Source organism: Lampetra fluviatilis, chromosome 24 (genome assembly GCF_964198595.1).
Source record: "Lampetra fluviatilis chromosome 24, kcLamFluv1.1, whole genome shotgun sequence".
NCBI lineage: Eukaryota > Metazoa > Chordata > Hyperoartia > Petromyzontiformes > Petromyzontidae > Lampetra > Lampetra fluviatilis.
In genome coordinates, this window is record NC_136298.1 from 7,697,896 (window position 1) to 7,842,074 (window position 144,179).

Genomic DNA, 144,179 nt, shown 5'->3' on the forward strand with positions numbered 1-144,179 from the left:
CACACGGGGTGATGCACGGTTCTGCGATCACACCGAACGTACGACTCAATGTCGATAGCACGATGGGAATGAAGTTTGGAGAGAGAAAGAAAACATCCAGCTTTGCACATGAACTGATTTATATTAAGAACGTGTGCGTCGTAGTACAGAGAGTGCACTACGCGACTTGAAATGCTTTTTTTCCCTCCCATTCAAGAAGCTCCGTGGCTCAAGGTCAGGCAGCGAAGGACACAACATTTCCTGAAAGATAAGAGCCGCGCGTTTTGTGGGGTGACGCCCGAAGTCAATTAAGTGGCTTGGAAAGGTTCAATTCCTGGAACCAGACAATTTTTTTTTATATTTTAAAATTCACCAAAAAAAAACTCAGCACTCTGGCGAGCGTGGTGCAGGCGGTGCAACTCCACCGGGGCACCCAGACCCGAGAGGCCCATGCCAACCACGCTACGCCACCGATGAATATGATGGTGATAATGTTGATGATGATGGTGATGGAGGCGATTATGGTGACGATGATCAATATTATCGGTGGCTTAACGATCGAGCGGGCAACCGACCCATGCCAACCACGCTACGCCACTGTTGAATATGATGGTGATAATGTTGATGATCATGGGTGGTGGTGGCGATTATGGTGATGATGATCAATATTATCGGTGGCATAGCGATCGAGCGTGCGACCGACCCATGCCAGCCACGCTACGCCGCTGTTGAATTTGATGGTGATAATGTTGATGATGATGGTGGTGGGGGTGGCGATTATGGTGATGATGATCAATATTATCGGTGGCATAGCGATCGAGCGGGCGACCGACCCATGCCAGCCACGCTACGCCGCTGGGGCAGTGCCCAATTCTCTCGATGGTCCAGTTTGGAAGCCAGTGGTGCTGGGAAATTCCACATTCCTATGGCGCGAGCCATACCTTCTATAAGACAACAGCAATGAGAAAGAAACCCAGACACTTATACAACAACAACAAGAAGAAAAATCGCATTTTATGAAATCAAACTGAAATTTTAGGAACCGAGTACCAACGGCGCGTGAGTGTTGTGTTGTTATCGCCCCCCTAATGGTAACGGGACGTACGACTCCTCGGCGCGCTGTATAAGCGAACATATTATATCGTGTTGTTATTTACCATGATGTTGTGAGTACACCGCCCTTAAAATAACATTTTTTTAAGCTCATTGTTATTAATACATGCGTCGATTGTGTTGTGATTTTATGGATTTTTTTTGTAACGTCTTATAGGGTCCATACATTTAGCTTAGACATTATATTATTCAATGATTAATTCTCATCGGAGATTGTCTTCCTAATAGCGTTGCCGGATATACCGTGGCCCGCATTTATATAATGGAGCTCACTGCATGCATCTCGCAATTGATGTTTGGGGGGGGGGAGGGGATGATGAGATAGTTAGATGGTTGGCAGTAACAATAAATCGATGTCTTCCTGCACAGACGAGCCGTGGGTTGGGCAAGTGCCCATCTCATTTTAGTGGTGGAAATTCCACATGCCCGTGCCAGGTGCCAGTTCTGCCCGTGGTATAGCCGCTAGAGTGGTCACCGTGAAGACTCAAACCAAGGATCCCCTTTGGGAGGAAGAGACCACCGTGACCTGTCATTGTGTTGCAACTAAATTTCGATGTAAAGCTTTCGTGACTGCAGGGATTCATCTTCTTGGTTCTTTCGGTAAAGTCACGTAGAAGGGAAATAATAAAATAATAAAAATAAAACATAATAACATTTTTCTCACGACGTTTCGGCCACGGCTGCTTGCGTTGTGGCCGAAACGTCGTGAGAATTATTTTATTATGTTTTATTTTTATTATTTTATTATTTCCCTTCTACGTGACTTTACCGAAAGAACCAAGAAAATGTGTTGCAACTGTTCCTTAAAAAATATACCCTATTTAACAAAAATGCTCGCGTTTGAGCCACTCGTCCTATACGCATTGTTTTTGGGGGTGCACAGGTGAGAGCAATGCCATTGGATCGTTCCATTGTTATTTTTTGTTGTTGTATCGGGAGAGGTGTCAGTTTAACACGTAGGCTTTCGCGACCAATATTATTGATAATGAATGTGATTTTAGGTTCGATCGCATGCATATAAATGTGTCGTTAACCCACCACACCTGACACAACTCTGACAAATCGCCTGATGAAGCTGGTTGCAATCGGCAGCGAAACGTCGTACTACTCAAATTGTAAATGTTGTCTGTGTACTCTCCAACACACCGGTGTGCTGAAGTAGTCACTAATTGGCCGTGGCGGTGGATTGACGACGCATTTATATTCATGCAAAAACATTTATTACGAAGGAAGGGGTGTGCGAGAGTTATAAGGGACCACCCATTACAGATCATTTTGCCCCCCTTCCCCCCCTCGCGTCTTAAACCAAATGGTAGAGTCGTAGCGAACGAGTCAAATAACGCTGCTTATAACTCCGTGATGACAGCAGCAGCAGCAGCTCTTATCTTGTAGCTAAACGCGCCACCCGCGTCTGCTGGGCCGTCCCACGTGACTTTGAAGCTCCGTTTGTGATTTACTGGGACCAGGGAAATATCTTCCGGAGTTGAGTCCTGGAAAACTCTGGCTGATGTATTAACCTCTGCCTGGAATCGATAATAATAATATATTCACAAATACAGCAGCAGCAGTCGTATCTTTGGCTGCAGTAGAACAAGTTTGGCATCTACTGATTGCAGGACTAATTACGCAATTCCACAGGTAATGTGTCCCAGGTCTTGCAACAAGATGAGAGCTGATTGTCTTCCAGTATTGTGCCGTTCAGCCAATTGGTAGCGGTCTTTCGACGACGTCATTACCAATTAGCCAAATCGCTCAGCACCTGAGTAACTTTCGCTCAGTGGGGGGGGGTGAAAGGTCAAGTCACTCACCTGTGCCAGGTGAACGATCAAGTGTGGTGCAGGCAAGTCCACGTTGGCCAATGAGACACCTGGTAACCTAGGTAGGTTCAGTGAAACCGATGTGAAACTCGGTAACCAGGTGAGACCAGGTAGCTGTAGTTTTAAACCCAGCTGACCAGGGTGTGCGGCGCGGGTAACAGCGGGGGTTACCTGCGTTACCCTGTGGCGTTATCCATGGCCGATAGGGCCCTTAGCTGTGCTCTTCGTGTCGCGTGTTGTTACAATTTGTCATGTTGTTATAATAATTATTTTTTTACAGTCACGTGAAGTGAGCCCTTTATACATGATTACAATATTTGCAATGTTGAATGCGTGGCTGTTACAATTTGTTATCGCTCTCGTTACTGTTGATGTTGGTCTGCTCTGTTTTCATTGGGGGTTAGACAAGCATGCACATCGCATACACACACACACCCGCGAATGCCCGTATCCTATTCTTTACACGTGGCCCCTAAAGACAGTATATATATTTATATCGTAGCTATTACTGTGTTACAGAAACGGCTCGTTCGATTAACTCTTTTTTGTAAGAGGTATAGCAAGCATCACCCCTCCTTTTAATATGAATCCCCTGTTGCGTGTTTGTAATCCGAATGTGATTTTTTTTGTTTTGTTTTGGTGGATGAACAGTGGAGGACGCAGGTTTTTAATGTCTAAAAAAAAGTTTTTAATGATGATTGTTGTAACATCGATGGGGATTTTCTTTTAGTTCGATCTAGTAAAATGCCACCGGATTAAAGATATCGACACGGCTAGACCGAAAATCAAATAATCGAACTAAGCAAAACATGCCTTCGGGACCCCCAAAAGTAGCTCAAGGGATCCTGGTATCGTGAACAAAAATACGGCTCCAAATTCACATCCCAATCAACGTAAAAAAAAAGCCAATTAATGTTAAGAGCTAATTTAATATGTTAATCATATCGTGTCTGCATCTATCTTCTCTCGGGGAACTCCGTAATCTTTGGCCTCTCCGTCTCAAATATCCCATCTCGCTACATCTCCTCTCCATTTCCGTTCATAAACTCGTAGCGTCTCCATTTTTTTTAAACATAAACTAGGAGATGATAAAAACGGAGTTTTGATGAATGGAATTTGTGGGGGGCCCCCAAAAGTGACTTCTGCTTAGGGTCCTCAATGGACCCGCACCATCGCTAAAGCGCTCCTCGGGATGACTTGAGGTCTGGCTGCCACGAGTGTGAAACTTACTTAATGTGATCATTCACTGGTCAACACACGTTTCTGGCATAAGGCATTCCAACGGTTGTAAGGTAATTTTGGGGTGCTGATTCCAAATCTGGCATCAGTTTTTGTCTATCACATCAGGTTTTTGAGATATCAAATATTGCATTTTCAATAAAAACTGCAGAAGAAAAATATTAAATAAATGTGGATATCTACATAAAATGATATTATAAACACACCATCCTAAAAATACAGCACCATATTTTAACACTAAAGCAGTCACTGACTCGCAACAACTTGCAATCATAAGTGACAGAGTTAATTTCGGGTAAAATCAATGAAAATGGGGGTATGCCGATAGCATAAAAATGAGATGTGATAGAGCAAATCTGAGATCAGATTTGGAATCGGCACCCTGAAATTAGTCTAAAACAGCTGCAAAAGTCCAGGCCAGAAAAAAATGTCTTTTTGTTGTTGACCAGTGATAATTCAACAACAACAAACAACAAAAACGTGCCGGTTGCGTAATCTTCCAAGATCATCATGCACGCATGCTCGATCCACTGCTGGGTGAACGTCTGTCTACCCTTTACGGCTGTCGTAAAGCGGCCACGATCCGACCTTGTGGGTGCCCGTGAGCTCATTCTCATTGCTCCGACGTCCGGAGGTGGACTGGGATATTCCGTCGACATCCACGACGACGCCGCGTGCGTTTTGTTTCTTTGTTTACCCTCACAACCTGTGGCTGCCATTCCCTTCCGTCACGTCACCAGTCTCGGACAAGAGACGTGAGTTGTTGTTGTTGTTGTCGGGTTGGTTGGGTTCGCATCTTTATACTTTGAGCCGTCACCGGCAAGCACAACAGGAGCATGTAACTTATACACGGGAGAGAAGCACACGGCGCAATTGATTGTGTACAGACTAGTCAAGGGAAACGATAGGAACACGCGCGCGCGCGTGTGTGTGTGTTGTGCCGATCCCTATGGTACCACGTGAAACACGTAGTTGCATGTCGTTGTATAGGTGCGTGAACTCTAAAACATGTTTCTTTTTCCCAAAAAAAAAGTTTCGGAAAATTTATTTTGCGTCTCTCGTTTTTTTTCCATCCTTGCACGGACAAAGACTCAAAGTGCTGTTAGCGAGCACCTAATGAAGGTCGGCACGGTACACGAGGGGGTGTGGTGGCGTGGGGTGGGTGGCCAGCTTTTGAGGCTGAGTCGACCTAGGGGAGCCCCAGGACGAGATTTCAGATAATCGTCTCTGGTGTTAGCCGTGAGCGGGAATTGAACTGGGGTCGTCGGATTTGCTCTGCCCCAAAGACAAAGATCCCCCGTATAGCGTTTAACAGACTGTTAGGGCAAGTGCTGTTGGCGAGCACCTATGAAGGCCGGCAGGGCGCACGAGGGGTTGGGTGGCCAGCATCACGCCCGGCCGCCTTTGTCTCCCCAGTGGCGATGTTGACACACAGACACGTACCGGCTTATAAGACACACCGCCAACTTTATATTTTAAATACTGCGGCCTGGGGGGGGGGGGGGGTGCGGTGCGTCTTATAATCCAGAAAACCTGCGACAATGCGAACCACCGAAGCCAGGAAACCACAGCGCACGTACGGGGCCAGCCCTGTCACTCCACTGCTGGATGACGGCCTCCAACACGGCGTGCTGGTCGCGTGGATTGTTGGACCGTACTTCACCGTGCTCGGTCAGTGCGGCTTTGGTGAGGGAGGGGGAGGGGGGGAGGGGGAAGGGGAAGGGGAGGGGGAGGGGAGGGGGGAGCGGAGGAGAGAGAAGAGGGGGGAGAGAGGGGGGAGGGGAGAGGGGGGAGGGGAGAGGGGAGGGGGGAGGGGGGAGGGGGGAGGGGGGAGGGGAGGGGGAGGGGAGAGGGGGAGGGAGAGGAGGAGGGGGTAGGGGAGGGGGGAGGGGTAGGGGAGGGGGGAGGGGAGGGGGGAGGGGAGGGGGAGGGGAGGGGAGGGGGGAGGAGGGAGGGGGAGGGGAGGAGGGAGAGGAGGAGGGGGGAGGGGAGAGGAGGGGGGAGGGGAGGGGGGAGGGAGGGGAGGGGAGGGAGGGGAGGGGGAAGGGGAGGGGGGAGCGGAGGAGAGAGAAGAGGGGGGAGAGGAGGGGGGAGGGGGAAGGGGAGGGGGGAGGGGGAAGGGGAGGGGGGAGCGGAGGAGAGAGAAGAGGGGGGAGAGGAGGGGGGAGGGGAGGAGGGGGGGGAGGGGAGGAGGGAGGGGAGGGGGGAGAGGGGAGAGGGGAGGGGGGAGGGGGAGGAGGGAGGGGGAGGAGGGAGAGGAGGAGGGGGGAGGGGAGGGGGGAGGGGAGGGGGAGGGGGGAGGGGAGGGGGGAGGGAGGGGAGGGGAGGAGGGAGGGGGAGGGGAGGGGGGTATCAGAGACGGTGGGCGGAGTTCGGTGGCTCTTGCTTGCACTGCCCTCTGCTGGCGCGGTATGGGAAATGGTTAACTTCGTGTTTTATACTCGAACTACTTTGGTGGCTTTCACATTACACGTAATTACACAACCTGTAAACCTCAATGTCAGTGCCTAAACCTTGTTACAGACCAATTCAGACCTGATTGGTCACCCCGTGCCCCTTATACATGTCAAGTTCAACCTACAAAGTCCCATCAAAGGGAGAGAAACACAGACAAATAGACAATCAGCACTCGTACACTCACCACTAGTACACTCACCACAACACTCACCACTACTACACTCACCACTATTACACTCACCACTCGTACACTCACCACGAGTACACTCACTACTACTACACTCACCACGAGTACACTCACCACTAGTACACTCACCACTACATACCTGTCAACCCCTTGTCAGTGCCCTACCTTATTACAGACCAATTCAGACCTTATTGGTCACCCCGTGCCCTTATAAATCTCAACGTTCATCCCACAATGTCCCATCACAAGGGAGAGAAACACAAACAAAGAGACAAAAAAAGGTTGTCGATAATTGAAACGGCTGTACGCCGCCTGGCATTAAAAACTAAATTTCCCTGTACAAGAATACGGGGTAAACCCGTACGGGATGATAGCGATGCATTACAATCACGTGGCAAATGTCAGTCGATTCACAGCGAAGACACTGTGGATCCTGCACGACGCGGTCGCCACGCGATTGTTGTTATTGTTGTTGTTTAATAGTCATTCGTGACAAAGAGCTTTACAACTCATCGGATTTCCTCCTCCAATCTAAGTAAAGATTCTGACTCTGATTCTCTGACGCGGTCATCACGAACCCGACCCATCCGGCCACTTCATGTAGATCTTAGAGAGAGAGAGACCACTGCTTGATTGATGAGCACCAGCGCTTCATTTGCACCGCATTTACCAATCAAGAGACGCACGCCAAGTGTACCGATCTCACTCATATATGTGAACAGAGGAAAAATCCGTAGCGCGGTGCGCTAACCGCTAGACCACCGCTCCGTCACAATGCACACACACACACGTACACACACACGTACACACACACACGCACACACACGCACGTACACACGCACGCACGCACACACGCACGCAATCCGTATCGTAAACTCGGATTAACTGATCAAACGCGAACATTCATTTCGTCTTTGTTTTTCTTTAAATACCTAACGGGCTTTCTCGACCAATGTTACAATTCGTTCTAGATTTGAAGCTTTCGTGACTGCAAGGATTCATACTCTTAGTTCTTTCGGTAAAGTCACGTAGGTAAAAAATTAAATTAAAATTAATAAAAATAAAATTATTCTTTTTTTTTATTATTAATTTTTTTTTATTAATTTTAATTGCATTAGTTCTTTCGGTAAAGTCACGTAGGTAAAAAATTAAATAAAATTTAATAAAAATAAAAATATTATTTTATTTTATTTATTTTAATTTCATTTTTTACCTACGTGACTTTACCGAAAGAACTAAGAGTATGTTACGATTCGTATTTGGTTTCTGCTTAGGTTAGCTCGTGCCGTGTATATAATGTCGACGTTTAACAAAAAAAAACCCCTCCAACACCTGGCACAGCCAAAACAAAGCGTGCTGTCACATGGGCAAACGCAGTCGATGGCCTGGGGGACTAAAACAAAACATCGGAATTTGTAAACCCATCGGGCACCCAATTGCCCGTGCGATCTCTTCGGCCCGTTTGAGGACTGGGTCCAAAAAACACGTGGACCGGTGAGGAACAATCTTTGGGACTGCCGAATATGTCGGGGGAGGGAGGGGGGTTAATGCCAACTGAGAGGGAAAAATATGCAATGAAGCGTACACATTGGAGGTAGTAAAATATTTTCATTAGAAAAATATATTTTATTTTTTTACTCATTATCACATTGGCAATTTCCCCACGCAGACTGGCCGAACGGCCCCCTCGGTATGGACCCGACCCAACGGGCATTTTGCCGGGACTGTTCTATGAGCCAGTCCGGGCGTGAGCACACGGGTTTGATTTTAAGTTGCGAGCTCTGTAATCTCCAGCAACAAGTCGTACGAAAAGAAATCCTGCTTATCGACGTAACCGCTTTTGCTTAAAAACGAAATCAATCTACACGTTTGCGATTGTGCACATCGCCTGGCACAAGCGCCGTGGTGACGTCCGCGCCACTTAGTGGCGAATGGTGGTTGTTGTTGGAGAGTTATAGCCCTAGATGACATTCATACCAACATGATCGGACTCAAGCAATTACGGCATTGTTCATTCACCTTCCATGAATTTAACACGTAGCAGGTTTTCCCGACCAATATTATTCATAGTAAAGTGTTTTTTTTTGTTCGGTTAGATCACGTAAACGTAGCAACCCACTTTGTGTTTATAAAACGGTCCGCGGAAGCAGACATTAAAGAGCTACCTCTGAGTTACATCTTCCTCAAGTGACCCAATGATCGACACAGTAGAGGGGCAGCAGCATTAGCCCGCTTGCTCTACCAACCAATTGAGAGCAACGTTCGTCGCACGACGGTCAAACAGACGTTTTTTTAATTCTCAGAGCTGCGATTTAGAGAAATTTTAGGTGCGGAACCAAATTTAATGGCTTTTTTGTTTGTTTGAGTCGTCATTGGTTAGCTGCACTGTCGGATTATCCTCGTAGTAGTAGCTACGCATGAAGTAGTAGTAGCTACACATGCTACGGGCTCCGCACTTTCAAGGGCCCCGCGCTAAATGCTTTCAAGCTATCAAATCAGGTTTAGTGATTCTGCACTTGCTCTATTACTATAGTACTATACTGCCTTCAACTTTTATCAACAACTGGGTGTTAAAGGTTAGCGATTTGTCGCATCATCTGGCTGTATAGCAAATAAAAAAATAAAATTCTTTTACTATGCAAGTAAAACATTTGTGTTTTTAACATTTTTTTTATTTAGGGCCCCTTTATTACATATGCTACAGGCCCCGCACTAGCTTCATCCGGCACTGGTCAGCTCTGGCCTGACACGTTCAACTCGCTGCACTCGAGAACACGGATTAAATCACACGCAGCTGAACCCCTGGCTCGAACCTTGGCTCTCGGCAGAGCCCACTCAGCGCTCTGACCTCTTAAGCTTCGAGGGCCACCTCTGAAGTCCATTATTAAACCTCCTCCTCCGAAATACAATTCACCGTGGCTCGTGGGCTCTCGTGTCGCGCCTAGCTGTCGAGTTTCGCGGCGTCCGTCCGTGCAGGCGACGTCGAGAGGGCGTTTGACGTGATGTCGTTCTCGGGACCGGGCTGCGAGGGCAAGGCAGCCGCAGAGGGCAGGGCAGGGAGCGAGGGCAGCGGGCAAAGGGCAGCCTCTGCGATGGCTTCCTCGTATGACGGAGGCATCGCTGGGAATGTGGATTCCTTCCAAGGGACGTCGGAGGAGGGGCGAGGAGAGAGTTCGGCGCTCCTTTGGGAGGGGTGGAGAGATGGATGGGTCTCATCATCGCCGTCATCAACATCGTCGTCCGCATCATCATCGTCATCATCATCATCAACATCATCGACATCATCATCGTCAACATCATCATCGTCCACATCATCATCGTCATCAACATCATCATCGTCATCATCAACATCATCGTCCACATCATCATCGTCATCAACGTCATCATCAACATCATCATCGTCCACATCATCGTCATCATCATCAACATGGTCATCATCATCGTCCACATCATCATCGTCATCACCGTCATCATCGTCATCATCGATGTCCATGGTCCATTATTGTTGCCACCATTTGCGTAATCAATATCATCATCGAACACGATGGTTGACCTCATTAGTTTGACTGGTGTCATCATTTGCATTATTAACTTGATCATCAACATCATTAAAGTCATCACCAATCTATGAATGTGTCCACCATTGACATCTTCACCATTGATCACCATGGGTCATGGGTCACCACCAACAGCTGCACGAACGAGCAACTCCTCACCTTTGCCTCCCAGTTTCGATCCCCATCCCCATCGCCGCCACGGCTCCCGCTCCAGGCACCGCCTGCTCCTCCATCTCCCCCTCGCACGCCCGGTTCACGTAGCCGCCTCCTTCTCCTCCTCCACCTCCGCTGTAGGCTGGGGGTGCCGACTCGGGGTCGTAGGGGGGCGGCGGGAGGAAGCCGTGGTCGCTCGCGGGGGAAGCCGTGGGATTTCCCGGGGCCTGGATGCTCGCCACCAGAATTCCGAACGCCTCGAAGCGGCGTCGCATCTCCGTATCTTCCTCCTCCTGCTCCCCTCTAGAGCGGCAGCATCTGAGCGTCGTGGGAGACGTTCAACAAGTTAAGGCGGCTGCGCTGCACGTGGCCTGCCGCCTGTAACCCGGCGGCGCTGTGGGGGCAGCAGCGAGAGTTGGTGCATCTTGGGAAAATCCCTTCTATCCGTGGGCGTCGGGGAGGGCAGTACAGCAAGTGGACTAATCGCCATCTGTACGGGGATTGAGTGTTGCCCCCTCACGCGCAGTGAGTTTTCTCGTGTACGATAATCACAACTCGTCATTAATTGGCTGAAACTATCTTAAAATGAAAGTCCGATGCAGGACCCTCCGACAACTCAGTGTGGCTTCTGGCACAAATAAATAAACGATTTAAGTCTTCCTAAAACCATGGCCATCTCACAGCCATCGAGCTCCTGTGCACGTACTCTTTCAACTGCTCCATCTCCGTGGTGGACGCCCTCATTGATTTCACGCGAAGCGATCACAGCCTGCTGAGATGACAGCTGCACCTCCGATTAGCACGGTTGGCTATGTACGGTGCAAAAGAAGTTCAACATGCATACATTGGGATGGGAAATTGACTTAGGCGAGCCATGGGCCATCTCTCTCTCTCTACGCTGTTGAGAAAGCAAGAAGAAGATTAAATCATGAAGATGACATTACTGAGGCAGTGACACGGCCCGAGCGATAGCGCTGCGTTTGACTCGCTCGTTGCAGAGGTTCACGGTTCGAATTTTGGTGGCCGCCCTGGTTAACACTGCCGGTGTATAAACTGTAAACGAAAAAAAATACGCACCGCCTGCTTCACTCGCAGTGGACGTTAAAGATCCAGTGGCGTCGTTCGCAAGAGTAAGCCCCCATTGTGCGCCGGCTTCTCAATTTTAAATAAATTAAGAAAAAAATTACCCCGCAAATCACTCAAAAAATGGAGAAACACGCGCGGAAATCGTGAAAACGTGGCCAGGACTCTCGTTAAAAAAAAACCAAGTCATGAGGCTCCGCGAGGCTTGCCATCACAATCGTAACAACAATGACAATGAATTTCGATGTAAAGCTTTCGTGACTGCCGGGATTCATCTTCTTGGTTCTTTCGGTAAAGTCACGTAGAATGGAAATAATAAAATAATAAAAATAAAACACAATAAAATAATTCTCACGACGTTTCGGCCACAACGCAAGCAGCCGTCCTCAGGTGAAGAACAGGTCTGTCGAGAATACAGAGTCTGAATGACTTCTCGACAGACCTGTTCTTCACCTGAGGACGGCTGCTTGCGTTGTGGCCGAAGCGTCGTGAGAATTATTTTATTATGTTTTATTTCCATCATTTTATTATTTCTATTCTACGTGACTTTACCGAAAGAACCAAGAAAATGACAATGAATTCATCCGCTGGGGCACGCAACACTCACATAAGAGTCCTGAGTCGCCACGCGGCCAGCAGCAGGAAGACCACACCGAGGCCCATCAGGATGGGTCCCAGCACCTGTGACCAGTCGAAGCTCTGCGAGTGGCGCGTGTAGTACAGCCATCCCATGCACGTGAGCGTGAGCCCGGCGAACACGAGGAAGAACCCGGAGAACGAGAGGGTCACTCCGGCCCGGTCGTTGACGGGGGCAGTGAGACCGCTACGACGCAGCATGGCTGGGCCTCCCCCCCCCACCTCCTTTCTCGCCGCTGAGCGGCCGATTTAGATTTTGGCCGCTGGACCGATTCGCCCGGTGGGTCAATCGGCTGAGCAGCTGCGAGGTCTTCAATCGAGGTCTTCTCTGTCCCTCACCTCTCTCTCTCTCTCTGTCGTCTCTCGCCCCCCCCCTCTCGCCGCGTCCCTAACTCTCAACGCCCACCTGTTTGCGAGCACCTATGATGAAGGTGTTTTTTGGCAGCACCGCGCCAGGCCCCGGAGTTTTACGCGGCGCGCACCCAGGAGCTCATTCCAGGGTTGACTCATCCAAAGGCAGGCACAGGGGATCACTTGTAGATATTTCGCGACTGAGTCGATCTGGTTTTAACGCATCACGCGCACGCACGCACGCGCATGAAAACCTTCAGTCGAGGGGAGCGGCAGGTACGTGGCCACCTCCTCCCTCAATTTAACCGACACTGCACCACATTCTGGCACACGCTGCTATGCAACCCGTTAACGATAACACGCAAAGATATGGCGTCCAGTCGCTACGCTGTTACTCCTACAGCTGTCGTGGTACGCGCGTGTGTGAGGACGCGCGCGTGTGTGTGGGTCCGCGTGTGTGTGCGTGTACACAGTGCTCGCTAACAGCACTTGCCCCTACAGTCTGTTAAGGCTATACGGGGGATCTTTGTGTACACAGTAAACTTTGAACCCCCCACCCCGCTGCTGCGATCACAAGGGCCGTCGCGGGTTCACGCGCGCGACGCGATCGGTGCCTCTGTGTGCTGTGCGGTTCGTGGCGGCGTTCCAGCAGCGAAGTTGGGGAGGTGATTTGGGGGGGGGGGTGTGGAATGAGGAGGAAGAGCAGTTAGCGCTATATGATAACTCAGGCCCCGCGCGGGGCAACAAACGGAGTGGATGTCACACAAAGTCACGCGAGCAATTTGACAATTCACCAGCAGGCCACGGGCTGGGCCCGATTCAAAAGTCAACAACTGAAAGAGCGGATTTACTTTGCTCAAACGAGGGTCCGAAGTGGGTTGCTGTTGCTCATCTGTTCGCAGACCGCAGCGGACATTCCATATTCACATGGCGGGGGAGGTGGGGGGTGCGAGTCTTTCGATAAGTACGGTCCGCGGTTGACGTCACCACAAATTGGTGCCCTTTTTTATCGACCCCCCCCCGCCCCCAAAAGGAGCGAGCGATGATGGGCTGAGTCATCACCAAATAAAATGTTTAAGGTCACGTGTAATGATTAACGGAGCTTGACGCGTGTTGCAAAGACAAAGCTCCCCCGTATAGCCTATAATAGACTGCTAGAGCAAGTGCTGTTAGGCGAGCGCCCATGAAGGTCGGCACGGCACACGAGAAGGGGGTGGGTGGCTAACACCACGCCGGGCCGCCTTTGTCTCCCTGGTGGCGATGTTCACACACTGCTCCAGGTACTCATTTGAGGCTGAGTCGACCTCGGTGAGGCACAGGACCGGTTCAGATAATCGTCACTGGTGTGTTGGCTGTGAGCGGGAATCGAACTCGGACCGTACAGTGCGCTAACCACTACACCACCGCTCCCCTCCTACACGAACCGCGTCTGCCAGTGCAGGGCACGCGGCCCAGGTGTGTTTCTACTAAGATGCAGAATTCTAGATTTGAAGCTTTCGTGACTGCAAGGATTCATACTCTTAGGTTTTTTCGGTAAAGTCTCGTAGGTAATTTTTTTTTTATAATAAAAATACAATAAAATAAAAGAATAATTATTAATTATTGTTTTATCTTATAAAAAACATTTTTACCTACGTGACTTTACCGAAAAAACCTAAGAGTAAGATACAGAATGCCCAAAGGTTAACAACATGGGGCACACGGATGCCCATTGGCTAACATTGGGAAAACGTCCGTAATACAGTTGTGTTGTGTTAGATCGAGTAAATATATAAATGTGTCGTTAAAACCCGCCACCACCCAACACAGACAGTTAGTAAGGGTTGTCACGTAAACAGAAGGTTTCGCCAGTAATTACTGGCGAAACGTCGTACTCAGATTGTAAGTGTCGTCGCTTTGCTCTTCAACACACAACCGGTGGGCTGTACTCGTAACGAATTGGCCACGTTCTGTTTACGTGACAAGCCTTACTAATTGGCTGTGTCGGGTGGTGGCGGGTTTAACGACACATTTATATATTTACGCGATCTAACCCGATGTTAAAAGTCCCGGGTTTTGTTGTTGTTGTTGTTTGTTGTTGTTTGTTGTCAGATTCGCTGGCACCGCTACGTTAGGCAATGGTGAACAAGCACCCTTAACGACAACACAGCGCGTTCGTCGTTAGCGGCGTGGCCTTAAACATGATAGATAGATAATAGGCGACGTTTCGGGCAATGGCCCTTTCTTCACAGAACATGATGTGCCATGAAGAAGGGCCGTTGCCCAAAACGTCGCCTATGAGACACTGTTTGACCTTCAATGTCACGACGCACGTGTCGACTTTGGATTTTGTTAGTTGCGTAATAACTCAGCACCTCGTACGCCCCCTCCTCTCCCGGTGCCCTGCCGATATTCGTCTTCCCAAGAGATGTCCCGGGGTTTTATTCCCTTTCCGAGGTGGCGGCCGTGTGCTCAACAAAAATCTCGGCCCATTGCGTTCAAAGTTCATAGCCCAAATCATCATGAATCTCGATGGACTCTCACCTGCTCTTTATTAGGGGCAGGACGTTAATCAATCTCGTGCCGGCTCGATGACAAGGCAACGAGCTGTTAATGGAAGCTACGCACGTTATGGCGCAACGGATATACGCACAGTACAGTATATATATTCATCATCTTGGTTCTTTCGGTAAAGTCACGTAGAAGCGACGTAACAAAATAATAAAAATAAAACATAATAAAATAATTCTCACGACGTTTCGGCAAGTAGACTGTCTACTTGACAGACCTGTTCTCCACCTGAAGACGGCTGCTTGCGTTGTGGCCGAAACGTCGTGAGAATGATTTTATTATGTTTTATTTTTATTATTTTATTATTTTCCTTCTACGTGACTTTACCGAAAGAACCAAGATGAATCCCTGCAGTCACGAAAGATTTAAATCGAAACAACACCGTTCGTCAAAAAAAAAGGGGCGGAGCTGAACCAAGTTGAAATGGTTACGTTAGGAACAACAACAAAAAACCACTGCGTTGTAAAACAGAACACAACGGGCTGACGTTTTGGGCAATGGGCCTAATTCAGATCGGGCTCTTTCCCCCCTCGGCATTTTTACCGGAGGCGTTGATCGCCACGTGCTTGAACGTCAACGCAAGACCCAAAGAGCGGAGCAATTAACACGGAGTGTCAACTCCGTGGTCCACGTCAGAGGAGACAGGGCACGCCGCGTCATACGGTGGACCGCGTGACCCACAGTGCAGTGCGTGATGTCACCTGGTACAGGCTGGCCATTTGTGTTTACGGGTCACAAGGTCAACTGACGAGACCGAGAGAAGTAAAAACCAGTCCAGGGCGTTTTGCTACTGGAAAGCATTGGATCAGAGGGCCCAGTAGGCTTAGAAATACTATAAAGATTTGTTGTCTTGGGGGCCGTACATAAATGACGTCACGCACCTAGGGGGGGGGGGGGGAGTCAGACATTTGTGACGATGTATGACGATGGGGGGGGGGGGGGGGGGTTTGAGAAATGTGATGTCACATCAAAATGCGCAACTTTAAATATAGACAACACGTTCTACTTAATTAAATATACTTTTTAATAAATGTTTTCTCCTACAACATCAGAGTGCAGCGCCACATTAAATACGCACTACAATGACAATAGTTTAAAGCGATTTGAAGCATGTTTTATTGTTTGGGAGGGGGGGGGTCTGACTTTTTGTGACGCCGTGTGATGAAGGGGGTAAAAATCGTCGAAAATCGCGTGACGTCATTTATGGACGCCCCCTTTTGTATATATGTTTTATCAAAAAAATCCCCGCTGATTGTGCAATGAGCTTCATGTCGTAAGATGAAAAATCCATTTGGATTTTTCGCAGAGCAGTCCATCGCCGTGTGTTAGAGAAGAGCCCACTGAAACGGATATCACAGAGCTAGCTCCGAAGTCACTTGATATCACCTACACACGTGACCTCCTTAGTAGGGGGGCAGCACTATCCCACTCGCCTTGCCACACAAGGTGTTAATTCTAGATTTGAAGCTTTCGTGACTGCAAGGATTCATATTCTTAGGTTTTTTCCGGTAAAGTCACGTAGGTAAAACATTAAAATTAATAAAAAGTAAAATAAAATAAAAAATAAAAATCACGACGTTTCGGAGGCAACACAAGCTTCCGTCTTCAGGTGGAACCGTCACAGCCACGACAGCTGTATCAAGTAAATGAGAGATTGCAGGAGCTACCTCTCCACGTGAAAACACGACGAAATTGAACATCCTGTCTGCTCACCACTGAGAACTCGATGTAACCACAGGCGGAATTTGCCTGGATTCGACCCCAGAATCTCAACGATGCCAACGCCGAGCAACCCAATCGCTGTGGGATTCGTTAAGTTGTGAAACGGACCTTTTGTGGCCGAAAATGCTCCACAACAAGCCATAATTAATGAATGAATGGTCGTACATTCTCAAGATCGCTTGGTCGTACGAGTGTTGCATCGACATTTGAGAGCTGTGCTAATAAAACAAAACCCAGATAAGCGAACAAACCTGACTTTATGTTCACGACTCTTGTTAACGTAAAAATGTCATGTCACGGTTGTTACTGATAAAAGAGATTCTGGCGTGTGTGGGAGTTGCCTCGCCGATACTAATCACGCCACGGCCCCTGCAACAACTTGAAAAGAATCTCGCTCAGGGTCATGAACCGGGCACCGTAGCAGACTCCACCCGAATTCCCACGGCAGCGTTTACCGGGCAAATTCCGCAAACGGAGTCGTGTGGGCACACACTTTTGTGCGCTATAAATTTCCACGCGATAAGCCACTTTGTTGAGATATCATTTGTGGCCAGGATGCTTCTGAAAAATAAGTGAATACCTCGGTTGGACTTTGCCGGTTAAGATGCGGATGGTTTAGTTGTATTTGTATGTTTATGGGTTATTGTTTGGCTTTTTTGTGTACTTTGCACCGGTATAGTGTTTTTGTTGTACTGTTTGTTGGAACGTTCTTACTCGCTCCCTACTGGACATCTGTGAGAAAGTGCTTCATAGCTCATCGGATTCCTCCAGTATAAATATTCTGATTCTCATTTTTGAACTGTAAACTGGTTCTGCTGTAACTTTGTTATGGAAAAAATAACATTTTTAGTGACAGAATCGGTGGCCGATTTTGGGTTTGAATCCAGACCTCAGCCGCCCATCGTTTTAGAGTATTTGGCTGCTATAAACGTCCACATTGATAATCCACTACGTTGAGCTATGATTTTTGGCCAGTTAACTTCTGAAAAAGAGCTACATCGCTCAGTGGGCCTTACCTGCTAAAATATTAAGTAAAAAATTAACGGTCTAATCACATTCACCAAAGATCACACGAAAAAAACAATTTAAATAAATCTGCTTTTCACTAAATGTGGATGAATGCCAGCTCCGATAGTTAACTTCAATTTGACGCAAGGGACACTTTTTCTATGGCATTGGCGTGGGATGAAGTGTCGAATTGAAAGCGTGCTCAGTCGTAGTTGCGTGACATCTTCCGGGGAACGTTCTCCGAGACAGGTTGATGCACCAACAGCTGCAGTTCCGAATGGAAATGTATTGATCTTGATGCCTATTGCACTTCATTGGGGACAAAAGCATAACTACCGATGCCACCTGAAGCACAGCCACGCCAACACTCACCGATCAACTCTCTTGGTCCCAAATGTCGATTTAAAGCTTTCGTGACTGCAGGGATTCACCTTCTTGGTTCTTTCGGTAAAGTCACGTAGAAGGGAAATAATAAAATAATAAAAATAAAACACAATAAAATACAATTCTCACGACGTTTCGGCCACAACGCAAGCAGCCGTCCTCAGGTGAAGAACAGGTCTGTCGGAAAGACAGCGTCTGAATGAGCACCACCAAGCTTGGCAGCGTATATTTAAGCTGGGTTAGAGGAGGAAGGGTGCCTTGACAAAGGAATTTGCATATCAACAGAGGAAATTAGCATATTTATGGAAAATGCAGATATGGGATTAGTCACTACTTGTGGAATGCGTAGGAGGTGGGGGGGGTCTCAAAGTCATATTATGCCCGTGCGTTATTTAGGATTAGCAGCAACAAAGGGAGGAAGTAGGGTTAGCAGTAATAAAGGGAAGGAATTTTAATCGTAAGGAGCTGCAGCAGCCAAACCATCACGTAAAAACTAAAACATAAACTACATCAATATCATCAATATACCATTGGAACCTCATTTGCCAGTAAAAATATGATAATTGATTTTTTACCCTTCTGTCTCGGGTGTGGACCAATCAACTTCAGGGACAGTGCACATTATCAGAGTTATGTTTTTTGTTTGCATTATGACTGCAGGTATTGTGGTCTATGTAAACATGACTCCTTGTAAAAAGGTGTCAGTTTTGTTGCCAGATAGAAGGGTAAAAAAAACAATTATCATAATCAATATACTATCCCAATATTCCGTCGGCTCCTTGTCATAGTCCTCGACTGCTACCACCACGGACGTTGATGCCATGAACTCACCCCTCGAGTCTTCCGCCCATGCCAGGGACTCTCTCTGCCAGGCCGATGGCTCCCCCCTCTCGTCCGCGCCGTCTTCGCAAACAAAATTCTGCTTATCGTTGGCCTCGCACTGCTCGACTTTGGGAACTCGTTCCCAACATCGCACTTTCCAAACCCCGACAAACTTGCTCGATTCCATGAAATGTTCTAAGTCAAGGGTCATGATGACATTAAGAATGTCGATTTAAAGCTTTCGTGACTGCAGGGATTCATCTTCTTGGTTCTTTCGGTAAAGTCACGTAGAATGGAAGTAAATGTTTTATTTTTATTATTTCCATTCTACGTTACTTTACCGAAAGAACCAAGAAGATTAACAATGTCGTTTTTAACACTCCTGTCCCATTAATAGTGCTCTCCGAGGCTGGTTTTCGTGCAAAGCTATTCCGTGTCAATCCACTGCTGGACGAAGGCCTTTCCCCACGCCATGGCACTCGAGGTTGGGTTGTGTTGACCTCACCTCACTGGGCTGGTTCGGGCGAGATCCGAGAAGCTCGACTCCAAAGACACGCTGGTCCTTATCCGTGAGCGGCCCTTTCGCCTCGAGAGAGTGACGCAGGTTACGCTTGCAAAAAGAGGCTTGTCCTGGTCTCTTAAGTGCTTTAACTAGGATCCACAAAATCTATTGTAAACTCTGCCACTCACCGGTCGGCACTGTTGGATATTTGACCTTTGCTCAGACAGCGAGATGTGCAACAACTGACGTTTCAGGCAACAGTCCTCAAGGTGAGATGTGCTCCCTCCGTTGGGGTGCGTACGTGCGCGTGCGCGTGTGTGCGCGCGCACGCTCCCATCAGACGAGACAAACGTGCGTCCATCAATAGATGTCTTTATATGCGAACGGATCTGTTTGGCATATACAAGTGAAAGCGGTAACGGTAAGTTCTACATGGACGGTTACGTTGGCGGTATATACACGGCATCTCTCGGTGTGTTAGCACCGCACAGAGAGGACATGACAGAGGCGGAAGTTAAGAAGAAACAAAAAGTAAATAAAAAAATCACCGTTATTTCATTTTTATAACCCAACGGGAATTTGTAATTTTTCCGATTTGTTAATTTTTTTTGTTTTGTTACCGAACAGAAAACCCCCCTCGGTGTACGTACAGCACACGATCCGTCCTCCCCCGCTCTAGAATATACATTTTCTTAAATTTTATTACAAGTGCAACACATTAAAAAAAAATATTCTTAAGAGTGACTGAATCTCTATATATGTACAATTTCTGTTGTCTGTATTACGACTACCATCATCATCATTATCATATAGGTGCTCAGGAACAAATCACCGACTATTTACATTAGAATATATCGTGTCTTTTTTTTGTTTTGTTTTAACTCGCCACCACGTAAGGCAGGTCTAACATTTAAAATGAGTGAGAAACCTACAGCGTTCTCGACTAGACACGAGCACACACACACAGCAGCAGCAGCAGTCAAACATCATCATCATCCCTTCCAGAGGAGCAGCTTAGAGCCTCTGGCAGATGCGTCGCGGTATTGCAGGGTCACACACGTGCAAATATGTGCACACGCGCATGTACACGCACACACGTACACACGCGCATGTACACGCACACACGCACACACATACACACGCACATGTACACGCACACACGTACACACGCGCATGTACATGCACACACGCGCATGTACATGCACACACACACGTACACACACGCATGTGCACACGCGCATGCACACACGTACACACACGCATGTACACGCACACACGTACACACGCGCATGTACACGCACACACGCGCATGTACACGCACACACACGTACACACACGCATGTGCACATGCGCATGCACACACGTACACACACGCATGTACACGCACACACCCGCATGTACACGCACGCACACACACGTACACACACGCATGTGCACACACGCATGTGCACACGCGCATGCACACACGTACACACACGCATGTACACGCACGCATGTACACGCACACACGTACACACACGTACACACATGCATGTACACACGCACACGTACACACACGCACGCACACGGACACACACGCATGTACACGCACACACGCACACACACAGACAAAGACGCACGCACACACACAAAGACGCACACACGCACAAAGACGCACACACGCACAAAGACGCACACACGCACAAAGACGCACGCACGCACAAAGACACGCGCCCAGAGGCACGCGAACCCTGCCAAGCAGACAGTAGCAAACGAATCAAAATTACAACAACAACCAAAACGAAGACAAAATCAAGGATCTTGGAGAGAGAGAGAGAGAATCAACATAAACCCACGTATGCGTGTCTGCATATGTGTGTAAATATTTATATCGACACCACTGGGACGATTAGTGATCGCAGCATCGAACGATGGGCAGGGGGGCAGCGGCGTTGCGCAACGATGGCACTGCCCCCCCCCCCCGCCGCTGTCGACGAGAATACAACGGCGGCAGCAGGCGACGCCAAACACAGCCGGTGTGCCAGCCGTGCGCGCGTCTCACGCACGTGGCATCGCACAGTCACCGCGCGCACTCGACGGCGACGGGAAGCCGGGCCAGAGGAGAAAAGAAACAACACTATATATATAAAACATTACAATAACAACGATACCAACGTTAACACCATGAAGTAATTCCTACCCCTATAACGAAACAAAAAAAACTTAACAAGGGTATACAATGTAAAGTGCAAAGTTCTTGCTTAATGGCTTGTCCATGGGAGGACCGGCAGGCAGGTCCGTAGAGACACACAACGGCCACGCCGTGTGTACCGGCGGCGTGGGAGAGAACTGGCGACGTTGGGAGCTGTGGTGGCACCTTGGGGGGGGGGGGGGGTGCTGCGGGTGATGGTGTGGAGTGGGGGGTCGGGGGGCACCTGCAGGAGCTGGCAACATTTAGGGTCAGGGAGTGGGGGGGGCAGCCTCCATCACCACCGTGCGTTCGGCCGAAACCAGCGGACTCGCAGACGCACGGACGGACAGACGGACGCCAATCCAGTCGGGAGCACCCGGCACCGGCGAGGCTGGAAGAGGCTTGCGGCTCGCGTCGGGAGTTGGCGAGAATCTTCCGGCCTCCACGCTCGCCGGGCTCTGCGGCCCCGACTGACAACCCCTCCAGGCTCCAGCCCACGCCAGCGTCGACCGCAGCGCCAACGCTCACGGGCGCCACAACCGCTAGTGGCGGCGGAGGGGAGCGGCGCGTGCGGGGAGGGAGGTCCGGCTGGCGCAGGAGGGGCGGCGCTGTCGGTGGGTCAGCAGTCCACCAAGTACTTACCTGCGGGACACGGCTTAGGTTGGCATTGATGGCGTACACTTCGGTGAGCACGCGCGGCGGAGTGAGCGTGTGTGTGTGTGTGCGTATATGGACACGAGCGCCAGAGGTGGAGATGGAGCGGCGACAGTGAGATAGTGGGTCGACGAGCGGGCGAGCGAACGGGTGGGTAGTTGGGTGGGCAGGTGGGTGCGTAGGTGAAGCAATACGTGGGTAAAGTAAATGAGTACGTGAGCAAACGAGGGAGCGAAGTAGAGATGAGAGGGTGAATTTCGTGGTGAGCGAGTGAAATGAAGTCATCGAGTGAGTGACTGTGTGCGTAAATGTAACATAACCAATGAGTGAGCGTACGAGTGAACGAGTGAGCAAATGAATAAATCAGCAAACGGGTGAGCGCACGTGAGTGTGCGAGCGAGTGAGCTCCTGACCAGTGGTCATCCTCTTCTTGAGCAGCGAGAGGCGGTAGCCGGGGCCCACGAGTTCGAGCTGCAGGCCCGAGAGGGAAGCTCCCTCGCAGCCAAACTGCACGGCGAGCGTGGACGGGGAGCTGGGTCCCGCCGACACGTCCAGGTGTGCTCGCAGTGAGCCGCAGCCTACGCACGCGCGCACGGGGGCAGCCACGCAATCACACAACAACGACGAGAGAGAACCACTTAACCAGGCAACAGGACAATCACAGAACCGCAGAATCATAGAACGCAAACCACACAGCCTCACAATCAAGCAACGCAACCACACAGCAGCACAAAGATCACGCAACAACACAACCACGCAGCCTAGAGGAAACAACCACCATCGTGCAACCACCACACAATCACGCGATCACACAACCACACGACGACGAGAGAGAACCACTTAACCAGGCAACAGGACGATCATAGAACCGCAGAATCATAGGACGCAAACCACACAGCCTCACAATCAAGCAACGCAACCACACAGCAGCACAAAGATCACGCAACAACACAACCACGCAGCCTAGAGGAAACAACCACCATCGTGCAACCACCACACAATCACGCGATCACACAACTATGCAACCAACGAGTTTAAACTCTGGAAAACAGACGCAATCAAGATACTAGTTCTTATCTTCATATCACTGTTGCTTTTATCATCGCGTCTTTATGATCTGCCCCCCCCCAAATGGTTATGGTGGTGGTGCGGAATATGACCAATGCCCTTTTGAGGACAACGGAACCTCACTCGCCACCACAGACTCATCACTTTTTCGGAGGATAAATGCACGCAAGGCTGGTCTAATCATATAATAATTGTATTGTTTATAGAATTTGCCATATTCTTTCTGGATCTTAACCATCCCTCCCAGGACCGCTTTAGGTATTCGCCACCGATGTTAGCCATGGTCGGCAATCCAACTCGGGGTCACCAGGTTTGTTGGGCAACACGCTGCCCACTGTGCCACCATTGCCCACAAACAAACACACACACACATACAAAGATACCCTGTATGGGAATTAACAGACTGTGGGGCAAGTGCTGTTAGGAGCTATAAAGGTGGAAACGGCACATGAGGGAGGGAGTGGGTGGCCAGTACCACACTTGGCTGCATTTGTCTCCTTAGTGGCGATGTTTACACACCGCACTAGGTACTCTTTTGAGGCTGAGTCAACCTAGGGGAGGCCCAGGACTGGTTCAGATAACCATCACTGGTGTTGGCCGTAAGCAGGAATCGAACTCGGGTCACCGGGTTCGTAGCACAGCACGCTAATCGCTACAATCCCCACCCACAAAGCCATATACACACACACACACAACTACACACACACACACACACAACTACACACACACACACACACAACTATACACACACACACACACAACTATACACACACACACACACAACTATACACACACACACACACACAACTACACACACACACAACTACACACACACACACAACTACACACACACAACTACACACACACACACAACTACACACACACACACCACTACACACACACACACAACTACACACACACACACACAACCACACACACACACAACCACACACACACACAACCACACACACACACAACTACACACACACACACAACTACACACACACACAACTACACACACACACACAACTACACACACACACACAACTACACACACACACACACACAACTACACACACACACACACAACTACACACACACACACACAACTACACACACACACACACACAACTACACACACACACACACACAACTCCACACACACAACTACACACACACACACACACAACTACACACACACACACACACAACTACACACACACACACACAACTACACACACACACAACTACACACACACACACACAACTACACACACACACAACTACACACACACACACAACTACACACACACACACAACTACACACACACACACAACTACACACACACACACAACTACACACACACAACTACACACACACACACAACTACACACACACACACACAACTACACACACACACAACTACACACACACACACACAACTACACACACACAACTACACACACACACACACAACTACACACACACACACACAACTACACACACACACACACAACTACACACACACAACTACACACACACACACACACAACTACACACACACACACACACAACTACACACACACACAACTACACACACACACAACTACACACACACACAACTACACACACACAACTACACACACACAACTACACACACACAACTACACACACACACACACACAACTACACACACACACAACTACACACACACACACACAACTACACACACACACACACAACCACACACACACACACAACTACACACACACACACAACTACACACACACACAACTACACACACAACTACACACACACACACACATATTCACACGCCATGCAGACAAAGATCCACCGTATAGTCTTAACAGACTGTAGGAGCAAGTGCTGTTCGCAAATATCGCATCTCACTCACCCGCCCCATCTGACTTGTCAGATATTTCTGGTATTTTCCAAAGTGCCCTGCTTTGCTCAGCATTCCTGCAGCAATGTCACAATAGAAATAGCAAAAAAGAGAAAGAGGGGGGGGGGGAGGGGTTATAAAAAATCATTGTTGACACAAAGGACAAGGTAATACAAACACGTGAGAAATTCATTTAAGGACATGTTGTTACTTAGGTGTGTTAGGCTATTCACAGGTAACATTTGGATTGTTATAATAACTTTGCCACGAAGGTTACTTTAAAGAGGGTACGGCTAGAAATGATGGTGCCCGCGGCAGACGGATTGGTAACGGGGAGAGAGGGAAAGGCAGAAAGAGATGGGGTGGGGGAGACAAAAAAAGAGCTTCATAGCTCATCGGATTCCTCAAGAATAAACACATACTCTGATTCTGAGAATGCAAGGTGATAAGAGGGACGAGATGGGGAGAGGCACAGCAGGAAGGAAGAGAATGAGAGTAGACACAGAAAAGCATGGAGTGAGAAGGCATGGTGGGGCTAGGAGAGATGGCAGGGCATGGTGGGAGGCTAGGGGAGACAGGAGAAGAAGTAAGGGCAAGGAGACACGGGGCATGGCAAGGCAGAGGATGGGCACAGGCAAGGTAGGCCAGAGAGAGTGAGACGGTCAAGACAAAGGGAGGATGGCAAGGCATGGCAGGGCAGGGTCAGACTGGTCACAGCAGGGTAGGGCAGGGCAGGGTCAGACTTGTCACAGCAGGGCATGGCAGGGCAAGGCAAGGCGCAAGGCGGGAACCCACCAGATGGCGGGCGGCTGGGCCTGCATGCCGAGCACGCCGCCGTCCACGGGGATGATGACCTGCACGCTGGTGAGCGGCACCGGCGCGGCCATGGCAGCGCTGTTGAAGCGGTAGTCGACCTGCACCTCGGTGGCCGTCGGCTCGCACTTCCAGCGCGCCACCAGGCTCAGCGGCACCGACTGGGCGCCGCCCGACACGCTCACCTGGACACGCCGGGCCGGGAGGATGGGCGCGGCGGGCACAGGCGGTGTTACAGCTACGGGTACTGCTAGGGGTGGGCGCTAGCTATGGTCACTGCTATGGCTGGCGCTCGAGGTAGGCAATAGATACGGATAATGCTGTGGGTGCAGCTGGAGTAGCCTGGAGTAATGGGTATTGCTATGGGTACAGCTAGGAGTGTGCTGTAGCTATGGGTACAGCTAGGCGTGGGCTGTAGCTATGGGTACAGCTAGGCGTGGGCTGTAGCTATGGGTACAGCTAGGAGTGTGCTGTAGCTATGGGTACAGCTAGGAGTGTGCTGTAGCTATGGGTACAGCTAGGAGTGTGCTGTAGCTATGGGTACAGCTAGGTGTGGGCTGTAGCTATGGGTACAACTAGGCGTGGGCTGTAGCTATTGGTACAGCTAGGCGTGGGGTGTAGCTATGGGCACTGCTACGGGTACAGCTAGGGGTAGGCAATAGCTATGGGCACTGCTACGGGTACAGCTAGGGGTAGGCAGTAGCTATGGGCACTGCTACGGGTACAGCTAGGGGTAGGCTGCAGCTATTGGCACAGCTAGGGGTGGACTGTATCTATGGGCACTGCTACGGGTACCGCTAGGGGTGGGCAGTAGCTATGGGTACAGCTAAGTGTAGGTTAAAGCGATGAGAACAGTTGGGGGTAGGCTGTCTATGTTTGTTTGCTATCAACGCTACGGTTTGCCTTTAGTTCAGCGAGCGGCTACGACACGTGCATAGATGACAGCCGTGACAGCGAGAGCAGCACAACCACTAACGGCAGCCGAGCCCCCTTGAGGCCAATAGCTGCATGGACACTGGAAGGTCAGTCGCCACTGCTTGCGGTGCTGCACCAGCCGCCAAACAATGAGATGACATCCTGTAGCAGTAGCAGTAATAATACAAATGAAACCTCGCAAAACAACCCCCGGGATCGAGGAGATTGAAGGAAGTGACGATGAAGCGTGGCGGTGGTGGCGGCTGAGTGGGAAGCGGTGGTGTAGCGGTTAGCGCGGTGCGCTACGAACCCGGCGAACCGAGTTCGATACCCACTCACGGCCAATGATGGTGGCGAATATTTCAACTGGTCCTGGGTCTCCGCTAGGTCGGCTCAGCCTTAAAGGAGTACCTTGTGCAATGTGCAAACATCACCACAAGGGGCCACCCACCACCTCGTGTGCCGTGGAAGCCTTCATCGGCACTCGCTAACAGCGCTTGCCCCAACAGTCTGCTGCAGGTTATCCGGGGCGGGGGGGGGGATCTTCGTCTTAGTCTTTGGTGGCTATGATGGCACTGGCCGTGACGACCTCTGAACCTCGACCCGGACGCGGCAGGCGAGGGTTAGACCGGCGAGGTGCCGGGCGGCGGACGAGACCTCGTATCGCAGCACGTCCACGTTGTAGTACGTCGCCGTGGGGTTCTGCTCCGACAGCTTCTTGAGGTGCGTCGTCAGAGCCGCCATGTTCACCCAGAAGTCCTTGCAGTTGGGGTCACTCTGGGAGGGGTCACTGCGGAGAGAGGAATGAAACGCGGACCGGGGGGGGTTTGTGAATCTCGGCGGCTGATGTGCGGCACGGATGGTAGAGGGCAAGAAAAAAATGTGAGCAGTTCGAAAGCAAATTCATTTAAATTACTTTCCATTCCAATGAGTTGCTGTTTATTGTTACAGCCCTAAAGAAGTGGTGGGAAAATTCCACATTGTTCTGGAAGGTGCGAGTCTACCCGCTGACAACCGCTGTTGACTATTTCACATCAACCCCAAGAAAGATGAACACCGACCGAGACTTGAACTCATTGGCACCCTGACCACTGCACCACCTGGTCAGATAATAAACACGAGTTCTTTGTTTCCCCCAACAAAGACATACATGGCGATATACTGGTAGGAACCTCCTGGTTCCACCAGCCCACAGGGGATTATTGTGTCCGTCCGTCGTGCAGGGAGTGGCTGGGTGGGGAGGGAGGGGCTGGGTAGGGAGGGGAGGGTGGGGAAGGGCTGGGTGGGGAGGGGCTGGTTGGGGAGGGGCTGGGTGGGGAGGGGCTGGGTGGGGGGTGGGGAGGGGTTGGTCACCCCGTGGTGCCCTTATAAAACTCAACGTTTAACCTACTCACGCCGGCTTGTGCCCGCCCTCACAGTCGGGCATATTTGCGGAATACACCACGCCGCCGTTGACCCTGCCCATTGACCGAGCAACCCAACGTTCCTACCAGCTCCCTCCGCAGAGGAATGTGTTTCCGAGCATTTTTCAGGATGGCCGTTGCATTGGGACGTCTGGCAAAATTGTTCTTTGGGAGGAATGTTGGGAATGTGGGAGAAATCCCACAGCCTTATATGGAGCAGTGGCACCGTCCCCCAACCCTTCGCCCCTTTCCCGATCACCGCCACCCCCCCCCAGCGGCGCTCACCTGAAGAGCAGCGAGGCGTTGGGCCTCACGGCTTCGAGGCGGCGCGCGTGCCGCAGGCGGAAGCTGAGCACGGGCGGGGAGGTGCTGCCCCCGAAGACGCGCGCCACGCCCGCCGGGAACGACACCGTCATCTCGCCCACCACCTTCACGATGCAGCTGCACACGAGCGCAGGCACGCACGTGGGGACACGCGCGCGGCGAACGCCGACATTCACCGCCAGTGTTCAAGAAAATTACCGAATCGTAAATCCGGAATCGTTAACACCTCGAATGGCGATGCAAGCGAGTCGCGATCCCTATTAGGATGAAAGTGGAATTTGAAGCGGGACTTTTAGGAAATCTAGTTTTAGTCTTTTCTGCCAAATTTTATACAAATTGTGACATGCAAATACAGATACATTTGAACATTAGTTGTGGCTGCGGCATTGGGGAAACGAAACGACATATCTCGGACCGCGTTTGCAAACACAAGGCAGATCTGAAACACGGTCGGACCAAGACCTCTGCCGTTGCTGATCATTATTTTAACTCAGTGGGCTCACACGAAATTGACTTTTCCAAGACGAAGGTACTCTGCAAACCCACCGGCTATTATCAGAGATTTGTTCATGAAGCCATCCAGATATATAAACACAGACACAACTTCAACCGAGAAGATGGGTACAAACTGAGCAATCATTGGAAGGACGTTATTAACCAGGTAAAGTCTTAACTGGCTGTGATGCTTCCATCCTACCTGCCTATGTCAGCTGTTATATCCGACTCTCTGTCTTTATCTCTCTCTGCATCTCTCTCCGATCTCTACTCCAGTGACCCGGGTGCTGCCTAGGGGTTCACTTTCTGCCCTTCCTCCTCCCCCCCCTCTATCCCCCCCCCCTACTGCCTAGGCCTACTATACACTACACTATACACTACACTATACACTACACACTACACTTTACACTACACACTACAATATACACTACACTACACACTAAACTACACTATACACTACACTATACACTACACTATACTACACACTACTATACACTACACTATACACTACACACTACACTATACACTACTACACACTACAATACACTACACTATATACTATACACTGCACTATACACTACACTACACACTAATATACACTACACTATACACTACACTACACACTAATATACACTACACTACACACTAATATACACTACACTACACACTAATATACACTACACTACACACTACTATACACTACACTATACATTACACTATACACTCACTATACACTACTACACACTACTATACACTACACTATACATTATACTATACACTACACTATACACTACACTATACACTACTATACACTACACTATACACTACACACTAAACTACACACTACACTATACACCACACTATACACTACTATATAACCTCGTGCCACGGCAGGTCTCTCGCCTACTTCAGCAGTTTTGTCTTGCTGTGGTTGTCCCACCTGATGACGATTGCTTGTGTTGCGATCGAAACGTCGTGATCTATTATTTTTCTACCTACGTGACTTTACCGAAAGAACCCATAGAGTATTTGAACACTAATCTAATAATAAAAAATATATTGATTAGTTTTATATAGCGTCGTAAATGAAAATTGCATCTCACAAGCGCTGAGATACCTCGTGTAGCCTTAACAGACTTTTGGGGACAGTGATATTTGCACACAAGGGGATGGGTGGCCTAAACCACGCCCAGCTACCTTCATCTCCCCAGGGTAGATGTTTACACACCGCACCACGTACTCACTTGAGGTTGAGTCGACCCAGGGGAGTCGTTCAGAAAATCATAACTGGTGTTGGCCACGAGTGGGAGTCGAACTCGGGTCACCGATATCGTAGGACATCACGGGAACCGCTACACTTCCGCCCCCCACATGGACGCATTGACAGACGCGCACACTCACATACCACACACTCACATACCACAGACTCACACGCGCCCTTCGCTAGCTCCCCCTGCTGCATAGCGCTACCGCAGCACCACCGTAGGCGTGCCGGCCGTGGACGCCACGCTCACTTGTTGTGGTCGGCGCCCTTGAAGTAGGCGCTGATGGACTCGGTGAAGGCGGCGGCGATGGGCACCGAGTCGTGAGCGCTCAGCGTGAGCGGGCTGGGGCCCCGCGACGCTCCCACTGCAATTACAACGCCGACGACGAGTCACGCCGATGCCACCGCGTGGTGCCACGCGCTCCCTACCCCCGGCCATATCCTGCAGCGGCTGCTTGCTGCGTAGTAGACACGAGACCCCCCCCCCACCTCCTCGCCTCCCCCGAGATCTGTCCTAACCGTATCCCACCAAAGTCTTTCCCCTAAGTCGCCAGCCTCGTGGAGATCAGAATCAGAATATTTATCTATACTGGGGGAATCCGATAAGTTGCAAAGCACTTTTTCACAGATCCGGTGCCCATGTCGGTGCCAACGAGGTGGTAACAATGAGACAAAATAAATAAGTCGAGTCCACTACAATCTTGCATTGGTGATGACCCATCGAATAAGTCTAGGGAGAGGTCTATCGTTACCGTGCCTAGCTAACCTACCATTATCATCATCATCATTCTCACTAGCATCATCAGCCATGAACTATCCTATGCGCTGCTAGATGAAGGCCTCTCCACAGCCATCTTAACAACCCAAGAGGGATTAACTCGAGGGAAAGATTGAGGAACCAAACAATAACATTATTCAAAAGCAGCGTACAAGATAAACACGAGCAAAAAAATGGAATGTACGGGTGTGCTAAACAACCAAGAGATATCTGTCGGAGCGACAGAACTGGCAAGAATGTATACCTAAGGACAGCTACTGAAGAATCATCTTACCTATCTGAAACAAGACACCGACTTAAGCTGGACGTATGCATGAGCAAAAGCTTAAGAATAAACAGGAGACACATGACACGACAACAACGCACTCCACACTGAGGCGATCACCATCACACACGACAACAACACACTCCACAGAGGCGATCACCATCACCCAACGGCACGGCCGCTGTACCATCGGCCCAATAACAGCACGCTCTCACCGCACAACTACATTTGCCAAATTAGAAAGTAATGATTCAAGTTCAGCACAAACAAGAATATCTAGTTGTGGGGGGGGGGGGGAGCGGCGTGTGAGATTGCCTCGGGGCAGCGTGAGACGAGGTGGGGGGCGAGGTGGTGGTGGCGGGAGGGGGGGGCACGGCAGTCGTGGTGGTATTGCAATGCAGTCCACGCGTCTCCACAGCCGAGAGCAGTGATGGGCACCCCCCAGACGAGTTAGCGGGCCACAAGAGCGGCCCTCAATCGTGCTCGTGCACTAATCATGACCCCCACGCGCATCACCCTGGATACACTCAGAGCAGGCCACCACGAGGAGCTGCAGGTTGCCCACCACTGGTCTATCGGCTGTCTGTTTATTAGTAATAAACTGTTCATTTGGGAGGCAGCCAATGCCCTGGTTTAAAATATATAAAGGGGCTGACCGGGGTTGCGGGGGGGGGGGCTATCGGAGCTTAAGCGTCGGCTCTCAGCTGCCACGTGCACAGCACAAGAGCCGGGCAATGAACGATAATTTGACTTCAAATCTTTAGAGCAAATCTTGAGAGACAGGTTTTTCGGGGGGCTGGTCCACATTGAGATGTTTGGCCAATTCAATGTTTTATATATATGTGGTGAGGGGTGAGAAGCCAGATGATCCCGAGAAAACTAAACCAAGGGCCAATCGTTTTCACAAAGCAGCAGGCTGTGAATCACAGCAGCAGCTGTAGTTAATCTGTGCCCAGCATTTCAACTCCAGTCCTTGCGATCCCCCACGTTCTTGGCTGCCTGTTTGAGTTTGCCAATATTTCCTGCTCATCACACAAGACAAATTCAGCCACTGCACACGGAACACCCTCTCGTGCGAACACGAGAGGGTCGACGCCAGGACTGGATTTGACGAACCACTGGAGATTGTACACATTAGTTACTCTGCAGAGCAGCAATACCACCGGTAAAGAAAACACAGCAGCGGCTATTATTGGCGCTACCCGCCACACCGCGCAGGCACGCGCACACGGACAGCGGCGACACGCTTAGCGACACCGCACGCTGCACAACTGCACAACACTCGTGAGCAATGCTACTCACCGCGCCGCACTGCAGCGACACCGTTGAAAAAGCTACACACTGCACCGCACAGCAACATCAAACGTCACAATGGGAACGGCCGTCTCGGGCTTGCGGCGTGCCGCACAGTAGCGCAGAAACGACAGCAGCCAGGAAAGTTATGATCGCGCTGTGTGTGCGTGCGTGCACGCGGCAGAGCAACAAATCCGTACGATGCAAAAACGCAAAAAATGAGTGAAATAACGCCACGCGGAATGCTTGCGCACGGTGACATGGCAACGGTGACGATGGTGATGTGCAAATGTGTTCGCCAAGCACGTGACTTTCACCCCACTGCCGAGTCGAATGATCACAATTGCAGAATACGAATCGATTCGAGAAATTATTCCATGATGACCCTGTGAGATGCGATGATGCTGTAAGGAACAAGCTCACCGCGCTCTGCAGGAACGAGACACGAGGATTCCCATCACGATGCGACAACAACCCCATGCGACAATATGACCCTGTACAACACTCCGACCCTGTACAACACCACGACCCTGTACAACACTCCGACCCTGTACAACACCACGACCCTGTACAACACCACGACCCTGTACAGCACCACGACCCCGTACAACACCACGACCCTGTACAACACCACGACCCCATACAACACCACGACCCTGTACAGCACCACGACCCCGTACAACACCACGACCCTGTACAACACTCCGACCCTGTACAACACTCCGACCCTGTACAACACCATGACCCTGTACAACACCATGACCCCGTACAACACCACGACCCTGTACAACAATCCGACCCTGTACAACACCATGACCCTGTACAACACCATGACCCCGTACAACACCACGACCCTGTACAACACTCCGACCCTGTACAACACCATGACCCTGTACAACACCATGACCCTGTACAACACCATGACCCCGTACAACACCACCACCCTGTACAACACCATGACCCCGTACAACACCACCACCCTGTACAACACCACGACCCTGTACAACACCACGACCCTGTACAACACTCCAACCCTGTACAACACTCCGACCCTGTACAACACCATGACCCTGTACAACACCATGACCCCGTACAACACCACCACCCTGTACAACACCACGACCCTGTACAACACTACGACCCTGTACAACACTCCGACCCTGTACAACACCACGACCCTGTACAACACCATGACCCTGTACAACACCACGACCCCGTACAACACCACGACCCTGTACAACACCACGACCCTGTACAACACCATGACCCTGTACAGCACCACGACCCCGTACAACACCACGACCCCGTACAACACCATGACCCTGTACAACACCACGACCCCGTACAACACCACGACCCTGTACAACACCACGACCCCGTACAACACCACGACCCTGTACAGCACCACGACCCCGTACAACACTACGACCCTGTACAACACTACGACCCTGTACAACACCACGACCCTGTACAACACCACCACCCTGTACAACACCACGACCCTGTACAACACTACGACCCCGTACAACACCACGACCCTGTACAACACCACGACCCTGTACAACACTACGACCCTGTACAACACCACGACCCCGTACAACACCATGACCCTGTACAACACCACGACCCTGTACAACACCACGACCCTGTACAACACCACGACCCTGTACAACACCACGACCCTGTACAACACTACGACCCCATGCACGACCCTGTACAACAACACGACCCCGTACAACACCATGACCCTGTACAACACCACGACCCTGTACAACACCATGACCCTGTACAACACCACGACCCCATACAACACCATGACCTGGTACAACACTACGACCCTGTACAACACTACGACCCTGTACAACACCACGACCCCGTACAACACCACGACCCTGTACAACACCACGACCCCGTACAACACCACGACCCCGTACAACACCATGACCCTGTACAACACCACGACCCTGTACAACACTACGACCCTGTACAACACCATGACCCTGTACAACACCACGACCCCGTACAACACCATGACCCTGTACAACACTACGACCCTGTACAACACCACGACCCCGTACAACACCACGACCCCGTACAACACTACGACCCTGTACAACACTACGACCCCGTACAACACTACGACCCTGTACAACACCACGACCCCGTACAACACCACGACCCTGTACAACACCACGACCCCATACACCACCACGACCCCGTACAACACTACGACCCTGTACAACACCACGACCCCGTACAACACTACGACCCTGTACAACACCACGACCCTGTACAACACCACGACCCTGTACAACACCACGACCCTGTACAACACCACGACCTTGTACAACACCACGACCCTGTACAACACCACGACCCTGTACAACACTACGACCCCATGCACGACCCTGTACAACAACACGACCCCGTACAACACCATGACCCTGTACAACACCACGACCCTGTACAACACTACGACCCTGTACAACACCATGACCCTGTACAACACCACGACCCCATACAACACCATGACCTGGTACAACACTACGACCCTGTACAACACTACGACCCTGTACAACACCACGACCCCGTACAACACCACGACCCCGTACAACACCACGACCCCGTACAACACCATGACCCTGTACAACACCACGACCCTGTACAACACTACGACCCTGTACAACACTACGACCCTGTACAACACCATGACCCTGTACAACACCACGACCCCGTACAACACCATGACCCTGTACAACACTACGACCCTGTACAACACCACGACCCTGTACAACACCACGACCCCGTACAACACCACGACCCCGTACAACACTACGACCCTGTACAACACCACGACCCCGTACAACACTACGACCCTGTACAACACCACGACCCCGTACAACACCACAACCCTGTACAACACCACGACCCCATACACCACCACGACCCCGTACAACACTACGACCCTGTACAACACCACGACCCCGTACAACACTACGACCCTGTACAACACCACGACCCTGTACAACACCACGACCCTGTACAACACCACGACCCCGTACAACACCACGACCCTGTACAACACTACGAACCTGTACAACACCACGACCCTGTACAACACCACGACCCTGTCTGTACAACACCACGACCCCGTACAACACCACGACCCCGTACAACACCATGACCCTGTACAACACTACGACCCCGTACAACACCATGACCCTGTACAACACTACGACCCTGTACATCACTACGACCCTGTACAACACCATGACCCTGTACAACACTACGACCCTGTACAACACTACGACCCTGTACAACACCATGACCCTGTACAACACCACGACCCTGTACAACACCACGACCGTGTACAACACCACGACCCCGTACAACACCATGACCCTGTACAACACTACGACCCTGTACAACACTACGAACCCATGCAATGCACGACATGAGCAATCTCCGCTCCCCAGGCTGAGGGCCCCCCACCTCACCGTATGTGGGCGTCGTGGCGGCGCTCATGGACGCGGAGGACGACATGGAGGAGGAGCTCTCGGCGCGCGCCAGCGGGGCCAGCGGGGGGCTGAACGCTCGCGGCTGCACGGGGACGGGAAAGGGGGGGGGGGGTAGTTGATGGGTGGGGGGGCGGGGTGAGAGAGGATGAGACCGCTGACTTGCGGTACCATAGAACCTGGTTCAATCGCAGAGGTGAGCAGCTGAAACGAATGCAGGAACTTGACGCTTTTGGGTCAACGTCACGGCCACTGAGAACCCCCCCCCCCGTGCCGCCGCAAACATCCCCCGCCCTTACGTTCTCCTCGATGCCCCCGAGTTTGCTGGGCAGGAGTTTGGGCCGTGACGGGGGCCGGGGCGGTGGGATGAGCGATGTACCCCCCCCCTCCTCCTCCTCCTCCTCCCCCTCCCCCACCTCCGCCGTTCGTCGTCTGCGGGCTCTTGGTGGTGTGGACTGGAGAGGGCCCTGAAACAAAAGAAACGCCGCACGTAAACGAAGGCAACGTAAGCAGACTTAACTCTGCATGACGACGGTTACCAGGTCCCCGGTTCCTTCTGAATCGGAATGAGCTTCGATGCTCATGGTCATCGCCATCGGCCGTGGTCTATCCACCGATGGACAAAGACTCTCACGGTCTTGCGAAGCAACGATGCATTCGAGCTCCCGCACAACGGTCCGATCACATCGCTCCGGCTCCACGTTGGGCGTTCCCTCCTTTGGCTGCCAATCCGTGGTTAGTCTCGACCATCGGCCATCACCGCTCCAAAGTCCACATGCTTTTCCTTAAAGCGGTGGATTCGATGCCTATGACTTCCGTGTGTTCTCTGATACGTGCATTCCTCCTTGTTTTTCTCAGTGTAAATCTTCTTTGCTCGCTTTTCAGCTTTTGTTCCAACTTTCTTTGTCGATGTCCCATGCCCCCGATCCGTACGCCACAGTGGGCGATATAAAACATTACGAGAAGTAATTGCGATTGCACGCGAGAAAACAACAAACTGCAGTTATATTCGTAGATTGTAAAAGTGTACCTCGCTCAGTGTCCAAGGGTGTCCCATATACGTTTGAAGCGCCACAAACGACAATAAACACATTTTCGCTAACTTTCTTCATGGCCTGGCTAACTTCAGCAGCGAGTGACATCTGAGCGTGCATTAATCAGCGAGGTACAGTACGGTGAATCAAGCACCATATATGGCTGTGTATTATTTGTTGAATAAATATTATTCTTGTTTTTTTAACAAGCGGCGAATTTGCCATTTGGCAGCTGTTGCCGGATGTTTTGCGGTGCGGCCTTTGGTCAAAGCTCCCCCCTGCTGTTGGGCACAGCATGAAAGGAGCGAGAATCTTGTCCGATGACACCATCTGCCAGAGAGCCCGTGGGGCACAAGTGAACCCACACACGCACGCACCCATCGAGCGCAGGCGGACATCTGGAGAAGCATATTTTTAAACGCGTTGCCATTGTCACGTCAATCATTAACGTCATCGGACGAGTCCCATCCACCGCTGGATGAAGCCCCCCGCCCAAAGTCGTCGCTATCGCTAACGGTCTTGCGTTGCGAAGATCCATTCACACATGACAGGCCTCTGACCGCAACACATGACAGGCCTCTGACCGCACACACGTGTGATTTTGAACGTTGTTCCTTGGAAAACCCCACCACAGCTCAAATACAAAAAGCGTTACCCCAACTCATCACCCATGACCGTCCAGCACCCTGGACAGCGACCCCCCTTCAGGTTGTGAACCATTGACGTCCAGCACCGTAGACAGATCCGTCAGCACCGGATCCACGGCGCTGCAGCTCGCACTCACTCACGTACCGGCGTCGCCCGCCCCGCGCCCACCGGCCGTGCCCGCAGCCTGCTGAACGCCGTCGAGTAACCCCTCCTCCGCCGCTCCATCCAACAGGGCGCTCTCAACGCCGCACAATTCTGTCGCCGCTAGTTCAGAGCCGTCCCCGAGTTCCTCTGGCGGCGTCTCCTGCCGCGCCTGCGGCAGCTGCGTCATCGCCCGCAGTTTCTCCGCCCCGGGCGAGGACGGTAGCGGCGGCGTGCCGGGCCGCCCCGAGGACGACGGCAACCTCGGCGGCGGGGTCCTGGGCGGGCCCGTGCTGGGCAGCGGGGGCGGCGTCCCGCCCGACGGCGTGGCGCAGCGTCTCCCGCAAGCGGCCGGCGACGCCGGCGAAGACTTCGTCGCCGGGAGCGGCGGGGGACTGGAGGGCGGCGGCGTCGGCGGCCGCGGCGCCGGCTCCTCCTCGGGGGCGATGGGCGGGGACGGCGGGGACGGCGGCGCCCCCGCCGAGGGCGGCGTCGGCGTCAGCCGCTGCGCGGGAGGTCGGGGGGGCAGCGGCGGAGGCGGCGGGGGGCTCACGGGCGGCGTGGAGCAGCGGGCCACTTCGCCGACGGGCGAGCCGGGCTCGGAGAGCGGCCCGAAGCAGTAGACGGCGAGCGAGTCCGAGTCCCAGTGCACGGGCAGCGACGTGCGGCGCGGCGACGGGCTCTCGGGCGGCGACGGGGACGTCTCGGCGCGGCCGCCGCCCGCGGCCTCATCCGGGGCCAGCGAGCTCGGCAGCGATCCCCGGCGCTCCAGGTAGACTCTGACGGTCGGGCGGGGTGGCGGCGGTGCCACACCGGTAACCACGTTGCCCCCGCCGCCGTCGTCGTCGTCGAACGACACCCAGTGGTCGTGCTGCTGCGCGGGTTCGGCGGCGGCGGCGCCGGCGGTCGCGCTGCCGTTTTCGCTGCGCGTGCCCGGGGAGCGAGGCGTGCTGCGTTCGCCGCCGCCGCCGGGGGACGTGTGCGCCGAGGAGGCGGTGAGCGGCGGGGCGGAGGCCGTGGCGCCGCGACCCCTACTGCCTTTGTGCCTCCGCGAGGCTTCGGTCCGTGGCGGGGGTCGGGGGTCGGAGAGGGCGGTGGGCGGGAGGGTGGTGGAGGAGGGCGGTGGCGGAAGAGGTGTAGGAGGGGCGGACGTGGAATGGAAACGGAAGGAGGGGAGAGGACACCGATGCAGGGGAGAAGGTGAGGAAAGAGGGACAGAGACACAAACCACAAGAGACACAACAGGGCGAGCGTTCGGATGAGGGGTGGAAATGCAAAAGGCGGTGATGGAAGAGACATGAATATAAAACATCCAGACATCAGTAAGGCAGCAGCAGCAAATGTACACACAAGACGTACGAGAGAGCAGTTGCCCAAGCATTTGATTGCTCAACCGATCGCTGTGTTAGACAAGGCGAGGAGCCCTGCTTTGGTAAGGCATTAGTAAGCAAAGAAAGTGAGGCAGCGACAGTCGACCTGATCGTTAGTGCAGCAGAGTCAAGCGGAACTGCCACTGGCAGTACGGGCAGCTGAGAAGCAAAACAGCGCAGAGCAAAGGGGAGCGCCTTCCTGCCCTCCTCCATCTCTACCACCCGTGTCTACCGTGGTCATCCCACGCAAGTTCTATCACCACCCCCTCCTCCCCACTCCGTGTTGACTTTTTAAGTACACGTTCAAATACGTCACCTGTGCTTGGCCCCAGTGGCTTGGTAATTGTCGGGTGAACACCAGGAGTTAACGTTTGCTGGGAGTAAAAATAGGGCCATCGAGCACCGGCGACGAAGCTTCAGTCAAGGGGGCATCCGAGCGCTTGTTACATTCAAGCGGTCGAAGGATCCGCCAACGTGAGACGTTCCCGTCAATGGGGATTCATCTTCGCTGGCAGCAAAGGCTGGACGCTGAAGTCCGTGTTCAGGCTGGACCTCCACTTGGCGGTGCGAGGACGACGTCACCATTGTTGAGGCGCTGTCGGCTTCGCGGTAGTCGGTGGGTGGGGGGGCGGGCGGGCGGGCGGGCGGGCGGGGGAGAAAGCCCGAGTCGAAAGTGCATCGGCACGTCGTCACCGAGGATTTGCGGAGACGAAAAGGCGACGGGCAAAGCGGGCGCCCCGCGCACGTCTTCGGCGGGGATAGTGGGAGCGGATTGCAATGTCCGTGGCCGGCTGGAAGTCCCAAAACGATAACGAGCAAAAGTGGAGATGCTCCTCGTATTGGCCGATTGGGGGGGGGGGGGGGGTAACGCAGCCGCGTCCACTGCGTTTGCGGTAGTTCACGTCGTTGTGCTGATTTCAAGAAACCGATTGACCGCTCGGACGAAGTGCACTGAAGATGACGGCCGGTGATCCGATTATGATAAAATAGTTGGAAGTTTATTTTGTAGGAAGGGTGAATCCTTTGCATCTAAACCAGTCCTGGGCCTCTCCTAGGTCAACTCTGCCTTAAATGGTTCCTAACTAAAGGGGGCGATTGGGTCTATCTGGCTCATTCGAACAGGAAATACCAGGCCAGCTGAAGGCAGCCATAAACCGGTGTCAACGATGAGCCAAGCTCTGTGTCTGTGGTCTGCCAGCCGGGGCGGACACTTGCTATGTGGAACTCCCATCGAGTCTATTGCAGGTAATATTTGCAATTTCGGTAAGTTTGGAGCATGACGCCGGCCCACACTACTCTCGCAAGACACGTCACGGGACCATTAAACATCCACTGTGAAGCTGATGCTACATGTTTTTTTATGGTTAATACACCTGCAGTATTAACCAGGGCGGCCGCTGCATTTGAACCTGCGCAAAAAGCCACAAACACACTGCCGCTATTTCACAGCTCCAAATCATCAGTTGCGCATCCGAATACATCCTTGTTCCTCCCCTAGTTCAACTCGGCCTTAAACGAGTACTGGGCACAGCGCGCACGCATCAGCAATAGGAGTGCACAGCCGGCTGTGCGTGGTGCTAACTGCACCACCCTCCACGGTTTGCCATGCCAGCCTGGAACAGAGGCGTTCGCCAACAGCAGCTGCCCCCCAAATCGGTTCGCAAAGGCTTCACGGGCGGTCACCGTACTCGTTTGTGTGTGGGTGGGCGCTACTCACCGGGAGAAGTGGGGTCTGACTCGCCGGCGCCGCCGTACAGAGGGTCCAGGGCGGCCAGCAGGTCGCTGTTGGTCTTGGAGTTGCCACTGGGGACCAACACAGGCAGGACACTCAACGGAGCCAGCCGCATCGACAACACATTACCGTCGACAACACATCACCGTCGACAACACATCACCGTCGACAACACATCACCGTCGACAACACATCACCGTCGACAACACATCACCGTCGACAACACATCACCGTCGACAACTCCAACGTATCTTGAGTGTCGTCGGCGGGCTCTCGTCGATAGCGGTAACCTGACGGGTACATAGGCTCGATTCGATTCACCCATGCCACGATTCAATGGCCTGAAATGATTTGAGGTTATTTCGTTGGACAGATCAGCGGTTCCTGAGCTGTGTTCTATGGCCGTTGGTGGCCCGCAAGGCCGTGGGAAGGAATCTGCGGAACTTTTGCAGATGTCATTTTTTTTTTATTCCATATTTTTTTAATGCATGGTGGTCAACGAAAATGTTACGAGCGTCAACGGGTCCAGAAAGGTTGGGAACCACTGGGGATAGATCACGAATGGTGATGATGATGATGAGAGCCCAACAAGAGCAGAAAGTAACCAGGGACCCCATGGTATGGATGATGAGGTAAGTACGACTGAGTACGTTAACATGATGATAAAGATGTTTCCATAACACCACCCTTAGAGGGCAGCAGAGTGTTATGAGGACAAAAGTCACTCACAGGCTGTGTATGTTTGTACGTTGAACTTCTATCGCACCGTACGTAGGCAACCTACGTGCTGATCGCAGGTGCGGGCTGTTGTGCGTGGGTCAAGTCGATGAGGTCAACAGTGACCGGGGTGGTGGAGGGCAAAGCCGAACGAGGCTTCGGGTCTCTCGTGCGATGCCTTTTTTTTTATTAAGACTTGTAAACATAGCATTAAAAATATACATGGCATATACATTTTTTTAAAATGTCTGATTCTTACACTAAGTGGCTTGACGAGAAACACTAGAACGGTGAACTATTCTTGCCAAGACGTGAAAATGTACTCGTAAATTACTTAAGTGCTAAACGCACAGCAACCGTCACCCCCCCCTCCTGTGAGCGCTCACTACTCGTCGAGGCTGTCCCTGGGTAAAGCAACCTAACAACAGCGATGACGTTTGAGGGAACTCGGCTGTGGGGAGACGGTGGATCGGTGGTGGCGGTGGTCGGGTCTCTCACCTGATGTTGTCGGGTGTCGGGGTGGAACGCCGCGGCCTCGACAGCTCGTCCGCTATCGGAGGAGAGACCGGAGGAGAAAAAAAAATCACGACCGCGGCGCCGGCCATCGTCGCTCGCCTCACAGCAGGCAAAGTCGATTTCGCTCGGAAATTCACCACCGTGACAAGCCGGTGGGAATGATGCAGGAGGTTTCTCATAACTACTCCTGAGAGCTCTTCAAAGCGACCTCCAACCCCACTCCACCCCGCCCAGTTACTGAGTAACATTTGGATGCACGAGAGCTGAACCCCGAAGCGTTTTAGTCTGAGAGCTGCAATTGAGCCACATTCAGCTCAGAATCAATATTTAATGTCACGGGTTATTTTGTTATTTTGCATGGTCATTCCTTGATAGGGTCGGGATCGATCAACTGACTACGTTTGAAAATCAGTTTTTTTTTTATGAAAGGTGGCTCAAACCAGGATTCGAACCCAGGTGTCAGTGTGGTGTCAGCTGAGCGCTATGACCTCTAAGCCACCGGGCCACCTATAACCAGACGACTTTAAGCCCCCCCCGCCCCGTCAAAAGGCTTTCCAACTAAATATAACTCAGCTGGGCTTCGTGCACCTCTAGTGACCCAAAGAGGAATGCGGGTATTATCCATGAAATATGTAAACACCTCCATCAACCACACTGACACCACGATCAGGTTAAGTGCAGGTAAGTGGTCGTAAATCTTTAAATAAACATTACTTACTCGACGAGTTTCTTTTAATAGGACCCTGAAAGAAAAGAAAAACCGTAAGAAAGGACAAAATGAATCGGAGCGACCACGCAAAAAAGGCCAACAAGCTCTGGATTTCTCCAACAGGGCGGAATGCAATCGGTGGCATGCCGGTGGCATGCCGATGGCGGTAGCGCGTGCACAGGACGGTTGCGGAAGAACAACACGATTGGCGAGCGGAGTTGAACGTCGATGAGGCTTTGAATGAGACGGTCAGATTTGTGGCGACACAACTGTGCTGCGTTGGGGGATTGCCAGTTGCGACGAACGGCTCCGGATCGTGGGCGGCTTACACAAATTTCACCAAGGTGTTTTAAAAAAAAAAAATCCCGAGTTATAATACGCAGAGGCGGTTCGCAACTGATTGTGAGATCAGATCGCCGGCGTGAGTAGAGTAAATTGTGTTGTACATCCTCCTCCACCCGACACAGCCCCCCCCCCCCCCCCGAATCAAATACCGCTGTCACGTGAACACATGGGCCCAATTAATGACTGCTTCAGCAATGTTGAAGAGCAATACGATGCTGAGGCAGCGATAAATTGGTACGTTTTGTTCATCACATGACAACTCTTATCAATTGGCTGTGCCGGGTGGAGGAGGGTGTACGACACACATTTTTTACTCGTATGATCCGACCTAAGAAACAACTGTGAATCATAATATTGGTCGCGAAAGCCTGTGCGTGCGTTAAAATTATTCATAGGTGGATTGATCGAGTAACTGGAATACACTGGCAGTCGCTTCAGTCCATCATCAGCGCATTCTCCAGCAGACGGGCACATGCAGCACATTCAGATTCCTGGTCTGGTCGGAGCCCAGCACTGGTCAATCATCATCATTAAAATGATTCATCATGAGCATCATCATCATGCTGCGTTTATGTTCTCCCATTTATGGATTCCTCCAATTGCATGCGTTACCTAACACCTATGAGAGTGGAAAACGAAAAAGTCGCCTAAACGGAGAGAGCGTTGTGGCCACCGCTGACGTAATGGTGAATTGAATTCTGGTGTCAGGGTAAATGTTACTCTCTCTGCATCACTTGCTACAGCTGGCCTCCTTCCGTGGAGCGAACAGAGCGCAACGTGTTTTCATTACTATGGCTCTTCCGCCACACAGCACCACCTCGAGAGGTGACCACGTAGGTCTGCGCCAAGTTGCCACACGCCTCGATAAACATTCACGTCACCTTCGGTGGGACGTTGATAATGAATCGATAAATATCGCTTTTTAGGAATCGGGATAAGAGCATTGAATCGTGCGTGTTAAAAGCGACCATTTCCATTCTGATTTTATTCCGGACTTTCCTGAGGATTCTTGGCGCGGTTTCAAGCAAAAACGTCGTACGTCATTTCCACATGTTGGTTGTGAGACTTGTCCATTGGCTTACCGGTGAGAGCTGAAACAATAAAAATTGGCGTGTTAAACGCTTGTACACCGCACGACTATTTCATTTGTTCGGCAACAAGGGAACAAACTGGCCAGATCCTTACGTGGCCTAACCCAAGAATCCACTACGACTCCAATTCGTATACATTGCGATTCAAATGTTTCCATTGGGTTAGATGGCGTACGTATAATGCCGATTAGGAGCTAAAACCCTCCACCGTCCGACAAGAGCCAAACAAATCAAGTTGTGACCCGAAACAAACGTGCTAATTTTATTTTTCTTCTTGGTTCTTTCGGTAAAGTCACGTAGAAGGGAAGTAATAAAATAATAAAAATAAAACATAACAATTTATTATTTCCCTTCTACGTGACTTTACCGAAAGAACCAAGAAGATGAATGCCTGCAGTCACGAAAGCTTTAAATCGAAATTTAATTTTATTTTGTTTTTGTTCGTGGAAACGCAGCGGCCACCGGGAGGTTTCTCCATCGCCAAGGGTGCCGATAAGTGGCTCGTGAAAATCAAGGCGTGATCTCAAATCGCGAACTCTGATGTGCGTAATTATCTGACTTCGGTGGACGTGTTGACGACGTCAATTGGTTCAAGCAAGGCCAGTGACACATCATGAACACGCCCGACTGACTCCGTTTGGCTTACTGTGTGTCTGCGTTTCCATCCAAGTAGCATCCCGATCGATCGTCTTTAGCATCCATCTCACAATTCGCCTTCCTGGAAATTCCACTAATCGCTGCGATTCAGGATCGCGATCAAGGAATTGTAATTTGTCTCGTTTTTAAATGGGACTAGTTTCTATAGTTTTCTTAACCGTTCTGTCAGTGACATATAATTTGCATGAATTGTAAATTAATTATTACATTTATATTCGTATGCATTTATCGTGATTGTAGGAATCCGCTTTAATCAAGGAATTGTTACCTGCTTAATTTCTTACGTATCTCGGTCACGGAAAGACATGATGGCGAAAATGACGAATAGCGGTGACATGTTGAGTTGGAGGATTTCTCCATTGTATTTCTGAGTACGGAATGCTGATTTCAACGTCAGAAATTATGCCACCTTCAAGTACTTCCTTAAGGCACGAGAAGGTCATTGTTGGTTGAGGTTCAAGTAAATTTAACAACATCGTACATCTCAAAGGATGGGTTTTTTTTATATTCCAGCAGCGTTACCAACGGTACAGTTGTTGACGTCGGAAATTTCGACCCCTCGCAGTCATGAATTTAATTTATTGCATCGCCAATTTGGTTAAATGTCGATTTCACTGTGACATTAATGTCAATTCAGCGACGACAACAGAAACGACACGGGGACGCCAGGGTTCGGTTGTTTTCAACAACAGCAAAAAAACGAGATTTGTACAAGGATCACGCGCAACGATTACGAGGGGCCAGGCAAACGTGATCACAACATATCAAGCAGCAATAAGCTGCGTGACGAACAAAAGTGGGACAAACATTATATGAGCACAAAAAATATATTACGTTTGACAGATTCAAAAACGAGAATGCATTCAAGAGTTCTGCCTGTGAAATGTGAATCTCAGACATCGACACACATGTGGAAACACAGCAGACGTACGAAGACAAAGATGGCCTGTTGACAACGCTTGCCCCTAACTTTCCGTAGGAGAAAGCGTTGTTAGTGAGCAACTAAATAATGTTGGCATGATGGACGGGGCATGATAACTGTGGCCATGACAACACCCCGATGCTTTTCTCTCCCCAGCGCTGCGGATCACACACCGCAGCCGGTAATAATGTAAAGCTGAGCTAATAATGGAGAGGCCTGGGAACCGGTTAAGATATTACTCGCCACTGATGTAGCCGTGGCCCGGAATCAAACGTGGGCCACGGGTTACATAACACGGTGTGTTAACCGCTACACCACTGGTCTTTGTTACACCCCGAATGCAAGTACTCTAATTGTGTACCCTTAATACAAAGATCCCCCCCCCCCCAGTATATCCTTAACAGAGTTTTGGGGCGAGTCTGTTGGCAAGCACCGATCAAGGCCGCCACGGGAATCGAACGCTGGATGCCAGGGTTCGTAGCACAGCGCGCTAAACGCTGCGCCATCGCTACCCACACCTTATTACACAAAGACAAAGACCCCCCGTGTAGCCTTAACAGACTGTAGGGGCAAGTGCTGTTAGCGAGCACCTATGAAGGCTGAAAGGTACACGAGGGTGTGGGTGGCCAGCACCACGCCCGATCCCCTTTGTCTCTCCAGTGGAAATGTTTTTACACACCGCACCAGGTACTCATTTGAGGCTGAGTCGACCTAGGGGAGGCCCAGGACCGGTTCAGATAATCGTCACTGGTGTTGGCCGTGAGCGGGAATCGAACCCGGGTCGCCGGGTTTATAGCGCAGCACGCTAACCGCTACACTACCGCTCCCCACTTTTACACACGCACGCACAGACATCACTGCTGTTCCTATCAGATGGAAATCGTTCGTTGCGTAGTCAAGGCGAGGAGGCACGCTCGCAAATAACAAATGCCACACACCGGGCTCTTCCGCTGGCAGGAAAGAAGGAAATTTTGCACTGGAGAGCAATCGCTTTTAGTTGCCACTGACTCTGATCTTATCTTTTTAGATTTACGGAGGAGCCTTTGTTCAAGGCGCTTAACATAATAATAAAAACACAAAATAAGTAAGAATGATTTACATGACAGGGGCGTGCAATGGATGGAATGAGTGGCCACGTTAGAGGGTACGATAGAGGGTACGTAGGAGTTACGGAAGGGATGGGTAGGGGAGGGAAGAGGAAAAGAATGGGCAATAGAGAAGAGGTGAAGATTTAAGAGCAGGACGAGCTTAGGGAGGGGCACTGCTTAATGTGTAGGCATCGAACTGCAAGTGCTCACGCTCCTGAATGGCTCTGGCTTGAAGACAGAGGCAACCCCAATAAAGCGACAAGCCGCTGTTGCGTTTTTGTTATCGAAAGCACCGTCGATTCACGTAAGTGCGAGAATTTAAATTTCCTCCAATTCAGTTCGTCCTTGATACACCAAGTTGATGCAGGAGGGTGCTCCGGTATTCCGATTCTCTTGACAAAACCCCCGACTAATTTCGACGCAGATGATAACAAGGCTTTGCACGCCGTTCAAATGCAGAGCTCAGGAACTGCGATTTGACAGTGTCTTTAAACAATGATTTGAAACTCATGACAGACAGCTTGGGACATACGACCCCAAAAGGGGGGGGGGGGGGGGGAGAGATTTCAGTTTGTGGGGTTGCCATTTCTTTTTTGTTCAAGCAGGGTTGTGTACACGAAGGCCACGTGTTACACTCGCAAGCAAATGGCGTGCAAGCAGGCTGCCGTACGGAGAACAGAACAACGGCGACAATCAAACAAATGCGACGACGACGACAAAACGTAAGCAAAACGAAGCGAGAGTACGCGGGGGGCCTGTTTTAGTCAACGTCCGATTGAGCAAGTGCCACACTGGAATTCGTGAGGTCCTGTCCGAGGCAGCGGTTTTGGTTTGAATTATTCTGACTCAATCACGGTGAGTTTGGAGCCAAAAAAACAACAACACGAGTGCTGCCGTCACGCCCGGCATGGCAGGTAACAATTTTTTTGCGTCTACCCACAGGTTAAATGCAGAGTGAACCTTCTCGTCAGCTAGGGGTCGAACGATTTGTGGGTCAGGATTCAATGAAATATTGTTTTGGTTTTCTTTCACTTTGCGAATAACGGTAGCAGCTCCAGCGGTCACAGGAGTGAAGGCGACCCCATTAGATGCAACATATACAAAGAGATTCGATGCACCATCGCGAGTAGATGCATCGTTGCGCTCTAAATATGAAGGGGGGGCAGTGGGGGCATTACTGGACATCTGTGAAAAAGATCTTTAGAGCTTATCGGATTCCTCTAGTATGAATATATATTCTGACTGACTGACCTTCTTCACGCGTTGGTCTGTGGCGTCAAATCGGTTGTCGCAGACTCTTGCCATTCGCGATGGGAATTTAACAACGATTTAAACGAATGACAGCGCACAATACAGCATGCGATGAGCGATTTCGCACCGATTCCACGAAAGCAACAGACTGCAAAAATTAAGCAAATAATAACACCCAAAGAAGCGACACACGATGGATGATAGAGGCAACGGCAAAACTCCCGTACGCTTACCGGACTTCGCCTCTGCCCGCGGCAACACACACAGGCCGCCGAGTTTGGGGAACGCACACACACACACAACAGCAAAAAACGCGTCGTTACACACGGCCGCTTACTTGCCGTGCCACTCGGCGAGCGTGTCACATCACGGCCGGCTATTGGTTACGGCAGTGTGCAGTCGAGCGCGCGATCACGCGGCGCGCGTGCCAATTCATAAGAGCATCTTGGAGGTACCCTTGCACAACCTCGGGGTGCCGATTGGGAGACCATGACTATTGGTTACTGCAGCAAACAACGGTAAGGCTTGCTGCCTCGTGGCTGCGTGACTTGGGGGCTTTGCCAAGAGGGACCCCCCCCAACACCGCCTAGGAGTTGGCGCAGGAGCGTGGAGGCTGCCATCTCGGCGTACGATACCGCGAGCAGTTTCGCAAGTGCAGGCCCGGATGCACGAAACATGGAGCGGCCGGCAACAACCAAGACCCTTGGCAGTTGTAATCGATAAGAGTGAACAAACACGTGCCTTGAATTGAGCAAGGTTACGAGAGCTTGGGAGCAGAGAAGAACACGGGAGGGAATTCCAAGCGGTTCTATTGACACCAATGCAACTGCTTCTGAATGGCATCAACCCTACGACACCAACGCAAGAGGCCCCAACCCTCCACTCCCTGCCACAACCCCCGAAATCAAGAAAGCCCCCTTCCTGTCACGTCTCTGTCTGCCGCCCCCCCACCTCCACTGCTGGATGAATGCCGCCCTACGCCGTGACGGTCACAATAGCAGTGGGCGGCGGGGTGGGGTGGGGGGTAACAGCTAGCTTCATTGGCATATACTAATGGACATCTGTAAAAACTACTGGACATAAAGAGTTAGACGAGCTACAAAAATGAATTGCCTGCAAGCGACCACGTTTGCGCGTTGCTTACACGGCGCTTTTTATGGATGTTGTGTTTTTTTATTCCTCACTATAATGCCATCGTGTTTCAAGCCGTATCTGCACTACAATTAATATGGCAGATTTAAATTAGTATGTTTTACAGATAAAGCGTGCTATTTGATAATAAACTATATTTAAATCAATTATTCTTTTTAAAAAGAGCATTTATATATCGTGATTATGATTTGCTCTTTTTTATATTTCGTGTATCTGTTAATGTTTATTGTCGATGTATTTTACTGCGACTTGTTGCGTTTGTCGGAGAAGCGGCGGTGTTGTTTTTTGTTGACGAAACCCGATCCAAGAGCTTCTTGGCTCACGGAACAATAAAAAAATTAACTGAAACCAACCACCAACATCATTAAAAAATCTCGGACCTTCAGCGTAATGTGTGTACGTTGTTCCCCGCATCAAACGTTGGCACCCGCGCAATCCACTACGTGAGCGTATTATCCACCGCCGCATGCACAGAGGCTCCGCGTAAAAGTTTTGCAGGCACTACTTTGGGATCCTTGGGCAGCTTTCCCAGACCAACCACGCTTCATCTTGTATCGTCCCCCCCACAAGCCACCTACCGCGGTGGCGGGCGAAGACAGCATGATGTTGCCGATGGAGGCCTTCAGCTGCTCGATGGCCGCGGCCGGGTTGTGGTTTGAGTCGCGCGGCTGCACCGGTTTGATCTCCACGTGGAACCGCTTGCGGTCCTCGTCGTCCGAGTCGTCGTCGCTCGACGAGTAGAAGTGGTTCTCGCGCGGCTGTGCGGCGCCGTCAAGGAGAGCGGCGGCGGAGAGACACGGCAGGTGGCGGTCGGGGCGGCTCGGAGGTGAGAAAAAGCGTTTGTGTTGTCACCGCTTTGCGATGCGGGTCGTAGCCAAACGTCGTGGGTTTTACCCTCGGACACACCGGTGTGCTTGAAGTAGAGACTAATTGGCAAGTTGTTTCCGTGACAAACCTTACTAAACGGGTGCTGGCGAGTTTAAGGACACATTTGTATTTACACGATCGAACCCAAAAACAAACTTTTTTAGGGTCGTAGTGTTAGTCTAGTCGACGGGAGTTTTACGCTGAGCATTTCCGTACACACCGCTGCCAACGCGGTCTCTTAACTTCAGCTTTCGCTTTTCGTCGAACGCAACCGTTTGTCGGATGATGGACGCTTGTGTTGCGCCCGAAACGTCGTGATTTCTTTTATTTTATACCTACATGACTTTACCGAAAGAACCAAAGAGTATGGATTCCTGCAGTCACGAAAGCTTCAAATCAAGATCGCAACCGAGAAGTTCAACGATTACACCGACGCACCAATCGCAGGTGGGAAGAACACACGCCACTCCTGGCCAGACCATTTCCTTCAGAGAGCTTTGTGGGAGAGGTGCCGCCACTGAACCAGAGGACTTTGGGTTTTCTCGGAGGTGGGGGGCCCTTATAGCAAGCTGCGGTGCGCGTCCGACCTGAAATCAGTTTCACGACGGCAACCACGTCATCTGAAATGAATCCCCATCGTAATCTCGGAGAGCGACGCTGCTGCTGCTGCTGCTGCTGCCGTCATTGCATTTGACCACGGGTCTGGTGTTCGTCTGGCGAAAAAGAGGATATCGTTCTGATTGGGCTCCGGTCGAACGCTGAAGCCTTCCTCGTCCACCTCCGGGGAGTTCTACGCAAGATGGAGGAGGAGAGAGAAAAGCAGACGACAACGGGAAAACGCAAGCAACAAAACGTTACAACGCAGGGCTTCCGCTTTTTTGTTGCGGGAGACGCGGGCGAATGAGACGCGGCCCACCAAGTTTCCGATTCGGATTCGAATAAAGCGGTGTTCGTTGCAAACGAAAGTTGCCCGCAAACAACGACAGCCAATCGATGTATACATCCTTCCGATTAAATGTATAGTACTTACCAAAGGGATTAAGTTGTATGCTTCCCCGAAATTTTTGTCAAACAGATGTGCAATAAGGATGCAGTGAATGAGTTTTCGCTCGAAACGGGCGACAAGTGACGTATTCCAACCGGAGACAGTTAAAATCGGGGACGCTGCTGTAAAAACGACGGCATGAGATGCCGTTAAAGGCAAACTGTCCAATATTGGAAAACGGTAAAAGTTTCCGTGACTTATTCGAATGAAAACAGGGTTGGAGTCGAGACATTTCTTCCGCTACTTGTTAACAGAAACTGAGCGACCGCCATCATCGGCAAATCCGGTTTAAGACGGCACGAGCCGCCTTCATCTCTGTGGAAAGCAGGCCATGGTTGTGGTGATGATGATGAGTGACACCGAGGTTGTGCGAGCGAGTGAGCCGCACACTGCGGCAAAGTGTGCAACACATTTGGCGCCACCGTTGACAAAGGAGCCCCTTGTGTGCATTTAATTACGATTTTTTTTAACAACCATAGGTGGCGAAGATTCGTTATACACGGTTGTCAATAACGCGCCACCCGTGCCAACCCTTGGCCCCACGCCGTGACATTCCACATTCCGGAAAGAGAAAAAAAACAACCCCAAACCGGCAAATTTGTGGGCGAGCTAAATAAATAAATCAAGCCGGACAAACAGGCAGTACGGGTGGTGTCACACAAACAGGGGCCCCGATGGTTTGCCACAGACGAAACCAAAAGAGGACGCGGAGGGCTGTCAACACATCACGTCTGCCGCGGACGTAGCCTAGCGTCTCGCTTACAATCGCTTGCACACAACCGAGACGCACTTTGCGCCAGTCAGCGTCACCACACCACACGACGCTTTCAAATGACACTGCGCGTGCACAGGCGGCGGGGACCTGGGGTCGATTACAATTGCAGACTTAAATTTGTGATGAATCGCAATCGCAATGCAATTTGCGTGTTCAGCCGATGACGCTACCCTGTCATTGTAACTGACCCCAGTGCCACGTGCGGTTTCATTTGAAGCAGTTGGCAAAAACGCTCCTGTGTCGAGTCTTCCTACAAGCGGACGTGCAGAAAGACGCGTCTCGGGTTTAGGTTAGTAGAGCAGCATCTTGGTTAGACTCTGAATGCACGTGCGCGGGGCGGGCGGGCATGGGTACGGCACGCACGGCACATACTCGCAGCACACACGCACGGCACAGGCGAAGCCTCGCAAAGCCACGGCGCACGAGGGGGCACTACGCCATGCTGTCATGCGTGGCAATGCAGCACGGATGTTCACAATGCACAAGCCCAAGCATTCAGACTCCTGATCCCTTAGCCGGTGCAATGCAATGAGTTGTCACGAATTTGGGGAGGGGAGTGACGATTCGATTACAGAATCGATAATTCGCAGTCTCGTTTAAACCACGTCGTTTATATCACCCCAAATTGTAACATTTAAGCAAATTGCAACGGCAAAAATTTACCTGTTCTCAGGACCACGAGCATGAGACAAGATTTGAATCGAAGAATCGATTAATCATTACAGGCTTGGCAGACAGAGCAATGCTTCTAATAGCAATGGTGCATGCGGTACAGGGTTGACTGGCTGTGCATGGTCATTATGTTATACCTGCCTACCTAAGTTGGCTAAATAAGTGTGACAAAATATGCTACAAATAAAAAAATAAATTTAAAAAGACCTCGTACCGCGCCAACAAACGGCGAGGTGCAGCGAATAAAAATTGAGCGTGCGCGGGAGGTGTTCCTAATTTTACGACGTCTGGGAAAGCTGCCCAAAGATCCCAAAGGAGTCCCTGCAAAACGTTTTACGCGGAGCCTCTGTGCATGCGGCGGTGAATAATACGCTCACGTAGTGGATTGCGCAGGTGCCAACGTTTGATGCGGGGAACAACACGCACACATTACGCTGAAGGTCCGAGATTTTTAATGATGTTGGTGGTTGGGAAAAAAAAAAGTTTTCAGCTCTCGATTCTCTATCTCAGCCAACCCATTTCAATGAATGTTTTACTTTACTTGAAAAGGCCAGTGACCAAAGGTTCTCCCACACATGCCGCTTTATCATGCACTTCTAGTATTTCTACATTCCAGAAAACACAGCCTCCTGGTGCCAGTCGTGTAAGATTTTTATTTATAAGTTTGTTAAAAATGTTTGTATGGGAAGCCCAAACCATCATGCTAAATTTTAAGCGGGGGGGGGGGCCCACTTTTTGAAGATAATCCGAATCATTCAAAATATGTATTTCTACTGGAAGAATCCGATGAGCTATTAAGCTCTTTTTCACAGATGTCCAGTAGGGGATAAGACATCAGTGTGAGGGCCGCCATACGTTTGAAACCATTGGGGTTTGTTGACAGCATGATGGGGTGTTTTCACATTTGCCTACTGTCAGGGGCCACACATCAGGGGCTGGACTAAAGGCCATCAGGGGCCACCAGTGGCCCACGGGCCTTGCAAGAACACTGACTAAACTCACAGTCAAGAGAAGGTATGTAACGATTCGCACACCCTCTCTGTCCAATAACGTACGATGATTTGAGATCGCAATTTAATCCGATCATGGAAAAAATTTTCTGCCACTGCTGTGTATATGTAGCACCTCCAGTGACTTCAAGGGTCACGCAAACCAATTACATACATCTGTACACGTACAGCCCTTTTGCCAATGCACTACTGGATGATGACCTGCCCCCCCCCCCACCCAGTGTACACAGGTCATGGGTTTATTTGACCAGCTTTAGGTGGAGCGGTGGTGCGGTGCTTAGCAACACCGCTCGCTATGGACATGCAGCGCCCTCAGTTCAATTACCAACCAACATCATCGTCGAGCGATATCTGAACCAGTCCTGGGCACACCTCCCCTGCTCCCCCAACCCACCTCCCCAACTCTAACCCTTCACCGTCCACAACTAACCAGCTAAGCCAAGTGTGGTCAAACAACCCCCATGACAAACACAGCACAGGGAAGCCCTCATCCAGCAAATGACTGACAGCAGTGCATCATAAAGACGTGATTTAAAAACCATGTAAGTGGAACCAATGGCAAGTGTGCACCTAGACTAGGCCAGCTGTTGACTGCACAGCATGCACAATTGCCGTGCAACAATCTCCGAAGACAGCGGACGGAAGGTTAGCCAAAGCGCCGTGGGTTTCGCGAAGGCACCGAACAGGACCCGTCGCTTTCGCTGACCCGAGCGGTTTTGAAGACCCAATTTCCATCGCGATGCGTACGAGGCAAGGGTTGCCCGCGTCACGTGACGGCATGTAGGGGAGGAAAGGGGGCAGCACTGGTCAGGGGAATGAGTCATTGCAGCTGTGGCTCGCTTAGGTGAGTGGTGGATTACGAATGAGCGAACCAGAGTTCGAATCCCACGATAAACTATTATTTTTTAACTGCACATTATTATGAATATTTATTGTCATGTGCTAGGAGGGGCGGGAATGTGCTTCCCCATTGTTTGTGTGGTTACTTGAACGATCTCAGAGGTGGTTCTGCAACATCCGTTATCTAACGCGGAACGTTGCACTGCTCTGCGAGAGTTCCAAATTAATTTTCTGTCTTATGAAATGGCACCGAAAGTAAACTTACGTCAATGTATTTTCCTTAGTTTCTGCTTAGACATGCTTTTATAACGACCGGGATCTAACTACACACTATCAATGCATTGCATATGTGTGTGTATATATATATTTAAACAATATTAAACAAATTACCATCCACATGCACCTATCCCAAATCTCCCCAGCACTCCAACATCTGCCTCCTGGCACCCTAATCACAAAATTAAATCTAAAAAATCTGCCACTCGGCGGAGCGGTTCAAGCTATTTCGGCCTCGACCCGCCACCGCCGCTGTGTTTACCCCACAAGCCGAAGGGGGGGGGGGTGATGGCAAAACGTTTCACGCATTCTCAACCCGGGGGAGGGGGGGGGAGGGGGCGGCCGTGGCCTCGCGCCCACGCGCCAGGGTACCGAAAACGGCATTGAGCAACGTGTGGGACTCGGGGATAGAGACACACACGCCCAAACCCGGCGTGTGTGTCTCAAACCTTATCTCTTCATTGGCTACCGTTAAAATTCCGAGTAGATTTAAAGATACTGCTATCAACCTATAAGGCTTTAAAAGGGCTCACGCCACATTCCCTGCAGGAACTAATACGTTTATATATTCCATCAAGGTCCTTAAGACCTTCGGACCTCCAACTGCTCAGCACTCCCAGGTCGAGGTTGCGCTCTTTGGGTGATCAGGTTTTTATTAGCGTGGCACCCAAGCGATGGAACGCCTTGCCACTTGAAATCAGGCAATCAGAGTCACCAGTGGCCACTACAACTCACCGAATCCCGTAAGTTGGTGAATCATCGCTCATTATAGTCTTTATTGTCCAGTCCACAACAGCCAGCCAGACTTAGGTCCGTCTAGATATCAGCAAAATTATAAATTACAAAAAAAACAAACCTGAACGGTGGAGAACTGCGCCCCCCCCCTCCTGAACAGTGCCACCACCCAAGTGCCGCCCCCTCCTGCCCCTTCCCACCCAAAATGAAACCTCCGCTCACGCTGAACAAGCTGGACCCTCACCCCCCCGCCCAGCCCCCAGAAACTAGCGTCGCAAAACGCCATTGCCGGCCGCAGGTGCGTACTTACATATCTCTGCCACTCTATCTCCCCAACATAGCCATTGGGAGCGCCGTTTGGCAACTTCTGTGGCTAGCATCAGGGAGGAGAGGAACAGGCGCAGAAAGAGAGGTGCAAATTAAACCTAAAGGTAGGTGGGTTTGGGTGGGGGGGGTGGGGAGCCGGGGGGACGCGGGGAGACTTCAATCGCCGTAGCTGACAAGAAAAACGCAGCTTGTGCTATTGGCGTTCGCGTCTGGTGTTCATAGGCGGGCGTCGGCAACGCTCCCCGCACTGTGGACGTGAGAACCAATAGCACAGCCCGCGAGCTCGCACGTCACGTGACGTTCCGGGTTTTACGGGGGGGGGGGGGGCGATACCCAAAGGGAGGTGCTTGTACAGAATTGTGGCGCATCCAAGACGAGGAGGGGTGCGTGGCCGGGCGCCGTGAGAAGAGATGCGGACGGAGGAAAGGGCGGTGGTGGTGGCGGTGGTGGTGGTGCGGGAAAAATAAGGACGTGGTGGGGGGGTGGCGGGTCGCACTGACCAAAGATATTCTCTCGGTTGACTTCATTGCAAGGCAGCGGGCACGAAAAGCGTGCCAAATGCAACTTAATGAGGAAGTTTTTCTTGATTTAGACGCGGATGCGTGTATGTATGCTGAACTTCTTTTGCACCATACACAACCATGCTAATCAGAGGTGCGGGAGTGATAATATGAATGTGTTTTTTCGATGTACCTTCACGCCTGGAGAACTCCGTCGTCCAAACGAGATGGAAGTATTAACAAAAAACACAATTTGGGTGATCGGTCCTAGCATTGCTTATACGCTTTACCATTTAAAATATCCAGGCCTTTGACACGACTTAATTTCAAATTGATACAACTTATAGGTAAGGGCGGTGGGAGTTGCCGTATCTCAATGGAGCTTTCCGCTGTTTTGGAATCACTGGTGAATGTTGAGGTTTGGGTGAGTTGCAGACTGGTGAGTGGCAAGTGTAAAGCGACACTTGCCACTCACCAGTCATCAACTCAGGTGTCACCGTGAGCGTCGCGTTACCCCGTCCCTTAACCTGCAACGGCGCACGAGTGTAAGCGACCTCGCCACCATAATCCACATGCCAGGAGTGTGTGTACTCTGACTGCGCTAAACCCGACACAAATTAGGTGAAAATAACTCGTGCTCGTCAAATAACGCAGACTTAAAAAAAGGAAAATGCATACGAATTTTAAAAAGTGTATAAAGCGACGAGTTATTTGGGCACGTGAGCAGTTGTGTGCATAGTGACATGGACGCTCGTGCGCCCAATTAATTAATTTAAGGCAGAAGCGTAATGCCGAAATAAATAATTGCCAGGTTTTGAGTTCACATCACAGGAACAGTGGGTAATTAATCACTTTAACACACCTAAGTCTGTAATTATTTTCATCAATATGCAGGCAAACTGGTGCAGCGCGACGCCCCTGGATTGGGGATAAAAGTTAAAACAGGCGGAAGCTGAAGTATGACAGATGGAACGGGGGCAAACACCTACTCATAATAAAAACAAAATATCAACCAAAACGGTCCGCTCTCTACGTTGATTTAAAACACATACATATCAAATAATGTTGGGCAGAACTTCAAGACATTGGACAAATAGTGGACGTACATTTTTCAATTCACAGCGCGACAATCGTCGCCGCGCCCCAAACAGCCAACGTAATTATTTACACCCCCTGCGTACTGAGATACAGATGTATTTATCTGCTGCACAATGCCAGGATTGTAAACCGTGAAATCCCTCACTCGGTGGCTTTCGCCCACAAATTTTAAACGCCGGTTGGAATTCACGTGACCACGGCGTCGAGCGCACAACGCGTGAATTCCGCGACATTTTTCGCAAGAACAAGCACAAGGCCCTGAAGGGAACCATCACGACAGGAGGCGGCGTAGCGACAGTTGGGACGTTTCTGAGTGAACGACGACACAGCGGAGGAAAGAAGTCAGGCTTCGGGGAGAGGTGGAACGCGTGGATGGGTTTCAGTTGGGGAGAAAATGTGACGACGCAGTGCGTTACTCACAACTGAGTCTGCGTCTGGCGATTCCCTGTGAAGAAACAAAATGAGACAAAGGCCCAGTGTGTTAATGTGAGTTTGATTAACGTCTAAAAACGAGCGCGTGCATCTGGACCGATCACGTGCTTTTATCGGACAGTGCAGTTACATTTTGTAGTGCAGGTAATTTAGCATTATTTATTGTATTTAAAACGCACACTACCACCTCTCTCCCTCTCACCTCACTCAACTCCCCTCTACCAATATCGAAGCCACTATTCAACCTTTGTACAGTGGGAGGTCACTCATTCTCCTCTGCTCCCGCCATCGTCTGGAATGTCCTTGCCCCACCCATCCGTGCCATTGACTCACTGCCCCGGTTCAAGTCAAGGCTTAAGGACTTTCCCCTCCTCCACCGCCTACGACTGGCTATTTTTTTTATATGACACTTCTTTTCCCCAGTGATGCACATGTTAGATAATTTGGTACAACCAATTGAGATGAAGCGTAAGTTTGGAAACTATATAATAAAATTGTATCGTAGTGAAAATGAGGGCCTCACACTCAACGGTCGGCACATATGGGTTCACAATACCCACAGGCAGTACTGCAAATATTCTGGCCGCCTTGCAGACATCCTACAGCAGGTTTGGGAATTTCGTAATTTCTCTACGCGATCCATCGACCCTCGCCCTATAGGGCACCGGACCGTGGACGTGCTCCACAACACCCGGTCATCGCGTCACTCACGTGGAGTCCGTGTCTTTCTCTTTCTTTCTTCTTCCAAACGCTTTCCTCGTTCTCTTCCTCAGTCCTGAGCGGCAGTGCGCACACACACACACACGCATGCATGCACGTACACGCACGCGCACACACGCACACACACACACACACACGCATGCATGCACGTACACGCACGCACACACACGCACACACACACACACACACGCATGCATGCACGTACACACACGCACACACACACACGCACACACACGCATGCATGCACGTACACGCACGCACACACACGCACACACACGCACACACACGCATGCATGCACGTACACACACGCACACACACGCACACACACACACACACACGCATGCATGCACGTACACGCACGCACACACACGCACACACACACACACACGCATGCATGCACGTACACGCACGTACACGCACACACACACACGCACACACACGCACACACACACACGCACACACACGCACACACACGCATGCATGCACGTACACACACGCACACACACGCACACACACACACACACACGCATGCATGCACGTACACGCACGCACACACACGCACACACACACACACGCACACACACACACACGCATGCATGCACGTACACGCACGCACACACACGCACACACACACGCACACACCGCGCAGGTATCAGCAAGGAGCACTCGACAATCCAATACAGCATGCATCCACAAGGGACGAACGAGACGGCCTGATTGCGCTACCAGTGTCCCGCCATGAGATGAGGAATATTGTATTATTCATATTGTAATCAGTAGGCCCAGGAAAGCCTCACCGAGTCACACACTACTTTTCCTGCCAAGTTTTTTCGCGTCTGATGTCACCAAAACTGAGTCATACATTTTTCAGAATTGAAATGTTTTTGATTTTTTTTTTGCTATTGGAGGAAACTGCATAGCCCAAAGGAAACACAAACCCAGGCCTCTCTTGCTGTGAGGCACAAGCGTGAAGACTGCACCCACCCTGCCACCTAAAAAATGGATTCCAGAGGCCATCGCAGCGACAAAAATGACTAAAATGCGCTAAATTGAGAAACGCTACATTTATATAAACCTAAATATTCTGCCCCAACCCCCGCTATAGCACCCAATCAATATGGCTAGGATGCTTGCAGTGATGGATAAATGTTGTTTGCAGGCCGGTTCGAAGCGGGAGCCCATCATGCGATCGTGGGCCACGTGAATTGAATCCGCGGGCGAAGTCCGGGGCCCGTGGGCCGTACCCTCCCCACCCCTGCTGCAAAGTCAAACCCACGGCGGCCGTTGACATGACGTCAGAACGCTGAGCGCCAGGCGTGGTGAACTGGGCGTACAACGAGTTATCCATCCACCCCTCCGGCAATTCTATGAATTGTCACAACTCATGTCGTAGTTCAAATTTCCATAAATGTATTATTTGTACGTCCACCCCCTCCCCACTCACCATTTAGCATAAGCGTAACAATTGCATATTGTTTGCATAAATACAAAAACAAACTATTCTCATCTTGGTTCTTTCGGTAAAGACAGCGTCTGAATTTAGACGCTGTCTTTCCGACAGACCTGTTCTTCACCTGAGGACGGCTGCTCGCGTTGTGGCCGAAACGTCGTGAGAATTGTATTTTATTATGTTTTATTTTTATAATTGTATTATTTCCCTTCTACGTGACTGTACCGAAAGAAACAAGTAGATGAATCCCTGCAGTCACGAAAAATTTTAATCGAAATTTAAACTATTCTCACGTGAGCCATTCGATGAGTGTATCTGCGAGTGTTAGCATCTCCTCGAACCGATTCACGTATTCGTCACTGCAACTCGAAAGTCGCGGGGATTTTTTTTCCCGGGCAAACGCCGTTGTCTTATCAAGGTTGCCGAGCCAGTGCCTTTTGCCACCGCACAATGAGACAGACGGGGTGAAGCATGCCAGACGCCTACCCTCGATCATGTTGGCCGAGTTGGTGCTGTTGCATTCTTCAAACTCAATGGGGCCTGTGAAGGACACACACAAACATATAAATAAAGATCCACCGGTTAGCCTTTGCAGATAGGGGCAAGAGCTGTAAGCGAGCACCTATTAAAGTGAGTGAGGTCCCCCCCACTTGGCTGGGGCAGCAGGGGCCCCTATTCCCCTTCTTCCCTCCCCTTTCATGGCGGTTCGGTCACGCCAAAATGGATTACCACGGATTTGCCGTACCCCGTTCCCGGAATATTCCGGCGTGTTGTATTGGGCTCGCGTTTTGTTGTAAGAAAAAAAAAAGGAAGCTTGACACGTCTGTCAGGACGTGATGCCGTTAACCCATCACACGAAATACAATTTTTTTAAGACTGAATTGACCCAAGTCATGTTCAGATATGGCTGGCTATTCATGGCCAGACAAAGTGGTGGCACTGGGCAAAGCATACTGTGCGCTATGCACCCAGCTACTCGAGTTCAATTCTTGGCCAAGGTTAACCATCAAGGAACCACCGCACTAACCGTTCTTCCGTCAAACACACACAAGTCCACAAACGTAAACACACACACACATGCGCAGGTGCAAAGACACACACACAAGCAAGGCAACGCGCACACATGCACGTGCACACACAAGGGTAGGAACAGCACTCGCAGCAATTAAATGATGAACGCATTGATCACAGACACAAAGGGAAGAAGAAAATAAACCCCATCATCCCACCGTGGTCCCAGGCTCCTTCACGACAATAAGAAACAATTCTGGGTTGTCTCGCTGTGTTGACATCTCCGGGGCTAATTACCCAAATTACATCTCTATAAGCGTACATCATTTACAGATGCTCGGAGAACGTTCCTTTTTATTCCAACTTTGCGCAAACCGTGTGCCGATGTATCCATCGCCCACAAAGGGGTAAATCGCCAAGGCGGTGTGTTTTCAGCAATTCTTACGAGGTGGAAATCAGCCCCACGATGTAGAAGGTGTAACAATTTAACCTGCATGTATGCAATAAATAGACGCATACTCTCAGCACAAAGACAAATATCCCCCCAAACCCACTCCCCACCCGTGTAGCCTACATAGACTGCAGTGGCAAGCGTTGTCAGCAGGCACCTATAACAGCCAGTAACGGTGCACGACGCGAGGGTGTGGTCAGCATCAGGCACAGCCGGCCGCCTTCGCCAATTGTCACAATTTCATTGAATCACCGCCGAGCGGATGAATGAACACACTTCTTAGCAAGGGGCAGCTCAGATGGTGAAAAAGGCTAAAAATAGTGGCTGATCGGATGTGCAACCTTGCACGTGCTCTTATTGACGTGTTTTTCCCCGCATGCTCCTGCCAAAGAAAGGATTTCAAGGTGGCCAATCGGCTGTCGCGCCAGACCAAGTGATGGAGTCAGGACCATTGCACCCTCATCACCCTTCCTCCAAACAATGTTCCAGTCACGCGATCACACAGAACGGATGACCTCACTGTCCAGGCTGCCCTTTATTCAGCCTTTGCTTAAGAGCTTAATCATTATCATCAGCCACGATGAATCCACTAGAAAAGCCACGGTGCAATTGTGGCGATGCAAACCAAACTACGGATCACAGAGTAAACCACCACTGCAAGTCTGCGCTCCTTCAATGGAAGAGGAGCGAAACTGCACAGACTCTTTCCTGAAGCCCTCTCGTTGTGGCTAGCACCAGCAGCAGACCTCGACAATGCAAATAAGCTCCTGAGCAATATTGACATGCAAACAAATACAATAAATCCACTGCTAGATGGAGGCCTTCCCAAACTGTCGTACCCTCCCCGCCCCCAACTCTTACGGTCCTGCAATGCAAACAAAGACAAAGAGCCTCCGTATAGCGGAGGGGGTGGGATTTCATCCAGCAGTGGAGAGACCATGGCTGATGATGATGGAGTCGGTTGTTTTGACAAATTCCTCTTCAATGCATGATTGGTATGTGGGATAAAAATGTACCCACACGCACCAACGAATACCACTCAAATGTCCGCACAGATGGGTTCACGAACCCACTTGCTATTACCGCCATCTCCTGATCATCTTGCAGCAAGCCCAAGCATGTCGGGCAGTTTCAAAAGCCTCGGTGTGATCCACTAACCCTCGACTCCGAAACGCCTGATCACAGGAGTGCACCACCACCACCACCACACCCAACTCATAACAGTTAAAAAAAAAACCCAGCTCAAACGAATTTAACGACCCAGAGCACAATTCACATTGACTTCACAAATCCAATTATCGGCTGCTTTGCCAGCCCTGCCCTCTGTGCAGACTCTCACGAGTCGTCGTGTACTGGGGGGTTCCGTGAGTCTATATATCAATTGAGAAAAAAAGGATTATTTTTTAACAGAGCAAGGACCCTCTCCCCCCCGCCTTGTTCCAAGTCAGCTGACTGAGGATCCGCATGAGACCGGAGCGCAGAAACAAAGCCAGGATATGGAACGGGACCACGTGAGGACAAGCGGGGACATTCCTAAGATCGGTGCACCCCTCAATGTACGCTGCTTGTGAACAGGAGCTGAGGTGGCTCGTCGCATCACAGGGCAGTGACAGATGGCGGCTTGGGCAGACCTCCATCCAGCAGTGGATTGGTCATGGCGGATTATGAGTATGTACGTAATGGGTTAACAGGACACCCCCACCCCCTCGTCTGCTGATGCAAGTGGTGCTACCATTTAGCTCAACGTAAAAAAATGTGATTCTTAAATTGATTAATCGAGCGGAATTGAAATGATGAAGCGAACGTGACGGGGGATAAAACATCGCATTTCTTGGTAAAGAGACAATCCACGTAGAATCTGATGGCATGTTAACAAGAGTAGCTGAATGGATTTAACCCATCTCCAGGGCTAACTTGATGATGATGAGAAAGATGGCATTCATTAAAATATTAATGATGATAACGATGATGACAATGACGATAAAGATGCTAATGTTTAACATAATGTAGACAATTAGAATCACGATGCGGTAAGCATAAATGAGATCGTGGCAATGACTATGATGATGATGATACTGCAATCGACCCAAGTGGCTTGAGCTCATAAACCTCACCATCATGGTGACAGTGAAGAAGATGATGATGATGCCGACGATGACACAGCGAGATGACAGTGCGAGTCAGCGGGTGCAACCAACTGCCCCACCATCAGCGAAACATGAAACTCGATTTCGCACTTGTGCCACCCCCATTAGCGCTCAGCCACGGTTCGGGAAAAAAAACGCCGCCTCTGCTGCAGTGAGGGCAGACACGGACCCCCATCCATTAACTAGCCTGACGAGCATCCGGGAGACTCTGGGAGTCTGGGGGGGGGAGCAGGGGGAGGGCTAACGTGACGGAACGAGAGAACCGGGGGCACGCCAATGTGTTAGGAACACGTTGAAGGGACGTTTGTTCGGATGCACTGTGCAATGCAATTTCTACAGAGAGAGCTGTACGGACAGAGACACGGATAGATTGAGGGACAGACAGGATAGATGGATGGATAGATGGATGGATAGATGGGCAGATAAACAAATGGAAGAATGACGAGACAGGAAGATGGGACAGACAAGTCGATGGATGGATAGGTGGCCAGACGGTTAAAGAAAAACACAAATGGACAGGCAAAATGACAGAAAGATAAACAGACAGATGTACGGATGAGGGCACCAGGACATATAAATCCATAGCTATACGGATAAAATAACAATTTAATCATAAAAACAGGTTCTTTTATAGTCAATGAGGGGAAATAAAATCACTGAAAAGATGATCTAATTAACTGATGAAGCAGACTAATAATATAATTAGCAGAGTGACAGATTACGCAAGCCATCGGTCACCACCCCACACTACAGCCCACCACCACAACAAGCCTCTGTTGCAAGAGACACTTGAACCATGAGCGGCACTGGTGGAAGAACAGCGGCGTGTGCAACACTTAATAAAAAACAAAATTTAAACGACGGCAGTTTCACACGAAGTTAATTGTTTCCACGGAGAGCCGGTCACGACTAATTAGCCATGGCCCAATCCCCGCTGGCAAAGGGATTTGAAGCGTTCCGCATTGGCGACTCTGCGCCGAGCGTACGGCAGCCCTCTGCCAATCCACTGTACGAAGGGCCCCCCCCCCCCCCGTCACGCGTGTTGCTTGACCATACTTCACCACAGAGGTCGGCGCGGGTTGGTGAAAGGCGAATGGGTGGAGGACGGACCAGGATCGGCTCAGATATTGCTTGACACTGATGCCGACGCGTGGCGACCAGGGATCTAATTCAAGTAACCGAGTTCATCCCCTTCACCCCCGAAACCATCGACGTGCTGTACCAGGTTTGTGCGCTTACGACGGGAAAAAAAAAATGAGCTCGTAGTGCGGCAACCGCGACTGCCGCCACTCAACGGGCGCAGCGAATATAATGGGGAGAGTTGGTCCCATCGCTCATGGAGCGTGGATCATCGACACTGTTAACAGGCAGCATCATCTCAGGTTGACACCCTGGATGAGGGGAAAATAATAATTATTTAATCACCACACCCAAACGGAGTGAAACAACTTTCTGCCTTTTTCTCTATTTCATGGTGCTAACGGCTGTCGCGTCAAGGGACGATGGATCCGTTCGGAAACTCTGGCAGAACAATGTGTTCGAGAAGGTGCTATCACAACGACTTCTGAGATGCATTCAAAATTACTCTTTGTATCCTCTGCATGGCAGTCAAAATTATATATATTTTTTTTAATTCTCAGTTGGAATTCAGGCAAACAAAGAGCATAATCAAATTAAATGCAGTGGGTTTTGTATTGCAGCCATCTGTGACTGGGTTGAGACCCTCAACTAACAATTTAAAAACTCAATTTAATCACAGGTGGTGGCCCAGGTTCAATACATTGACGCGCAACAGTGACGGCTCAGTGGTCTGAGCCCCGAGCGATACAGCCACCTCTGCCAAATGAAATTACGAAACCAAACCTGAGCAAGTGAGCCAACAAATTAGCAGGCAGACAAACAAGACGGTCAATTTAGCAAAGGGTGGCGGCACATCCCTTCCGGAGACGGCCGTCGCAGCTCCCGAATGAGACCATCCCGAGCCGAACGCCGAGAAGAACACCACAGCCCGGGCCCAGACGACGGCACGGGCGCCGCACACAGCGAGCAGCGGCAGACGACGGATAGACGACGGGACAGGTGATGGACAATAGACGGACGGACCTCACCTGGTGCCAAGTGCAGCCACCGACAGCACATTCGCCTGGCCATGCCTGCCCCAGCTGTCTGCCCCGTCAAATGCCGACCTTCCTATTTATTATTACTTTAGTTGTTGCTGTTTTTCTCTATTTTTGATAAGGCGAGCGGGCGAAGGAGTCAATAAATGTCCCCGGTGGGACGAGAGCTGCTCGTACCGTGAGCGAGCGACTGGCGTCGAATCCTGATGTTAACGTCGCTTGTCCAAACCCCGCCCCCGTTATCTGCTGTGCCGGGAGCTCTCTTGCGCCTCCTCCAATGAGGAGAGGGAGCAGGCCTGGCCTGCCCACTAGCCCAGCAGTGCCATGGGGATAGCAGGAGAGAAGCGTGAGTGAGCTAAAATCCCAGGACTGGCTGCGTGTGAGTCAGTGCAATTTCATTCCAGATTTATGCATTTATTTATCTACCTTTCTGACGAACACCGCAGTGCCACGAGACAACCCACACGCAGGAGAGGGGCAAAGCACTCGAAATTCTGCACCGACTGCCTGTGAGCAACCTACTTGCTGTACTATGAGACAAAGTCAGCACTTTCCTGCTCAAACGGGCAATGGGTCGACAATCACCTCGATTGCCAGCCCCAAAACAGTTCGGGGAGATTCTACATAATCGTGGCAGGAGCCAGTCTCTCCGTAGGACGCCTGTCCTAACAATGAGATAACAGACAAGCTTCTGCTTCATTGCCAAAATAAATAAATAAATACGTTTAGCTCTATAATCCTGTGAGACTTTGGGACCAATATTTTCCATCGGCATCTGTTTAAGCAGACAAAACGCTGGATGGGTTTTGACTCTCTGAGTCTCATGAACAAAAACAACTGCAAATCCAAGGTATCACTCCAAACCTTACATCGGAGGCATTCGGCTTTCAACTGCCAGTGATTAAAAGAGTTCTCAGGTGTAGTTTGTGCAAACCAGTCAATAAATGTGGCCAGTTTTCAAGAAGGATAAATCCCTCCTTCCTTTCCACCAAAGTCAAAATGTCCTTTCCGGTGGCGAGCACAATTCAGCGAGTCCCAAAGAGCGACGCAACTTTGTAGGAACGCGCATAAATGCTTTAAACCACAGTTGGAAAGCATGACAACAACAACACGAATTGTAATAATAATAATCCTCAACACCTCGTCACTGCAGCCCACGAGCTCAGCATAACACAGCACGACGGTAATAATGAATCAAATCAAATGAAACGCTGCAGAACGCAGAGAGCCTATTCCGGCATTTGTACGCGCGCAGAGGATCGTCACTAGCGCGCCCACGCCACCGACACGAAGATCCAGGCGAGGCCGGGAGGACTTGGGCAAGAGACAGTGTTTCCAAAAGGGCCTGAAATAACAAAGCCGGCCGAATCGATGGCTGGAGCCATGCAACCTTCGGGGCGACCTCGTGAAATATTAATCTGTTCCGTAAGCGACGTCCAAACGCAAATAAGTTATTTCGCGTTTATTCTTTCCTTTTTCTCCTTATTCACAAAGCCGCCTAAAGTAGGGACGTGTGAAACAAGGGAACGCGCGTGTGAAACGAGGTGGCTGTGCGACGAGGAAGGAGTGGAACGGATCCACCTCCTCGACAAAACGATGAATTGTCACAATTTAGGGGTTGCGATTTGATAAATTAATCGCGATTCTTGTTGTTCGTTATGTCTAGAGTGGTATAAATGTATATAGTCTATCAGGGCTTGCAACCATGCACCGATTCACTGACTTCGATGTTTTGCTCCCGGTATACGCGGAAAAGCACGTTACACTTTGGCTGACGCAACAAACCAAATTGTGCAGACAAAACAGACAACATGGGAAAAATACTAACGGTGAAAACGGGACAACAGAGAATCGATTCTCGATCTGAATTTCAACCAATTGCCCTCCCTTCCCCGAATGCCGACAAATCCCCGAGCTGCTGTAGAGCTGAACCGATCAACAACTCTAATTCATAGCGGCTAACTACTGCAACCAACAAAACCAGATGGTACATAATCGATTCTTACACACACGGTTCAATGCACACGTCGAATCCAAATCGATCGCGTTCGATGAACCATTGCATCCCTCCTGTACAGTGCGCACAGAAACATGCACGCACACAGACGCTCACGCACTCACTAACGCACGTACACGCACGTACATTAGCATCTCCACTGGGAACACCGCATCTCCTGGCCCCAACACACACCGCCCTGAATTGCGCACGCATTAAGTATTAATCGGCGGGGCGGAAGAGAGGGCAGTTTCTTTTGGTTGCCTTTGTTTTTATGATTATGGAGGCCAATTTAAATGTAAGTGCTCGCATGGCCCCGAAGCGCTGCCGAGTGGCAGGGACAGACGCCTCTGGACAGCAAGGGCCGTCCAAAGCGACATTCAATAGCTGCCCCCCACCAATCACCCCGGTTATACTACCCCTCCCCCCAGACACCAAACCAGTTCCAAGACCAACAAGAACAGGCTTGCACGTGGGGGAAACAAAAGGCGGCCGGATGAAAGGGCAGGCCGGGCTTTCAACTTAGGCGCCGCCACCGGTCAAAATGAACGCTACGTTTTTTTTTTCTCTCGACTGGACGTGTCAAGGTCTCGCTGAGGACGTTCTGATATTACGAAGTGCACGTTTCTTCCGGGGGGGCGTTCGATCCCAACGCGTGCTGGCGCTGAACGCCGACCGATTTGTGAGCCTATGTCCCCCCCCCCACCCTGCTCCGAGTAACGCGACTTTTTCTTCCGTTTGCGTCCGGTGGTTTTTAAACAAAAATCGGCTGACTCGGCAGACACAAATGCACGTGCGCAAACACAAAGGTAGGTGGCGAAAACCTGCCTACTCACTGCACGCAACGCCAAGGCTGAAAGATTATGAACGCTTCGTTCGTGAAAATAGTGTATCATTTACGAATTTAAAAAAATATATATTATCGTGATGAAACGGTAGGGTTTGCACACCTGTAAAGCAGCCCTTTGGAGGAATGTGTTGGTGGATCATGAACATTTTTGAGGATCCCAAAACCTGATGGATGGGATGCAAGGTGGCTGGAGAGAGCAGAACAGCAAGAGGGTTTACAAACCTGTGTATATGGATCTATTATAATTCGGGCATGCTCTAGTGCAGGGGTCGGCAACCAAAATAACAAGAAGAGCCATTTCTTTCCAATTCGGTACAAAATTCAGTATTTCAAGAGCCGCAATGCATCTGAGTACATACTGTACATACGTACATATCGTCAAGAAGCAGCCCGTAAAGAGCCGCATGCGGCTCCGGAGCCGTAGGTTGCCGACCCCTGCTCTAGTGCAAGCTCTAGAGAGAGTATTTTTATCCCCACTCTTCAAAACTGACCAGATGGTGGGTGTACCACACTTTACCCAGCCACATGAGTGACTAGCTGTGGGTTTACCCATTTATACTGCTGGGTGGACAGAAGCGGGTGTGGTGGAAAGGAGGGCGGACTGAAAAAGTTCCCATTGTTTAGCGACTGGACATCTGTGAAAAAGCTTCATAGCTCAACGGATTTCTCCAGGACAAATACAGATTCTGAACTGCCACGCCGGGAGAAAGAACCGACGACCTCTGGGTTTGGTTCTACGGAGTGGCGGTGGAAACTGGGAGGGGGAGGGGGGTGGCAATTGGGAGGGGGAGGGGAAGGGGGGGAGCGGAGGAGGGGTCGCACGACAAGGCCCCACGTGGCTGGCGCTCGCTGCTCACCTGGACGCTCCTTGCCCGTGCCCTTGCTCTCCGAGTATTTCTCGATGAGATTATCCGCAGTGATGTCCCGCACCTGCTGCCTGAACTCCATGTGCACCTAAGTCCCACACAAAGACAAAGATTCGCCCGTATAGCCGTTGAACAGATTGCTGGGGCAAGTGCAATTTTCGAGCACCTATGAAGGCCGGCACAGTACACGAGAGGGCGGGTCGCCAACAGCACGCCCGTCCGGCTTTGCCTCCCTTGTGGCGATTTTTACACACCACACCAGGTACTCATTTGAGGGCTGAGTCGACCCAGGGGAGGACCAGGAGCAGTTCAGATAATTGTCACTGGTGTTGGCCGTAAGTGGGAGTTGAGCTCGTGCGTAGCGCAGCGTACTAACCGTTACACTCCCGCTCCCCACACACGAATACATGCACACGGGATTTTTGCACACAGCGTTGGTGTACGGTGCTTTTTTGTGGAATTTTTCCTGGTTTTTTTTTCCTGGATTTTCAGTTTGCACAAAGTCACTTTAAGATGTTTTCTTGTTCATGTTTTTGTTTTTTGTTTGTTGCGGTTGCACCCGATTCAAGAGCCGAATGGCTCACAGGGCTATACCTAATAAATGGATTTGAACTTGAACACACGTGCATAATTACTCTCTGGCATAATTACATGGACGGAGATGGAACTGAGGTCATTAGTTTAATAACACTGTGCGCGAACTCCTGCACCACTGCACTCACTCGTACAAAATATGACTCCAACACATGCAACACCTACACATGTACATATGTATGTACAAATGTAGTGTGGTGTTTATTCACGCGCACAACTTCGTCTTTTCTCCTGTGTCACTTTATTCACAGCATCCCACACGGATGCTGCTCTTGTTCAACACTACGGACTCCTCCGCTTGCCTGCTACTTCGAGCTCACTCTCTCTCGCTCCGCTAGCCTATTACTCACCGCTCTCCTAGCCTGTCACGGACTCTCTCTCTGTATACTCTGCTAGCTTCTCACCCCGCTAGCCTATCACACTCAGACTAAAGATTCCGCTAGCCTCTCCACTGCTAGCCTGCCTACACCTGCACCTCCAACCTCGCCCGTTCCCCAGCAGGGGTTCAGCCAACACCGCGTGCATGAATGCACGCGCGGTGCATTCACACTACACATATATACAATGATCAAACCCCACATATATAATTCGATGCATGCATCGTGAGCGGGAGAATTGAATTCAATCTTGATTTGAATTGAATTCAATCGATGCAACCATTCCAAACCTAGTCTATACCAGTGTACATGCATATGTGTGCGTGTGCTTGTGCGGAAGCGTGCAAGCGAGCGGACGTGTAAACGTACATAGGTGCATGTGTTTGTGTGTGGCTTTGTGCATGTGCAAGCGTGTATGTATTAATATTACATATATATAAGAAATGCTTTACCCTTTCTGGCATAAGTACAATATTCAAACTGCTTAACCTGAGCTATAAATGCTTTGGCGTTTGCATTGTCCTTGTCTTGTTTGCCTTGTGGCATCCTTTTAATCTCGCACTGGTGAGACGAAGCCATAAAAAGAGGCTGTGTGGTGACGTCATCGCCACTCGGTGGTGAATGGCCGCTAAGTGTGGCGATGAATGTGCCGTGCCGGCTTTCATAGTTCCTCGCGAACGACACTTGCCCCGAAAGTCTGTTGGAGGCTATACCCCGGGGGGGTGGGGGTGCCTTTGTGCGTGTGTACACACGTGACCGCTCCCACCTGCCCGATGAGGGTGTGCGTGTCTTCCACAGCCTGGGAAAAGGCCTTGATGAAGTCGTGAAGGCTCTGCAGGTGAGCCTCCTCAATCTCCTGGAACCTCTGGAACACGGAGGCAACGCACACCAAGCAGTGAGCTTCTCGGACAACCGCCGGGGCGCAAGTCGTCGTCGCATCGCCGTGGATCCGCGCACGCTCGCAGTCGCCCGTCCACCAAGCGCTCACGGTCCAGGCCCACAACTGCTTAGCACTGGCCGTCATTTGGTCATAGGCGTGATGTTGGATGGATTCGTGCTGTTTTAAGAACGCATAAAATTATATGCAATTGCTTTTACAGGTTGCTTTTTCATTTAAAAAAGCATTACGATCATGCCCTCATCTCAAGACTGTTTCAGGATGGGCTCTGCATTGAGACGTTTGGCCAATTCCATTCCTTAATGCGTCCGAATTCGCCGTGGGAGGGAGCGGGGGTACCCACAGCAAGCCCACCACTCATTGCAGGTGAATAACACCGAATGCCCCGCAAAGAGAGATTCGACAATCCATTGCTGTACTGCCATCTCGTGAATATCTGACAGGGAAACCTTCAACACACACATTACAGGGACTTCAAACAAACTATCCGTCACGTGGTCTCGTGAGCGCTATGCAAACTGAAAAGTTCAAACACAAGTGGCTTTTGGCAGGCCATCAAACAACGATTGTCACTGCATCGCGCGGTTTCAGATGCTCTTCTGCTGCTGTCTGGAAAACTCTTCCTTCCGATATTAGGAAGCCACTGGAGCTATGCACTTTTGAATCTAGATTGAAAACTCATTTCTTTAGAACTGCTTTTTGTGTTTGTCGTCCTTTCCCCGCACCTCCGATTAGCACGATTGGCTAAGTACGGTGCGAAAGTAATTAGACATATATACATTATATAATCCATTGCTGTACTCCTATCTCCTTGTCATCTCAGTCCCCCAGCCGATTAAATTAAACACTTCGTGGGCCAGCATTTGTCACTGCGTTTAGGGCCAAAGGCAAAACGCAGGAACGCTCGCATGAACTTGCTCCAAAGAAAACACACCCGGCGGCAGAAAAATGTACATCCGACGACATTCCATGTAATCTCCCATCCAGCACATGGGGGGGGGGGGGACATGGTGCTTCAACAAGGACGGCGTTGTGATTTCGCTGAATAAGCTTGCGCACGGATCTGTGCGCGGCATTGTTCGCCTGCGTTAGGGGCGAATAAAGGGCCGGCGACGGAGAGGGGGGAACGAGCGACCGGCTCGGAGGCGAATTGAGAAAACCCACAGGGGTATGAGAGGTAACGCTTTCATGCAGAACACTCCCTCGAGATGGAATTGGCAAAAACATCCAATCCGCGATCCTCTCCTGACAACGACGAGTGAGACTCGGTGAGGCTTTCGCAGACATGTAAATGATGTTATTATTCTTCTTGGTTCTTTCGGTAAAGTCACGTAGAAGGGAAATAATAAAATAATAAAAATAAAACATAATAAAATAATTCTCACGACGTTTCGGCCACAACGCAAGCAGCCGTCCTCAGGTGAAGAACAAGTCTGTTGGAAAGACAGTGTCTGAATGAACACCACCAGGCTTGGCAGCGTATATCTAAGCTGGGTTGGAGGGGGAAGAGCGCCTTGACAAAGGAATTTGCGTTGTGGCCGAAACGTCGTGAGAATTATTTTATTGTGTTTTATTTTTATTACATCCCTTCTACGTGACTTTACCAAAAGAACCAAGAAGATGAATCCCTGCAGTCACGAAAGCTTAAATCGAGACATTATTATTATTATCGATACGGTTCGATACATGGCAACGCTTTCTGTAATAAATAAGATGATCAAAAAATACATTAGTAGGTGTACAGCTCCGTTTGGCAACCCAAGGCAGGATGAACGCCTTCCCCCATGCCATATTGTTCATGGTGGATTTATTTGCATATATTTGGCAAGCATCGTACAGCACAATCGTGGATTTTTTTCCACTGCCCTTTGCTGCCGATAACGTCTTTTCCATGTATAACGGTCCCCCGCCCAAGCACGATCCGGGCCCAACACCTGCGTTTGGATTGCGAGATCTGATGCGATCTGGCACGTTTCGGGCGGCAGGGTGGTAGGCCAGCAAACACACGACTGTAGCCATGAGCACGAAGTTGTGAATTGCACCCAACCCGAGAATTCGATAGAAATGCCACCAGAATTGAGAAACTGGAGATGTACCGCATGGGAGGCACGGTATAATTATTACCGCATTTTCCGGATTACGAGGTGCACCTGTTCCCACTGCATTTTAAAGCAAAAGTTGGGGGTGCGGATGATAATTTGGTAGATGTCTGTGTGTATGTGCAAGAGCAGGTTTATTAACTTCGGGCACAAGTTTGGAGTGCGGCTTACTTTTTTTCCGGAGCGTCTTACAATCGGGAGATCTTAGAAAGTAATGATCATGATGATGTATGCATGTTGAACTTCTTTCGCACCGTACGTAGCCAACCGTGCCAATCGTAAGGTGCGGGAGAAGGATGAAATTGCCAAGTTTTATCGGTGGCCCCGGTGTAAACATGGGGGCCGCCGCTCACCTGTGCCGTTTCCGTCATCTTGTGCTCAAAGTCGGAGCGCACGTTGGCGTACTTATCCACGAACACCTTGTACGCCTCCATCGCCTTGCGTGACTTCACCTGGGCCTGTTGTCGTACGCGCACACAGCAGCAGCAGCGCATTCTAAACCCCTCGATTCTCAACGAGGTCACGTGACCAGATTGTCAACGCCTGGCTTATCAACATCACGTGACCAGAGTCTGAACCCCTCGCTTCTCAACAAGGTCACATGACCAGATTGTCAACCCCTCGCTTCGCAATGAGGTCACATGACTAGATTGTGCACCCCTCGCTTTCTCAACATCACATGACCAGTTTCGGAACCCATCGCTTTGCAATGAGGTCACGTGACCAGATTGTCAACCCCTCACTTCGCAATGAGGTCACACCATGACCGCATATTCAATAACGTCACATGACAAGGCGAGCATTCCACTGTCACGCACCTCAAGATTATAAACCTGGCAGATAATTCTCCCTGCCAGTCTCCCACATGCAAGTACTTTACTAACCAGGTTCAAACCTCTTCAGCTTCCGAGATCTGACGGATTGGGTGCACAATGGTTCAACTTCAGGAACAGAATCATCATCGGCAGCAGCCATGATCTACCCACTGCTTGCTAAAAGATTATAGCTACACGGCATCCAGTGGAGACTCAGTTGATTGTGAGCAACGCTTGGCAGTGGTGTCATTGTTGGGAGGGTTTTATTCAGCAGTGAACAGTGACTAGTATGTATTTGTGTCCACCCAGGCACTGTGTGTGTTGCTTGGAAGTGTGGTACAAGTTAGTGGCATTGTTCTAAATGTTTCTCAATTGTTTTTTCTATGCGATCAGATTGTTAAAGGAAGACACAACCCAAAAAAAACCATTCCTTTCCATGTAGAAATGCACCTTCTATGGTGCCATTATTGTACGCAGTTCTCCCTAGAAAAATATAACTCTAGTCTCAATTAGCTCTGAGTGGTAATACATACAATACATTTCAGTCCTTTATAAAGCCACTGCGAGATTAAGAACTCACCATGCCGTGTCGGTCATAGCGGTTGTTTGAACATCCTGGTCAGTGCAGACCGGTGACTGATTGAGACATCATTGGCCACTGATGTGAGCTGTGGCCAGGAATCTTAAGTCAGTTTTCTGGGTTCATAACGCAGTGCACTAACCACTGCACCACCATTCCACCCACTCTTACTTGGTTTTAAATAAAGGTTATACGTGTCCTGGTCTGGCTGCCCTGTGTTGGAAGCGCAGACTTTATTTTAGCTGGTAAGGCCCGATTAGCTAAACAGCTCTCTTACAAAGATGGCCAAGCTTCATTATAAATAAAAAGGATTTCAGGTTACCATCAGGCAATTCATTTATAGCATTCTAATGCTGTATTAAGGGGCGCCACGGTGGCCAGATGTTAACTACTATGCCTGGTATACAGGAGGTCGTGGGTTCAATTCCGACTCTGATGCCTGTATATTTTAAGTTTTCATGTCTCACTCCCCGTAGTCGCGTGAATTTTTTCTGCGGGTCCTCCGGTTTTTCTCTCCACATTTGGAAACATGTGTTGAGAGTATTTGGCTGTTATACATTTCCACATAAGCCACTTCGTTGAGCTATGATTTGTGGCCAGGTCGCTTCTGAAAAAGAGCAATATAGCTCAGTGGACCGTATCTCGTAAAATAAAAGTAGTAGCAGTTATAGTAGTAAATGCATGCGAGGTGCCATTACAGCATGACTAATTAACTTTAAAAGTCTTCATTTATTGTTAACGAAGCTTCAAACGTATTTCGGACAAGCCAGGATGCACTTCTTGGAAGAGAAAGAGCTGTTTATGTTTTCGGTTGTCATTACGGCCTTCCCTTGAAAGAAAAGCAGACTTGAAAATTTGTGACGCCAGGGAGGTTCCGCCTAATGATTTCACAGTCGCTGCTCCGTGAACGGTAACGGATTTATTCTCGCAGCCATACATCCAAAAACTTTTTCATCGCCTCGATGCTTTAATAATGAGAATTCGGGCACAAAACTTCAGCCGATGCCTTTGGAATTTCGATTTTGAGAGTGACAGCTTGGCTCGGGATGCAATCAGGGGTTGATTTACTGCAGCTTGGCAGAGAAAATTGAAAAATCCCTATTGGAGGATTTTGCACGCACTATGAGCACAACGCACTGACCATGAATCTGTCCGCAGCCTGTCCATCTACATTCCTACATTACTTCGCCAGGATACATGACCGGCGGTCACAAGCTTTCTCCACAGAGTGAATTTATAGCGACACGAGTCCATTATAGAAAGGACACACGTAAACACACATCTTTTATTCCGCGGAGTGTAACGGTTTGCTGGTCTCGGTGCCCATTGCGATTCAGGGCCCCGCAAATTCCATTCGAGAACCGAACGTTTAAATATTTATTCTGTTACGCAGTTGGGTTTTGCTGTCATTTTGTATTTGTTGTTTTCTGCTCCGATTTCTATTTCCACAGTTGCTGTTCTTGTTTTTATGGTATTGCCTTTGTCGTTCCGGTGACCCACGTCACTCGCACAAACGTTCTCGCGAGTTCCCGCCCGGTGAAAACAAACTAAACTCGAAACCGAAATGTCAAAAGAGTTGCAAAATGGAAACATTTTCTTGATCGCATAATGCCGATAGTGACAACGTAATACGAACGGTAACGTTCGAAAAATCTGCTTTGCAACTTATTTTCAGTGTGGTGTGTGACACTGACGCAGAGATAGAGTACGAAATAACTTTGGCACCGAGGAATGCCGACCTGTGCCCTTTACCAGTTGTTGCCACTAAGGGTCGCAAAGAGCAGCAATTGCAAGTCTCCCGGCGGACACTGGGCCATCATGATGCTTGTTTTACTCGACAATCTGAAGCATCGCTGGAGCATAATGGCAAGGGTGAGCGTCTGTGCGTACGGTTTGCCTTCCCGTACGCACGGCTGGTGGCGTTAGCAAGACGGCGGCGTATGCGCTACACCGGAACTGGTTGAAATAGAATTAGGTGAAAAACCACCAAAACGACAAACCAAAAAAATCAACTCCCGTCGCCACGTTTCAGATCACGGGTGGATAGCTCAGCGGGCGCCGCAACCGAGCCTGGCGGCAGTGGTGGTGGCGAAGACGGTGGTGCTGCTGCTGCTGTTGCTGCTGGTGGTAGCGGTGGTGAGCATGGACGCGGGGGCAACGGTCGTGGTCACGGTGGTGGAGGTAGCGACGGTGAAGGCGGCGGTGGTGACGGCGGCGGGCTCACTTGCCTTCTCGTACTCTTTGTGGTTTCCCTCCTTCTTGAGTCTCTCCGTCTCCTGGTGTTTGCTGTTGTAGACCTCCTTGGCTTTGAGCAGCGCCTGTGTGGTGGTCTGCATGCCCTGCACGGCCTCCAGGGTCCCCGACACCTCCTCCTTCGTCTGTGGCACGTGGGAAGTTAAAGAGTCAGCAATGCAAAGGGAGAAACGAGGGAACATGACTTTCATTTGCAGACAGCCTAAAAAAGCAAAAATTGCCATTGAGATAGGGTAGTTTTACGATATTGGATGTACGTTTGAGACGAGCGCAGTGCGCTTGTCTGAAATTTACATCCGAAATTTACACCCCGACCCAGCGATTCGACGAACTGTCACTATCCGGGGTCACGATTCGATTCAAATATCGACTGAATTCCGTCTCATATTTGCAGTCTCATTGGTATTCGGCAGTTTCACGATTTTGGATGCACATTTCAGATGCTTTATATGACACCTCACATCCACCTCGCCTAGCAATTTTTATTTAACCTGTTGTATGTATGTTGAACTTCATTTGCACCATACATAGCCAACTGTGCTAAACGGAGGTGTGGAGTTTGGTACAATAATGAAGGATTTTATATAGATGTACCTTGTGCTCGAGCAGAACATCTCCACTCCAAACCAGCTTTGCAGTGTTCAGGAAAATATCGAGTGAGAAATAAGGCCCTGGAAATAGCGCTAGGTCTACCGATTAAGCCCTGGGACTAGTGCTAGGACTACCGTCTGCAATGCTAAGGGTACCAATTAAGCCTTGGTAACGGTGCCGGGCTACGGACTGCAATGCTAAGGGTATATACCAAGTAAGCCCTGAGAATAGCGCTCGCGCTGTTGATTGACCACAGCGCTATTTTTCAACTTCCGCAGCCACCTCGCAATGGTTGCGCCTGCGTCGCTCGCACCTTCTTGTGCTGCTTGGTCTGCTCGTCGCCGTACTTCTGCACCTCCCGGATGAGCTCCATGAGCTTGCGGCTCAGCTCCTGGTGGCACAAGGCGAGGCGCTCCGACGAGGCGCGGAACACCTCCCACATGGGCGCGAATGTCCTGTGTCGGGGACGGGTGGAACAGGCGAGGCGTTAACCGGCTGACTTAAATTTGAAACAGTCGAGAATGCGAGAAAGACGATGGTAAAAATGGGACTTCACGATGTCACCAGAGCTGGGACGGTTAGTCCACGAAGACGATTAAACGACGACAAAAAAAACGTCTGCCTCCCGAAGGTGGGAGTACTTTGCAAGCTACGCACAATTGACAGAAAAGTAACGTCATCGGCCATGGTCAATCCACTGTGGGATGCAGGCCTCCCCAAGGCATCCTGCAATATAACATACAAGGTGGAAACACAATAACACAAAGCGACAACTACACGGCACATACTTTATTGACTACAGAGGGATTATTATATCGGTCTATATTCGAAAAAAAAGTCTTCTCGCCGAATGACCTGGGTGAATTCCTGTCTGGCTGGGTGCCACGGTCCCAAGTGCTCCCAAGGTGGGAATAAGGAGAGTGAGGGTGAGAGGTGAGAGAAACAGGAAGAGGAATAAGGGGGAGGGAAGTGGGGGAGGTACAGTGGAGGGAGGAGAGGAGACAGAGGAATTGAGAAACAGATAAAAACAAAGACAAAGTGAGAAATCGACATAAATTACCATGTACAGTGCAGAGACAGTGCTCTATGTAGCAATACAAGTTTTGCTGGCTGGCTGGCAGGAATGGACAAAAAGTCACATTAAAATGATGTGTGGGTTGTTAGTTGTTACAATCAATACACGTATAAACCAAAAGAAATCCTCCCCGAGTATCTTTTCTCACAGGGGTCCCTGCTAAGTATTCGCTATCAAGGCACCGATGGCCGTGGATTGCCCAAAAAGTTATTTGAAAGTAAATTTCAAAATTTTGGACCACGCGGACGTCACACAAGGAACTGTTCTTCGTTTGACAGCACAGGAACTCAACAGGCACCGGCAAGGAGACGGTTAACACAACCGCGGTGTTAACCAGGGCGGCCATTTGTTTCGAACCCGCTAACCTCTGCAACAGACGGCGAACGTGTACCCTAGGGGCATCGTCACCACCTGCAGGATAGCGTGGGTGGTCAGACCATGACTGAAATTGAAGACTCGGGAAATTCGGATTTTGATTCACGTTCTGATTCTGTCACCGACTTCTCCAATACTAACCAAGTTTACTAAGCTCGCGCTTTTCATAATTACACGTTCACCACATTCAAGCAGAACACTGAACGCAGCCACTACTGTAACCTTCTTGTTTTGTATTTTTATATATATATTAGAAAAACTACGTACAAGATAATGTTATTACACGGATCAGTTTAGGCAAAGCAAGGGCGTTAAGGCGCTTCAAGCGACGAGATGAATTTCCAACAAGCACCGCTGGAGGTCATTTTCCACCATCCATGCAAATGTGTTCACATGTCGCCGACGCATTAATACACGCACACACGCGTGTGTAACATGTACAAAGGCAATGACAAAGACATCGCGTATAGCTTTTTATAGACTATATAGGACAAGTGCTGTTAGTGAGAATCTCATCAAGGCAAACACCGGTGCGTGACAGTGTACTGCAGCCAGCACCACGCCCAGCCGCATTTGGCCGCATTTGGTCCTCCGGTGCTATTTACCCAGGCTGAGTCAACTTAGGGGAGGTCCACGACTGGTTCCGATATCATTTGTCACTGACGCTCGCTGTCACCGGGCATCAAATTCAGGTAGCTGGGCTCGTGCTGACGACTACTGTTTTGAGTGGCGAGTGTCAGGTTTATTGGTGAATGCCTGATGAGGGTCAAGTGCGTGTGATATGTCTCCCGTGTCCGTGGAACGGGCTGCCTGCAATATGTAAAATATCACCATCCCAGAGCATGCTTGCAAATATAAACATGAACCAAAAGAAATCCTGTTCCAGGAAGCACCAACAACCTTTGATGTCACATCTGAGATGCAAGAGAACAGGACACAATGGCAAGAAGACTATCCTCACAATATCGCAACGGGGGGAGAGAACCACACGTACATGCATTGTCCGCAGTGATGTGGTTATTATGTCACGGACAAAAGCAGCTACCGAATGAAATAAAGAGGACAATCCTGGAAAAAACAGGACAGTTGGCAACTGGGGTTCACATCAAGTATCGCACACATAAGAACATGTGCACACTCAGCAATAGCCCCCACCACCGCCTCTTATGTAACGTAGCCGCACGGCGCTTTGCATCCATTATCCGGCTCAATTGACAGCAGCTGAAGCCCGGCACTGTATTACCCCCCCCCCTCCGCTTGAATGGATTTGTCAAAACAAATCTAAAACGAGCCACGAGGACGTCAGAAGTCCTTCCTCGTCCCCCCCCCCGCCTTCACCCCCCCACCCCAGGAACATCAATTTCCAGCCCGATTAGGCTTCCAGCACGAACGTTAGGAATTAGCGTCAGCACCATAACGATGCGAGCGCGTTTAACGTGCAATACGATCGGCCGGCATGGATTTGCAAATGTACAGTCTCACCCTCGACCTATGGCGACATTTTTTTTACCGTCTCGTCTTTAACATGTTTTTTTTGTCCCGTTGATACAGTTTTGATACGATTCTCAAAGACGGAATATTAGCATATAAATCAGATAAATCATAACTAACCAAATAGCTGCACGCGTGCGATTCCAACGTGCGTATCACAGGAGTGATAACATAGCCTCACGGGAGAATCAAAGCGTCGCTTTTGGCGACGTCTCACGCGCACACACACACGCACAAGGGGCTTTTTACTGCTGCAGCAGAGACGCAGCGTGGGGTCAGTACCAGCCAGGATTGGGGGGGACTGGCGGAGACCGGCTCTGTGCCAGGCTGGTTCCGCTTAGCTGGCCTGAGTGCACACAGGTCAGCCGAGCCGTGCAGCGGCAACGGCGCGGGCCTTCCACTCACGGCCCATTTACCACGGATCGGATTAAGACCATTCGCGGTCAATGCTGCCTAAGCCGTGGCACGCTGGTCGAATATTCGCTCGACTGTTTGTTCCCGACGCGAACCGCCTTTCTCTCGCACTCCGCCTGTCCACCCCAGCCTAGCCCACTCCGCAGGAGACGACCGCTAACCCCGCGTCAATCGAGACCCCGTGGGAAAGGGTGACCTTAAGCTGAGAGCGTAATTAGTGGCGGCTGTGTAGCGACTGGTCGGGCGCAGTACGGAGGGACCAGGATGAATGCTGGACATGTAGTGATTCACTGGGGTGGAGCGGTGGGGCAGTGGTTAGGTGTGCCGCACAATGATCGCGGTGACCTGAGTTTGATTCCGAGCCATGGCTAACTCACAACGGTGAGGGAAATCCAAACCGGTTCAGTCCACCCTGTTTGTGATCCCGCATTGTCCAGTGTGGTGAAGCATGGTCTAGCAACCTTTGTCCAGTGTGGTGAAGCATGGTCTAACAACCTTCCATGATCGACACAGCGTGAGAAGGCTCTCGTCCTACAGTGGGTTGACGAATGGCAGGAAGAGATTCACCCAAACCACTACCAATATCCGACCGCGCGTCACAAATCTGTCAACCCATAACACCTGGGTCTGTCCTGTGACATCCTGTCAGTGAGCCTTCAACACTTTATGTGGCCTCAAGGTGCACCTAGCCTGGCACAAGCACCGTGGTGACATCATCAACTACTTGGTGACAATGGCGGTTGTTATTGTGTATCTGTGTGTATGTGGTCAACAACAATGACAATTATCTGAACCGGTCCAGAGCCTCCCCAAGGTCAACTCGTCCCGATTTGGTGAACACCCGAGGGACGGCTGACTGGTTAGGGGCACTGCTCCACGAAACCCGACAGTTGCGAGCGCACCACCAGCTAAGAATCGGCGCGTCAAAGCTCTCTCAAAAGCCCCGTTAACAAACGGGTACCGAGGCAAAATTGCCGGCTGTATGGGCCACACCGCCGCACTGACAGGCAGCAGGGCACCAAATCCAGCGCGACCCGCCGTGCGTGTGTGCGGAAGCGGGGTAACAACGGCTCTTGAACGTAATTACCATGCTCGGCAAAAGCACGACAGCGGTTGCTCGGGCCGAGGGAATAATAAAGGTTATATTTTCCTATCATTGTTGCTGCCAGCGTTATTATTACGGTCCAGTTTTGGACACGTTCCAGGCTGACGTTTCCTCTTAGTCCTCCGCGGTTCGCCCACAAGTAGCAGGTGATAAACCCAAGCAGGGCACCATGCCACCTCGGTTCAGTAGTTCTACCAGCATGCATGCAACATCCCCTATAGTCCTAAATGCAACAATCCATCAAGCAAATCCATCAATTAGTGTATCTTGAGTGCAGGTGCACAATGGACAGCGGCAGTTAGGACGGCGATGGTTTTGGAGGAGTTCTTCATCCAGCAGTGAAATGATCATGACTGATGACGATGACGACGACGACGACGACGACGATGATGATGACGACAATGACGACAATGAATCCATGCGAAAACAACAGATCGGCACAGATCTGGGTCACCTTCCAAGTCATGAAAAATTCGAATTACGTTTTGTTTTTACTCTCTCATGACTATCGTTTCTTCTTTTTACAGTTTTGTTCGCTCAGTTAAGCCTAAAGGTAGCATTAACATATCATTTGCATATCACAAGCCATAAATTACACAAATATTCATCCTTACACGCATGACTTGATGCATATTTAGCCAATTCCATAAATGTTTAGCATGCAAATGTAAACCAGAGGCGCACACGACAGATAGATCAATAATCCATTGCTGTGCGGCTCTCTCGTGACCACCTCGATGCCAACTTTTACACAAAATCTCCAACACACAGTTCCCAGGGACTTTAAACCACAGACCATGTAGTCTTGGTGCCCAACGCTATATTAGCGCAGAGTTGACGTCCGGCGTCACGTGTAGTCTTTACGACATGGCACCGCAAAGTCAAATCATCTGTCCATGTGAAACACTGATCCACACCTCACCTCCGGGACTCTCATCTCCCTCTTGTTGGTCTCTGGGATATCAGGTCGACAGTCGACAAATCTCTCAAACTCTTGCGTCTCTCGAATCTGTCCCTCTTTTCTTTCCCCCAGGTCTCCCACCTCCACCTCTCGTCTCTGTTTCATCTCACTCGTATTTTATTTTAAAAAAACTCTTGTCTCCAGTGATCTCTTGTGTCAGAATCAGAATATTTATTTATGCTGGAAGAATCCTATGAGCTATGAAGCTCTTTTTAACAAACGTCCAGTGCAATGGCCCTTCTTAATAGCTCAAACAATCGGCCCTTCATAGTTAACGACCTATATAGGGGCTGCCTCCTGCAATGCCTCCAATTGTATATTTTCCTCGACAAGCACTTTGAGTTTTTAGCGTCTCTAACCGCTCTCCCCTCACCAACAGTTATCTCTTGTCGACAGCCTTCTCTCGTCGTCCCCGTCTCTCATTTAATCTTTCCTCTCACCAATCCGAAGCTCAACGATGTCTCGGGACGAGCCACAGATCTCTCGGCGGGACACTAAAAAAAAGCGGCTCTCCGGGCCAAAGGACGCCCGAGCATCGTGTGGCGCGCTGCAAGACGGACCCGGAGCCCGCGCCGCCGCCACGACTGCACAAAGCTGTACATGGCGCAGCCCCCCGGCATACACCACCTCCTTGCACTGGAAAGCGCCGTGGAGCTGGCCACTCACGGGCAATGCTTGCGCCGTTAATATAAGGCGCGACGTTCTTTTACGACCCGTTACGCTCGCTGCTGTTGTGCACGCTGGCACACGCGCACACGCACGCGCTCCAATGCACTGCTTTATGGGTGTTACGGAACGACCTTTATCATAATAATGGAGGGTGATCCGTTTACAGATAACGCAGTGATTTCAAACGACTGTATGTTGCGGCAAGGCGATGGCTCCATGTCTTACGTAAAAGAGCGGTAAATTGTTTAATTGTCCGTGTATTGAGATTGGTGGAAGATGCATAGAGGATTTTAAATAAAATGTTGTTTTCTCCATAATGTAATTAATCCCTTTTATTGTATTAGTATTATTATTGTTCCGCTTGTTTACCTAGGAAAGCCTCACTGAGTCTCATGACTCATTTTAACGAGTGTTCTACCAAGTTTGCACAGTAGGGGGTGATGACTGATATGTAAATTCCAACGGAGTGAAATTAGTGGGGTATCTATAAATGGATCGCCATGTATAATTATGATTCAGAGTCACGGTTTTATTAAATAATTGATTACGGTTTTATTTAAACATTGCAAATATATGAAGTGGCCTCCAGTGGCTGGATGGGTCAAGAAAACCCATTACATATGATCTATAAGACTCAAATAAATTAATTCTCCGTGAAATAATAATGTGATGATAAATGAGGCAGTGACACATTTCTCCACCCTTCATTACAATCCTCAAAAATACTTCACCACGCTGGTCATTACGGGTTGCTGAAGGTAGGGAGCATAGTAACGGGTGCATAGAAGTACAGCACAACAATGGTTACTGCTGCTGCAATACACTGCTGATGCCACAGTGGTGAGATGTGAACTCCCTCGCCTGGTATACAGGAGGTCGTGGGTTCGATCCCGACCCTGACGCCGGTATATTTGAAGTTTGCGTGTTCTCCCTGTGGTCGCGTTAATTTTTCTCCGGGTCCTCCGGTTTTCCCCTCCACATTTAGAATCAACACGCGTTTAGAGTATTTGGCTGCTATAAGTTTCCACGCAATGAGCCACTTCGTTGAGATGTTATTTTGTGGCCAGGTCGCGTCTGCAAAAGAGTTATACAGCTCAGTGGGGCTTACGTGGTAAAATAACAAATAGCCTATAACACCTGCTTTACGGAAGATGGTCGCCCATCCAAGCACTATCGCGGCTCAAGCCCGCTTAGCCTCCGAGATCGGGAATATTCTGTCCGATTGTCCATAGGCATGGGCACGTGGACAGCCCCTTTGTCAGTCCACTGCTGAATGCACGGACGTAATACGTTTACACAAAGTCAAATTCGCACAATGATCCACAGTCGAAAAGTAGAAACCAAATTACGCGTGCCCGCCACCTTTGCCAACAAAGCAGCGGCACACAAGAGGCACACACCACACTCCCAACAAATAAACAATCGGAAAATTCCACACACAGCAGCCCGGAATCCGATGGGCATTATCGCCTGGGTTACGTACCCCAGCTGCGAGTTGTTGCTGGCCGTCTTGGCCAGCTTCGTTAACGACTTGGCATAAACTTCTTCCACCGTCATCCTGAAAAGGAAAAAAAACACACGGGCGGAACAGCACCATGCCTTCACATCTGCCTGCCCGCCGTACCTTTCTTCATTATTGACAACTTGCAGCTCAGCACACGGCAGATGCCTGCGCAGCGCGACTCACGACCTTATCTTGATACCAAGATCCCGGATGGTCATCGTGTCTATGCGCCGCTTCTCGGTGGCAGCCTCAACAGTCTGGAACGCCGTCATCCCTCTGCACATTCGCAGCATCACCTCAATCGCCTCCTTCAAGAGAGACTTAAAAACTCACCTCAATAACCACGTGCTTTCAAGCGACTCTGAGCTTGGCTCCGCGCCTCCGAGTTGCGGCCGTTACGGCCGCAAATTTGCGCGCGTTACAAATTGAGTTATTATTATATTATTATTACTCAGCGAAGCAGAAGACGAGGATCAAAATTTTGTTTATAAGGAATCCGATGAACTACAAAGCTCTCCTTCACACATGTCCAGTATTTTCACACGTCTAGTTTAAATCAGAATACCCACGTTCATGACTCAAAGGGACAAGAGCCCCAATATTCTGGCCGTGTTAGAAGGATAAGTGGCGATAGGTTTCCACCACGCACGCTGTTCTAAGGATGACCGTATTCTCAGAACTATAAGACGCACGTTTTTTTTGCTGTACTTTAAAAAGCCAAAATTGGAGGTGCATCTCACTTTATGGAGCATCTTATGATTCAGTGAATACGGTCGTAGTAAGGAGCTCAAGATGACGTGGCTAAACCAACCAACAGCGCATGAGTTGGGGCTACGCGACATCCAAGAATGGCACAAAAAAGGCGCGGGGACAAATCAGGCAAGAAGTGGCGTGGAACAGAATAGAAGTTGGGAGGCAGCAGGAGGAGGAGCAGGTGTGACCCAACATTGACGAAAGACCAAGGGAAGAAGAAGTTAAGTTCAGACCGACTGCGGCATCAGCGGCGTGCCACGAATATGCAGACGCGTCCAAAGCGGTAAATCACAGCAGAGAACGGCTCTGCAGACGGGGGATATCGAAGGACGACTTCTGAGGTCCCTCAAAGCGACCCTTCAATACCTACACACAAGGGGGCACGCACTTTGCCATGCACCCTGTTGCGGAGTGATGTTCCTAATCTCCGTCGCGTGGCAGATAAACATACGTTTTCAATTGTCAAGAGCTGGAATCTTTCCAAATTTAGTGCAGAAACTAAATTTAATTTGACGGTCTTTGTAGCTGAACAGGCTGATACCATAAAACTACATTTAATGAATACGTTTTTACAGCCACTTGGGTTCTCCGGTTTGGGCTGCACGTTGAACATTTCTTCTCGCAAGTTTGCAACGTGCACTACTATGGGCATCTTCAGTAGCTGCAATGAACTCCTTAAGATGCTCGGAGCAGCATGTGGTGAAAGCTTTGAACTCGGTACAATTTCAGAACTCGACTTAAACCACGGGAGGCCGAAACATGGGCTCGACCCCAAGTGTCAGCAGTGTCTACGCATTTGCTCTGACCGCTATTGAACAACCTGATACAACACACAGACCATACTGAAGTTCAACGGCGCAACCTTTCTGCCACAAATATTGCGGCAACCCTTCAAGTGTGATGCTGCATTCTACATCTGACGATGAAACCCGTAAAACAGAATTTCAAAAGAATTGCAAATACAGGAATTGATAGTTTTTTAAAACCCAACGTACCTTTCTCTGATGAAGTCGGCCACCTCCTTGGTGGATATCTGGCCGTGCTTCATGTTATGGTAGAGGATGTCAAATCCATTGTTCTTCTCCCCCTGAAGACGACACAAAAGCAACGACCCGTCAGGCGCTGCGAGCGTCGGCGGAAAGCCAAACGCGATCGACGACATGCGAAAATGTTTATGTGCAGCTCTGCCACGCACACACGGATCCTTGGCGGTAGACGTTCGACATTAGCTGCGTGTGAGATCGTTAGCGTGATTGTGGGCGGCAGGATGGTAGCGCGGTGGTGCAACACTCGTGACTCGCAGCAAGAAGGCCCTGGGTTCGATTTCTGACTCGGATGCCTTTCTGTGTGGAGTTTGTAAGTTCTCCCGATGTTCTTCATGGGTTTCCTTCGGGTTCTCGTATTTTTTTCACGTAGCTAAAAAATATAAACCCCCACTGTAACTGGTATTGGCCAAAACATCCCAATGCTGAAAACTATCCTGCCATATTACTCAATTGCAATTATAGATAGCGACGAGAACATCTTGCAGGAACCTGCTGAAATAGGGTCTTGAAACTCAGTGGAGCTTCTGTGGAGATGATAAAAATAACAATAAGTTCCATAGGTATGTCAGGATTCACCTAAACCACTCGCAATTTCGATAAATTGTCACAATCAAGAGATGTGATTCAAATCAAGAACAGATTATCTTTGTCTCGTTCTGCCATCTCAAATCGTATTGGCAAACGCGGCGTTTGACTTCGGCATAGTATGTTAACCAACTAGGACTGCGGTAAAAAAACACAACAATCATGAGTCCACCTTTCTCGTTGGGGGACTGGCGATCAGGTGCACGTTCGGGATTATTGGCGGTCGTCCAAATCCGTGGCCTACATTTTTACAAGCAGTCTGACCGTGCACAAGAACAACTTCAGGCGGTGGTGAGGTACGTGCGGTACACTTGGCGGATCGCCGTGGGTGGGCAGTATTCGAAGTCGAGTCGGCGTCTCACACAAAGCGTCGTACGGAACTGCGCGGTTACCGCACACTGCGCATTGTGCGAGCTCCTCCGTTTAAAGCGTAAAAACTAAACTTTTTGTTATTTTACAAGGTAAGGTCCACTGAGCTATATAGCTCCTTTTCAGAAGCGACCTAGGCATAAACGATAGCTCAACCAAGTGGGTTATCACGTGGAAACGTATAGCGGCCACATACTCTGAACGCATGTTTCTAAATGTGGAGGAAAAAAACGGAGAAAAATCCACACGATCAAGGGGAGAACATACAAACTCCAAATATACAGGCGTCAGGGTCGGGTTCAAACCCATGACCTCCCGTATACCAGGCGAGTTGGGTAACATCTCTCCAGCGTGACACCCCTTTTGGCTGCGCGAGCCAAACGAAGTCGGCAACTAATCTGGAAAATGTGGATTTTGGCAGCAATAAAGATCCCACATGAGAGCCAGATTAACATTCAAGTTGTATTACTGCTGATCTGATGGCACAAAACGTGTAAACGGCAGGCTCAAACAGCCCTTGGGCTAATACTGGCTCTCCAAGTGTGGGAATGAGCGAGGTTGTTAGGAGCCCGGGCTGGTGGGGAGATGGAACAAACAAGGCAATATACACTATGAGACATCTCCTTAACCAGTGGCAAAATATAGTAGTAGGTTTTTACCCTTTCAACTGGTACAAAAACTGACACCTTTATACAAGGCTTCATGTTTGCAACACCAATGGAGACTAGTCTCTAAGAAAAGCTGTCTCGAGTGTGGACCAATCAACTTCAAGGGCAGTGTCATTATCATCATCAGAGTTGTTTCTTTTTGTTTGCATTTTGACTGCTTGTGTTGTGGTTATTGCAAACATGATGCCTTGTATATAGGTGTCAGTTTTTGTACCAGTTGAAAGGGTAAAAACCTACTACTAAGGCAATATACTTTGAACGTTATGTACAATTTGTACTCAACCATCATGACCATCATCATCATCATCAGCCATTGTCTAGCAACCTCCAGTTGAGTCACGGTTGACTGGGGGCTACGACAGAAAGCCTGAAGAGAGGACAGAGGAAAGTCGAGTGAGATGAGTGGGGAGAGGTAGCAGAGAGCACGGGGAAGGGAGTAGAGTGAGATGAGTGGGGAGAGATAGCAGAGAGCACGGGGAAGGGAGTAGAGTGAGATGAGTGGGGAGAGATAGCAGAGAGCACGGGGAAGGGAGTCGAGTGAGATGAGTGGGGAGAGATAGCAGAGAGCACGGGGAAGGGAGTAGAGTGAGATGAGTGGGGAGAGATAGCAGAGAGCACGGGGAAGGGAGTCGAGTGAGATGAGTGGGGAGAGATAGCAGAGAGCACGGGGAAGGGAGTCGAGTGAGATGAGTGGGGAGAGATAGCAGAGAGCACGGGGAAGGGAGTCGAGTGAGATGAGTGGGGAGAGATAGCAGAGAGCACGGGGAAGGGAGTCGAGTGAGATGAGTGGAGAGAGGCAGTAGAGAGCACGGGGAAGGGAGTAGAGTAAGATGAGTCCATGTAGGATGTATGTATGTGTGTAGAACTTATTTTGGACCAAATGTAGCCAACTGGGGCTAATCGGAGGTGCGGGGGAAGGACAACAAACTAAACACACAAAGCAGTTCGAAAAAAATTGTATTTCAATTTAGGTGATTTAAAAGTGAATAGCTCCAGTGGCTTCCTAATATCAGAAGGAAGAGTGTTCCAGACGGCCGCAGAAGCGCATCTGAAAGCGCGCGATGCAGTGACCGTCTTTGTTCAATGGTTAGCCAAAAGCCGCTGTGATATTCGTCCATCAACCACGTAACGATGTATCGATTTATACATTTAAAGCAATCATTTTGCTCACAATACATGTTTCGAATATTATGCTCATGAAAATCAATTAGTCATATTTGCATATTTGTTCACATGACCACAGGTCCCTGCAGCCACTAGAGCAGTGGTTCTTAACCTTCACTGCAGCCTGCACCCCCCTCTGGTTCTCACAAAGGGCATCTCGCACCCGCAGAGGGTGTGCGTGCACCCCAGGTTAAGAACCACTGCACTCGAGGCTGCTCTACAAAAAATATAATTTTAAACAAATCAGTGCTTTTGTATTTCACCCCCAGGTTTACCCCCTTGTGTCACTGTCACAAGTCGTGAGACGAGCATCCAATACGCTTCATCACACAGCAGAGCAACCCTTCACGTTAGAGAATGGCCCACCGAAGTGGATACCACGGCGCTACCTCGGAGGGCTCTTCACGCATTCAAGTGACCTTTGGGTCCACACAGTAGGGGGCAGTACTTTACTGTTTGTCACGTGACAATCAAACTGATCTTTTTAATTCTCAGAGCTGGATTTACACATATATAGAAAGGCACGCAAAAAGACAAAGATCCCCGGTATAGCCTATTACAGACTGCTAGGGCAAGTGCTGTTAGCGAGCATAGAGGGGGTAGTGTGGTTAATACCACACTCGGTCATCTTTGTCTCCCAAGTGGAGAAATTTACACACCGCACTAGGTTCTAATTTGAGGCTGATTCGACCTAGGGGAGGCCCAGGACCGGCTCAGATATTTGTCACTGTTGTTGGCCGTGAGGGGTAATCAAACTCGGGTCGCTGGGTTCGTAGAGCAGTGTAATCACTCCACAAACACATATACACATGTAATAATAATAATGACTGCTTGTATTGGCACCGTCCATAAAATCTCAAGGCGCTCGTACGTAATCACAGACACATAAAAGAGAGGCCTTTCCAACAATGAGCCTGAGACTAAGGCAAAGTTCACGTTGAAAGTGGCGGTACCGCTGAACCAGAGGTCGCAAACGGGTTTTGATTCCTTACCCGTACCCGGCCGCACCAGGGTCGCAATCGGGTACCCGTACCCGGCCGTACCCGTACCCTACCCGTGTACGGGTAGGGGCCGGGTACGGGTAGGGTACGGGTATCGGGTACCTGATTGCGACCTCTGGGATGAAGCCATGTTGCAGGCGCGGGTGGGTTGATTCTAGGAACTTGAATTGTGAGAAGAGACAAGATGTTGGGCAATGAGTGACAAACAGTTACTCACCAGTGACTCACGGCCTACCCATACCCGGCCGCACCAGGGTCGCAAACGGGTACCCGTACCCGACCGGGTACGGGTAGCCGGGTATCGGGTAGGGTACGGGTATCGGGTACCCAGTTGCGACCTCTGCGCTGTACACTCATTCAGTGGTGGTAGTGGGTGGGTACTCGATGATGCCAACTATATGTGGGGGTATTTTTTTTTTTTGACCCAGCCTGGCACAATGCTGCAGTTGGTGCTTGATACAAGAGATTGGAAAACACCATTTTGATGTTCAACTGGAAACACATGTCAGCCAATATCCCCACGAGACATGCCGTGCGTAGACTACGATGCTGATTCGCAACCGCGAGTACTACCGGGGGGGTTGTTTATGAAGGTATCAATCCGTAGCTAAACAGTTAATAATGACACCGGTTTGGGGGATGGTGCCGTGGTGTAATGGCTCGCACGACGGACTTGCAATCCAGAGGTCGCGGGTCCGACCTCTTCGCGTGGCTACCCAGCAGCATGAACGGGCACACCAACAGTTAGTCGATGAGAAATGTCGCGTGTGGTGGGGTAAAGTGTGGGTACTTTTCCACGATGTCTGACCAGCATGGAAGTGGAGGCCAAATACCCTGTGAAGGAGCTCTCTCGGACCTCCCTCTGTTGGGAGGCCCTTTTTAAATCCTTTATATTAAGTTCACTTGCTTGCTTGCTTGCGCGCTTGCTTGCTTGCGCACTTACGACCGTGCAAATCTTTTGGTCGTTTTTTAACCCACTTCCCGTGATCCATCGAGCTGACATTTTGCACACAGACTCGTTGTGCGTGACAATTTATCTTACACATTTTAGGAAAAAATAAATTATATTTAATTACCAATTGCTTAATGGTGGCAGGCAATCATCTGACCCATAGGTGGCAGCCATCTCAAGCCAGAGGACGAGAGGACTCTAGCCGCCACGCATATATAGGATTTATAGTGAAAAACTTTGTTTTTACGGGTTAATTTTTCCAGCAGTTTTTTGTATGTTGAACTTTTTGCACCATACTGTGCTAACCCGGAGGTGTGAGCAAGTAATTTCAGTGCTGCACCTTTACCACTCTTGAACGACTTCGATAAGAGCTATACAGACACGCACACGTGGCAGTATGAAGATTTTGCTATGGGAGTTTCGACCGTATGTTCAGAAAGGTTTCAGCGCACGTAGAACGCTGCAACGCAAACATAAACCATGAGTGGGGAAAACCTTTTGCTGAGAGCCAAAGAGGACTTTCAGATTCCTTTGGTGGACAACCAACTCATTAACACCTCACACCCCAGTCAGCCCTGTCACCGCAAGAGGCCCTCGCAGTGACAGAAGTGACTGAACGCACTAAGATTAGAAATGCAGAATTGCTGCTGCCAAGTTGAAAATATTCCTGCCCCCCCCCCCACCGTCTATCTTAGCTGCCGAGTGCAGCTACGATGTTTGTGACGGATAAATGTCGCTTGCAGCCGCTTCAAAACGGCGAGCCTCATGCGGCCGTGGGTGGGTAAAATCACATTGAAGGCAACAGGTTCCCTCCCCCACCTCTGCTCCAACCTTCCCTCCAAAAGTTGACCCTCCACAAGATGCGCAGTGGAATATACGTAGAAATTATCGCCCCCCCTCCCCGTCCCACCCCTCCATCCCCCACCTAAGGCGAAAACTTAGCAGGAAACTTCTGAGAAAAAGTTGTGAGGGTCAGTGAGGCGTTGATGGGAAAACAATAGTAAGTAATTATAATAATCGTATCGAGATTTGAGAAGAATCCCGGGTATTCGCCAACATCTCTGCGGTGATTATTTCCAATGTTTCCGCTCTGTGCTGTTGATGATGTAGATACAAAACAATTTGGTTTTATAAAGCGCGTAAATGAAAACGCTTCTCAAGCAACTGTATAAAAAAACAGTGCATGTGTTTATTTTATAGGGAGAAGAAGTCAGTCACAGGCAGAGCCAAAAAGTTGCCTTCAGCCAAGACTTGAATATGGGCAGGGAGTCGCCAGTTATGAAGGCAGCAGAAGAGAATGAGTGAATGAGTGACATCCCACTGAACGAGGGTGACTGGGGGCTGCAACTGAAGACCTTGCGTTGGCGGAGCTCAGCGTGTAGACAGAAGCAGAGTGAGATGAGAGAGAGGGAGGCAGGCCCATGGAGGAGAATGTTTGCAGACAATGAGTGACCATTATGCAATTGATCTGTGAAAAAGAGCTTCATTGCTCATCGGATTCCTCCAGTCTAAATAAACATTCTGATAACGATTTCTAATCCTGATTTTGTTCCGGGACTGGACTGGCAGCCGGTGGAGGGATTGGAGCGCTGTGTTGATGTGACCTCGTTAACAGCTGCGGGTGTGAAGTCTGGCAGCAGAAGTTATTATGTTTTATTTGGACATGATGGTCATAATGAATCCATTGCCAACATTTGCAACACGCAGTTCAAACCGCTGTCTAATCATAATTGCTTTTTTATCACGGATGACACCTTTAGGAACACTCTGTATTTCATGATTCACTGTACACTCACAGCGGTCAAACAAGCTGTCCGAGAGAAAATGCAAAAGCCTCTTAGGCGATTTCAAATCTACATGCCAGAGGGTTTTTTTTTAGTTCTAATAATAAACGCACTTATTTATTTATTTACATTACATGCGGTTTTATTAGCAGTATACACAAATTCCACAGGAGCACAGTGATATGGATTTCTGTACAAATCAAACTTTGGCGAAAACAGGGGCGCAACAATGATTCACCGCTTAAACTAATTCGCACTCTCACGATCCAATTGTGTGTGGCGCACTTGAGAATGTATTAATTCAAATTCATATCCACGCGTAATGAAAGGGGACAAAGCGAATCTTAACAGCCACTAGAGGCTGTTATATTAACCACACTGTAAAAGAAAGAATTGATTCTTGAATCAAATCGCAACCCCGAATGGTCACAATACCACGAATCGCAAACTGCTTTTTTGCGTTTGGTTTGTCGTCCTTAACCCAGCACCTCCGATTAGCGCGGTTGGCTATGAACGGTGCGAAAGAAGTTCAACATACATACAAACAAGGGGACAAATTGTCACGCGTTTACGAGAAAATGCACAAACTGCATGCACCCAATTTGAGTCACCGCCTCCACACAGCGCCACCGCTTCCTTCCTTTTAGCAGTTCCCTCCTCTGCAGCCGCACAGCACGACACAGAAACTTAGCGGGATCCGGCTCTCAAAAGGTTCATATTCTTAGGTTTTTTCGGTAAAGTCACGTAGGTAAAAAATTAAAATTAAAATTAATAAAAATAAAATAAAAATCACGACGTTTCGGAGGCAACACAAGCTTCCGTCTTCAGGTGGAACCGTCACAGCACGATAGCTGTATCAAGTGAGAGAAATTCCAAGAAAACAGTCCTTGTATATATACTGGTTGTGGGTGGGAGGAGCCAAGGTACACGTTCCCGCACGCAGAAAGTGATTCACGCCGTGGAAAGACAGTTTCCTTTCCCTACGATTATTGGGAGCAAATGCGCCGACGTCTCATTTGTCATTAAACGATGGGGGGGGGGGGGGAGCCGCCAAGGCAATCAATTAAGTGCATGCCGTGGCCCTTCTGTCAAAAACGGGAATGTGGCCCATTTACATCGAGCCAAAAAATGTTTTACCGTCGGCCAATTCGTTAGTAGAACGCTGCCTTGAAACTGAAAGTGGCGTGGACTTTTGTTTACAATAGACATTCGTGTGCTTTGTGAACCACAAAACAAATGTCACCTTATGTTATATAAAGTAATCTGCGTATAAGCACACCTGATATAAGTACAGCTCTGAGATGAGCAACACTGGTGGAGGGGAAGGCAAGGCGGCAACGTCTGACACAAGCACAATACTTCGGATATAAGCACAGCAGGACTTGCTGCCGAGGGGTGTGATTGTATCCACCTTCTGCTGCAAAGATTTTGAGTCAATTCTGTTTGTGTAAAAGGGGGAGAGTTGGCGTCCCTGTGCTGAGTGCACTACGCCATGAACCTGGCAACAATGAGTTGGATTCCCAGCCAGGCCTAACATCAGTGGCGAGAAATACCTGAACCGGTCCTGGGACCCCTTGTTCAGTCTGGGTTACTTCGCCAACCCATACTGAACCAGGATGGTGAAATATGGCCGAAAAACAAATGCCCGTTACAGAACGAACGTGGAGTCCTTTGTTCAGCGTTCGATTGACAAAGGAATGAATTTGTTTTTATTAATATTCTTGCTGTTATGTAAAACTGTCGAAGCAGTGACATACAGTGTTACCGCACTGTGTGATCACACTCTGGTACAGGGCATTAAACTATAAAGCTGTCAATCCAGCTTAGCGTTCAAAAGGAGGGCGCACTCATTTGACACCTTCCCTGTAACATGACAACCCCCCCCCCCCCCAAATAATTGATGAGTTATAATGTTCCAGGATTATAATTCGATTCAAGAATCAATAATGTTTTTGCATCAACACTTTTCAACTAAGGCTTGAAGTGCAAATGCATAAAAAAATGTGTGTTTGCAGCACGTCACGATACCTCTTGTAAAGATGATCCAATGTGAACTAAACGTCGGTACAAAGTTGGGTTTGCTACTGGGGGCTTGCCCTACAGCAAACTAGTCACACCGATCAAGGGGTAGCCAAAACTTGGAGTTGAAACCCAGCTACAAAAAAGAAAATCCTTGTCAACCAAGGGGACAATGTCAAACGTTACGCGCTCGCCTCCCCTGCCGATGACGTACTTTATGCAAGACATCATCTTGCTGCACGGCTTGGAACATGACATCTGTGAAAAAAAGCTTCATAGCTCATCAGATTTGTCCAGGATCAATAAACATTCCGATTCTGACTTCATTGCTTTCGTTAACCAGGCTTTATCCTTTTCGCACCAGTTTGGTTACAGAATCCACGTATGTATGTGTATTATTTTGCTTCCTTGTTATATTCCCATTCCCTTGTTGATCTTATCGTCTCCGATAAACAAAACCCCGACCACAACGGCATGTGCAACGACTCAAGAGCCCCCTCTCACTGCGCTGTACGGAGTGGCCGAAAAGGGCACTTGAAGTGTTTTAACCTTCATGGCGAGGCGGACCGCGGCACCGTGGGCACAGACAGAGAGAAAAAAACACGAGGGGCGCGCGCCGAGAGCTGACAGGGGGAAGTGGGGCAAACACGCCCGTTGTGTTCGTATTTATGGAGCGTCTAAATCAGGCGGTGAGGAACCTCCGCCTGCAGGCCAGATGCAGCGTACGACTTCGTGTAATATGGCCCGTGTGGCCACGTGAGGCTGACCACTTCCAAACAACTCACAAACAATATTTGCCCATCACTGCACGCATCTCAGCTTCCACTGGGCGGGCACTACATTTGACCAGGTGAAAAAAATATATCGTTTTCGGGCGATCGGTCTCCTCCATCGCCGAAACAGCTGTGACTGACGCGTGGCTCGACAAAAGTTATTTGAATTTTCTATTCGTACCTCCGCAGGGAAAAAACAAGAGCGGGGTGCCCGAGTGGACAGTGAATTCAATTATCGCGACAGCGTGAATTGTGCGGCGGCTGCGCCAAATGTCACACGAGGCCGATCAATTTTCCAGCTGAGCTCCAGAAATAAACAACCTGGCACTGTCGCGCCACCGCCGTCACCACACAACGCCAGGATCAACAGTGTCTCTCCCCACTTGTCTAGCTGTTTGCTCAAACATTTACCGCATTCGCACAGCCGGCGGGAAAGCGTGCTGGCACGGTGCCTGCCTCTCAGTGAGGCCAGGACCTGACCTCCCTTGTGCACCCATGCCCATACATTTGAAAGCCACGCTGAACCCAGGAGCGGCCATGATCTCACAGCGTGACAAGTATAACCCGTAAAAACAAAGTTTTTCACTATAAATCCTTTATATGCGTGGCGGCTAGAGTCCTCTCGTCCTCTGGCTTGAGATGGCTGTCACCTATGGGTCAGATGATTGCATTGCACCATTAAGCAATTGGTAATTAAATATAATATTTTTGTCCTAATAAGTGTAAAATTTTGGAAAAAAAATTTCACGAACATTGTCACGCACGAGTCTGTGTAGAAAATGTCAGCTCGATTGGATCACGGGAAGTGGGTTAAAAAACGACCGAAAGATTTGCACGGTCGTAAGCAAGCAAGCAAACTTAATATAAAGGATTTAAAAAAGGAAGTGACTCAACTTAGTTTAACTGCCTCGCCCTGATTGTACATTTGAATAACGCAGCCTATGGAACGGAAACGTAATAACGCATAGATTCACTGATAAAAAATATTCTTACGCTAACAATTACATGCATTGAATCATGCATGTAAGAATGTATGATTTATCATTTAAAACACAATTATTCTGTTACATTCATACGAAGACAGAAAAACTGAACGGGCAGGTAATGCAATTTAATGGTCGATTTTACTTAAACTAACAAAAAGAACACGTTAAACAATGCATACGAAGCGTTCAAAATTAGACACAGACACAAATCCCTCAATCAACTCATCACACGAAGTTGTGGTATGTATGATGTACTTCTTTCACACTATACGTAGCCAATCGCGCTAATCGGAGGTGTGGGATAATCCTAAGAATCGGTGGGGGAACTAAACCATTGCCCGCCAGCTTTACAACAATTTTGATTTACACAGCAACTAAACACTACAGCATCTCAAGATGCGGTGCCAAACGTGAGTGCGTGTGCACCAAAGGGAACCACCACCGAAATTGGGATGCAAATGTAATGTGACATGTTTAAAGCAAGGTGAAAATTAAGCAGCCTCGCGGGTAGAAGAGAGGGAGTCAGACGTCATAGGTATAGGAGAAAGGGAAAGTATTGAGCCACGGACTTGAACGAAGAGCATCAGGCTGCTCGGATAAATGGGGGTTGGGAATTCCAGGCAGCAGAAGCAGCAGCAGCAAAGAAGGAGTGACCTCCCACTAAGTGAAGTTGGCAGACGTTTTTGAGAGATGGACGTGGTCACAGGAGAGCAGATCGTGCGTGTCGGGGAGTAACGCGAGAAAAAATGGAGGGGGCGGGCAGAAAGAATTTTGCACAGTGGCCATGATTTTCATTTAAACATTGACTATGGTAATCTTTGTTAAAAAGTAACTTTTAGCTGACCTCACCCTGGAGCCATGGATGGCAGGGTTGAGGAGCCTGAGGTGCTGAAGAGGGGAGGGGGTGAGGAGGGGAGGGGGTGAGGAGGGGAGGGGTGAGGGGAGGGGGTGAGGAGGGGAAGAGTTGACGTTGTGAGGAGGTGAGACCAAAACCCACGGATCCTCATGGCTCATTAAGCAGGGGCACACAGACCCAGGACCTATTACTCACTAATCCAGGGCAGGAACAACCGGGCTGTTCCTAGGCCAGTGAGGATACAAACAAGAAAATAGTTGTATGAGCATCTGGGTGGGCGTGCTTCTATTTCCGTTTGGCAGGGAGCTGACTGGGCAAAGTTGATGTAGTCATGTCCAGCTTGTTGAGTGAGCCAATAAGTGGGCGGCGGCAGGAGTAGCGTGGTGGATATCTGAAACTCTGCCAGAAAAGGATGGAAACGGGCATCTATGCGGTCCACGGTTTTACATTTGTGACCGGTTCTACTTGAGGGCTCTTCTTGATCGACACACCAGCTTGGCGTGCACTGCGTTGTGCGATCCAATATGCATAACGTTTTTTTTTCCGTGATTCACGCTTGTGAAATACTCCCCTCCATTGGAACACAATAAAGAAAAAGACCTTTAATCACCCAGCAATGCAGCACTGGGTGATGCATGAATTCCCCCCCCCCCCACCCCCCCCTGTTACGTGGAAGTCAAAACGCCCAAAGAAAACCCTGCGCGCACATGAGGGATTTTGACATTCAAATCTGCAGATGCATTCAAGAATCCACTGGCTGTAATTGCCAACTCAAGGCCACAACATCTGATATTCCCAGGTGGTCTCTCTCACCCAACTACTGACCAATCTCTCACCTGCTTTAGCTTCCCAGATACAGTGAAAATTGGGCACAATTATTCATCGGAATCATAAAATCGAGACTCCTCGTCGGCCTTAGCAACGCCATTTGGATGTATGTAGCGTCTGATTGTGACCGAATCCAAACATGTTGTACAAATAGGCGAGGACGTGTGTGTCTTGGGAGCAGGGGAAATACGAGGAGTCATTTTTGGGGTTAACAGAATCAGAATCTTTATTTATCCCGGAGAAATCCGATTAGCTATGAAGCTCTTTTTCACAAATTTCCAGTACGGGCAGGCCAGAAAGTTACTACAAACAATAAAAAAAGTTCAAGTGCAAAGTATAGAAAATGTAAGCAAATAACTAAAAATAAATAACTTTTAATGCAACTCTTTTTATCTTACCAGGTAAAGCCCACATAGCTATGTAGTTATTTTGCAGAAGCGCCCTGGCCACAAATGATAGCTCAACGAAGTGGCTTATCACGTGGACAATTTATAGCAACCAAATAATCTAAACGCGTGATGTTGATTCTAAATGTGGACGGGGAAAGACCGGAGGGACCGACGGGAAGAAATACGCAAAACTCTAAATATACAACAGGTGCCAGAGGAGACGCGTAAGAAGGTGACTTGATGGAGGAGGAGGGGAGAAGGCACTTCGTCGAGAAAGAGTCAGTCACAGGCAGACGAGCAGACGACGGAAGTCGAGAGAATGGACTGGCTCAGGGGAAATTGCGTGGAAAGCTAAGGGCGATAGAGCACACGTGCACGCGCGTCACCCGACCATTGCTGAGATGCGTTCCGAGTAGCGGTCAGACTGCCGAGATAACAATCCTAGTTCTCACCCACAGATGGCAAGGGAGTTGCCTCAAATCAGACAGGTCAGCAGAAACCGGCCAACACGTACACATACATTGCATTAATCCAGTCAATTCCAGCTAAGAGATGTTAATCGTTAATTCCTAGATCCAGTCCCCGACAGAGGTGCTCGTGCACCGACTGTGTCTGCGAGAACCCTGAAGGGCATCCTGTGAAGGCGTGCAGTGTCCATCTGGGTTGTCGCCACAATGAGCTTAGCGAGAAGTGAGTTACGAGTTCATAATCAGCAGCAGCCGTGATCCATTCACCACTGGATTGGGTCTACCCCCGCCCCAAGCCCCTGCCACCTCTCGCAGTCTCCCAATGATGTAACAATCTATCTGGCTCCCGCGCACGAGCTGATTTCAACGCTCAATCTCCGCCCTCGACATAATCGAGGGCAAGTTCCCTTCTTTGGTTGTCTTTCCATTGTAAGGTCTCACCAAGGAGCTGTCATCCATTCGAGCGACGAGGTGGGTGAATCCTCGTACGCGTAGTGGAGCGCCGCGGTGGCGAGATGTTCACTACATCGCCTGGTATGCAGGAGGACGCGGCTTCGATCCCGACCCTGACTCCTGTATATTTCAAGTTTGCGTGTTCTCCCGCTCTCCCCGTGGTCACGTGGATTTTTCTCCAGGTCCTCCGGTTTTTCCCTCCGCATTTATAATCAACATCACGCGTCTAAGAGTATTTGGCTGCTATAAATTTCTACGTGATAACCCAATTCGTTGAGCTATCATTTGCATCCAGGTCGCGAATAGCTGTGGGCTTTACCTGGTAAATAAAATAGTTTAGTTTAGTAAGGGTGATCTAAAGCTGACCTGTGGCCTAGCCTCTTACCTAAAAACAATATAACTGTGAAACTGCCGCTAAGATTCAAAGAATCATGGCAACCACACAGACCTGACGATGCAATAAGTCAACCATTGCACGAAGGAAATGAGTTAGTTACCTGAGCTTGGTTGACACTTTAGGGTAAAAGTTCATCAAAGACATGTAACAATGTAATGAGTTATTGTTTTATTGATTCCTATGTTCGTTACATGTATAATTATGCATGTTATATAAAATGTATGTAAAACATTGCTAAATATACGTAGGATAAAAAAGAGGTCAAACTGAACGACGAGAAGGAGAAAGTGAGTAACAATACAAACAAGATGCTAAAAATTAGACGGGAAACTGATAAAAAAAATTGGACCGATTTGTGACCACAAATCATGGAATTCATACAGTTGCCAAGGAAAGGGATGGGTGGAGATTAATTTATACACGCCTCGTGAATGATCTAAAGCTGGCCAGGAGAAGAAGAAAAAAAACCCGTGAAACTTCACACATTACATCACACCAAGCCACGTGACCATCACACGATAATTACAGGAGTAAGACAATCGCACAGGCTCGTGGCGGAGGGAGTAAAGGTGAACATTTTCACAAATGCACCGGAGTCTGCCATTCTACTTTGAATGGCAACGCGAGTGAGCGAGGGCATGGGACGAGGGCCGGGAGAAAGGGCAGGGAGCGAGCGAGGGCATGGAGCAAGCGAGGGCATGGGGCGAGCAAGGGCATCTCCCCCCCTTCCACCCCCCAAAGATTTTAAGGATTGTCACAATTCAAGGTTTGGATTGCAATCTCATTTGTCTAGTTTTCACAAAGTAATTTTAGTTGCCCATAACCTGTTTCTGTTCGATCCTTTAGCCTACATTAGCATACCATTACCAAACAATTCACATAGCTGGTAAGCAATACAATCTAGCACTCCGCAATTTGACACGTGTATCTAGAACATAAATAATCGATTCCAATCGATGATTTGATGCACCAGCACATGGCTTCTTACCATCAGTAAACAAACACCATGGGAGTATTGTTTAAGCAGGGTGTGTGTATATATAGACTTGGGCCAGGCCAAAATGAGCCGGAATATGCCCCGATCTCACCAGATCTCGGAAACTCCACAGGTTTAAGCCTGGATAGTGCTTGGATGGGTGGCAACCACGCACAATTCATGTGTTATAGTCTGCTTATGGGCTACATCATGTGATGGGTAGTGAAGCAAAATCCATCGTTATACAGGAATTCTATACTAAACTAAAACACATTTTTTTATTTTACCACGTGAGGCCCATTGAGCTATATAGCTGGGTTGGAGGGGGGAAGGGGCGCATCTAAGGTGCTTAAATATACACTGCCAAGCCTGGTGGTGCCCATTCAGACGCTGTCTTTCCGACAGACCTGTTCTTCACCTGAGGACGGCTGCTTGCGTTGTAGCCGAAACGTCGTGAGAATTATTTTATTATGTTTTATTTTTATTATTTCCCTTCTACGTGACTTTACCAAAAGAACCAAGAAGATGAATCCCTGCAGTCACGAAAGCTTGAAATCGAAATCTACATAGCTATTTTCACAAGAGACCTGGCCACAAATGATCGCTCAACTTAGTGGCTTATCGTGTGAAAATTTAGAGCAGCCAAATACTCTAAACGCACGTTTCTAAACATGGAGGGAAAAACCGAAGGACCCGGAGAAAAATCTGCGCAAGCTCCAAATACACAGGCGTCAAGTTCGGGATCAAACCCAAGACCTCCTGTATACCAGGCGAGGGAGTTAACAGGGAGGTCGTGCACACCGCCACAGCGTCATCCAGCAGTGGAGCGACAATAAGGGGGGTATATGCATAAACACGTATGAAGTCGGCAGCCGAACATATGACTGTGTGTGCGTAAATCCAAGACCACAAACCAAAACTTTGATGAAGCCCTTGAGAGCTCACGGAATGTGCACCATGTACGGAATGCGAGCCAGTATAGGAAGTCCCAAACCCATTCTATCCACAGCTGAATAAATGCAGCTAGTGCTGTGGCATTAGACCAACAATCAAAACTGCGTATAGGAATACAATGTAATGTTACAGTAATTCCATGGAAAGGCCTTCATCCAGCAGCGGATGACAAACTGCTGTAAATAATAAGAATAGCAGCACATATGTCTGGGGAGCAGTGGTGTAGTGGTTACCGCACTGCGCTGTGAACCAGGCTACCTGAGTTTCTTCCCTGGGTAACATCAGTGACTGGACCAGAGCCCCTTCCCCCCCCCCACCTCACCCACACTAACCAGTGTGGAATGGCAATACAAATTTACGATTTACAATAATGTGCCACAATGCATTGCAAATTGCTGCTGCCGCTGCTGTTCAACAACTGCACGGGCAATTCACGTGCATAAAGCGAACAACATACCTGGCCAGGCCAATTACTTATTGATTACAGAGAGGACACTCCACTCTGCAAATGAGGCTAAGCACTGCCATGTCAACCATAGTCTCCAGGGTACAACAACACACACACGGACACAAAGGACAGGTTCTATCTATTATACAAAGCCACCAGTCAGTTCAAAGCCAGGCACAAACCAAACAAGCCGAGATAAACTAAGCGAGACATTGGCTTACCTAATGCTTTCCAACAGGCGTTTTAATGTATTTAAATCATCAGTACACAAGCTGCCCAAGTTAGCTAGCAGGGCCAAATATAAATGCAAATTTCCAATGGATACATGTCAGGGCAGATTTTTGATAAGTATGTGTCCCGCAAAACACAATTGGTTATTTGTATATATGTAACCTGTTCGGTCTGGTCTGTGCTTTCAGATTTTGGACAACCCTTTAATTGAGTTGGTCTGTTTTAAATAGGATAAATTATCCCCAACAACAACAGCACAGCACTATCATAAAGTTTTGTTCCACCCAACACCCATAGATAAAGATCCCCGTATAGCCTTAACAGTCTTTTGAGGCAAATGCTGTCAGCAAACACAAATGAAGGCCGGCACGGCACACAAAAGGGGAGGTTGGCCAGCACCAGTGGCGATGTTTACACACCGCACCAGGGACTAATTTGAGGATGAGTCGACCTAGGGGAGGCCAAGGAACAGTTCAGATAATTGTCATTGGTGGTGGCTGCAAGCGGGAATCGAACACGGATCGCCGGGTTCGTAGCGCAGTGCGCTAAATGCTGCACCACTGATCCCCAACCCCCACCCCCCTCTTGCAGACGCTAAGTGGCCATTTAAGCTATTTGTGACGTTGGTTACATCCAACTAGCAGGTACCATTGAATCATAGCTTACGCAGATGGCCACTGTCCTCGATTTTACCTTCTCAGACAGATTATCACTTTCCAGAAAAGTTGAGGGTCATAATTGCAGACCAGTAAAGTACCTTGAAAATAGAGGGCTTTTTTTACTCCCGGATTAGGCTCGTAACCCAGTTTCTCAGAGTTCTAAAGCATTGCCAGTTAACTTCTAGTTTGTGTGCGCCTTGCAATAGTCCACGTCACATTGCGGGTTCTGAGATAAGCTAGATCGGGGTGAACCATGGTGGTTGTTTGCAATTTGACTGACATTTTCTTTATGGGGGGAGGCGTGTTTACTTATGATTCTGAGAAGCAGTTTTAATAAAAACAGCCAAGACAGTATATAGACAAGGTATCTGACAGACGAACGGGAGATCGGAATGGGAGCTCTCATAAGAGAAAACTTGCATATCCAGAGGCATAGATGACAGCCGAGTGATAATCTTCCGTGGAATCGTTTGTAATTTGGAGTGTTGAATGCCAAAGATGAATTAATGCTCACCGAGGATGTTTCCTTGGACTCCCATCATGTTAAACTTTTCTTCAGTATTTCACATAAAGATATATTGTCGTAGTGTTTGGGCTTTTGTTAGGTGTGGTCTTGTGGATGATGTGATGAGCTGAGTAAGGTGGTATTAATTCTAGTTTCTGTATTTAAGAACTTGTATCTTGGAATTTTTGCCTCACTTGATACAGTAAATCTGGCTGTGACGGTCCCACCTGATGACGGAGACTTGTGTTGCCTCCGAAACGTCGTGATTTATTATTTTCTATTATTACTTTTATTAATTTTAATTTTATTTTTTACCTACGTGACTTTACCGAAAAACCCTAAGAGTATAAGGTGGTATTGTCCAATCTCAATTTAGGTAGCCAGTTATCAGTTCGCCACTTTGAACGGTGGAGATGGAATCACACAAGAGGCGGAGTGAAAAATTATGTTTTGCTTTTTGGACTAAGAATGAATAACTTACGAATATTATATGATAAAGGAGCAGGGGGTCAAGTGGTTGTCTCACCTACGCGCCACAAATCCATTAATCGGATGACCCATTTCGATTAATTCTCGACCGTGGTTAACATAAGTGGTGGGCAAGTGGTGTCTGAGCTGTTCCTCAACTCACCCTCCACCAAGCCACACTGACATGACAAGCATGGTGAAGTACAATGAACAAAACAAACCCTTCATGAGCCACCGGACTCGAAAAGAGGCCTTCATCCAGCAGCGGATTGATAAACAGCCGTGAGTAATGTGCACGAGTCAAGTAAACGATTCTCGAAAGCACATTCATAGCAAGCACATTCATAGCAAGCATGGGAATGGGGGGTTTTGATCAACAAAGAGTCAAACGCCGGCTCTCCCTGGCTGCCGCGGTCAACAGGAAGAGACCCAAGTCAAAGCGGAACATCAACAAGGGGCCACCAGCTGCTAAGAGGCCAGCTCCATCAAATGCATTTCCTTTCGCATGCGAGCACTGGCGAGCGCCTGTGACTGTTACGAGGCACGTGACGAATCTCCTGCTGCCGGACATGTACGAGGAATTGTGTTGTGATTCATAATTGTGTGTTTTTTTATTGTAAGGGTTAGATCGTGATTTTCGTCGTACTTTTATTAAATGGCTGTGTTGGGTGGAGGAGGGTTTACGACACATTTTTTTTACAAGATCGAAATAAAATAAACCATTACAAACTATGCAAGGAATTGTCCGGATTTGAGTTTCTGATTCAATACGAGAGTTTATTCTGTTTTGGTATCGATATCGTCAGTGATTTATAAAATATTTTATGACCTATGACCTTTGTCTACAACAGCATGGCGTGGAGAGCCGCACATCCAGGGGTGGCACAACAAAAGGCGCTTTACTTGCACGAATACACTTCGAAGAACCTGTCCCAGGCACCCACAAATACGAGCAATGTCAGCCAACAATGTGACTAGCAGCATGCTTCAAATACTATTCAAGCTCGGCAATCCCCCGGCTGTAATCGGTTCAGCGGCGGAGATATGAATCAACATTTTAGAAAGGGCCACGGGATGTCACAATGCAGCAGACAGCCAGGAATGCGCTGCCGCGCGGCACCTCCAGACAGAGAGCCAGCAATCCGTTTCCCTGCGCCGCCTCTGTCCCGGCTCTCTTCACGTGTCTGTCTCTCTGTGTCTCGTTGCATTTTCACTGTGTCTGTATTTATGCATGTGTGACGATGTCACTCCTGTGTCCGTCTCGGCATGCATCTCTCTCTGTGTTGTCTGCCTCTGTGTCTCTGTCTTTAGCGGCACTGGGTGGGCAGTGGTGGTGATGCTGAGAAGATAGCAAAGGAACTGGAATTTTAATCACCACATAAGCGCATCACAGGCATACGGCTGTAAAGCCATTAAGATTTTGTTTATTTTTATTATTTTGAAACTCCCCCTTGTGTAGATTGACAGAAGCGCATTGTTTTCGAGCCGAAGGCAGAGGCGTATGCCCGTGATCCAATGCTTTGGAGGCAAGAGTTGGTGGACCATGCTGAGATTTGTGAAGCTTCCATAAACCAATGGGCTAGCTAAGAGGAGGTTCTTATCCCCCGTCCCCACCCCCCCCGTGTGCGGTGGGTTTTCTCTGGGTACTCTGATTCCCTTCCACATGTTAAACAGCCATTTATTTACAAAGAATATACAATATACACATTATTGCAAAGCCAGATTCTCACTAATGACAAAAAGGGCCCTCAATGGACCAGATTGGGCGATTAACTCAAATGGCTAGTGGGCACCTACCAATGACAGCGTGGCATACAACAGTTTGATGTAGCAAAACGGTGCAGCTTTAGTCTCCCTCGTGCCAATGTTGACAACCGATCGTGCTCATTTAAGGCTGAGTCAACCAAGGGGAAGTCCATTGGCTGGCTGAGATACCACATGCCACGACCACATTGGTTGGGAATGGAACCCACGGTTGCGGAAATTATAGCACAATGTATGAACCACCGAATCACCACTCCCAAACCCCACACGCACAACGTGCGCACACGCACACACACCCACATTCCTTCCTGCCTATCGGTCTATTCGAGATGCCTTAACTTAAACATGCACAGCGAGCGCCTAATCTCGGTGGCTTTGTAATGCAAACACGGCGAAAAATTGATACTGTGAAAAAGAATGGCGCCGTAGATTTGAGATGGATTTTAAAAGGGCCTTGCCTCCATCCCAAACCGCTCAACCCACGTTAGAGGAGCAAAGGCCGAACGCATTGTAGAATTCTACATTACTTAAACTAAACTAGAAGAATAAACTACTTTTAATTTTACCAGGTAAGGCCCACTGAGCTATGTAGCTCTTTTTCAGAAGCGACCTGGCCACAAACGATAGCTCAATGTAGTGGCTTATCGTGTGGAAATTTTTAAAACAGCCAAATACTCTAAACGCGTGTTAATTGTAAATGTGTGGCGAAAAAAAACGTAGGACCCGGAGAAAAATCCACACGACCACAGGGAGAACATTCAAACAAAAAAAATATAGGCGTCAGAGTCAGGATCGAACCCATGACCTCGTGTATACCAGGCAAGGTAGTTAACATCCCGAGGTAGGTTAACCAGCAAATCATATTCCACAAGGCGAAGCATGTTAGCGTGTAACATGATTCATCAAGGAAAGACCTGCCCACTGGCGAACATAATCTAGCTCGATGAGACTTCCATACGGACGTCACTCCAAATGAAATGAAATGCTGGAGAGGCGTTTGGAATTCATCCCTAATGAACCATCAGCAAATTCCCTCGTCAACAACCAATTCTCAGTCAAGTAGTTTTCATTATAAGAGACTATGGCCTGCTAAGGCACAGCTGGATACCGCGGCAATAGGGCTGTAAACACGCAATGTGGTTGAAAAGTACTGCGTTGTGTGTCTCGTGAGATTTTCACCATTGATTGAAAATGTTAGAATTGGCTTGGTGCTGTAATTGTTCTGCATGCAGTCGAATGATGTAGGGTTACTAGAGTCTATTAAACACACAATCGGATTGTTAGCCTTATCGGTGAGATTAATGCCTGTGTTAAACACTCAACTGGGTTCCATTGGCAGGGCAGGGGTAAGCGCATTGTGGCTGTGACTCCATCGACCTGAGTTTGAGTTTTGGCAACGACTAACGTCAGTGACAAGTAATATCTGAACCAGACTCCTGGGCACATTCCCTTCACCAACCTGTACTGACTAGCATGGTGAAGTATGGTCGCACAGTCACCATGACTTGGGGAGACCTTAAGCCAACCCTCATCATCCGTGCCTTCCTTCAGCTACATTGGAGTCCAACAAATTTCCCATCATGGTTTTATTTCTTTAGCCAATATTACTGCTTCGTTCGATCTCAATCCTTCTATATCAGGGGTGGGGAACGTCCGGCCCGCGGGCCGTATAAGGCCCGCAAAATCATTTGGTCTGGCCCTGCCAAGGCAACCGCAGGAAGGACTCGAAATTCAATAAATCTAGGAGAAAACCTGGAAAAGCAGTTGCGAGTAGCAATATCATCAATACCAGCTAACATCACATGCCTAAACAAAGAGAATCAGTTCCAGCCATCACATTAGGGGTGAGTTAATTAAATGTCTGACCAAATATAACAGGCTCATTTTGAAGTTGATAATTTTGTATGGCCCACGAATGATGGTATAAATATCCAAATGGCCCTTGGCAGAACAAAGGTTCCCCACCCCTGTTTTATATATTTCATCCAGTAGTGGATTGACAAAGAGTTGTACGTGAAAAATGCAATTAGATCATGTCAGCCTTGCAAATAGGATTCACCAAGTAATTGGCGTCTGTGTTGACAAGGCCAACGTTGTCAACGCAGAATTAGATTCGACAGAGCTGTGTTTGTTAAAATGGGATCGGATTCCGTAGGGTCGCATTCTTCGCGTTCAAACTGCACCATTTAAACGCCACACCTCTCTAAGCCCTTCCTGTTTACGTTTAGCATAGGCACGGAGAGCACAACTTCCAAAAACCGCACTACCATGACCACCAACCCATATGTCAACACAAACAAGCAATGATACAATATCTGTCTTGTGTTCGAGGTGGAGACGCCGCTGTTTAAAATGGATCAGAGTAACAGTGACGGAGGCATAGGAGAAAAGTTATTACCATTACTGTATTATTACGACTTGCCTATGAGCCAAACAACTCAGAATGTGCCCGATCTTGTCAATCTTGGAAGCTACGTAGAGTTAAACCTGGTTGATGCTTGGATAGGTGATCGCTGGGCATACAACGGGTGTTATCGGCTGTGAGGCTGTGATATGGGTAGCAAAGGGGGGTGCAGCAAAATAAATTGTTGTACTGTACTATGGTCCAATGTCTATGCTCCCAGCGTTCACCGACCCGCAGTGATCAGCCAGGACAAAAATAACCGCCACAAATCTCACTCCGTGGGGAATCCCTCATGCAGCAATGTACTTTGCTTTATTATACGTACTGCCTTTTAAACTATTTAAATAGCTTCAAATTAAAATTGCATGTCAAGATTCTTTATGGGCGTTAAGTGCTTAACTGGGTGAGGAGGTGGAAACACGACAGTAGGCAATCTCGAGGTGTAAATTCCACATTCCCCATGGCCAGATGAGTCACGATCTTAGGACAACTACTGCTAACCTTCAAACAAAGTGGTACTTTTTTTTAAACTAGAAAGGTGATGGGCTCGCGGAGCCAACCGTTGGTGTGAACCCAAAACCATCCAGTTGTTCACAAGATGCAGCCTGTGGCAAACTGAACTCTCTTGGTTTTCGTTGTAAATTAACTGCACTGTAGCTTAATCTGGTTACACAGCACAAGAAAGTTGTGACCTTTATACCGGCTGACAGGTTAGACGAGAGTTCAGAAACGACGATGGTGATCACAGGCACGACGACGACGATGATGATGATGCGAAACGCTGAGTGATATACATTTGGCTTCGTGATGATGAAGAACGCGGTGAAGCTGATCACAGTAAACATGATAGTATCGTATAAGTCGATATTTATAACTCGTACAAACGGAACGGCGTCTTGAGACGGGGCACGCATACTTTTGCCAGCGATGGGCACTGGATTAGTTTTAAAAAATGTTTTTACAGCAACCACTTTACTCTTGAGAGGCTGACAGTCGTGATCACGGTGGCAGTGTGAGCCGACTACGGTGAAGGCGATTACGCGGGGACGTTAACTCTATTCACTGTGCTTGTAACTAGAATGACACCACTTGTTATACAGTAATACGGACTATAATAATGAACATTAATTACTACGGTGAAGATGATTACAGTGACAGCGATTCATCGGTCAGCGATGATGGTGGCACTCACTCTCGCAAAAGATGTTGATCTCACGAACGATGATGATCGTACCGACTCGAGACCGATAAAGAAAACAGACACTTATTGTAAACGTTGTGATAATAGAACTGACTATAGTGAAGGTAATGACAGTACTATTATAATAACTAATCGGATAGTACTATGCTGATGGTACTGCTATTATGAAGATGACAGTAATGAGATGCCATGTTAATGATTGCAGCGCTCGTGACAGTCAACATTATAGGGATGACAGTCGTGGTGTTGCCGACGATGACTATGGTTATGATGATGCTAATATTAACCATCACCGGGTAACACAAGTGATACAATTCGCCGTCAAAAACAGTAGCGGGTAGGTTAAGAGGTGCGGGGGGGGGGGTTCGCCTGGAGTCGCGGCCGCCGCCGACGTCGCATCTTTCCCGGTACAACTTCTAGCCGAGCACCGGGGCTCCACTAGGCCTCCGGGGTCGGCGGGGGGGGTTCGGAGCGGCTCTGCGCCGCTCTCAGTCGGGCCGGGCCGGGGCCAGCCCTGGCTGCGGCAGCCGGCGCCGAGGAAGCGAACAAACGCGCAGCGGGAAGAGAAACTCACCCAGAAGTTCTCCACGAACTGGGGCATTGCGATGGCGGCGTCGGCGTCGGGGACGACAGCGGCGGCCGGAGAAGACGCGGGGATTGCGGGGTAGGGGGGGGGCGGGGGGGCAAACTGAGATCTCGCGAGACTACGGGGCTGGCGAGACTTGGCATTGCTCCGCCTACCTCTTGGGCCCGCCTCCCTGTTACGTCACCCCCTCGAAGCCAACGCCCGCTCGTGCTAAACCACGCCCATCGCCGCGTAAGCCACGCCTACTGACACATAGCCACGCCTACTCACACTAAATCACGCCCATCGCCGCCGAAGCCACGCCTACTGACACATAACCACGCCTACTCACACTAAACCCCGCACACTAGTTTACTATCACACGACAAGCAGTGGCGCACTGCACTCACGTTTCAGGAAAAAAACCTCGATTATTGTTTTTTACCCTTCTATCTGGCAACAAAACTGACACCTATTTTACAAGGAGTCATGTTTGCATAGACCACAATACCTGCAGTCGTAATGCACACAAAACACATAACTCTGTATGCACTGTCCTTGAAGTTGATTGGTCCACACCCGAGACAGCTTTCCTTAGAGCCTAGTCTCACATGGGTTGGACCAGATGACGCCAAAAGGCGCACAACTCAAAGACAATGCACCATCAGAGTATGAGAGCTCGGGGTAAGCATTTACACCATTCGAACCTCATTTGACCAGTAAAAAATGTGATAATTGGTTTTTTACCCTTCTATCTGGCAACAAAACTGACGACGTTTCGGGCAACGGCCCTTCTTCATAACACATTTATTAAGGGCAAAGAAGTTAAGCTAAAACGAGACTTTACACCATGGGGCTTAACGGGAATGACATTTTAAGTGTTCCTGATGAACAGCTTTTAAATTGCCGTAAGAATACAGCTTCAAATAAAGATTGAATACAGCAGTTGGTTATCTAAGCCCATAGTTGTTGATAACGTTAAGAGCTGGGGTTATGATGAGGCCTATGGTTGGGGAAAGGTCGATGGTGTGGGTTTGGCTCGGGTTGGACAATAAGGTGCTCATTTATAAGGGGCCGTCCATAAATGACATCACGCGATTTTGGACGATTTTTGACCCCCCCCCCTCGTCACCCGGCGTCACACCCTCCCCACCCAGCCCTTCCCCACCCAGCCCCTCCCCACCCTCCCCTCCCCACCCAGCCCCACCCTCCTCACCCAGCCCCTCCCCTCCCCACCCAGCCCCTCCCTGCACGACGGACGGACGGACACAATAATCCCCTGTGGGCTGGTGTAACCAGGAGGTTCCTACCAGTAATATAGACAGTTGTGCGCCGAACTAGGCCCCGTATCTAACAGAGATGGACCTGCCCTATCAACAAAGAGCTGCCCATTTGTCAGTCAGTTATATCATAACGATATCTCATGAAAGAGCCTGTAAGGTGATGATAGTGAGAAGCGTAGAGGCTATTAGATGATATTCTTGGTTCTTTCGGTAAAGTCACGTAGAAGGGAAATAATACAATAATAAAAATAAAACATAATCAAATTATCATGACGTTTCAGCCACAACGCAAGCAGCCGTCCTCTTCACCTGAGGACGGCTGCTTGCGTTGTGGCCGAAACGTCGTGACTTTACCGAAAGAACCAAGAATATGAATCCATGCAGTCACGAAAGCTTTAAATCGCTATTAGATGATGATTGATTATACTGCAGTGGGAATAATAATTATGATGCTGCTCACGATGATGGTGAAAGGCCATGATAGTTTTTTTCATGTCAATGAGCATGTATGATGATGAATATGAGGTGGCGGTGATGATGGAGAAAATAACAATGGACATTGATGATAATGATGTTGGGAATACTGGCGATTCGTGATTACGGTTGATGATGCGTTACGATGCCATCAAGGCATCGCTTTCATTTTGTACGACAGTGCCCTCTGCCGAGCCAAACGTCAACTACAACTGCAGCGAATACGACGATGCAGTTTGTATGTATGCCACTTGTGACTCTGTGTCTCTCTTTGTTCCCGTCAGTAGTTTCAGTTTTCAGTTTCATTTATTAGGTATAGCCCTGTGAGCCATTCTGCTCTTGAATCGGGTGCAACCGCAACAAACAAAAACATGAACAAGAAAACATCTTAAAGTGACTACGCGCAAACAGAAAAGGTCTTCCAGAAAACGCACCGTACACCAATGCTGTGTGCAAAAATCCCAGTGGGATGCAAGTCAAACAATAACAACCACAAGACAACTTAGATTACAGTTATCAGTCTAACCCTGTACTACAACAAACAAACATGGCTAAATCAAAAGTTTTCGAAATCACCAAAATAAAGCTATGAAAGCAATGTAACAGTGATCATAGGAACTGCGATGGAAATTTTACAATAAACGATATACATAACGTGTACTACCAAACTTTGCAGCCATAGCTGGCTGCATGAGTCACTCCATAACAGCAGTAGTATCAGTAGGTAGCAGCGTAGGGGCAGAGGGACCTTAGCTCCCCCCTGGTGGCCGAAGCTACGAGTTGGGGCCCCCTTGACAACCACCATGAGGTTTGTTTTCAAAAAGAGTGTGCAAAAATACTTATTTTGCGAAGACGGAGTGTCCCTACAGCGTTACATGTTCGAAACCGTGAGCGTAACGATGTGAATTAGGTCAGAGGAGCGACGAGATACAATATCCTGGGTGCGACCGTGCGAGATAAATCGAATATTGGGTCCCCTGATCGATTGCCGCACCCCCTGAACTGCGAATGTCGTTACGCCACTGGTTTCCATATCTCTGGGTCCGTCTCTCCATGTCTCTTTACGTGTATTATTCAATATCCGTGTCTGTATATCGCTGCGTCTCTGTATCAATGTCTCGTTGCGCTATCACGGGCGAGAAGAAGACTTGACTTGATTCGGTACAGGAAGATGAGACGTTAATTGACTGGTAACCAGCGTTGTCGAGATCGGCCTCTGTGGAGGAGGCTCGTGAAGGACGCTCCTGGGCAGTTGGAGGCAGTCGCCCTCCAACAACAACCGAGGGCGGAGGGGCGACGCTCACAACAACGAGCGGAGCGCCGGGCGGATAAACGCGGCGAGGTGGCACAGTGGGAAGCACAGGTGGTGCATCGGCCAGTCATCTCACTCAGTCAACCCATGGCACCTGAGTCTGTGCCATGACCTCCTGCAAGCAGCAAGCATTCGACACATCATTTGCCGTTGTCTGACTATATCACTGGCAGCAGCAGCGTTCAATCCACACCGACTTCTAAGAGACCCTTAAAGGATGAAACCTCTTTGACCTCGAGCGACACTGAACGTGGCTCCGCAACATCAAAGTCACGGTCGTTTTTTCGTCCGTGAAATACCGCGCGCGTTATAAATTGCATTTCTTTTTGTTTTGCTTTGTTATGAATCGATGTCTGGCTTATTTTAGCCTTCGGACAGAGCCGGCAAGTCGGCTGATGGATCCGCTCCGATGAATCGTAGGCCAGGTGACCGCCGCCAGGCTTTCATCGCTTGCTCCACGGTCGCAGATGGGAGAGAAGCGACCGTAGGCAATTGGGGATCAAACTAATTGTGGATAAGAGACGAAAAGCGTTCAAACAAAGAGTACACGCAATTTTTTTTGTGGGGGGATGGCATGAATATGTAGACCATCCTGCAGCGAGTCAGCTTTCACGACTCATTAGTCGGTGAGTCTGGGTTTAAAACCTCTTACACAATACACACCGTGACAGGGGCGGTGATGGCATTAGTGTCCATTTATAGCAGACGAACACTCGACGGCGATGCTCAGCGGCAACAACAACCACTTACAAATAATTTGTTTACTCAGGAAAAGGCCTCACCGAGTCTCGAGACCCGCGTCTCTCTTCGCGTCTGCCGCAGTGCAATTCCCAGCAGAATGCGTCTGCGTTTAGCCGTTGTTGTTGTTGTTCGAACAGACCAAATTCGCTCATCTTCTTGGTTCTTTCGGTAAAGTCACGTAAAGGGAAATAATAAAATAATAAAAATAAAACATAATAAAATAATTCTCACGACGTTTCGGCCACAACGCAAGCAGCCGTCCTCAGGTGAAGAACAGGTCGGACAGAGCTGGCAGACCTGTTCTTTCCGACAGACCCGTTCTTCACCTGAGGACGGCTGCTTGCGTTGTGGCCGAAACGTCGTGAGAATTATTTTATTATATTTAATTTTTATTATTTTATTATTCCCCTTCTACGTGACTTTACCGAAAGAACCAAGAAGATGAATCCCTGCAGTCACGAAAGCTTTAAATCGAAATTCAACTTCGCTAACTTTGCTTCGATACGTTCCCACACCGACGCTGCTTACTACCCGCTACGTGGCAGCGTTCAGACACGTAGCCGTTAAGTATAACCAGTGGAGCAAAACAAATTCAAAGCTGCAGAGATGTGTGCTGAGAATGACATTGCGAGGCAGAAAGAGGAATGTGCGGATTAGAAAACGTACTCAGGTTAATGGCATCGATTAAACTTTTAAAGAAAAGTAAGCAGGGGCTTAGGCTGGACACGTCGCTACAAATCATGTTGATGATGATGATGTTGTTGATGATGGTCGCGAATAAACACGGAGTGGCAGCCGGCCAAGGAATGGAACGCATCGGAGGGTGAACGTCAACCGTGAGAGATGGAGCGATGAAATCGGTCCCTGAGCCGGTGCTGGGTGGATCATCACATCGCAGAATCGTGAGAGGTGGCGGCGGCTTGGGGAAGCCTTCATCCAGCAGTGGGTTGATCAGGGCTGATGATGATGATGAACTTTACGGAACAAAATGCATTTAATATATAACAAAACAACTAAACACACACACACACACACGTGGATTTACGGATTAAAAAAAAACTATCTTAAGCCGCCTTAGTGGCTGTTTGCGCCCTTAATTGGACAAACATGGCTCCGTCAGCGCAACTATTAGCAAGTTAATCCCAGACCTCGCGGATTAGAGAGATCAAATCTTTTAAGCGAGAAAGCATGCCACATGTTATATGATGAGTTACCATCATCAGTAGCATTTGCAAGGATCGGCAGCTTGTCGAGAGGGCTTCCTCCAGTAACAGACTTTTGAACATCGACACAATTTCTGTCAAACAAACGACTCGCCATGACGGTGTAGCGGTGGGCAGTGGTTGGCAAACTGTGCTACGAATTTCTTTATTTAGACTGAAGGAATCTGATTAGCTGTAAAGCTCTTTTTTCACTGATGTCCATTAAGGGCGGGTCAGAAAGTTACCAGGTAAGGCCCGCTGAGTTATTTAGCTCTTTTTCAGAAGCGACCTGGCCACAAATGACAGCTCAACGAAGTTGCTTATCATCTGGAAATGTATAGCAGCCAAATACTCTTAACGCGTGTTTATAAATGTGGGAGGACAAAATGGAGAACCTGGAGAAAATCCACACAACCACGGGAAGAACATGCAAACATCCAGACATCAGGGTCGGGATCGAACCCACGCGCATTTGTATAGCAGGCGAAGTTGTTACAATCTCGACAGCCTGGCACTAGGGGAGGATTGGGAAGAAGAGGCTACGTGACTTTACCGAAAAAACTAAGAGTATGAATCCTTGCAGTCACGAAAGCTTCAAATCTAGAAAGAAGAGGCTACACCAGGGCCTCGACGATGCTGTACAGAGCAGCGTCTGTTTTCAGAGTGGGCGGTGGGGAGATGGGAGGGATTCAGAGTGGGGGTGGTCACGCAGAAGTCACGTGACTTACAGGAGGAGGCTTGAGCTGATTTAGAAATGTAGTCATGCTGGGCCCTTCTCTATTAAATATTACGTGCTTCCGAAAAAATTGCAACACTAAATAATAAAGGTAAGTTGCTTTGTATTCCCAAGTTCAGATTTCGCAAAAGCACCCCAACCTGCTCTCTCGTTTGTCTATACCTCTTCATTTCGATCGCCGCCATAAACACGTGGCGAGATCGTTAACACAAATTAATCATTAGCGTACTTGTGAAGAATATACATTACGAAACAGATCAGCAGACACGCCGTCTCCTGCGAATGTCTCTCTTTCCCTATAACAATACTAAATACAAATGTTGATTAAACTACTCATCAGCGCCAGCCGCCTTCTTTGAGTGCATCAATTCAGCAGGATTAAGTAAGCACACGCGAAACTTTGAACCGGTTTCGAGACATATATAAATACATATATGGGGATGCCACTGGAAAACACAGGTCACTGTGTACACAGGTCTAAATATTAAACCGGACTCTTAATCCCCCCACCCCAACACCGCCGTCTGGATGGTACAGACAAAAGGGGGCACGCGGATATCCCTCACGTCGCCTACACTACCGGTCGGGGGCAAGTGTTGTTTGCGAGCACCTATTGAGGCCAGCTCGCCACACGCACACCGCGGGCAGGGGGGTGGAGCCATTGAGTGGGTGGTTGAGTGGGTGGTTGAGTGGTTGGTTGAGTGAGTGAGTGAGTGGTTAGTTGAGTGAGTGGGTGGTTGAGTGTGTGGTTGAGTGGGTGGTTGAGTGAGTGAGTGAGTGGTTAGTTGAGTGAGTGGGTGGTTGAGTGTGTGGTTGAGTGGGTTGTTGAGTGGTTGGTTGAGTAGTTGGTTGAGTGCGTGGTTGAGTGGTTAGTTGAGTGAGTGGTTGGGTGGGTGGGTGAGTGGTTGGGTGAGTGGGTGGTTGAGTGGGTGGTTGAGTGGTTGGTTGAGTGAGTGAGTGAGTGGTTAGTTGAGTGAGTGGGTGGTTGAGTGGTTGGTTGAGTGGGTGAGTGAGTGGTTGAATGAGTGAGTGAGTGGTTAGTTGAGTGAGTGATTGTTGAGTGAGTGGTTGGTTAGTGATTTGGTGATTTCGAAAAGTTTTTTGGTTTGGCCATGTTTATTTGTTGCAGTACGGAGTTAGACTGATGGCCTTAATCTAAGTTGTCTTGTGGTTGTTGTTGTTGTTTGACTTGCATCCCACTGGGATTTGTGCACACAGCGTTGATGTACGGTGCTTTTTCTGCAAAAATTTTGCTGTCTTTTCTTGGATTTTCTGTTTACACTAAGTCACATATTGACTTTAAGATGTTTTCTTGTTCATGTTTTTGTTTTTTGTTTGTTGCGGTTGCACCCGATTCAAGAGCCGAATGGCTCACAGGGCTATATCAAATAAATGAAAAACTGAAAACTGAAACGAGGAGCGAGGTGGTTTGAACCACGCCCAGCAGCAGCTTTCGTGCTTAGTGTCTCCCCGTCGCTGATGTTCAGACACCGCACCGAGTAATCATTTAGGGCTGAGTCTACTTAGGGGAAGTCCAAGCTGCGGTGCAGATAATCACGATCGATGATTGCCGTGGACGTGAAGCAAACGCCGCGCGCCCTGAGTTCAATTCCCGCTCGCGGCCAACATCGGTGACACGTTTCTGAACCGGTTGTGGGCCTCCCCGAGGTCCACCCAGCCTTAAACGTCGCCTATACATCTGGTGCGGTGTGTCTAAACATCGACAGTGGTGAAGTCAAAGGTGCCTGGGCGTGACACTGGCCACGGACTCCTTGTGCGTGCCGTGCCGGGTTTTAGTATTCGCTCGCTTTCAGCACTCGCCCCAACAGTATGCTAACAAGTCTGGCTACACCGGTGGAGCTTTTTCTCTTTGTTATCGTCGTAAAAATGCATGCACATACGGTACACGGGCATTCATTGTTTTATTCGGGAGGGTTGTATGCCAAAAGCCACCTCTCATGCGCCCGTTTTTCCATATGAATAGCCCGCACACGAACAAAAGTGTCCCCAACAGCCTACGCAGGCGACGACACAGGGTGATCTTTATCTTTGGAGACTAAACTATGACGAGCACAGAGGCGGGTAACCAAAATAATGTTTTCGTCGAATTCGGTAACGAACTCAATATTTCAAGAGCCGCAATGCACTGTGGTGAACACGAGACGGGGGTTCGTGAATAAATAAACTATCGCGGAGCGCTCCTTAAAGAGGCGCCGAATGTTGCCTCGGAGCCGCCGGTTGCCGATCTCCCCTTGACCGAGAAGAACGTCAATTGTGTGTTTTACACGCGCGCAATCACTAAAATAAACAAAAAAATAAAAAATAATTTTTTTTTTAAATGTCCTCTCGTTCATCAGCGTCTTGACTTTCCCCAAACTCAAGACCCGGCTCAACTCCCTGGATCTCATCAGCAGCCAGATGTATTCATTCAATTATTGCTGGATTACCAAATGTTATTGGCAAGAACACTCCGTACAGAATGATGCAGCCCCAAAGAAGCAATGATTAATCAGTTTGTAATTGTCTTTGGAGGTGTGCTTGCGGGAGTATACACACACACAAAACAAAGACAAAGATAGCCTGAACACACGTTTTGGGAAAGTGCTGTTAGCGAGCGCCTACCAAGGCCGGTTCGGCACACGACGAGTGAGTGGGTGGCTAATATCACGCACGGGTTCTCGTTTAAGGCCGAATTGACCTCGGGGAGGTCGAGAACCGGTTCAGATAGTCGCTGGGTTCCGTCGTAGCGCAATGCACCACCGCTCCCCACACAAAGACAAAGATCCCCCGTATAGCCTCAACATACTTTTGGGGCAAGTGCTGTTAGCGAGCGCCTACCAAGACACACACGGACACCCCCACCCACACACACACACGGACACAGCCCACCCAGGCAATACGGTAATTCGATTTCAGAACTCAATGTCCTTGCAATGCGGGTTCATTCCGGATTACGGCGCCTCGGGCGAGTCACAAGTAGCAGCCTCTGGGTAATGGGAGAGCGGATCCGAGTCATCTCGCTCCTACAATACTGCCCTGCCCCCCACAACACAGGCTCCCCCCCACCCCATCTCCATATCAATTATCACCCATTCTCCCTACCCCCCCCCCACCAACCCCGTGCAACAATTACATTTGCAAGTTCCGTGCGCCTGTAAAGCACCATTCTGTCGTGACTATGCAAAAGCAGCCTTTGGCAACGGGTAACGTCTCGAAATTGAGGCATCACTGTTTGGTTCGCAAAGTTGGGCTCTGCTGATGAGATCCAGGAGGTCGAAACCCGGTCCAAAGGTTTGCTTGCTGTCAATTATTGCTGCTCGATAATTAGGATTATTTAAAGCCACTCTGCTGATTTAATGTTTGTTTTTTATATTTTTACCACTGGACGTTACAATCCATCCGTCGCCAGCCAGTCAGCCGGCGAAAAAAAAACTTTGCCTCCTAAAATAGTATGAAGCGGAGAGACAAACTGGAGTTTTTTTTTTATCTTATAAACAGCGTTTGCTTTAACCCATGCGTAAAGGGTGTGTGTGCGGTATGACTCGGTAGATTGGGTGGCGCAGTGTTCGAATCCGAGTTCGAATCCTGAACTTGCCTACCATCATTGGCGAGCAATATGTGATCTGGTCCGAGGCTCCCAAAGCCTCCATCGATCTCTACTGACCACCGCGGTGAAGTCTGGCCGAAGCAAGGTCCAACACGAACGACAGGGCGTTGAAGAGGAATCGATCCAGCATCTGGATGTACAAATGATTATATAATTATGCACGCGCATGCCCTTTACCCAGCGAAGCCTCGATAATTCTCAAGAATATTTGCAGGAGGCTCCTGCGTTGTGATGTTTGGCCTCCGAGTAGCATGGTTGGCTACGTGCGGTGCGGTGCATACCGTGCGAAACAAGTTCAGCGTACACGCGTACAAGACCAGTTTGCTCCACCACGCACAACAAACAACGAAGCTCCACCCAGATGGATTCAAGACGACATCGCTGCATTACCGTCCCCCTGAACAGGTTGCAGCCCGAGCCTTCAAACAAAAAAAAACGCGGGGGGGTTTTTCAGGCACGAGCAGTGGACCAGGCACACCCCTGTGTTGAGCCGTGCGATCTCCGGCAAGTCCAGGCACGTTCCATTCGCTCGTGTAGATCATCTCTGCGCTTACCACCATTGGGGAGACCTTAGTGGAGATTGATCGGCCCGTTTCAAATGCAATGTCACACAAAGGTGAAGGCGATTAGCGACTCCTTAGGCCAAATGCTGTTTGCGGGAAACTATTGAGGCTGGAATAGTACACGAGGAGGAGATTGTGTCTAGCACCCACGCACAGCCGCCTTTGTATCCCCAATGCTTGTATGTACTGTATGGATGTTGAACCTCTTTCGCACCGTACGCAGCACCACACCAGGTACTCCTTTAAGGCTGAGTCGACCTACAGGAGGCTTGGATCCGGCTAAGATATTTACCACTGATGTTGGCCGTGAGCGGGAATCAAACTCAGGTGGTCGGGTACACAGCGGAGTGCGCAAGCCATTGCCCTCCAACCGAACAAAAGACAGAGACCCCCCCCCCCCCCCATTTACATTTTGCCAGATTGTTGGGCAAAGCGCTGTTAGCAAGCACCGATAGAGGGCAAGTGACACGACGGGGTGGGTGGCCAGCACCACGCCTGGCCGCCTTTGTCTCCCCAGTGGCGATGTTTACACACCGCACCAGGTACTCATTTGAGGCTGAGTTGACCTAGGGGAGGCCCAGGGCCGGTTCCAATAATCGTCACCGGTGTTGGCCGTGAGCGGGAATCGAACTCGGGTCGCCGGGTTCGTAGCGCAGCGCGCTGCGAACCACTACACTACCGCTCCACACACACACCCCCATCACATACCTCCCCGCCTGTTTACATAAACACACACGCATACACATTTGTACACACATACACATAACTAGGTCAAGTATGTAAATACTATAGGTATGTCGGTATTTGCGAATGGCTGCCAGGGGTTACGTAACGCAGCGTGGTGAAGAGAGCGTGAGTGCAAAACGATGCGCGACACCCACATTGACCATACTTCCAATACCCCCAGCCATTCGCCACTAAGTGACGGCGACGTCTCCACGTCCCCTGTGCCAGGCTAGGTGCACTTTGAGGCCACGTGAAGTGTCGTAGGCTCGCTGACGGGAGGAGGTCTCGGGACAGGCCCAGGTGCCGTGGGTCGGCTGACCATACTTCACCACCAAGGTCACCACGCACAGGGAGGGTTGTAGCGGGCGGGAGGGGAGCGTGGGGGGGGTAAATATTGGAACCCCTTGGAGTGTTAAATTTCGATTTAAAGCTTTCGTGACTGCAGGGATTCATCTTCTTGGTTCTTTCGGTAAAGTCACGTAGAAGGGAAATAATAAAATAATAAAAATAAAAAACATAATAAAATAATTCTCACGACGTTTCGGCCACAACGCAAGCAGCCGTCCTCAGGTGAAGACCAGGTCTGTCGGGGAGACAGCTTCAGACGCTGTCTCCCCGACAGACCTGGTCTTCACCTGAGGACGGCTGCTTGCGTTGTGGCCGAAACGTCGTGAGAATTATTTTATTATTGTTTTTTATTTTTTATTATTTTATTATTTCCCTTCTACGTGACTTTACCGAAAGAACCAAGAAGATGAACCCCTTGGAGTGTCTCTGTGCGATGTTGTACAAGGCGTCGTGTTCGGCGCCACGTCCGACGTTTCGCAACGTGTGTCGGCAGCAAACTTAGTTTCCTGATTTCTCGAGACTCGCCCAGTGGGGCTGAGAAGGGCGTGTTGGGACAAGTCTGCGATAGGTGCTTACGAACAACACTTGACTTTGCATATCAAAGTCTATAAACGTGTGAACCTTATTCATATATATTCTTACGTGCATAAGCGCGCGCAACGTATGCACGTTGAACTTCTTTCGCACCGCACGTAGCCGACCGTGCTAATCGGAGTTGCTAAACGTGCGCGAAGATCAGCACTGGGAAGACAAAGGCGGCCGGGCGCTATCCTGGCGAGGACAATGCTGTTGCAGAGTAACTGCAACCGGGAACTGAACTCGGCTTTGGTCTCCCCGTTGGTTGACTCAAACGTGACCACTATGGTTTTTTTTGGTGTTGTCCTTCCCGTAGCCACCAGTCCCTTCACACTCACAACTGACTCCCCTGCCATTACCTCCCGTGGCCACTAGTCCACTCACACCACATGCAGGCTCTATTGTCACGTGCATGCGAGGGAGGAGCGGTGGTTTGGCGCATTGCTCTGATGTTTGTGCTACACAATGAACATGCAATGCATGCGGGGGGAGCGGTGTTTTTGGCGCACGCCGCGCTTTAAACTCGCCAAAACTCAGCTCGATGTCCCGCCCACGGCTAACATCGGCGGCGAGTAACATCTGAACTGGGTGCGTGGGGTCTCCTCCATTCCTCCCCCCCACGCGCCAGCCCACGACGTGGGGGGGGACGCCTTCATCTAGCAGTGGATTGCCACGTGCCTGCCGATGGTTGTATAATAGTGCCAGCTACCCTGATCTCTAGATTATGAGACGCTGCGGAAAGTAAGACGGAGTAGCGAGTTGTAAACATGTGGTCACGCACACCTGGGAGAGGGTGGGGGGGGGTTATATAACCCTGCCCTCCTCTCCCCACAATGTTTCCTTTAAACAACAGAGGGGGGAATTGTGCTTTGTTATTCTGAGCATTAAACAAATGAATTGGTGGTGCTGCTGCTGCTGCCGCTGCTGCGTTGGCAGGGGCGCACAAGCAATATTCACTACGATAACAACAACAACGCGTGGCCTTAAACTCAAAACAATACTTAATATGTGACGTTTCATGAAATGGCCCTTCTTCGTGATTTACGAGCTATGAAAAAAAAGGTCCGTTGCCCGAAACGTCGCCTAGTACATCTGAGTTTTTTTTTACTTTCAAGGCCACGTGAGTGTTATGGACGAACCGTGGTTGGAATTGATTTTTTTTACGTATTACATATACACGCACTTCGGAGAATAATGGAAAGGCATCATCGTAACTTTGTTAAACGGACGGAATGCGTCGAGTAGTGGGGTTAGACTGCCCTCTGTACCGCCAGCACCACTTGAATGTTCATCTCGTGGCGCGTACCGTAGTTGTAAACAGCATCGGGACAGATTGTTCCTGGCAGATGATAGCAAAGCTGCACACGTTACCCAAGTGCACTCGTAGCATTAGTAGGAGTGTAATGTGTGGTAGGGGGTTTCGCTCCATCTTACGTAATTATCCCCCCTTTGTATATAATAAGGAAACTCGGCTCCACGAACAGCATACAGCCTGCATTTTGCAACGGCGGTGCTGGGATAGTTTTGTAAGGACAAAGACGTAAGTCGGTTGATAGGATAGTAATTGTACTGTGGCTGTGTAACAAAAAATAGTATTTTTTTGTTCCAGTAAGTGTTGTTTTTCAATTGCTTATGCCTCAAAAGTACAGAAAATGGCTATTATTCCCCACAAACTTTGCTTTTGTGACTAGGACACAAAGACAAAGTTAATAATCCACTCCATTAATAACATTGTGGAACAAATTTATTTATTTTTTGTTCCTGTGTAGTAAGTGTTATTTCCTAATTGCGAATGCCTCAAAAGTACAGAAAATGGCTCTTATTCCCCACAAACTTTGCCTTTGTGATCAAGACAGTGATATGTTAAAATGTACCCATTTTCAATGAGAAAACGTGGTGTGCATTTGTGTCATTCCTTTACATAAAGTCCTGGTCACAAAAGCAAAGTTTGTGTGGAATAATATCCATGTTCTATACTTTTGAAGCATAAGCAATTATAAAATAACACTTACTACCCGGGAACAAAAAATCGTGTTACATAATTATGAGATGGGAGCGGTGGTGCAGTGGGTTAGCGCGCTGTGCTCTTTGTATCATTAGCAGCAGCAGCAGCATCACTCCGCTGCAAGATGAAGGCCTCCAAGCCAGCCCCCAACTCTTTAACGATCCTGCGATGATGTAACAAAGCACCGAGTACGTGCACACGAACACATTTCACGGCTCCATCTCCACGTGGTGATGGACTCTCTGGACGGGGCATGTTCTCGACATTTGACTGCCATTCCGTCAACCAGTCTCGACCATTGGCCATCATCATTGGCATCAAGCACCCTAGTAGCCATGGTGTGACGTGACGAAAGCCCGTCTCTTTTCATAACAGACAACACGAGATGCTACGGTGGTGAGATGTTAACTACCTCGCCTGGTATGCAGGAGGTCGTGGGTTCCATCCTGACCCTAACGCCTGCTATATATTTGGAGTTTGCGTGTCTCTATCATCATCATCATCACGGTGGCTAAGAGATGTTAACTACCTCGCCTGGTATACAGGAGGTCGTGGGTTCCATCCTGACCCTAACGCCTGCTATATATTTGGAGTTTTCGTGTCTCTCTCATCATCATCATCACGGTGGCTAGGAGATGTTATCTACCTCGCCTGGTATACAGGAGGTCGTGGGTTCCATCCTGACCCTAACGCCTGCTGGATGTTTGGAGTGTGCATGTCTCTCTCTCCGTGGTCGCTTGGATTCTTTCACCGGGTCCTCCGGTTTTCCCTCCACGTTTAGAAAAATGCGTTCAGAGTATTTGGCTGCTATAAAATTTACACGCGACAAGCCGCTTCGTTGAGCCTTTATTTGTGACCAGGTCGCTTCTGAAAAGAGCTACATAGCTCAGTGGGCTTTATCTTTATTCGGTCACAGTTCCTGTGATCACCGTTTCATTGCTTTGATGGCTTTATTTTGGTGATTTTCGAAAAAAAATTTGGTTTGGCCATGTTTGTTTGTTGTAGTACAGAGTTAGACTGATGGCCTTGATCTAAGTTGTCTTGTGGTTGTTGTTTGACATCCCACTGGGATTTTTGCACACAGCGTTGGTGTACGGTGCTTTTCCTGCAATATTTTGCTGTCTTTTCTTGAATTTTCTGTTTGCACATAGTCACTTTAAGATGTTTTCTTGTTCATGTTTTTGTTTTCTGTTTGTTGCGGTTGCACCCGATTCAAGAGCCGAATGGCTCACAGGGTTATACCTAATAAATAAACTAAAAACTTGATCTATTAAAATAAAACTAAATTTAGTTTAACCTGTGCTTGCGCAATCTTTTAATCTTTAATCCACGTGTTTTTCTTTCCATGCATGCATATCGACGTGCTTTCGTATGCATGTCTTTTGAACTTCTTGCTCAGATGTGCGGTGGAAGGACAACAAACTAAACACAAAAAGCAGTTCTAAAGAAACGAGTTCTCTTTCATCATCGGCATCTCTGACCTATCCACCGTTGAATGAAGATCAATATTACTTCATTAGAAATATACAATACATGGCAATCATTGCCCCCTCCTGCAAAAACTTAGCAGGATATTTATCAAAGAGAGTAATGATACTTTCCCAGGTAAAAAAGCGTAATAATAATACAAGAATCAAAGCTTTCGTGACTGCAGGAATTACTCTTTGTTCTTTTGGTAAAGTCACGTAAAAATAAATTAAGTAATAATTTAATTTCGGTAATTAAATAATAATTTTATTTTATTATAATAATTTTATTCTACGTGACTTTACCGAAAGAATCAAAAAGTAATAATAACACATTTACGTCTATTTATCGATGCAATGCCACGATTTCATAATCTATCCACTGCTGGAGGAAGATCAATATGATGCCTCTGATTTGCGTATGTCCCTCTCTCTGTCTTCCAGTGTAATGTCAATAATAATCATCATCCATGATCTATACACCGCTGCTATGGATCAAAATGACGCCTCTGATTGGTGCGTCTCCCCACCCACGCTCGCTGCTTTTGCGCACTCGTTCAGCCCTTGCTCAATGTCCTCGACTCGGCCTGCAAGTGAATGTCGCCTCTTGCGCCACCACCACCACCACGACGGCAAGTTGGAAGGGGGGTCACACTGCCTCGTCCCGCCCGACCCTGCCCCGACTCGCCACCCCTGCCCAACACCTCCCAGCCCAGCAGGGCATGCATGATACAGATATTTTGCTGTGACAGTTTCACCTGATGACGGAAGCTTGTGTTGCCTCCGAAACGTCGTGATTTTATTGTTTTTATTATTATTTGTATTAATTTTTATTAATTTTAATTTCATTTTTAACCTACGTGACTTTACCGAAAGAACTAAGAGTATAAATCCTTGCAGTCACGAAAGCTTCAAATCTAGAATTAGGGCATGCCCGAGTTCACTGGGTCGTGGAGGCCCGATTTGACCATCCACAAAGACAAAGACCCACCCGCTATAGCCTCTAACAACAGGATGTAGGGGCCAAGTGCTGTTTGCGAGTAGCACCGTTCAAGGCCCGCACGGCACACGAGAGGATGGGTGTCCGGCGCCACGTACATACACACACGACGAAGCCGAGTTCTCGTGACGATTATCTGAACCGGTTCTGGGCCTCTTCAAGGTCGACTCAGCTTCAAATTAGTACCAGGTGCGATGTGTGAACATCGCCACTCGGGAGACAAAGGCGACCGGGGGGTGGTCCTGGAAACCCTCCCCCTCGTGTGCCGTGCAAGCCTCCACGGGTGCTCGCTAACAGCACCCTCCGATTCGCACGGTTGCAAACGTACGGTGCGAAAGAAGGTCAACATACATGCAAGTGTAAAGGAGCTCCGAAGTGAATGCTACACGCGTGGGGAGGGGATCTTTGTCTTGTGTGCGTGGATATTTTAACGTATCGTGTGCCGTCTCCTCGGTCGACTCAACCGCAAACGAGCAGCTGTAGTGGTTCAAACCCCACGTGGAACCCCCTGCTCGCCCTGTGCTGGCCTTAATAGGTGCTCGCCAACTGCACTTGTCCGAAAGTCTGTGTAGGTCAGACGGGATGGCGGAGCGAGTGGGTGGGTGGCGAGATCTCCGTGGGTGTGTACACAAATGAGTTCAACATAAAGGGGCTGGCTGGCAAATTGGTTTTAAAAGTTCAGTGCCGAATTATCCTCGTAGCACAAGTAGCTACATATGTAGCTACGGGCCCCGCAATTTCAAGGGCCCCGCGCTAAATGCTGTCAAGCTATCAAATTCCGGTTGAGTGATTCTGCACTTGCTCAATTACTATAGTACTATAGTGCCTTCAACTTTTATGAACGACTGGGTGTTGAAGGTTACCGATTTGTCGTATTATCTGCCTGTATAGCAAATGAAAAACTACAATTACTTTACTATGCAAGTTCAAATTTTGCGTTTTGATATTTACGTTTTTTAGGGCCTCTTTATAACATATGCTACAGGCCCCGCACTAGCTTAATCCGGCACGATCAAAGGTTGATAATCAGGGTGTCTCAGCGTCATCATCATCCACTCACCACACTTCAAACCACCAACACAACACACTCACCCACTCACCACACTGCAGGTCACAACAACACACTCACCCACTCACCACACTGCAGGTCACAACAACACACTCACCCACTCACCACACTACAGGTCACAACAACACAACACACTCACCTACTCACCACACTGCAGGTCACAACAACACACTCACCCACTCACCACACTGCAGGTCACAACAACAACAACACACTCACCCACTCACCACACTGCAGGTCACAACAACACACTCACCCACTCACCACACTACAGGTCACAACAACACAACACACTCACCTACTCACCACACTGCAGGTCACAACAACACACTCACCCACTCACCACACTACAGGTCACAACAACACAACACACTCACCTACTCACCACACTGCAGGTCACAACAACACACTCACCCACTCACCACACTGCAGGTCACAACAACAACAACACACTCACCCACTCACCACACTGCAGGTCACAACAACACAACACACTCACCCACTCACCACACTGCAGGTCACAACAACACAACACACTCACCCACTCACCACACTGCAGGTCACAACAACAACAACACACTCACCCACTCACCACACTGCAGGTCACAACAACACAACACACTCACCCACTCACCACACTGCAGGTCACAACAACACACTCACCCACTCACCACACTGCAGGTCACAACAACACAACACACTCACCCACTCACCACACTGCAGGTCACAACAACACAACACACTCACCTACTCACCACACTGCAGGTCACAACAACACAACACACTCACCCACTCACCACACTGCAGGTCACAACAACACACTCACCCACTCACCACACTGCAGGTCACAACAACACAACACACTCACCCACTCACCACACTGCAGGTCACAACAACACACTCACCCACTCACCACACTACAGGTCACAACAACACAACACACTCACCTACTCACCACACTGCAGGTCACAACAACACACTCACCCACTCACCACACTGCAGGTCACAACAACACAACACACTCACCCACTCACCACACTGCAGGTCACAACAACACTTTTCATTCCGCTTCATCCCTCATGCTGCTCGACTTTTTTTTTACTTCCCCGCGACCGTCTCATTTCTCTGTGCTCTGAAAGAGAAAAATAAACCTCTCGGTTAAATCCAAGAAACGTGTTCACCCTCATATCTATTGCAACTGTTATGGTGCTGTCTATTGCTGGCCGCTTGTAAATTGTTGGGCCCTGGGTGAGCAACTGTGTGTTGTGGTTTTTACTTTTTTTTATATATATAAAATGTTTATCGCACAGAAACTCTGCGGATAATCAACAATGGCTCGGTACAATGCAGCAATACCCTACGTCGATGCAATACACGATATGCACAAACAGGACATCATCATCATCGTCATTCTCAGCAATGGTCTATCCACTGCTGGTTCAAGGGTCCCCTTGCACCTGCGCCAGTGGTGGAGCGGCATAGTAATCAGGCGGCGCACCCGTGTGCATTGTTAAACACATTAATGGGCGACACTGCGTTGGCGGCGGAGCAAGAACAGGAAGCTTCTTGAGCAAAATTCAACTTTTATCAGGCCCCACGGTGTAAAGTGCAGTCTCCAACTCTTATTTACCCACGATATCTCTCTCTGACCTATGTATGTGGTATGGAGAAGGGTCATTGCCTGCAACGTCGCCTATTATATAGTTTTTTTTTTACCTTTTAAGATCGTTGCTATTGATGAATGCGTTACGTTTTTGTTGACTAATCGCCATTTGTGTCCATCCGCGCGGTTTACTCCGGGTGCTCCGGCTCCCACGTGTATTATATGAATAATAACACAACTCATTATTATTTGGCTTAAAACATCTTTTACGAAAACATAAAAACCCAATGTAGCAGCAGGACTCTGCTGAGAGCCCCCATGGTTCAAACGTGGCGATATGTTAACTCCCTCGCCTGGTATGCAGGAGGTCGTGGGTTCGAAGTCCACCCTGGTGCCTGCTGTATATTTAAGTTTTCGTGTCTCTCTCTCTCTCCCCGTGGTCGCGTGAATTTTTCTCCGGATCCTCCGGTTTTCCCCTCCACATTTATAATCAGACTGCGTTCAGGGTATTTAGTTGCTATAAATTTCCACACGATGATAAGCCACTTCGTTGAGCTATCATTTGTAGTAGCAGGTCGCTTCTGAAAAACAGCTACACAGGTATACCTGGTAAAATAAAATACATTTGCACGCGGTAGTTAAAATACGTTTTACATTTCGATTTAAAGCTTTCGTGACTGCAGGGATTCATCTTCTTGGTTCTTTCGGTAAAGTCACGTAGAAGGGAAGTAATAAAATAATAAAAATAAAACATAATAAAATAATTCTCACGACGTTTCGGCCACAACGCAAGCAGCCGTCCTCAGGTGACCTGCTCTTCACCTGAGGACGGCTGCTTGCGTTGTGGCGTTGTGGCCGAAACGTCGTGAGAATTATTTTATTATGTTTTATTTTTATTATTTTATTACTTCCCTTCTACGTGACTTTACCGAAATAACCAAAAAGATACGTTTTACACTTTAACCCGCGGGCAAAGTGATTCCGATGCTGCGAGCAGCTGCCACCAGAGGGCTCTGCAGGCGCGGCGAGGCGACACGGAGAGACAGAGAGAGCGAGAGAGACGACGGGCATAGTGACCTCAACTCGTGCACCCATGAACAGCGTGTCCCCTGTGCTGCTGCTGCTGATGTTGCTTGCGGTGTTGTGGTTACAGTGAGTCCTGGGACTTCTGTATGTGTTGTTGTAATAACTTGAATGTCGCCAAGTGTGAATGGGGGCATATGCATTGTTGTTCTCGAGACCTTATTTGGAGAAATGGTCGTAATTAATAATCATAATGAATGAGCTTCTTTGGCTCGGTTGGGCCTTATGTCTGAAATAAACTGACTATTTTATCGATAAAGACAAAGATCCCCCTGATGGGCTTTAACAGACGGTTTGGGAGAAGTGCTGTCAGCTAGAATCGATGCACTCCACCACAGACTCAATGGGAGATTGCTACTTCTCCTCTGATATGTATACTGGAGGAATCCGAAGAGCTAGAAAGCTCTTTTTGCACCGAATGTGCTCATACCGTCCACGTTTTGAAGGCTTTTTTTGCTCAAGAGCTACCTACCCATCCTCCAAACAATGAAGAAAAAATTTACATTATGCAACGTTTCGGGGAATGACTAATCTTCATTGCACAGAGAGATACAAAAATAGAGAGATCAAACATTAGTTGGAGACCGCGGGTGCCTGATAAGAATGACATTTTAAGAAAATGTATCCTGATGGGCAGTTTTAAAATTGGTCAGTTATAAACAGTTTACCTAATAGAAGACGTTACGTGTAAAAAAAAACAATGTTAATTTGAAGCTTTCGTGACTGCAGGAATCCATGACCTTTGGTTATTTCGGTAAAGTCACGTGGGTAGAAATACAATAAAATAAAACTTAATGTAGAAATAAAATAAAACTTGCTCAAGAGCCACTTACCTATCCTTATAGTTTTATTTGATTTCTTATAGTTATATTTTTATTTTATTTCTAAAACTTCTAGTAGGTAGAAATACAATAAAACTATAAGCTAATTTTTAAGTTTTATTTTATTTCTACCTACTTCAAGTTGTATTTTATTTTATTTCTACCAACGCGAAATAACCAAAGAGTAGGGATTCCTGCAGTTACGAAAGCTTCACATCTATATTAAAGTAAAACTTTTAGTAGGTAGAAATGCAATAAAACTTACATAAATAAAACGTATAGTTTTATTTCATTTCTACCTACGTGACTTTACCGAAAGAAGCAAAGAGCATGAAACAATATAGAGTACAGACTTCATGGATAAACTGCTCAAAACGTCGCCCAGTTTTAAAGCTCTAAATGTTTCGGGCCACATGGTAATTGACGACCGTGGTGCTTGCTTTGTTATTGCTGGTATCTGTGCTGCTCGTGCACCACCAATGCCAAGGCAGCTTAATTGCGATGTACATATTTACAACGAGTGCATATGCATATACATAGTAGTTGATGCACATACCGGGAGAGGGTGGTGGAGCCACATCTAACGCTCTGCGGTCTGAACCCGGTCAACTGAAGTTCGATTCCCGACCACGGCTACCATTAGTGCCGAGTGATATGGAAACCGGCCCTTTGTTTACCACCACCCCCCCTCCCGGCCGCCCATTTCGACCAACGTAATGAAGTATGGTCAAACAGTACCCACGATCTAACAGAATCTGGATTGAAAGATCGCTAACAGTGATGATGCTGATGATGATTATTACACACGTGCGTGCCAATGTGCGACTTCGTTTCACACCTTCTGCGCAAAAATCGGTATATGTATATTCTCGTGCCCTTTGTAAATCCACTGCTGGATGAATGTTTCTTCCACCAAGTGGGTGGTTTAAAGCAGCCAAGCGATTTCCTGCTCAAATTAGCATCGAGGCATTGGCGCTCATCTCCCGTTAGAGTGGTGGAAATTCCACATTCCCGTGCCGGTGGGTGAGTCTATCTATAGAACAACCACTGTTGTATTCTGCACGACGCAGTACTCATTTTATTGACCCCCGGGAGGGAATGACGATGGGCTGAGCCATTTCTATGATGGCAGGGATCGTGCGAGATGGTGACGGGGACGGAGGTAGGTGGCGAAACCATGGCTGATAATTCTGCGAGCGATCACCATACACAGACCAGGTTGTCTAGAACCGTTCCTGCCAACTTGAAGTCTGTAGTCAGTCGTGCAAATCGGTGCTTTCTAGACCAGACTAAACACATATTTTGCTTTTCTCCTCGGTTCAGTTTCATTTTCCCCCACTGCCACCTGCGCCGCGGTCTAAACATTTTCGTTCTCAATGTTGGATCACTCGACAGTCGTTACGAAGTTGCCCGGTAATGTCGCGTTGCGTGCGAGAAGAGTCGGGGGGGGGGAGTGTGGGAACTTGCAATGCCTTCGCCGGTGTTCCCATCGCAACCCCCCCCCCCAAAAAAAAAACACGGCTCTCGTTCGCTCACTCCATCACTCGCTCGCCTTCACCTCCTCTAGATCGCTCGCTCGCTCACTCGCTCACGTGCACGCGCGCGCTCACTCGCCCACGCGCGCGCGCTCACGTGCGCGCGCGCGCACTCGCTCACGTGCGCGCACTCGCTCACGTGCGCGCACTCGCTCACGTGCGCGCGCCAGCTCGCTGTGCTGGAGGAGACACGCGGGGCGAGACGCGCTTCGCCCACGCACGCGCGTTCACGTGGAATAAGGGACGCGTGAGATCACTCAGGCACAATGATCACCCATCAACCAATCCATCATCATACCCCCCCCCCTCTCCTCCTGCCACCACCGCGGCGTGTAGACACCTTCGACGTTGCCTGGCAATTGCTGCTTGCGAGCACCTATTAAAAAGTCGGAGCTGCGCGCAGATCGACGCTTATGGCCAGAACTACTGACGGTCGTTTTTGTCTCCCCGGTGCTGAGGTTTGCACTTTGTGTCTGACAACTCGTTTAAACGCTCGCCACTGGAAGCAGTGCATCTGGATCCCAACTTACACGTGGCCAAATTCTCGTATCGCAGTGCGAAAACCGCTCAATCGCGCACGTGCAACTCACACCCCGCAAAGACCCCCCCCACCCCACCCCGTATAGCCTGTAACAGACTGTCAGAGCAAGTGCTGTTCGCAAGCACCTACGAAGGCCGACACGGTGGGGTGGCTAGCACCACGCCCCGCTCGCCTTTGTCTCCCCAATGGGGCGATGCGTTTCACACCACACCAGGCGCGGCAGTCATTTGAGGCTGAGTCGACCCAGTGGGAGACCGCGGACAGGTTCAAATAATCGTCACCGGTGTCGATGGTGGGGGGAATTTGAACTCGGTTGGCCGCGTTCATAGCGCGTTGCGCTGACCGCTGCACGAACCGCTCACCCCTTAGCGCAGCGCGCACACACACGGACGCGTGAACCCGCATGGAACCCCCCCCCCCCACCACCACCTCCTCCTCCTCTGCAGTTGCGCAGCAGTCGACTGCTGCTGAGAGTTCAAACGGCGCGCAACACTCACGCGCCTTTCGTCTCTCGAATGCCCTATGAATCACACGCAACCACGGACAGACACGCACACACGGGGCATCATTAACACCCCCCCCCCGTGCCCCCCCCCCCCAGCCGCCGCCACTTTTTTGTTTGTTCTCCGTAACCTCGCGGCGCGTGCACGGTGATGGGGCACCACGAGGCACGCGTGAATATGAATGCGCGCGCGCGCCTTGTGTCGGAGTGGAGCAAAGCGCAGCGCGGCTTATGCATGCGCATATCTACAGAGACAAAGAGAGCGGGGGAGAGGTGGGGTGGGACGAGGGAGGGGGTGGGGCTAGATGGGGGAGGGTTCGCTCGGCAAGGGGGCGTTTCCCTCAGCGTCGTCGACCAATGGGTAGCTGCTTTGTGTGGGCGGTGGGCGGGAGCGGAGGGCGGGATTAAGCAACAAAGGGGCGGAGCTATGGGCGGGGTCAGCGATTGGGAGGCGGGGCCAGTGGTGGGTGAGAGGGGGGGTGTCACCCTCCTCCGTCCTCTTAAAAGGACGCGGAGTCACCGTCTGCGCTCATCCACTCGCTCCTTCCTCCCGTGCGCCCTCCTGCCTGCTTTCTTCCCTTGCCTTGCCTGCCTGCCTTTACCACCCCCTCCTCCGCGCTTGCCCTCCATCGTCCGCACAAAGCTACTCGAATGAACGGCTCCGCTCCCACTCACCTTAGCGGCGGCGGCAGCAGCAGCAGCAACGGCGGCGGCGGCGTCGTTCGCAAGCGACGGATGCGATTCGCTTTCCCGCGGGCCAAGCGCAACAGAGTGGGGGGCTTTCCCGAGCCCAGCATGACTGTGGGACGCGAGCGGGCGGCCAACGACGAAAACATCTGCCCGATCGAGAGGTGAGACGAGACGGGGGGGCCGCGAGTGGTGGTGGATGAGGAAGCAAGCGAGTTTGTTAATCCGGAGGGCAAAGCTGGGCCAATGCACTGGGAGATGGGGATGGTGGTGATCTATCGGTGTGTGTGTGTAACTCGAGCGGACGATTGCGTAAGGGCGAGCGAGGAGGTAAGATGCACGCGAGGATGAGATGGGAGGAGGGGGGGTAGTTGTGTGGGACGATGTATCTGCGCGCGTGCGCTCCAATCACTTGCCCGCTACGGTCTTGTCGAGGCTAATACGGAACGTGGGTCGTTAGCCTTGTGTCTATGGCGCTGCTGTTTGCGTGCGATCTCGAGGAGCGAGGTACAGATTGGAGTGGGGTGGGTGGGGGGCTGTCGCAGTCCTGATAGTTCGCACTTTGCATGCGGGAATCGCGACCCGGGGTCACTCGCTAGCTACGGCGCCGCGTTCGAGCGGAGACTCGGGGTGGTTTGCAACATCGCTCTCTGCAAGTTTACCCCCCACCCCGCCCCACTCCCGTGTGCTGCTCACCAAGCAGGTCGCAGCGTTTCGCTTTGCTCGCTGCAAAACGTGCGGCAAATTTGCGTTTATTTTTGTCGACTTTTTTTTTTAACGATATTTTTTTTCTTTTGCTAAACTTCAACAACAACCGTTTTTCGTGTGCAACGTATACTTGGGCTTCTTTTGTACCGTGCATCATCATCACCTCTCCCCCCCCTCCCGCATTGCGTGCTGTGCTCGTTGTTCCGTTTGCAGCATGGAGCACGTGGGAGCTGTTGAGCAGGCGCTGGAGGACCTCCTACTGGGCTCCAACAGACACGGCCATCTCACCGTCGGCGTTTACGAAGCGGCCAAACTTCTGAACATGTAAGCTCACACACACACACTTCCTGCATCTTTTAAATGTTGCGTGGATTGCTCTCGCAAACACGGTTGGCTACGTGCGGTGCGCAATAAGTTCAACATACTGTGTATGTATTTAGGGCCGAGTCGATCTAGCGGGGGGGAGGGTGAGGTGGGACACACACATCGCGAGATTTGTCTCAAACTTTAAAATAGTTCAATGCACGGGCAGCGCGCGGATGCACACCGCACTCTGCACGCGTCCAGCGATATCCATCTGTGCGCACCGCTCATACCAAAGCGTCTAACACCGTGACCCTCCTCCCCGCCGCTTGGCTCCGCAGTGACCCAGACAGCGTGGTGCTCTGCCTCCTGGCCGCCGACGCCGACGAAGAGTCCGACCTGGCCCTGCAGATCCACTTCACGCTCATCCAGGCCTTCTGCGGCGACAACGACATCGATGTGATCCGGGTGCGCGGCGTGGAGCGCCTCGCTCAGCTGCTCGCGATGAGCGGCGGTGTTGGCGCGGGACGCGTGAGCGCTCCCAGCGGCGTGGTGGGAGCCGCAGGCTGCGAGGGCGACGATGCGTCGTGCTGCGCCGCCACCACCACCAACTCCTCCTACTTCTCCTACGCGGCTGACGAGCCCCGAGACCTGCACTGCCTGCTGCTCACGGCGCCCCTGCCGGCGGCGCCGCTGCGCACCGTGGCGGCGTTCTGCGCAGACAGCCGCCACAACAATCAGTGGGTGCCGTGTCTGAACCTCGCCGAGCGATGAGGCGGCCAGGCGCAGCCACGATGGGCAACGGCTACAGCAGCAGCTATGTCGATATAGCAGCAGCAGCTACAGCAGCGGTGAGCAGAGATGAGCAGTTGCAACGCTCCCAAATGGCCCCGCGATTATATTGATGAGTTAAGATGAAGATGATAAGGGATCAGAATATTGATGATGATGGAGATTAGTGATGATGATTTAAAAAAGAGGGAGCACGATGATTAAAATGTTAACGATGATCGAGAGGAGGAGGATGATGAGCGTGGAAGGTCGCCGATCGTGATGATGATGATATCGCCTTCAGTGTTTTGTTGTTGCTCCGGCTGCGCCAAGGAGGAGAGACGCTCTCGACACCCCGATGTGGAAGTTGTAGGGGATGTTTCGATCGAGCACAGAGCATAGTAGCGACGGCGAACCTCGACAACAAGAGCGGAATCCAGTGCCCCAAGTGGGATGGGTGGAACTCGATTTAAGAAGATAACAAGATACACTTTTTTTGTGGTACGGACTTGCACTGTTGCAGTACACTCATTCAAGAAGACACGAGGTGGACAACTCGTGGACTTTCTCGTGAATAATATTAAATGTGCGTGGGAGAGAAAATTCAACTCTCACACGATGCACATGCAAAGGCACATGAACATAATAACTCCTAAGTGGGTTTTATGGTGCACCACGCAAACACAGAGCGCATCCACAGTATTGCTCAACAAGCCTGGGCAGGGCAGAGGAAAGAGTGGGGCTGTGGTAGGAGGGAGGGAGGCGGGGTGGAGGCTCTCCGTGGGTCTGTGCGTCACGGTGACGCTTTGGTGGCTTTGGGGAAACTCGTTCTCAACTTGGACCGTTTCCGCCCGCACGGTTAACGGCAGGCACGTGGGTGGGAATGTGTGGGGGGGGGAGTCTCCGCGAATGCGTACAGCCACTTTCGACGGCAGTTCTTGATGCATTATTATCAACGCCGAGATGATGATGCTTTGTGGTGATGATATTCCAAATGCTGTTTTTTTTTGTGACTAAATGTGGTCGTGGATCTCGACTGCGTGTGCGTTCAAACATGCTTGGTAATCTTAACGAACAGTCGGATGGTGGTAGCGTTGTGTGTGCATTGTGTATATATTTTTTATTGGCCTAATTTAAACAATGACAAGGTTAAACAATGTCTGCAATATCCCTACTACTGTAGTTTAGTTTTGTTGGCTGCAACAGAGGCGACTTGAAACGTGAACTCGCCCACGTGGGCAATGCGTGTGTAGACTCTCAGTGTTTCCCGCATCGTGTGGATCTTGTGATTTTTTTTTTCATATTAAGGACACGTGGTGTGTTTGTGACGGGGGGTCAGGATTTGTCAACCCCCTTTTGTTGTGTTTAAGTCTCGACAATCTCGTCAAATGAATTGTTGACGCACGAGTCCTGCCCGTTAATGTTTTTTGCGAAGAGACTCAAGTTATAGTCACGATCCACGAGTTGGTATTCTTACCTGGGGTATTTTTTGAAGAGAAACTAAATAGATTTTGCAATCAATGTAGCGGCCTCAAGCGGTTGCTAGTCTCCGACACGATTTCGATTCATCCCGCCCACGTGTGTTGCATTACGCGTTTTGCTACCCAGAATGCACCTCCAATGCATAGCCGCCGGTGTGTACTCGCTGGAGTTGCAGCCGTGCCAGGCTAGGTTCACACACGACGATGTATGGATCGTCATAACGTGGACGTTTTCATGACTTGTGTCATTATTTATAACTTTGTTTGGTTTTGTGTTCACCCATTTGGCATACATTTTTTTATTTATATATAAACTCGTATTATGGTTATAGTTGAGTTTTTCCCTTCCGTGCAATGTTATCTTAAGTTCGTGTATTTATGCAATTTATTTAACACAAAGCGATGTTTGCGCGTGCATTTCAGAATCCCTTTTTTTACAATCCTCAAAATTGTACATAAAAAAAAAACTTTACATTAAAAAAAATTTACCTTTTCACGAAAGTGTTGGTGTCTTGTTTTACGTGCGGCATGGGAGGAGGACACGAGCAGGTGGCGACCTCTGGATTGCATTGGCCACGTGCTCTGAAGGTCCATTGCCTGAAACGTCGCCTATTATAAATTGACTTATGAACGCGTTGGGTTATTTATTTTTACTAATCGTGCTTGTAAAACCAATGCCAACGCAGCAGCAGCATCGCCAAATAACTCGCTGGAGTGATTGTAATGAAGGTAAAGGTGACGCCCTGCAATTTGCTTGTTAACGTCACCGCTGGCAGAAAGGTCACGACTAGGTAGCCCCTTCCTCCACGAGAGACGATATTTGACCTTCACAGACATCTTGCAAGTGGTGGGGGCATGCCCACACTACCTCGCCACCCACTGCAGCCTGAACGAATCGATTGTGCACCCAACGACACCGCTGAGTGAACCTCGCTGAGTTATATCCCACACCAAGGTCGCCTCGTGTTGTCTACAGATTGTCAAACTGCTGCTTGATGATGATGATGGCCCTGCACAAAACCGTGTGTCGGCCCTGACCGTACTTTACCACCACGGTGAAGAATGGTCGTGGCATAGTGCAGGACGATGTCACGATTGATTTACGAATTTATTTTGTAGCAAATACACCGCTCGGATGGACAATATTTCGACCGCTCTAGCGGGTGTGGGGGATTATACAATCCCATGCACAGTTCACGGTGACTCGCGAACACATTTAACGGTCATATATAATGCATGCACATACATAATATATTCACGCGTACATCTATAGTGGCCATATATTTGTCTTTCCACGCACATATTTGCAATATTATATACACTCGCGAAGCTAGGAATAGTCTGAATGATTTGCAACACGCATGTTGACGTACAAAAAAATAAAAACAATTTTAGATGGGTCATTGTGATATATTGGCCGTGTAATGAGATAACGATAGACTAACCGTGTCTTCACTTGGGAGAATTGCAGGTACAGTGCAGGAAGGGGGGAGACGGCGAATTAAGCGACATAAGCAAGGTTTGAACAACTGGATGCAACTGTGAGTGAGTGAATATAATACAGAGTTATTGAGTGAACATAATGGACAGCTGAACGGACGGGAGATCACGAAACATCCTAGTAAATAGAGAGCTCTGCAATATACGCACACTATAAAATAATGTAGCAACAATGATAATCATAACAATGGTGGTGGTGATGATGATAATGGAAACATGATGATAATGATGATCACATTGTGGCTATTATGCTGCCAATGTTGATGAGAATGATGGTCGTGACAACAACAACAACGACGATGATGATGGTGGTGGTAGTCAAGGCTCGCTGAGAATCGTTGGCTTGAGTTGTGTGTATCGTGTAAGTCACGGTGACGACGAGGATGAAGATCACGACGTGCCTCGTGCCAGAATCACGCCCAGCGCGCTCGGGTCGCGATGGAGTTCGCGTAGCCCGGCGCTTGCGGCAAACAGAGGGCGGAACGCGTGGCCTGGAGTTTGTAACACGTGGCCTGGAGTTTGGAACACGTGGCCTGGAGTGTGAAACGCGTGCAGGTTTACGCACTACGCAGACGATTCATACCTGGCGGCAGAGGTGTGCCGGACCTAGGGAACGGCGTATCCGGGGTGCGATTTGCACCGAGCCCCGCGCCCCCTGGCGCGCACAGATCTACCCCTCGACAGCCAAACCGCGACTGTTTCGACACGTGGTGTTCACGGGCACCTGTTCAGGGAGGCAGCGGAGCGAGGAGGGTGGCCGCCTTTGTCTCCCCCAGTGGCAATGTTTACTACACGCCGCACCAGGTTACTCATTTGAGGCTGAGTTGACCTAGGGGAGGCCCAGGACAGATTCAGATCATCGTCACCCGGTGTTGACCGCGAGCGGGAATCGAACCCGGGTGGTTGGGTTCGTACCGCAGCTGGCTAACCGCTGCACACGTCACCAAATACCAGAGGTGTGGACTCGAGTCATGTGACTTGGACTCGAGTCAGACTCGAGTCATGAATTTGATGACTTGCGACTCGACTTGGACTTGCATAACAATGACTTTGTCCCACCTATGAGATGTGGACTCGAGTCATGTGACTTGGACTCGAGTCAGACTCGAGTCATGAATTTGATGACTTGCGACTCGACTTGGACTTGCATAACAATGACTTTGTCCCACCTCTGCCAAATACCCGCAATGTGCATCCACGTGTCCTTCTTTTCCCTCGTTTAGCGTAATTCCACTAATAGCTGTGTAACAAGGACAGTGATATTTTAAACTTTTACCTATTTTCAATGAGAAAACGTGGTGTGCATTTGTGTCTTTCATTCACATAAAGTCCTGGTCACAAAAGCAAAGTTTGTTTGGGAATAATAGCCATTTTCTATACTTTTGAGGCATAATCAATTAGAAAATAACACTTACTACCCAGGAACAAAAATCGTGTTACATAGTATCATCATCATCCATGGTCTATCCACTGCTGGATGAGGATCAAGATGACGCCTCTGATTGATCCGTCTCCCTCCCCACGCTCGCTTCTTTTGCGGACTCGTTCAGCCCTTGCTCAATGCCCTCGACTCGGCCTGCAAGTGAACGGCGCCTCTTGCGTCACCGCCACCACGACGGCAAGTGTGGGGTCAGGGGTGGGGGCGGGGAAGCCCTGCCCCGTTCAGCCCGACCCTGCCCAGACTCGCCTCACCCCGGCCCCAACACAGACCCACCAAGCCCATCAGGGCCCCCTCTGCCCGGTCAGACTCCACTGCGTGGCGAGTGACGTCGTGCGGTGAACGACCGGCAAGCAGTTGATAGCAGCAGCTGTGTCAGAGCGACAAAGAGACATGTGCCCCCACGTGTATCCTTAGAAGACTGTTGGGGAAAGCCGTGTACTACAGTATATGTTTTAAGGCTGAGTCGACCTAGGGGAGGCCCGTGACAGGCTCCAATACCGCTCGCCGATGTTGGCCACATCGCCATCATCGGCCATGTTCTAACTACTGCTGGATGAATGTATCCCCAAGTTGTATGCATATGTACACGACAAACAAAAACAAAGATCCCCCGTATAGCCTTAACAGACTGTTGGGGCAAGTGCTGTTTAGCGAGCACCTATGAAGGCCGGCACGGCACACGAGGGGGTGGGTGGCCAACACCACGCCCGGCTGCCTCCGTCCTGGGCAGCAGAAGACGGTGCAAGCAAAATACATCGTTGTATTGTACTGTACTTCTACGTTCCCGCATCAACTTGCGCTGCCCAGCGTGGTGGCGTACGGCCAAACAAACTTCCCACTCCTGGTACGGCTCAGAGAAGGGGGGGGGGGCTTCATCTAGCAGTGGATAGATAATGGTTATGATTATATATTTTTTCTGTCGTCTCCCTGTTGCTAGAGGCTGTGAGTCGTCAGATGTGCAGAGCCTTGAAATCGCTGATCGCGCACAGCCGCACGTGGTTTCAACACCGACACTGCCCTGGGTTTTTTCGCAACGTGGTATTGGCACTGCGCGAGTGAAGATGTGGTGGGACAGGACATCGAGGCTTAGCCGGAACTGGTTCCCTGGCTATCGACCCCGGCCGATATAGATACCGCACTGGCCCACTGGCCAATACAGAGCAGAGAAACAATCTGAAGTGACAAATGCCAGTAGCTCACGAGCTGGGAAGACGCGGTCGGTACAAGAGGCTGGCTGTGTTCGATGTTTCACCAGACAGAAGCGGAGCCCTGGGTTCGATGGTGATGGACCGTCTCAAGTGGTCAAGGACGACGACGGGCCAGTATCACGCACGCGGATGGCACGAAAACAAAATCCATCGGACACCGGGCGATAGATTATTCAATTCTGTAAATGACGAAAGAACTCACGACAACAGAAACATTAACGCTGGCGAGCAAAACAAATATAGTTTGACAAAAACAAGGGATGTTGTGGTGGTGCATTACATCACAAAGGCAAGACGCAGGCACCTCCTGTGTGTTCGTCAATCGATATTGGCCAGTTATTAGCCAATGTACCGGCTCGCGTAACAGAGGGGGAAGTGCGTGTTTTTTTTAAAATATATATTTGGCGTTTAGCACAAACACAATAGACAAAAATACAAATATCGCGGTTGGCTGTGGCGATCGTAGATTAGTCACGGGCTTCTCCCGGCCGGCATTGCAACGCACGTGGCAGCGAGGAATGCCCTTTGTAAAGGTCACGCGAGCAAGAATCGTCGCTTTTACTTTGGCATTGACGAGGTCAGATTGACTCAGAGAGCGCGCGCGGAACAATAGCTGACTACGCATTTACACGCGGTGGGCCATTTATATATTGAATGGTTATGTGTGGGTTGCTTATGCGCGTGTGTGTGTCTGTCTGTATGTGTGGAATTCCTACTCTTAGGTTTTTTTCGGTAAAGTCACGTAGGTAAAACATAAAAATAAAAAATAATGGAAATAATAATAATTTATATTATTATTTTTATATTTATTTTTTTATTTTTATTTTTTTTACCAACGTGACTTTACCGAAAAAAACTAAGAGTATGAATCCTTGCAGTCACGAAAGCTTCAAATCTAGAATGTGTGGAATTCACTTCAAGAGGTAACACCTCTGAGCTGGATTGCGACCTACTAAGGGGTTGAGACTTATCGCCGGGCTGGAATTCTCGAGAGGTTTTAGAACTTTCGATTTAAAGCTTTCGTGACTGCAGGGATTCATCTTCTTGGTTCTTTCGGTAAAGTCACGTAGAAGGCAAGTAATATTAGTATATTATTATATTACTTTATTATGTTTTATTTGTATTATTTTATTACTTCCCTTCTACGTGACTTTACCGAAAGAACCAATAAGAGGTTTTAGAACCTTTGGTCTGCATCCGAACGCGCGGCTGTTTGGATGCAGAGGTTAACCCCCCCCCCATCCAAACTGGATTCTCTACACTGGATTCACTGTGGAGCTGTCGGACCTAGAGGTAAAAACCTCTGAGCTGAATTCACATCCAGAGGCAAAACAGGAAAATGTAAATAATTATATATAGCCAATACAGACCGTGTACGTATTCATACAAAAAGAAAGATGCCCCTCCCCCTATAGCCTTAACAGACCGTTGGGGCAAGTGC

The 144,179-nt window shown here is 49.4% G+C and overlaps 3 protein-coding genes across 4 annotated transcripts in view; 2 read left to right on the forward strand and 1 right to left on the reverse strand.

Moving 5' to 3' along the window:
• Positions 1-5,195, forward strand: part of SLC6A9 (solute carrier family 6 member 9) — a 108,904-nt gene extending 103,709 nt beyond the window's left edge. For both annotated transcript variants that reach the window (XM_078867605.1, XM_078867607.1), the window contains exon 15: positions 1-5,195. This exon is cut by the window's left edge and continues 2,677 nt beyond it. The gene's annotated coding sequence lies outside the window, so the exon portion shown is untranslated.
• Positions 5,196-19,915: 14,720 nt separating this feature from the next.
• On the reverse strand, positions 19,916-111,548 carry LOC144941112 (F-BAR domain only protein 2-like). Its single transcript, XM_078867608.1, is given in 28 exon segments — positions 19,916-22,372; positions 22,798-22,962; positions 25,369-25,433; positions 26,152-26,354; positions 27,742-27,874; positions 28,773-28,928; positions 30,821-30,935; positions 36,404-36,506; positions 36,721-36,807; positions 36,809-36,888; positions 38,248-39,300; positions 41,332-41,417; positions 42,562-42,613; positions 43,298-43,322; positions 48,876-48,887; positions 50,373-50,553; positions 51,393-51,451; positions 58,360-58,384; positions 59,083-59,146; positions 61,029-61,082; positions 69,972-70,068; positions 71,718-71,816; positions 74,302-74,406; positions 77,572-77,721; positions 78,501-78,642; positions 85,761-85,835; positions 87,530-87,621; positions 111,456-111,548. Coding segments are annotated over 28 exon segments (3,528 nt in total). The 5' UTR covers positions 111,483-111,548; the 3' UTR covers positions 19,916-22,349.
• Positions 111,549-135,101: 23,553 nt separating this feature from the next.
• LOC144941113 (growth arrest and DNA damage-inducible protein GADD45 beta-like) lies at positions 135,102-139,079 on the forward strand. The gene is made up of 3 exons (XM_078867609.1): positions 135,102-135,490; positions 136,248-136,358; positions 136,679-139,079. The coding sequence occupies exons 1-3, from the start codon at positions 135,291-135,293 to the stop codon at positions 137,109-137,111; spliced, it is 744 nt and encodes a 247-aa protein (XP_078723735.1). The 5' UTR covers positions 135,102-135,290; the 3' UTR covers positions 137,112-139,079.
• Positions 139,080-144,179: the final 5,100 nt, after the last annotated feature.

Excerpts from the sequence above, each read along its gene's own strand:
- LOC144941113 (XM_078867609.1), top strand. The coding sequence starts at position 135,291 with ATGAACGGCTCCGCTCCCACTCACCTTAGCGGCGGCGGCAGCAGCAGC. Across the intron at positions 135,491-136,247 it reads AACATCTGCCCGATCGAGAG|CATGGAGCACGTGGGAGCTG; the intron begins GTGAGACGAGAC and ends TTCCGTTTGCAG. Across the intron at positions 136,359-136,678 it reads GCGGCCAAACTTCTGAACAT|TGACCCAGACAGCGTGGTGC; the intron begins GTAAGCTCACAC and ends TTGGCTCCGCAG.